This window comes from Equus przewalskii, chromosome 17 (assembly GCF_037783145.1).
Source record: "Equus przewalskii isolate Varuska chromosome 17, EquPr2, whole genome shotgun sequence".
Classification (NCBI taxonomy): domain Eukaryota; kingdom Metazoa; phylum Chordata; class Mammalia; order Perissodactyla; family Equidae; genus Equus; species Equus przewalskii.
In genome coordinates, this window is record NC_091847.1 from 45961073 (window position 1) to 46082968 (window position 121896).

The 121896-nt window shown below is 35.7% G+C and overlaps 1 protein-coding gene across 2 annotated transcripts; it reads right to left on the reverse strand.

Moving 5' to 3' along the window:
• Positions 1 to 12480: 12480 nt before the first annotated feature.
• Positions 12481 to 99166, reverse strand: SCN7A (sodium voltage-gated channel alpha subunit 7). 2 transcript variants are annotated; one of them, XM_070581527.1, is made up of 25 exons: positions 98655 to 99166; positions 79044 to 79279; positions 75721 to 75833; positions 75283 to 75372; positions 74070 to 74198; positions 72533 to 72624; positions 67569 to 67775; positions 64034 to 64103; positions 62133 to 62274; positions 57714 to 57920; positions 51624 to 51720; positions 50695 to 50933; positions 49413 to 49586; positions 47547 to 47903; positions 36828 to 37265; positions 33185 to 33290; positions 30998 to 31152; positions 28604 to 28777; positions 26515 to 26622; positions 22425 to 22703; positions 21612 to 21665; positions 20699 to 20836; positions 19046 to 19150; positions 18454 to 18724; positions 12481 to 15555 (listed from the first exon to the last, which is right to left on the reverse strand). In XM_070581527.1, exons 1-25 carry the CDS (start codon positions 98662 to 98664, stop codon positions 14489 to 14491), a joined length of 5058 nt encoding a protein of 1685 aa, XP_070437628.1. In that variant the 5' UTR covers positions 98665 to 99166; the 3' UTR covers positions 12481 to 14488. The 2 variants fall into 2 exon arrangements, with proteins under 2 accessions (XP_070437628.1, XP_070437629.1); XM_070581528.1 differs by having other exon boundaries at positions 98427 to 99158.
• Positions 99167 to 121896: the final 22730 nt, after the last annotated feature.

Consider the following 121896-nt stretch of genomic DNA (forward strand, 5'->3'; position numbering starts at 1 on the left):
CTTTTTTTTTTCAAGTTTTCCTCCACTTTAAAAATTATTTTAGTACTTTTTAAGTTTCCATTAATATAGCTCCTCTATTGGTTTATTATCCTTCTTTCTGTTTTATATTTTTAATGGTTATTTTACAATTTAGAATGTTTCTTTAATTTATAGCAGTCTAACTTCAAATATTACACTACTTCCTGTCTATTGTACAAAACTTTATGTCAATATGTTTCCATTTCCTCAATCTTGTCTTTTGTGCTATGTTATGAATTTTTCTCATATCTGTATTACAAATGTCTAATAAACAACATACATTGTTGTTATTTTTGCTTTATACAGTCAATTTTTAAAAACATTAAAAATGAGAAAATACGTCTTTCATATTTACCCATGTTTACAATTTCTAGTACTCTTCATTCTATTGTTTAAATCCACATTTCAATCTGATAGCATTTGCTTTCCCCCTAAAGAACTTCCTTGGACCTTCTTTTAGTGCAGCCCTACTATGATGGATTTTCTTATCTTTTCTTGGTCTTAAAAAGTATTTATTTATCTTCATTTGGGAAAGATTACACATATATAAGATTGCTAGATATTGGCCCACAGGTCACTCAGGCTCTGTTCTTTTTTTTCCCCTCTCTGTTAAACTTGGATAGTTTTTATTTTTACATCTTCAGGTTCACAGATCTCTTCTTCTGCAGTTTCTAATTTGCAGTTAAACCCATCAGGTTTATTTTTCATTTCAGATGATTTTTTTTTAAATCTCTAGGACTTCAATTTGGACCTCTTTATAATTTCAATTTCTCTCCTTGTTAATTCGCATGTCCCTTTACATCCTTGTACACAGTTATAATATTTACAATAGCTATTTTAATGTCTTAGTCTTCTTATTTCATAACAAATATCATAACTGAATCTGTTTCTTTTACTTCTGCTTAACAGCCATGTTTCCTGTTTCTTACCTTGTCTGACAGTTTTCATTGGATACTGGACATTGTGGCTTTTACATTACTGAGTGCTGTATTTTATTGTATTCCTTAAGCGTGGCATGCATTTAAATTCCTTTCAGATTTGTCTTTTTGATGCTTGTCTTGAAGTGATTTTCAGTCAGTTCTAGAGCAGCCTTTAATGTAGGGCAGGGATCCTGAAACTGAGCTGTCCCAGGACTCTGTCGGATTTCTTAGTCTTATGTTGTCTATTGTCCAATGTCTACAAATATTTATTTCATACATTTTGTCGACTTTTCTAGTTGTTTACAGTGAGATGACACTTCCCATAGTAGTTCATCTTTCACAAATGGAAGCAGAAGATCCTGACTTTAATTTTAAATAACCTTAAATAAATCCCTCTTCCCCAATGATTGCACCTCACACTAATGACAGCTTAGAATTTCATTTTTTTGTCTTCCACATTAGCATATTTAATTATCATGCATTAAACCAACAAAAATAAGCAGGAAGAGCTAAGATATGGAGAACATAACCATAACAGAGTAATGATACAAATAAAGCTTTCTACAGGCAATCAGCAACGTAATCTCCAGACCACCTAGATGAGCAACTTTATAATCTCAGGGAGAAAAAGTTGGTTACAATTACCAGGCACAGTTAATATTGCATAGAACTTATTGATAGCATCATAGCCACTGAGGGAAAACAATGTGAAACAAAACAAACATACAGAAATCATTATAATACTGACTTATAAATGCTTGCTATAATAATAATAATAATAATAATAATAATAATAATAATTTATGTATAGTTAGCACAGTATACCACATTTCAATCTTCTTGTTAAAAAAGATTTGTGTAAAAGAATCAAGAGGCTTATATCTCTAGTATATAACTTGACCATGGGGGCCATTCACCCTCCCCCAACCAACAGCAGCAATTAACCTCAGCCAATTGTGTTGATAATTCTGGCTAATTGAGGTGACTACACAAAGGCTGTTTATTGTAAGTTTTAACATAGTTTGTGATTGGGCAAGAAAAAGTGTCCGCTATTTTTTCATCTAAAATAATGAAAAGGTAATGTGATCATACTGAAGATTAATGATGGCTGTTCCAGGAAGGTGCTTGGAGCTTCCTGACATTTCTTGTCATTGGTGTTCAGAAAATGGACTAGAATGGATTCATATCTGACAAACGGTTTCACTGGTAGCACAGCAGCACTCCACACTGCCCCCAGGCCCTCACCCGCCTATAAGGTCACCTCATGATAAGCTGCTTTGGCTTCTTACATACCCTGCAGTGGAAAAACTGCCCGGATTTTCATACTTGTGGTTTTAAAATATTTTATATTTCTATTTAGAATTATAATTCTGGTCATTGCCACGATTTACGTGGGTTTTCAGTAGAAAATAATACAGGTCAATGCAAGCTAATGCACATGCAATCGATGCCTTGCAAAGCTTTTAATCACGCTTTCTTCCTGTACTGATCAATTGCTAATGAAGGTATCCATTACCTTCCTCAGAGTGTGTTTGGGAACAGCATTAACTGAAGAGAGCTGGATATGGCCACCTGTTTATAACTGTGCATTATTCATGAGGCCTTTCCTGTGAACATCAAATGCTGCCGCAGCAGAGATCCCCAGCAGACCTTGGCTGGGTTTGCTTGGCTCGCACTGCAGTGGAGTGTGCACTGTAAGGATGCAGTACTTTCTTCTGCAGAAAGTAATGTGAGGACATGGACACATATTTAATAATTTAAGGTTTGGAAGAAAGGCAGACATCTTAGAGATCATTCTGAGTCACTTTCTGTGATGCAAAAGGAAATAAATCAACACATCTCCTTTAATCAAACTGATGCTTCTAATGCAGAGTCTTGCCTGTCCCAAATATGTCAGTGCTTGACCTGGATCTAAAGAAGCTTCACTCAGTTGAGAGAACAAACACTTTTGTTCACCAGAACTATCAAGCATGATTGATAGAACAATTAAAAAGAAATATTTATTCAGCAAACAAAGATAGCTCTTTCACGTACTGAAACAGTGTGATGTACCTAATGATTAAAAAGGCATTCCTACTTCATGTTGCACTATTTTATGGGTTCATGATAGTTTCCTTTCAATTTGGTTGTTGTTTAGGGATCTTGAAGAGATTTATATTAAGCAAAAAGTGGAAGTCAATGTAGGGTTGGAAGCTACTGCCCGTAATACCCAATGGCTAACAAAGAGTTAATTATAATGGGATATTGTTAGACTGCTATACTCTCTATTGCACTATTGTTCAGTAATTTTTAACGTTAGGATCCTGCTACAATAGTATGGATTTTTTTTTTAAAGATTTGAAACTTTACCTGGAAATTTGGGGAAGAGGTTTAGGACATTACCTTAGAGTCCCACAAAGGTTCTTACTTTTCTTGATAGCTTGGTTAAAGGACACAAAATATGATCTGACTATCCCTGCTACTTTATGATTATCTGAACCAGGCTCTTCTATCTTCTCTCTTGCTTATCATTCACTGATTGTTGACTTCACTTGTTCCATAACAGATAGCCCACCTCTTCATGCATGTTTCAATCAGTGGAAAGAAGTTAAAAAAGATAAGGCCGGCTCGGTGGTGCAGTGGTTAAGTTCGCACATTCTGCTTCTCGGTGGCCTGGGGTTCGCTGGTTCAGATCCCAGGTGCGGACATGGCACTACTTGGCAAGCCATGCTGTGGCAGGCGTCCCATGTATAAAGTATAGGAAGGTGGGCACAGATGTTAGCTCAGGGCCAGTCTTCCTCAGCAAAAAAAGAGGAGGATTGGCAGTAGTTAGCTCAGGGCTAATCTTCCTCAAAAAAAAAAAAAAACAAAAAAAATGATTTGAAGTTAAAAAGGATAGAATTTAGTTATGTAGCTAGCCTTAACTGAAAAAAGAGGTTGTAAAATGTGGTATTTATTCCAGAAGGCCATGTGTCTAGCTAAGAATCAGGAATACTATTACCACAGAAGAATGGGAGAACAAACTTTGGAGAACAAATAGCCATTTGTAACATACTTAGAGTCTTCTTAATGATGAGACGTAGTTAGAAATAAACCTTTATCTCATCTAAAGCTTACACTTATTAAGAGTAATTTACTAGACAATTTTCTTTCTTTTTTTTTGAGGAAGATTAGCCCTGAGCTAACTACTGCCAATCCTCCTGTTTTTGCTGAGGAAGACCGGCCCTGAGCTAACATTCGAGCCCATCTTCCTCTACTTTATATGTGGGATGCCTACCACAGCATGGCTTGTCAAACGGTGCCATGTCCTCACCCGGGATCCGAACCAGCGAACCCGGGGCGACGAGAAGGATAACGTGCGAACTGACTGCTGCGCCACCGGACCGGCCCTCTATTGAACAATTTTCATTGCTGTGCCTTGAATTGTCTGCAGTTTTGCTCCTCAGAATGACAGAGGGTCGTGCCCATTTGCAAATAAGGCTGCCATCTCTGTTTCTCCTAGATAGACTGGAAGCTTTGAGAGATTAAGACTTTGTCTCCTTGGTGATGGATTTTCAAGTGCTCAGGCTGGGCTGTGGCAGCAAAAAGGTGATTTTCTGAGCATAGGACTCAAACAATTGGGAGTTGAAGCAAGAGAGGAAGAAGAATTGGGCTGAAACTTGTGAAAATATTGTTTGTCCTAACTGTGTACATACTGTTAACGTGCAGTCAAAGGCCTGATCAAGTCCTCTGGTGACAGCAATTTAGGACTTGTGATACTTTTTCTTCCATTAAGAATTTGCGTTGTAGCATATACTTCCTTTAATTATTTTTACGTCATTTTGTTTATGCTCTGTTGCCCCATCTAGCTCAAAACTTCTTGAGGTCAAAGAGTCTGTATTTTACTTTCTTTTTGTACTTAAGTATACAACCTGGTAACAAGAATAGACTGGTTTATTGGTGTATATGAGACAGTCAATGTTATAAACATTTTAACTCAAAAAGAAAATAAGACTCTACTTTGCGTATTTTAGAATATTAATTGATATCAATTCAGATTGTTTCACCTGCATTTTATCCATTTCCTCCTCCCTTCCCCACTTTCCAAACATTCAGGCAGAGAACTGATTTCTTCTTTCTAAACTCAAGCAGATTATGGATCAACACAGGAAAGAGAAATAAACTCTAAGAACTCTGGCCTTTGTTTTTGAAAAGCCTAGATGCTCAGGAAAACTTATAGGTTTTAGGTAAGTTTCAGATATACACAAAATGTCTTGCAAAAACAGAGGGAGAGGTGACTTTCCCTTCTTCAGACTAGACGAAAGATTCTCCCAAGTTGAAATGAGGATGTCTCTTTCATGGCAGTGACGTGAGGGAGATGGAAAGACCTGAACAATTCACTCCAAAATCCCACCAGATTTGTCACTTCTCCCCAAGCCTTTCTCGCTCAGCTCTCCTATAACCAGGTTTCTTCTCCTGCTTCCTGTGTCCTCAGAGGCATAGATCCTCTCTATGTCTGAGCAATCAATTCAACTGTGGTTCCAACTTTGTGAAACACACAGCAAAATACAAGTATCACAGCGCGTACTCTAGAATAAGCAGCTCCTTTCTCTCTTTCTCTTTTGTTCTCTTAATTTTAACAAAGAGAAATGAGATTCAAGCTTACTCTGGGGGAAATTACTATAGGAGATAGAATTTGAGTTCTTTCAGTTTCACAAATTAAAAAAGGTTGAAAGTTTGGTTGGCGTATGGATCAGGGATAAGTTCTTCTTGTAGAAAAAATAAGTCACTTACAAAGAGGATAACTTGTGGGGTTTAGCAAAGGGGCCTGTAAAAGCTGTGGGCAAGGTTTAAAGAGAAATCAAGGGACTCTGCTTCTAGGCCTGAAGGCATGTGGGGGAAGGGGGGATGGGGGGAGTCAGGCAGCACAGTTCCTGGAAGTTTCCTAGAGACTAGATGCAGCTATAAGAAAGCATCCTTTACAGAAGTTGTAGCCATAGGTAAAGAGTGGAAACTAAACCTAGTAATCTGAGAGAGAGAAAGCGTTTATTATGGTGCTTCTTATTAGCCAACCCAAGCCAGGCGTCAGAGGACAAGAGAACCTACTGAAGCAACGATTTTGAGTGAGTCTCTAAGAACACAGAACAAAGAGAAGGACGGAGAGTGGTTTTCTCAGGGCGAAGGGAAGATATCCAGTACAGCTGACAATTCATGGTTACAAATACATTAATTTCTAAGAAATTTCATTTATTCCTAGATCAATGCTATCTAATAGAACTTTCTGAGATGATGGAAATATAATAAACTTGTGCTAACATGGTAGACTCCAGACATAGATATTTATTGACTACTTGAAATGTGGTTAGTGGGATTTAGAAACTGAATTTTTAGTTTTGTTTTGTTTTCTTTGCTAATTAAGTTAAAACGAAACAGCCCTAGGTAGCTAATGGCTATCATATTGGCAGTGTACACTTAGATAATTTTTTCTTAAACTTTAGTGTACAGTAGACTCACCTGGAGTGCTTATTAAAACACAGCTGTCTGGGCCCCACCCCTTGTGGTTTCTGATTCTGTAGTTGGGACGTTTAATTCGCATTTCTGAGAAGTTCCTAGGTGATCCTGATACTACTAGTCTGAAGAACACATCTTGAGAACCAGTGCTCTAGATAAGGATTTATCCATGCAAAAATTTCTTGTAATTTTTGATGGCCTAATTCAGTTTTTATTAGTGTTTCTTATTTTTTGTGGTAAATAGTGATGCTTTATTAATAATGATAATTCTAAGCATCTTGATTAATGACATTATAATTTTATTCTACTTTTAATATTTAGTATTTGCTAATTTTATAGTATTTTTAGTATTTGTACTAATATCACATATATATAATTGTCCAATTAAACTGATACCTCATTTATGTGATATTGGAAAATGAAATATTCTACATAAACCAACTTTCTCTTTAACAGTTTTAATAGACCTTTAAAAATATATCATGAGGCTTTTGGTCCAGACAAGATGTCATAGATCATATTTTCCCTGCTCTTTTCTGCTAAATATAACCAGAAATGGCACAAAAGACAACCAAAGAAGGCCCCTGAGGGTGATAAGAGAAGGCAAGCTTGTTTGAGACCTTAGGGCTGCAGACAGCACAGTGAAATGCATCTTGCATCCAAACACCCAGGAGCGGAAGGCCACCTGCTCTTGATTTAAAAACAGAAGGCATCCCAGGTAGGCTCATTCTTCCCCTGGGTCTAAAGGGAGTGCCTCTGGTAACATTAGACCAGTCTGCATTTCTGACAAGGAGGATTTATTGAGGGCCCTACCAAAAATAAGGTGGCTAGGGAAGAGCTTTCCTTCTTTGGTAGGCCTGAGAAGTCTCTTTTCTGGTGAAGCAGGTGGGTGAAACTGACAAGAGAGACTCAGCTGCAACAGTTGGCCTAATCCAGAAAGCCTATTTAATCCAGAGATTCTCGTTTCCCACCCAGAGACACCAGAATGGGTGGGTGAAACCAGCGAGGAGGATGCAACCACACGTGGCCCACTCCAGACAGCCTTTCTGTTATTATGAGCTATGGGTAGAGGAATTCACCTCCCCTGCAACTGAGAGAAACCAGGTTTCCTGGCCTGTGGAAACCTCTTCCAGTCCCTCATGGAGCACCAGCAGGGACCAGTGGGAGCCCAAGCCATACCAGATAAACCAAGGAGACCAAAATAACATGACAAAGCTTCTGAAAATTAAGCTACCATGGGAACCACAGTTCACAAAAATAGACCAAGATCTATGTGTTAAACCTAAACAGTGTGACTGCCTGCTAAACTGAAAGACTTAAATAGGACCCAGTATCTCCTACCATGATGGACAGAATATCCAGAGCAGCATTTAAAAAAATCACCCAGAACACCAAGAACTAAGAAAATCACACTTTGAAAGGGAAAAAAACAATTAGCTGACACTAATACTGAGGTGAATCAGATGTTGGAATTATCTAAGAAATATTTTAAAGCATCCATTATAACAGTGGTTCAACAACCAATTAGTAATTCTCTTGAAATAAATTAAAAAGTAGAAAATCTCTGGGCTGGCTCCGTGGCTGAGTGGTTAAGTTCATGCACTCCGCTGCAGGCGGCCCAGTGTTTCGTTGGTTTGAATCCTGGGCGCAGACATGGCACTGCTCATCAAACCACGCTGAGGCAGTGTCCCACATGCCACAACTAGAAGGACCCACAACGAAGAATATACAACTATGTACTGGGGGGCTTTGGGGAGAAAAAGGAAAAAAACAAAAAAAAGTAGAAAATCTCTGTAAAGAAATAGATTTTATAAGAAAAATAAACAGAATTACAGAACTGAAAAATACAATAACAGAAATAAAAAACTTAATAGATTGGCTCAATAGTAGCATGAAGATGACAAAGGAGAAAATCAGTGAACTTGAGTACAGAACAATAGAATTCACAGAATCTGAACAACAGAGAGAAAAAAACAGAATGAAAAATAATAAACAGAGCCTCAGGGACCTGTGACACAGTAACAAAAGAGTCATCATTCATGTCATCACAATCTCAGAAGGGAAGTAGAAAAGAGTAGGGCTGAAAAGTTGTTTGAAGAAGCACTGGCTGAAAATGTTCTGAATTTGGTAAAAGACACAAACCTACAGTTCCAAGAAGCTGAGTGAATGCTAAACAGGGTAAACACAAAGAAATCCATCTGAAAGATACATCACAATTAAAAAGTTTGAAAACTAAAGACAAAGAAAAAAATCTTGAAAGCAGCTAGAAGGAAATGACATATTATTTATAGGGGAATGCCAATTCAAATGACAATGGAGTTCTCATCTAAAGTCATGGAAACCAGAAGGAATTGGCACAATATTTTTCAAAAGCTGAAAGAAAAGAACTGTCAGTCACAAATTCTGTATCCTGTGAATTCATCCTTTAGGAATGAAAGAGAAAAAAAGACATTCTCAGAGGAAGAAAAGCTAAAAGAATTTGTTACTAACGGACACATTCTTATTTATTTATTTATTTCTGGGAAAGATTCACCCTGAACTAACATCTGTTGCCAGTCTTCCTCTCTCTTTTTTTTTCTTCCAAAAGTCCCACTACATAGTTCCATATTCTAATTGTAAGTCCTTCTAGTTCTTCTACGTGAGCTGCCACCACAGCATGGCTGCTGACAGACGAGTGGTGTGGTTCCATGCCTGGGAACCGAACCCAGGCCGCCAGAGTGGAGCATGCTGAACTTCAACTACTAGGCCATCAGGACTGGCTCGACATAATCTTCTTAAAATTTTAGTAATATATTTCCTTTAACCTAATTTATAAATAATGTTATATTTCGGCCTGTAATAAATGTAAAAACATTAAAAAGAAATAAAATCCCTTACTCTTAAAGATTTGCCAAACAAAACTCTTCAGACAGAAGGGAATTGATAAAAGAAGGAATGATGGAGCATTGGGAAGGAAGAAGGAATAATGCAAAGGGCAGAAATATGAGTTCATACAAAGGACTATTCTTTTCCTCATGAGTTTTAAAACCATATTTGATGATTGGAACAAAAATCTAGCACCACCTGATTCCCATGACAATGGTATTTAAAAATGGGGAAAATAAAGACCTAAATGAGAGTGAGGTTTCCACACTTCACCCGAAGTGGTAAAATGTTGATCCCAGTAGACTATATAATTCATTGATAGATAGATAGATAGATATAGTAACACTCAGAACAATCGCTACCAAAAATATACAGAGATACAAATAGATAAATATACAATCAAGATGAAATCCTAAAATGTGTTCGAATATTGAGAAGGAAGGCAAGAAAAGAGAAACAGAGAAATGAGACTGGTGGAAACAAATGGAAGAATAATAAATGACAACCTTAAGTGCTAACATATCAATATTTACCTTAAATATAAACGGTCTCAATATACCAATAAAAAGTGGATTAAAAGATGTCACCCAGCTATAAACTGCGTACAAAAAACTTACTTCAAATTCAATGACATATGTCTGTTGAAAGTAAAAGGATAAAAATAGAAGATTGCCCTCACCAATGTGGGCAGACATCATCCAATTCATTGAGGGCCCATAGAGAACAAAAAATGTGGAGGAAGGGTGAATTCTCTCTCTGTCCTTGAGCTGGGACATCTGTCTTCTCCTGCCCTTGGACATTGGAGCTCTTGGTTCTTAGGCCTTTAGATTCAGGTTCCAAGACTTACACCAGTACCGCTCCCCACCTTGTAGGTCTTTGGCTTTGGACAGGGAGCTATATCATGGCTCCTCTGGTTCTCAGGCCTTTGCATTTGGACTGATTTATAGCACCGGCCTCCCTGGTTTTCCAGTTTGCCGATGGCATATTGCACCATATCTCTCAGCTGCTATAACCACATATGCCAATTCCCATAATAATAAATCTCCTCCTATATATCTATATCCTATCAGTTCTATTCTCTGGAGAACTCTGACTAATACCCTTTTAAGGATAAGGACAATCTTATTTATTTCTAAATTGCTGTGCCTAATACCTAGGAGGTGCTAAATAGATTTTTATGAAAGGAAAGATGGGAGGGAGAAAAGAAGGGAAAAATGGTGATGACATTTTGCATTAATGGGAACTCTGAACATATGGATCTTTTGAAGATATTACTTTCATGTGGTCTACACTAGAACCCAGGAATAGGGGTGTTGTGCCACCTGGATGGTTAATAGACTAACGAGCTGGAGTTGAGAGAAAATCCTGTGAGCTAATTTGTGATTTTGAAGTCAATGAAGATAAGAGGTTTACTTACAGAGAGGAGTTGTCTAAGTTTCTGACCCTGACAGATTTAGTTTATCCTAACATAAAGATAAAAATCCCCCCCGGGAAGGGAAAACTCATTCATTCACTGGAGCTCTTTATTCACTGTTGGAGTCGAAAATGCAGATCTGAAATTCACAAAAAGGAACAGTTAAGAAAGGAGAGAGTTCAAGAATCAAAGGGCAAAATAAAGCATGCCTGGGGAGGGATTCAGAGTGCCCAGACTCATTCTACTCCAATTTTCTACCCAATCTCTACAGTGAAAATTTTATCGTCTTTAATTCTCCTCTCGTCTTTTTTTTTTTTAAAGATTGCCACCTGAGCTAACAACTGTTGCCAATCTTCTTTTTTTTCTGCCCAAATTCCCCCCAGTACATAGTTGTATATTTTAGTTGTGGATCCTTCTAGTTGTGGCACGTGGGATGCCACCTCAGCATGGCCTGATGAGTGGTGCCATGTCCGCGCCCAGGATCCGAACTGGTGAAACCTTGGTCTGCCAAAGCAGAGCACGCGAACTTAACCACTTGGCCACGGGGCTGGCCCCTCACCTCGCTTCTTTATTGTCTAAGCTGAAGAAGGGTAAGTTGAAACCTTAGGTCTCATCTCCATGATGGACTCCTCTCCATAAAAGTGTCTTTGTGTTGAATATGGTTACCTTTTCTCTAATTGATAAAATCTTTCTTTTTCTTCAGAGGTCTACTTTACCAACTTCACCTGTAATTTCTAATGAAGAACCCATTGTTCTTTCCTATATACATATTATAATTTACATTAGTGGTATAAAAATTACCATTTATTATAATCAGCTGTGTCATATATTTTCCCCTAGTCGTTTGGTCTCAGATTTAGCTTTGGATGTATGTATGTATGTATGTATGTATGTATGCATATCTACCCAGGCTCTGGGTTTACCTCTAGTATCTACCGTTCTACAAATGTTGAATAAGAAAACTTCTACAATTTTATCCCTTGTGCCATTCATTCTTCTAGGGTTTGTCTCTACTGTTAAAATTCCCCCCACCAAGGGGAAGATTGGGAAAAAGGGAGAGAGAGAGAGACTTCTTATTTTTATACAACAATTTAATTCATCTTAAGCTTCCTCTGTCTCCACTTCAGTCATTTATTACTAGAAAGCTATTGCACAGAGTGGTTAAATAATAAGGCTCTGAAACAGACCTGGTTTGGAGTCCTGGCCTTGTCAATGACAAGTTCTAGGCCATATAAAAGATCTCATTACCCTTCTAAGCCTGGTTTTTTCCATCTATAAAATGAGAATTATCATTGTTTCATGAGTTGTGAGTGCTCAGTTCATGCATGATAAATACTCAGCACAAAGCTGAGCATAACAGTCTGCGTAATCAATGGTAGCTGTAAACACCATCTGTAAACACCATTTTAAAATGCATTATATTTATTAAAGAAGCAGAAAGAAAATTTTTAAAGGAAGCATATTTTGACATGTAGTAGCATATGAGTAAATTTAATTTCAGCATTATCTTTCATAAAGCGTATTCTAATAATACTCATATATATCTAGTAAGCTTGTAATGATGATTTTGATAAGAGGAGTGATTTTTACATTTTTTTCAACGTGTAGGAGGTCTCTGGTAAGCTTACTAATATTTATTTTACAAAATTAAGTGAATCCAAAGCAGGCGCAAGAGTTTCCAGTTTCGAATTTTGAGCCTGAATGAATAAGCTTTAATGTCAGTCTCATTTTAAAAAGTTCTTATTATACAAAGTTGACAACCTGAGTTATCGAAGAAAAAAAAGCAAAGCTTACTGTGGTTAACAAGTTGTTTTTACTATTTTCTATAGTATCTAAAACGTAGAATATATTGTAAACACTTTGTTAAAAATAATTATTTACATAGTTTTTGGAAAGTTAGTGGCAAACATGGTTTACAAGTAAAAGACACAATTTTCAAACTAAAATCAGTCCGTGGTCTTCACGAAATTTACAGAAGCAAGAGAAGATTTCGTTTAAATATCTGAAGCAGTTTCCACATTAAAGCATTTCCAAGAAATAGAAAGGGGAGAAGCTTAGATAAAGCACCAGCTGTCACCATGTCACCCAGTTAACACTGATTCCTCACTGGTCCCCATTGCTTGATGGAGAACAGGAGGAGAAAGAGAAGGAACACTTAGAGAGAGAAACAGAACCCTGAAATTACATTTGCTTAGGGGATCCCCCAAAGGCATCTTGGTCAGTTGATACAATTCCGAGGAGCAGAAATAGATTACAATAGTTAAGGCTCAAGATCATGCATGCATAACAAAACACAATTACTGAATTTAAGTGATATTGAATGTCATACAACATAGTTAAAACTTGTCATTTAAGTCAACAGTATACATATTTTCTTTATGAACCCCTTAGAACTTTGTAGGCACATTGAAATCAATCTTCTTACAAATGAGATAAATATCAGAATCTCAAACTACATGGGTGTAAGGGACTGCATTTTTATGACTATGTCAGAAAAACACTACTTGTGCCTATCTTTTAAAAATAATTTCAACAGTGAAAATTAATGTTTAGGATTTTAAAGTTTTCAAACATAAAACAATTTACAGAGTAATTATGGATGTGATGAGATTAAAAACAACAAAAATACTTGGAAAGATAAATGAGAAAGTGACAACTAACTTGCATACACAAATGTTGTACACCACCACCAACAACAAACTTACACTTTGATCTCCTAATTCAGAGTCCTCACAGTTTGAGCAATCATTTTCTTTCTCTAAGTTATAAAGAGTCATAAAGTGCAATGAAAAGTACTTCAAAGTGGCCAGTTTCCAACTAGGGATCAAGACACTGTGAAAATCCCTAGACAAAATGGTAGCCCTTGACTTTTCTAGTTCTTATTTATGACATGTCTTTGCCAGCTCTTACATACTCAATGTTACATTATGGATAAATGGTAAAAAATACGCCAGTTTTATGCTAAAGTAAGACTCGAGTCTATTGTAATATTCTCTGTTATATCATTTTAGTAAATGTATGCTTTTTAAAAAAGTGTACATGAAAAAAATTAGGAAAAGGTCGGCAATAACTGTAGTTCCCCTTGTGCTTCTTGTTCTGTGAATGCATTCTGTTAAAGAGCTGGAGATTGGGGGGAACTAACCAGAGAGATGAGAGACCAGGAATCTGAGAACTAGGAAACATTAGCTCCTAGTACCAAAAATAAATGAAAACAAAAACAAAGATGGGGCTACAATCAATCTTTTTCAAACGTGGTTTGAATCAGCCCAAGAGTCTCTGTAATGGATCTCAAAGGCACTCCGAGAATCGCCCTTCCTCTTCCTCCAGTTGGCATCTGTCTAGGCAAGTTTATGATTTAATGGCCTGTAGCATTGTGCTGTTTTTTTTCTAACACGACCCCACATTAAGACAGTGGTCGTTTATTTGTAACTAAGTTGAAGTAGACATAAGCTATATGAAGAAGCCCTTGCAACTAATCTCTACTACCATCTCCCCCATCCTCCAGAAGAAGCACACACCATAGAAGCCGTATAGGGAAAACAAGCGTTGGATTATCAAAAGGGAATTTTAACCCACTTTAACTCTGCAGTGATATTAAGGGGTTGTCTTGGTTAGACTGAATATATAGGGGTAAAAAGTGAATTTGACTTGGAGTCTTGAGAACAAAGCTTAAATTCCCCGGGTTGTAAACAATTGAATATTAAGTGAAATCTTTACTTTCTCTGATCTTTGCTTTTATTTCTGATTTAAACTTCTCATGTTTTGGGGAAATGTGAAGAAGGTGAAAAGGTAGGAAGTGGGATTAGATCTGGCTTTGAATAGCTGACTTTCCCTCAGCCTTGTCAAAATAGGCATCTTCTTTGGTAGCTTGAACTTCCCTGTTACCGTCTATCATATGAATATCTGATGTAGTTTTGTCATTTTGCCTCAAACGGTAACTTTTATAAGCACGCTGAATGATGGTTGCTGAGACTGCCTCTTGTTTTCGTTTCAGAGTAGTTGTAATTGGTTCATATGTGATCTTAAAAGGGTTGGCTAACAGAAACCCTGATTCCATCTCTGAAAGAACTTTCTCCACCCTCTCATCTGTACCCATAACTCGCTTTGCTAAAGCAAGTAAGATGTCAAGGCAATGAATTCTGTCCCCAACAGCCATGGGAAGATCCATGGCAATGAGCTGGCTCTTGTTTGGTTTTGCCATGAAAAGAGGAGGATCAAGAGCAGCTGCCAAATCTGAAAGCTTGCTGGAGTCTATGTACTGGGTCATTTCAGGATCAAACCTCTTCCATACCTGAAAGAATTTCCTAAAATCATCTTCACTCAACGTCTTGGCCTTTTTTTTAGAAGCAATATTTAAAAACTCCATGACAACAACAATGTACATGTTTACAATGATCAGCCACGATATGAGGATGTAACTGACAAAATAAATAATCCCAACAAAGGGGTTACCACAATCTCCTCTAACCTGAGTCCCAGGGTTAATTTTATCAGGATCACAGTCAGACCATTTACTGTTGAAAATTGCATTGAGCATCCCATCCCAACCAGCAAATATCGTAACTTGAAAAAGACAGAGCATACTGCTGCCAAAGGTTTCAAAGTTGGACACATCATTAATTCCAGCTTCCTTTTTAACATAGGCAAAATTGTACATCCCAAAGATGGCATAGATAAACATGACCAGGAAGATGAGAAGACCAATGTTCAACAATGCTGGGAGAGACAGCATCAAAGGAAGCAGCAGATCATTGAACACCTTTGGTCCTTTCCCAGGATGCAGGATGTGGATGATCCTTGAGAGAAGTATCAGTTGCACAAGGGAAGGAGGCACAAGGTAGGGTCCTACCATCAGAGGCAGAAGTAGTCCTTGGTGTAGGAAAAGATAAAGCAGGCAATAAAATTATTCAAATATGATTGTACTCAGCAGAACATAAGTTATTTACATTTCATTTTTTCTATATATTAAGATCATTTATTAATCCTTCTCACATAACAGTTAGCACATATTGAAAGTTTGGGTTACCCAAATACTAACTGTGGAAATGCTCAAAGTATCTAGCCAAATTTGGAAGAGAATTCTTTGTATTATCATCTTAAGAGTACTATAGATCAAGCACTTCTGGAATCACAGATGGCATGAATCCATAATATAAGACAGTAGTCATACCTTTTTCTGATTGCATTTGGACCGAGAAATTTAGTTCAGTCCAACCTTTATTGGATACCTAATAAAGGTGTTATACAAATATGTAAAGATGAATGACATGACTTCTGTCCTTGAAGACTTTATAATCTAGAGAGTAGAGGTAGACATTTAAACTAATTATAATGCAAGGCAGAAAGTCCTACTTGGTAAATATAATTACAAAATATCTGACATTTGGTGATTCACAGATTATAATTTAATTAATTAATTTCATAAATAGTATTTGGGTCCTTAGGAGCTTTACATATGAATTGAGTAAATGAATCTTTGCCTAGAACTTTTTTCTGGTGGTGGTGGGTAGATGAAAGAAGTATGGTAGTGAGAGCTATAACTATAAAACAAGGTGAAATTATACTCCCTTTTTTTTTTTTGAGGAAGATTAGCCCTGAGCTAACGTCTGCTGCCAATCCTCCTCTTTTTGCTGAGGAAGACTGGCCCTGAGCTAACATTTGTGCCCGTCTTTCTCTACTTTATATGTGGGACGCCTGCCACAGCATGGCTTGACCAAGTGGTGCCATGTCCCCACTGTTGAACCCCGGGCTGCCGAAGCAGAACGTGAGCACTTAACAGCTGCGCCACCGGGCTGGCCCCAAGGTGAAATTATAATTACCCTCAAAAGCATAAAGGATGTTCTGTAGAAGTACTGGAGAGAGTGTGGTTCATTTTGAGTTGAGAAGGTGGGGCAGGGGAGAATCCCAGGAAGCTTCTAAATAAGATGGTATGTTTGCTGAATAAGGAAGGCTCATGTCTCATCTGTTAAACTTGGTCACGGCCAATGGCAGCATTTTCTCTGATATTCTATCTTGGCTATACCCTAATCTCCACAGTGCTTTAGTGAACCTTCTGCTCTTACTCAAATTTTTATTTCTCCTCCTCTTCCAAACTCTTCTGTTATGCAGGATGTATCGCCATTTAATTGTAAGCAAATTTTTCTACATCCTCATCACTAAATTTTCTTCACCTCTTTTCTTATCTAAAATCTAACTCTATCTTGAGGACACTATTTCCTTTGCAACACTCTCGAGTACAGACAGCTTATTCTTCCCCACTCCATATTTCTCAGGGTAGAAGGATGGAATAAGCAAGCATCTGTCTTTCTCTCCAATGTGATTTCAGACACTTTTCCTTCCCATCATTTTTACAAGGAAAGAAAGGAGGTTTCTGACACTGCGGATCATGCCATTCAACGATGCCATCTCCCACCATTCCTTGGTTCTATGATTTATTCATTCCCCCTCATTCATATTCATTGGAGACTTTAGCACTTGGCTCACTGCCACCCTTTCCATCCCAGCATCTACCATCAACCACCCATTCAAAGGCCAGTCTCTCAGTCATTCATCATTTTACTTTGCTTATAGACATCTATGGCCACATTCCAAACACAGGATATCTGACCCTCTGAGTTCTCAAATTCAAACAACTTTCTCTCTGACTGCAATTTCCTCTCCTTCCAGATCTGTGATTCAGCAACTCTTCCTTCAGTCTCATAGGGATCTTTAATTCCATATCCCTCTGCTTTCTTCTCAGGCGGCCTCTTCTGTCTTTCAGTCAAGCTTCTTGTACTTGTCTATAATAGTTGTGCTGCTTCCACTACCAACTGAATGAGTGAATTTTCTGGACGCACATTGGGCAGTTTATCTGCATTTTTCACTACTGACTACATAGAATAGAACTTGACAAGAAACACTTAAATATTGTCCCTACTCTCATAAAGCTTATATACTAGTTTGCGTCTTACGGGAGGCAGACAATAAACAAATCTTTCTCTGCCTAAAATACTTTTATCCTAGATTCTTTCTTGGCTACCTCCTATCTAATAAGTCTCTATTTAGATTTTTGCTTCTTCCATGAAGTTTTCTCTGACCTCGACTTACTGATCAGGTGCTCCTCACTTTGTTGTGCTGCTGTAGCATCTCGTGTTTCTTCTCTTATCATAACCTTAACAGCATCGCATTAAAATATACTATTTAATTATCTGTATCCCTTCATAGATTATATACTGTGTGCATATAGGAATTATGCCTACCTTGTTTACTACTGAATTCTTTGAATGTAGCATAGTATCTATTCACAAAGAGGATAATCAAATACATTTGTTAAATAAAAGACTGAGATCTCCAGAGTAGGAGAATACTAGAGACAAATTCATTAAAGTCTAAAACTCTAGTGTTGTGAAAGTTGTAAAAAGTTTTAGAGATTAGAGGAAAAGGAACAATAGTGACCTTGAAAGAGTATATCAACCTAAGACATAAAGATCCTTCGAGCGTCATCCTAGAAAAATAAAGTATGTGATATACTGAAGGGGTAATTAAGCCTTTACCTGGTGGTCTGTGAAGTAAAGTCTATGTATTAATTCAAGAAGTATTTCTGAATATCTTGTATCTATCAGGCACGTGTACATGGATGTATGCAAAAATGTAAGGTATTCTGTTTGGAAATAAAAAGTCCATACTTGCTTTGCTCATTAAGAGACTATATCTCAGAAGACATTTACTGTAAGGGCTTGCCTGAATTAAAGTTATTACAAATGAAAATCTGACTAAACAAAATCTTACCTGTAATAGAGAAAACAACCACCATAAAATCAAAAATGTTCCATCCGACGGTGAAATAGTTACAGTGGAAAGAGATGAGCTTCAGTATACATTCTCCAGTGTATAGCATAACAAAAACTGCATTAATCCAGTGGAGAGCAGTGTCCATTTTTGGACTCTGTTCGTCACTTTCTATCATAATTGTTATCGCTTGGAAACAGATAAGCACCATAATGATGATATTAAAAACTTGATTTGTCACCAAGTCAAAGATGAATCCTTGGAACTTGTTCTGTGGGTCAATAAAAAAGATGTAATAGTCTTATTAATAGGATATAAATACACACACATAGTGTTTAGCCTTACAACTTCCCTCCCAGCCTAAATAGGAGAATAAGTGAGGGCCTATGTTTTTACCAAACTATAATTATAGCATATAGTCAAAAAAAAACACAAACCAAAAAGAAAATCAAAAGCTTTGTTAGGGAAAGTATTTTAAAAATTTTGTCAAAAGTATTTGTTAAGAATTTTAAAAACACATTTTTATTTTTAAAAGAGGATACATAAAGGAAAGTTTTTTAGAGGCCTCAAAACAGTCTAGATGTTTTCTTACTCCTGGGCGAGGTACTGGTTTTCGCGAGTCCTCAGACATCAGCCTCTTCAGTGCATGGTGTTGTTTCTTCTGTTTTACTGTTATAAAGAGATTTGAGCCTCCCTGGTAAAGAAATGAGAGAAAAAGATATTAAAATCACATTTAATCCAAATTTCATCTAAAATTAATATGTATTTTACAAAGCTTGGCAATTATTGACGATCCTTTTAAAAAGGCTTAACTGCAATGAACTAAATCATGTTTAAACATGTCTGATTTTCTGTACAAAAATCTATATAAAACACATGCAGAATATACCCTGGTAATGGTTGATATGCACTTATCTTTTGGTGCACTTTCCTCTGTGTAGTCAACCCTATTTTCCAGTCTTCTGAGGACTACCTTTTATTAGACAGAGACAAAGGAGAAACAGCAAGGGATATCTGGAAAGGTTTACTAAGAGAGACTGAACTCAAAAGCTAAAGGTAACATTGGTTTGTAACTTTTAACAAGCTGGAAAAAAAGAGTTGGTCATATGTGTGTTTTTATATGTTCACTACTACTTAAGTTTCCAAATACCATCAGAAGATATTTTTTACTATTATTCCAAGAGCCCCTGGGCTTACTTCTTCATAGCACCTTCTAGGGCTTATTCTTCTCTGTGTTTCTAGTGTGAATTTCAGTACCTTACACAAAATATACAAAGTGAATAAGAAGTGAACATTTAATGATGTGTTAATCTAAGAATTAGGACTTGTTACTGCTCTAAATCAGGACTTAGTCACTTAAAATTGACAGGGCTCATCAATTTGAAGCTGAGAAGCAAATCCTGGGATGTTATCCCCTCAGGTTAAAGTCCCAGGAAGCTGAAGCATCCAAGGAAATGCATATTTGATCACTGATCTCTCTAATCTCATCTGATAGTAGAGACTTGATGTGGTTTATCAGATTCTGCACATGGTTAAACTTTGATGACATGGCTAAAGATGGAATTTCAAAGTTAAACTATTTTTTTCTTTGATTTTTTTTAGAAGGCTTTCCTTCTCCTAATAGAAAGTAGGTCTCTATGATTAAAATAAGTGGACTTCTATGACCTTTGAGCCCTTTACATTTGTAGAAGCCCAGAAGGGAGTCTTTGTGTGGAGATGGCACCAAACAGAGGTTGTTCAATTCTGCCTCTGAATTCTCTCCTGTTCCTTCCAAGCACGCCTATTTAGGCCATCCAATTAGGATTTATGGCTCTCTCTACTTCTAGCAGAAAAACCTGCTCCAATTGACCAAGATGTCAATGCTGGTTATGACTCTGAAGGCTTTGAATATATCAAAGAATAAAAAAGTATGGTTTGTTTTTCTTGCACTTCTTCACATACTTGTGCAGATGCATCAAATATTATTTATTTTTCAGCACGTCATTATTTATAAACATAGGCACAGAAATGTTTGTAATTTTTAACTTTTAAATTTGTGTGTATACATTTGAATATAGAAAACAATGTATAGATGAACATTTTAGCAATATTCATCAATAGACAGGAGCATCAATCGTTTTTTTTAGATAAGTACCAAGTAAAAATGACATTAAGCTGAACCCTAAACCAATTATTTGAAGCAGGATGTTTTTATCAACGTGTGTGATTTTCTCAGGCATTGATGAACAAAGATATTTATACTTATCTTTATTTTATGCTTGTTGAAATTAACAATAATAACGCCAATCAGCATACTCAGTGGAAGAAATAATCCGATGATAATGAAGCTGATAAAGTAGGAATACATGTAGATATTGCCTTCAAAATTAGGCTGCATATCTACCTAAAAGTTAAGTTAAAAAATAAACAAAATAAGGCAGAGCATGGAGGATTTTTAGGGCAGTGAAAGTACTCTGTGTGATAATATAATGATGGCTATGTGTTATTATACACTTGTCCAAACCCATAGAACGTACAACACTGAGTGAACCCTAAGGTAAACAAAGGACTTTGGGTGATAATGATGTGTCAATGTAGGTTCATCCTTGATAAAAAATTCTGGCGAGTGATGTTGATAATGGGGTAGGTTATGCATGTGAGGGGGCAGGGGGTATATGGGAAATCTCTGTATTTCCCTCTCAATTTTGTTGTAAACCTAAAACTTGTCTAAAAAAATTGTCTTTAAAAATAAAAATAAATAAAAATGTAAGAAAATAAGCAAAATATTGATTTTTTTTTTAACATAAGATTTATAGAGCTATTTATGACAAGAAAATCCAACAATGCTACTCGAGGTAATGTTTCCTCTTGGCTCTCTGGTGAAGGGGTATCATTGCTTTGTTTATTTGGATTTTAAAGTTTCTTGCATTGGTTTAACTATTGTTATGAGTTGGATAATCCTTCAAATGGGCCTATGGGGCCTCAACTATTGGATATAATCCTGGAAGGATTTCATTGTCCATGAAATACTCAATCTGAAACGTATTTAATTTCTGTCTAGCATAAGCATTTGCTTTTAGTGTGTTAATTATTCAGTGATTGCTGGTGCCCTGCTCCTGAATGGCAAAAATGACTTTGCTTTCACCTTAACAATGGCTCTAAGATTATATTGTACTTACACCCATAGAATCGACTGCTGAGTTCATAATAGTGATCCATCCATTAAATGTTGCCTGCAAAAACGGCACGTATTTAATTTTTATGGAAATCTTATGCTTCATAGCAAATAACTAGTAAAACTCCATCTGTTTTTAATCCAGTAAAACGTTTGATTAGTAAGGCTGACCAGACTTCAATATATTGTGTAATTGAGATCTTTACCCTTTTCATTAATTACATTTGTGTTGTCTGTTAACAATTATTTAAAACTAGTTAGTTTAATTGTAGTTAATAACTTAAAATATTTTAAGATAGTATAAATGGAGAGAGCGATAGATGAATAGATAGATAAATGGTAAATAAATACATACTGCCCAAGTGTCATAGTTACTTGTAACTGCTATCTATGTGCTTTTTCTATGGCAGAAGTGAGACAGAAATGATTCACCTCCTCAGAGCTGCTAGATTTTGGGTGACTGAGAAGCCATTCCTCAAAGCACTAGGTAGAAACAAAACAGTTGAACCAAACCTGAGTTGAACCAAGGATTGTGATCTCAATACCTGATCAGTAATGGTGGAAATAGGTTTGGCCAGTACCTGCCATTTCCTCTGTCAGTCCTACCTGCACCTCCGCTTCCTTCTCCCAACAGAGCAGGGACTGTATTTCACTTTTGTCTCTCCAAATGAGCCTAGTATAGTATGTCTCAGAACATTTTTCTACTAACTAATAATTGCTAAAATAATTTATAACCAACTCTATTAATTGTCCACGTTTGTCCTTTATGTTCACCAACGATATGGATATAATTAAGTAAAATCAAAAGTGTACTTACTACTTGAAGCAGTGAAAGGAAACCATTTCCAACATTATCAAAGTTCAGTTTTGCATTCTCCCATGGCATGGATTCATTAAACACGAGGTTTTCACATTGGCTCTTATTCATGACTTCAGATATAGGAAACCTTTCTCCACTTGTTGGGTCGATGCATTCATAGAACGTGCCAGCAAATAAATGTACTCCTATGATGCTAAAAGCCAGCCAGATCATAAGGCAGACCAGAAACACATTCAAAGCGGGTAAAGTAGTTTTTATCAAAGTTCTCACAACCACCTGGCGTATAAAAAATAAACATGTAAACTTTAGGTAAGAAATGTGAAACTATTTTAATTAAATTGGAAATACTGATTAATGTAATGTCATTTTCAAATAATAAAAAAAGACCATCTCTATAGATTTAATAGGCTACATGCCAGTATTTGAATAACCTAAATAACAAATTTCAATTAAAAAATGCACATTAAAAATCCAGATATTCTTGGGGCTGGCCCAGTGGCATAGTAGTTAAGTTTGTGCACTCTCCTTTGGGGCCCTAGGGTTTGCAGGTTCAGATCCAGGATGTAGACTTAGGCACTCTTTATCAAGCCATGCTGTGGCAGGCATCCTACATAAAAAGTAGAGGAAGATGGGCACAGATGTTAGCTCAAGGCCAATCTTCCTCAGCAAAAAGAGGAGGATTGGCAGCCAATGTTAGCTTAGGGTTAATCTTCCTCAAAAAAAAAAAAAAAAAATCCAGGTATTCTCAAAATTTTTGTACTAAAAAACCATTAAAAGACAACAGAGCTAATTAGTGAAAATAGTAGAATAAATAATTATTTCACTGATTTAACACGTTTATCAACTTCCTATATTGTGCCAGAAATAAGCAAGACAGCTGAACCTGTGGGTCTGTATGAGATTATCTACAAAGCATATAAAATGAGAGCAAAATAGGCCTAGCTCTACATCTTGGGGATTCCAGCTTCAGGGAGGATTAGTCTACAGTGGAGAGAGTGACGAAGCGGTGGGGGAAATAAGAGGAAGACCAAGAGATTGTAGACCAATGAAGTCGAGGCAAGAAACTGTTTCAAGAAACACTGAATGGGCAGCTGCACCTCGTAACATCACAAACCTCCTCATGAACACCTCTGTGTCACTGGTGAGCCACTCCAGAGTGGGAGTTTGGAAAATGAATCTACCACCTAAACTTGAATAACCGCAATAGTCCATAATCACTGTCTCCTTTCCTCAACTCTCGTAACTCTTTAATATTATAAGCAGAATGTTATTCTTATCACTCCAATAAAGCTGTTATGGCAAAGGTAAACCAGTTGCTATATCCAATAGAATATTTTCAATCTTTGATATTTCTTTATCTTTCTCTTAGCATTTACACTTTTGACTCCCTTCCTCCATCCTCACTTCCTCCTCTTTTTTTCCTGAGCTCCCATTGATTCTCTTTCTACCACTCTAATCTTTCCTTCCCTCAGCCATTACTGGATTCACACCCTTTTACCTGTACTTTCTTGCTTATATTCCTTATTTTTATGTCCTTGAATTAATATTTTGACTTTTAATTGTGCTTTCAATAACACTTGATTTTATTTCTAAAACTAGGTCACAGATCCTTTGTTGACATTGTAGATATTTGAGAGAGCCACTCGTGTCTCTGATGAAAAATGCTATGCCTCCTAGAAAATACACCTATGTAAGAATAAAAGCAATAGGTATGGTTGACACAAATACTTCAGCAGTAAGAGCACCCAAGACATGAAGCTTATTAAATACATAAAACATTAATTTTGTAACCATGTAGCTTCGTTATATACTCAATAAGATATCTCCAGGGATCATTCAACTACAGAACTTCCAGAGGGTGAGATGAAGCTTAAGATCTGGATCTGACCTTGACCTAACCATGGCTATCATCCTGTTGCTGTTCTAATGAAAGTATGGCACCAGATGGTACAGCGCTTCATTTCTGACAAACAGAAGCAGCTTCCCTAGCAAATCTCTTCCAACTTTTCTCTAAATTGGAGGCAGACAATTTGCTATTTGGGCAACCCTCCCATGTATATAAATTAAGAAAAAACCCTTAGTATTATCCCATGTTTTTTACAATAAAGAAGAATTTATTTTAGTTACATTCATTATCTAGTTTATACCTGTGTATGTGCATGTGTGTCTCCCAGCTTTATTGAGGTATAAATGACAAAAAAATTGTACATATTTAAGGTGTACAATATGATAATTTGATATATGTATACATTGTGAAATGATTACCACCATCAAGCTAATTAATACATCCATTATCTCACTTAGTTACCTTTTGTTATGGTGGTGGTGAAAACACTTATGATCTACTGTCTTAGAAAATTTCAAGTATACAATACAGTATCAAAACTACAGTTACTATGCTGTGCATTATTTTCTGAGAACTTATTCATCTTATAAATGAAAGTTCGTACCCTTTGACCAACATCTCCCTATCCCCACCCCCACGCCAGCCCCTGTGCTTTGAGTTAACAGGCCATGTGTAGTTTATATAGCCCTAGAATATTCTATGAAATTTTCCTATCACTAATATGTATTTGTTTTGGAAATTTGGTTGTCTTGTCATTTTAACCTCAATCTTACAGACCTCTTCAACCACTTTCTCCTTTTCAGCTTTTTTACTCCTTATTTTGGTTTAAGATCAAAGCAGTGGGGATATTACCACCTTGTGGACCTCCATGATGTTGTTAATAAAATGTTTCATAAGTTATAATAATTACAATTAATATTTTAGATCTTTGTATTCTGGGTGTATGATAATTGGAATTTTGCTGTATTTGCTACATAATAAAATATTTCTTGCCTAACACCAGCAAATCGAATGCATTTGGAGAATAGGTTAATCAGGCCTAAATCCTGTTATAATGAGTCAATCACAGATTCATATGAATTATACAAACATTATTATTAATCATATGCTTGCATACATATTAAAAGTAATTAATCTACTTAATACATGTTCTTATGTATGTATATATGTATACACATCTATCATATAAAGCTGATACTATTAAAATTCCTGAAATTTGCTTTTGGTTAAATACATATTTTAAATTACTTACATTTCTGTTTGGATTTATAATGATCACTCAAATTTTGAGATAAAAACAAGTGTCCGTTTTTTAACCAAGTGGAAAGAATTTGTGTTATGGTTTCTTAATGAATGGCAGTTTAAATGTAACATATCATGTATAAACTATAAAAATAATACAGTTTAAACACAAATAATTTTTTTATTGGATCCTATCTACATTGAATATGTGATATTCCATGATATATCAAATAGGTAGGCTAATGTTAGATAACCTAGGTAAATTAAAAATGTAAGAAAACATAAGTGGAAGATTATGAAATAAAAGATAAAATTAGACTATTTCTGCATGTAATTGGTAACTGAATATTTTCATACTTACTTGTGGTGGTCATAGACTCTGTTTTTTCTATTAAGTTGAGCCATATGGGATTTCCATTATAGGCCCAAAAGACTAAACATTCACCATTTTATGTGGTTCAACCTGTTGGTTTCCCTCACATTGTTCAGAAGAGGTTTTAACATGGAAGTGAGGGTAAGAATTCATAATTTGTGATGTGTGACTTTAAAAAAAGTAAATTTACTTTAAAATTCAAGCTGTTATTTCATTCGGTGAATAACTACTTAGTATGTACAATGTTCTTATAATTTTAAAAGTTAGCTAACTGATCAAAGTTTCATTTTCTGTCAGTTATATTTTTAGCATTGAGATAATTTCATTAATACTTAGACATATCCAAGTGGGTTAGAATGGTATTACTTTTGGAGACTATATTTTCTCTGTCAACTATTGGGTTATTTTTGCTTATCTTTATTAGTTTTCATATCTTATGAGTAATAAAGACCTAAAATCTTGCTAAGTATAGCTAATATACCTTTTGTCTATACTTTTATGTAGTAGAATATAAGGTTTTGTATTTGTTAAAGATACAAATGAGAAAACTACAAAGCTTTTAATTTGTGGAAATTTAGTAATCCGAAATAAAAACCTATAAATTAGTTTAGAAACTTTTCTCTTACCTTCATTCTTTCAAACTGAGATAGAACTCTGAGTGCCCGAAGGAATTTAATGGAAATAAGTGGTTTTAGTTCTTCTCGAGATTTGCCTATTAAGCTAAGACAAAACACCTAGATATATTTAAAAAAAAAAAGAGCAAATAGGATTTAATTTTAACTTTAATCAAAACAATTTGTAAAATGAACTTGGCATTTGTTACACAAAAGATGCACAAAGTCTGCCAAGAATTATGCAAAAAATTTAATATATATTTCAATATATCTTAACAATGACTTACAGAAAGGTATAAGAAAATCAGTTTGTTCTCAAATCACTTAAAAAAGATAAAAATATTTTCTGGTAATACGGATGTATGTTATTGAAATAATCAAAAATTTGTATATTTGACATTATGATAAAGGATTAATATTTATATCCATGTTTTAATTTGATTAGATTAAGAATCAATTTCATGATTATTTGCAATATAGTAATAATACACAGTGTTTTCATTAAAACAAAATTAGAATACATTTATATATTCATTCATCTATAAATACGGTTAAGACAATATACAGAATGGGATTTCAAAAGAGAGGCATCAAGGAGGATATGAATATTGTTAAATTCTAGTACAAATTACATAAAAGTATGGGAAGACACTAAGGTTATTTTTTAAAGCAATCATATATGCATAAAAATGATTCAAGTTTAATGGAGATTGAGCAAGTGGTAGAGTTACGGTTAACTTTTATTGTATCTTCATATTTTCTGTATTTTCAAGGCAACGTCAATATAAAATTTATTCTTGTTACCCTAAAGAGATGCTCTTGAACTGGACTTTGAGTAAGGGTATCAATTATGTCAGCATGGAGGGATGTGGACACATAAGAGCAATGAGCAGGAAACAGGAAAGTGGATTGCAGGTGGAGCATGGTTTGGTTGGAGTAGAAGATTAAATTGCAAGTATTAATTTAGAAGCAGAGGTCAGATACTGTAAGTCATTATTTACAGACTGAGAAGCTTCAATCATTGCTTATTGAATAGGGAGCCATTTGTTCATTTGACAAAAATTATTGAGCACCTACTATGTGACAAAGATTGCTCTAGGCACAGGGCAAAATGAGGGAACCAAGCCAAGAAAAAATTCTGCCGTAATGGAGCTTATCTTTTAGTGGAGAAGACAGACAATAAGCAAAATAAATGGGTAAATTATATAATATTAACAGGTGCAATGGAGATGAGGAAAGCAGAGAAACGAAAAGGGAGTACTGGAGTGGCTGCAGTTTTGAATAGGGTAGTGCAGAAGGACTTAACTTCAACAGTTTCATTTAAACAGACATAAATGAGGTGAGCCAGGCAAAGTTCCAGTTGGAAGGAAGAATACGTGCAAAGGCACTAAGATGGAAGTAATCTTGGTGTGTTTGCCGAGTTTCAAGGTGTCCAGTGCTGGTGGAGCAGTTTATGGACCAGGATGGGGGAAAGGGAGAGCAGTAGGGGATAAGACTGGATCATGTAGAGACTGGTAGGCCTTTGATTGCAAAGACTAGCTTTTACTCCGAGTGAGATGGGGTGTTTATTGGAGGGTTTCAAGAAGAGAAGGGATTGGGCCGACTTCTATTTTACAATAGTAACTCCAGTTGCTCTGAGGAGAACAGAGTGAAGGTGTGCAGTGTTGGAAGCAGGGACATTGGTTTGGAATCTATTGCAATGATCCAAATGAGAATTTTTGGTAGCTTGGCTCAGTGTGGTACTAGTGAAGGTTATGATAAGTAGTCTAACTCTGAATATATGATTTAAAAGTTGAGCCAACAGAATCTATATATTTTAGGATGCTGATACTTTTAAGACATTGTTCAATAAAGCTATTCTGTTAGCAGTGGCTTCATAGGTGACCCTTAGAATAATTCAGAATGAAGTGCTGAACTTTAAAAATTTTAGAATGAGAAGAAAGAGATAAATGTTGAACATTACAAATGAATAAACATGGGATGTTAGTGACTAAAAATGCACAGAGAGAGGAAAAAGGAAGATATAAGTAAACGGAAGAGTGAGAATAAAGAAGGAAGAGCAAACCAAATAGCCTTTAAAATTTTTCTTTCAAATACGTACGATAACAACCACGAAGTCTAGCTTGTACCAGCCACTACTGAAATAGGCTTTAAGACCATATGCCATCCACTTTAGAAGCATTTCCAGAACGAAGACATAAGTGAATATCATGTCAGCATATTCTAATAAGATCCTAATAGTCTTTCTCTGATCGATATATATATCTTCAAAAGCCTGTGGGTAAAAAGTTTAAGGATTAGTTTACATTTAATTTCTAAAAAATCTTTTGGGATAAACGGGAATAAAATGCCATCTCTAGCAAGCAGAGGGTGAGCAAAGTTATAGACTGTAGTCTCAAGGGCTGGTTCACTTTGCCTGGATTTAGCCACATAATCCCCAGCTGACATTTTCTGATCCCATGCCTGTAGCAGACCTCGGTAATTGATCCCAGAACTTCTTATGGAGACTGAACTTGGCCTCATAATTGTTCTGAAGAGTGATCCAAAAGGCTCTCTCAAATTGGTTAATGAAACTTAATACAAGAGATGGAAGCTTTAGTCACATCTGACATGGTTCTTATCTCTGACTCCATGTAGCCAACTCACAGATACAGGCCAATTGCTAATAAAGGAGCAGAGATTGAAAAAACAAATGTGTCTTCAGAAACCCACACTTCTATTACAAGAAAAAGTCACAAGCTTGTTCCGCTGCAGAAATAATCAGGCAAACTAGTGGAAACACATGAATACGAAATAAAACTATAATCGTTTCTTCAAAGCTTCTCAGTTTTAATAAGTCAACCTTAATTTTACTGTGGAGGATACAAGGTATGGTAATGTCATTCGAAGCAATTTCATAGTGCTTTTATTTTATAAGCACTGAAAAAAGGCAAAAAGGACCAGTAACTTCAGGCAGACTTGTACCAAAGTGCATTCAAGGCCAAAAAGTAAACAAAGATTAAAATAATCTTATGTGAAGAATGGTGTGATTCTTGTAAAACTACTGTTAAACAAAAGTAAATATAAAATAACAATAGAGTTACTGACTTTTAATTGAACCAGTTATGGACTAAAAGTATATATGAGCAAAATATATAAATATATAAAAAATATATAAATATATATATAATATAATAAATATATATATTTTATATATAATAATAAATATTATATATAAATATATAAATAATATATATAATAAAATATATATTATATATATAAAATATATAAAATTATAAATAACGTCTGGAGTTATTTTCAAGGACTTTATTTTATTATATGTATTTATTTATGGAATAGGTACATAATGCAAAATAAAACAAAAGATACACAAAAGTCTCCACTTTAGTTAAAGAAATTTTAAAATTGGGCAAAACTAATCTATGGCAGTCGAAGTCCACAGTCTGTTTACCCACATGGAGTGTGGAAGTAACTGTGAGCGGGCAGAGTGTGTTTCTGGAGTCCTGGTAATATTCTATTTCTCGGGCCAAGTGACAGTTACACTGGTGCATTCACCTTGTGAAGATCCTTTATGCGATACACTTACGATTTGTATGGTTTTCAGTATGTGTGCTAAATGTCAACATAAAACTTACTTCAAAAAATATATGCAGTGCAAAGTCTAGCTCCCAACCATGACTCCATCTTCTCTGTTCTGTGCATCTCACAATTAACTATTTCTTGTGTATCCTTCTCTGATCTTCTTCACTCAGAGACAAGCAAATAATATACAACCTGTTTTTCTTCTTTTCCTACATAAAATGTAGCATGCCATACATTTTATTCTAGATCTTTGGTTTTTTCACTAATTACATTTCTTGCAATATCAATATGCTTACAGCTTCTGTATTTTTTAAATAGCTGCTCAATATCCTGTTGGGTGATTGTACCATCAGATATTTAAATAGTCACCTAATGTAGACTATTTTTGCTTTTCAGTCTTGTACTATTCCAAAAAATTCTTCAGTGAATAGCTGTGTAAATGCATTTAATACATGTTCAGATATTTGTGGGATACTTTCCCAGAATAAGATTGTTGGGTCAATGGGTAAATATATTTGTAGTTCAAAAGTCCTTAAAAATATATGCAACACTTCTCTTTCTTATTGAATACCAAAGTATTACACAATACAACAGTTTTGTATGTGCCTATTATTAAACTTTGTTTCATACATGAAACATCATTAAAATAAGAAGAATTAGGTATCTATTAACATTCTTTTTTCCCACTGTCATTCATATATTTTGAAATTGTATTATTTATTTGATAGTGAATGAGGCATATGCAGACTTTTAAGAAACTGTATTATATGTCTTCCAAAACTAAAATCACAGAAATATGGATTTTGGTGTTATAATAAGTATTCTGAAGAAATCTAATTTGGCACAGTGACTTATGAATTAACAGGTTTCGGGTGCATTTTCTCCCATAAAAGTTGCACAGACTCTCACTTACCAGAGCACCTGTGCTGAGCAGAGTGACAAAGCCAATGAAACATTGAAAAAAACTGTTTTCTACTATCTTGCAGCAGGTTTGCCTTATGTTCTGCCAAATTTTCCCTTTCTTGGATTCTCTGCTGATTTGACCAGATGAAGATCTTCGTCCATAACCTGTCAAGAATGAAGCTATTAAGAACAAACATCTTGAAAACTCACAAAGAAGTAAACATCTCAAACTTTCTACCATATGCTTTTGTAATTATTTATTTATAGAATCTAATATAGGTGGTCTCTGACTTATAAACTTTTGACTTTTACCCCTGCTGTAATGACCACTGCCATTACAGAGGAAGAAAAGAAAAACTTAACTAGTGAGTTTGGTAATAGTAGGAGGAAACAAATTGTGAAAGGTAGAGATGACTTAGAACATCCACTAACCCTGTGTCTGAGAGTAGAATTTATGCCCTACTCTTACAAAAAAAATACACACACATACAACATCCTCTGAATATCACATTTTGGTATAATGCCTGAAAACTCATTCTCTGAAGATTCGTATGGCATAATCAGCATTCCCATTTAAATACACAAATATTTATGAAATGTTAAGAGGTTTAATATCAGGTAAGTCAATTAAGTTGATTTCAGTTCTTAGGTGGCATGGGAATGGGAATTTTGACTGAGGCTATTTAAGGAGCTAACCTGGATTCTGGAGCACTTTGTGGGTACAGTACATTTGCATGGGGTTGCACTCTACCTTCTGGTCAAGAGAATTAATATAAGGAAAACCAGAGGCGTGAAAAGAGAGTGACTAACAGGTGAGAAAATGAATAAATGGAGATGGGTGGAGTTTAAAGTCAATACATTTCATTTTAGAATTTTACCTAGTGTCTTTGACCAAATTTATACATCTTTGACCAAAAAAATTAGGAAATATTGCTTCCCTTGCCTTGGATGTTACAAGTCCTAAAACTCAAGCTACTGAGAGCAGATTCTTATTTTGAATACAGGAATTTGAGCATTTAACAATAACCATTTTGATGATTTCCAGTGATTTCAAATGTCTAGAACCTGTAGCCATTTGTTAATCTTGCTTGGAAACTCACTGAATTATGTCATCAAGAGGTATATGTTACATATCCAGTGAGTCAGTCAACTGACTGAAGCCTTATACTTTCTTTTTTCCCAACCATTCAGTTTTATTAGTTAAAATATATTAAGTCACACAGAGTCTAAATAAAGCATTTCAAAATCCACTGTATGATCCTTGGTCAAAACACAGATTATAAACATTCAAGAAGCATTCTTGTTCTTCTGATATAATGATCTGAAAGTTGTCCTTTCTTTGATTTCCAAGGTGGAGCCATTTTATATTCATGTGGAATATAAAAAGAATCACCATTACATGATTTGTTTTCCTATGAAAGTTATAGGATGTTTTCACGTGAGTATTTTAAATATTGACTCCAGTCTATGAGGCCTAAAAATATATACTGGCACACATATACACTAATCTTTTTAAAAATCCTGTGAGGTAAGTTTTATTATCTCCTCATTTTATACATTAGGAAATGAGTCAGAAAGAGAGTAGGTAAAAGCTAGTGAATGCTGGACTGGGATTTGAATTCAGGCTGTGTGAGTCCAGAGCCAACATCCTTACCTACAGCAGTAGACTCACTAATAGGCCTTTTCCCCCTTTTCCAAATGTTGACTTTTTTCTTGACATTTATTATAAGTTTCTATCAGGATTCATATGGGCATGTGCACGTGTGAACACACTCACATGTTTGTGTGTGTGTATTCCTCAGTCAAGCTAATAAATTCTCTAAAATTAAAAGTATCTCCAATAGCATTATTTAGCTTAAGAGCAATTTAGTCTAGGGTCTGGCCCTGTGGCCGAGTGGTTAAGTTCACACGCTCTGCTGCAGGCGGCCCAGTGTTTCGTTGGTTCGAATCCTGGGTGTGGACATGGCACTGCTCATCAAGCCATGCTGAGGCAGCGTCCCACATGCCACAACTAGAAGGACCCACAACTAAGAATATACAACTATGTACCGGGGGGCTTTGGGGAGAAAAAGGAAAAAAATAAAATCTTTAAAAAAAACCCCAAAAACTGTCCTACTGAATCTCACAGCAAAAAAAAAAAAAAAAGAGAGCAATTTAGTCTAATTTCAATGATCAAAGGAACTTATTATTTTCTTACCATTTTTAAGATGCTTTGGTTTTTCACGTTCATAGACCATTTCTTCTTCTTCAGAGATAGCAATATCAACTGTACTGCATTCAGATGAGCTAGATTGCTTCACCTTCTGAAAAGTCAAGTGCCACCAAAAATATGATGATTAAAGTTTCATTTACTCACTGAAGTTAAAGTTTATTTTACAGAAAGACTATTATCAGGTTTAAAAGACTTTAGGTCAATTTCATGACTGATATTAAAATGCATACATATCTTTGAGTCGGTTTTAGAAATTACTTTTAAAAGTTAATTTAAGCTAAAATAATTTTTATTTTAAAAGTAACATTTAGTTAATAACACTGTTCTCCTAAAAGATGTGTAGGCTAGCTCCACTTTCCAAAGGGATTTGAGCTCCAAAGCTGTCTTGAAGTTATTTACAAGGTTCCCATATATGCTATTTCACTTAGGTGAGTAGCATCAGAATAGATCACCTCTTGTTGCTAAAGATGGACAGACAAGTGTGCACTTAGTTTTCATCTTAAAATTCAGTCTAGGCATTCTTGTGCATGTCATCATTGGACAGGATTGATGTGAGGTTATCCTGAAGTGAAGTGAAGGAATGACACAAGGAATAGGGTCAAGACTAGAACTTGGAAAGTGATACCAGCCCTACAGAAAGAGGCTAGTTCCAGGATTGATGTTCTTTCCCACTCTGCTCTTGACTGAAGTTCAAGACTGGCTAGAACAAGGTACTCATGATTTGCACATGTGATAATACTGAAAGTCACACATTTGACCTTTACTTGAAATGATTTTCTCATAATGCTTTATTTTGCCTTATTTAAAAATGAATATGCAATATATTATCCTTTAAAATGAACAGTATCCTAAAGTTAACAGCATATAAAATTCTTTCTTTTTTTTTCTGAGAAAGATTTGCCCTGAGCTAACATCCATTGCCAATCTTCCTCTTTTTTTGCTTGAGGAAAATTATCCCTGAACTAACATATGTGCCAATCTTCCTCTATTTTGTATGTGGGTCACCGCCACAGCATGGCTTGAAGAGTGGTGAAGGTCCACGCCTGGGATCCAAACCCTCAAACTTGAGCTGCGGAAGCAGAGTGCATGGAACTTTAACCACTCGGCCAGGGGGAGCCCCCTAAAATTATTTTCTAATTTAAAAAATTATGATGTGTATTATAACATTTAGAAGAAAATCAGTCTTATTCCTTAAAAATTAAGGAAAGATCTAGGTAAAGTAGAGTATATAAAAATGGAAATTATTGAGGCCACCCAGTTGCACACCAGTTAATTGTGCACATTCCACTTCGGTGGCCCGGGGTTCGCTGGTTTGGATCCCAGGTGCAGACATGGCACCACTTGGCACGCCATGCTGTGGTAGGCGTCCCACATATAAAGTAGAGGAAGATGGCATGGATGTTAGCTCTGGGCCAGTCTTCCTCAGAAAAAAGAGGAGGATTGGCAGCAGTTAGCTCAGGGTTAATCTTCCTCAAAAAGAAAAAGGAAATTATAAATATTTTGTCATACCTCTTGGTCTTATGCACAACAAGTGTCAAGGAAATGTAATTAGGAAGCTTTGTTTGCTTTAGACCTTCCACAGTCAATTGTCAGTAAGACGTTATGGTGCTCAATTGAAAAAATATATATCCAGCAGGTTATTACTCTTAAATAAATGAATCATTTTTATTATTTCAATCCTCTTATATTTTCTTTATTTCTGATGAAATAAGGGCTATAGTGATGCACTGATTTGGGAGTAGACAATAAATAAGTGAATATTATATAATACTTGGGCATTCAATAATTGAAAATTATAGACCTTATAGTCATATGCCTTTTTAGAGTTTTTAAAATCCCTTCACATAAACTCTTTGATGTGAGTTTTTCAAGCCCCTTTTAGTGTGTATTATTGTAAATTTGCAAATAAATCAACTAAGATTCAAAATTTTAAATAATTTATTTTAGTAGAAGATCACTTAATGGCATGAGAAAGTGACTATGATATATTGCTACATTATGAAAAAAGTTACAAAACCAAACATAAAGTTTGATGTGATTTTTATAAAATTTATATAGTTACAGATTTGTAATAAAAAAAGGGTGAAAGTTTAAATACCAAGAGTACGTATCTCTGAATTTTCAGATGACATGTGATTTTTATATTATTTTCTTTGGTTTTGGGCATATCAACATCCTTAGTACTCATGGGCTATGTAATCTGGAAAGTACCTAATTAAATTAAATATGTAACTAAATATACAAATAAGTGAACACATCTTCTGTGAGTAGTCAACCAATCAACAGGACCAAATAATTATGCAGCAAGCATAAATTACAACTTCTAAAACCTCAACATTTACAATTATATTTAGTTCTATTTTTCCTATATATTTCCATATCTCAGACTTTCTAACGAGATTGGCGAGAAGTTTTCCAGCACATCTCGACATGATGTACTGTGATAAATAGCAATTTTATCCAGAAATGGATGGTAGATGGTAGTCAAAGTTTTAAGTGAAAATATAGAAGTGTGCTGGAGAGGAATTTTCCCCTACTTTCTAATAATGGTATTAATGAGAGGAAAACGAACTTGAGAATATTATGCTTGCTAAGGAGTGAAAGTGTTTCTCTAAAACAAAGATGTCTTCACTAGGAGCTAGAAGGACTTTGAACAATTGAAACAACTCCTGTTAGAAGGCCAATTTGAGAAGTTACTGCAGAGAGCAGCTGCCAAGAGGAAAGACATCTGGGAGCCAAGATGGTGCCCGAGACTTTGGGGACCCGGCAAGAGACATTCTCTGTCCCTCCCCAGTGCCTGAGAGAGATATGAGATGATTCCTAGTGAGGTCCCATTCAAGAAGCCCACGGTGCAGATGTGATCCCTGTAGATGTAGCCTTCTATTAAATTACACCTTCGACTAAGACATTATGCTGCTTGCAAATGAAGGCAATAAGACTGTATCCAGTAGGGAGCACATTTTAGAAGCTAAGTGAATAGCAGTATCTACCCTTCTTTGAATGTGTCCTTTTTTTTCGTCCAAGAGTTTATAAAGCTACAAACTATTCACAGCTCAAACTGGTGGTTTTCCTTTATTATTTTAGTCCAACTTAATTATGTAGGTTATAACATATGTTGCAGAAATGAACTGACAAGAATCTTAGAATTTTAGCAAGCAAGAAAGTATCTTAGCATTCTTCTAGCCCAATCTCACATATTAAAGGTGATAAAGCCCAGAAAAGTTTAGTGATTTCTCCAATAATACACATTAATTTTGAAATCTTGGGTTTCTTCAGTATGTTTTCCATCATCCCACACTGCCTACTTCTTAATTTATAAAATTTTATAATTATATTATCTAATGTTTACTAAGTGTTCACTGTATTCTAGGCATTGCTCAATGCACTATTGAACTATTTTTTTTAATCCTTCCATCCTCCCTAAGAAATAGATACAATTTTATGTATAGACAAGGAAACTGAAGCTTAGAAAGTTTAAGTAACTTGATCAGGAGCATAGAATCAGGAGCAAGGAGTGCTATAGCTAGGATTGAATGAGTAATCTTACCTGGAACTTTAGCACCAAGTCACTTTCTTATCAACAATGCCGTAAATAACAATAAGCAATCAGGATATTGAAACATCTTACCTCTTTGCTGCTTCCATCACCTGACTTGCTCTGTATCTCCTTATTATCCAGATTTTCTATATCAGATTCTCCTGAAGCAATTGGTACAGTTTCTGAGACAGTAGGACTGGGGATAAGTGACTGACTCTCATTTTCCGTCAGTGTGTTTTTCTCTGTGCCACTGCTTTTTTCCTTATCCTTGAGGAAATCTTGGGTGTTGCTCAATTCAGAAAGAGTATGGTCAGAAATATTCTCTTTAACATATATATCATTTACATTGTCCACAGTCTCCTTTAGAACATTCTGTTTTTTGCATAGTATTCTAGAAAGCAAATAGTTTATTCCTTTCTTAATCCTTGCCACTGCATGCTGGAGATTTTTTGCTTCATTGTTCTCTTCAGTTGTTGCAGCCTTGTATGAACTAAATGAGCTCACCAATGCCAGAAACAGGTAAAGTATCTAAACGAGGATGCAAATGAGGTTAAATGTATTTCATTTTTTGTTTCCTTTTAAACAATTAAAAAACCTTTTAAAAAAGCTGACCTGAGATTTGAAAGCAGCATATGAACTACAATATTATTTAGGCCATTCAGTTTCTACTCATCTACAATGGGTCAGATGCTGAGCTAGGAGTTTGTATAGCCAGAACTCATCTTAAGGTCACAACATTCTATACAATATCATTTGTTTCTCTTTTACAGATGAAAAAGGCAAGGCTTACAGATGCCAAAGATTAAAGGTCACACAGGTTGAACTCGTCTGTCTTATTCCAAAGCTTTTTTTTCCCCACTGAGTCAGGCTGCCTCTGCCAAGGTGAGAAAATGAATTGCTCATCCAGGTGGCTAACTTTACTTTAGCCCTACCCTAGGAAGATGCGTGATGACTGGCATCTCCATGGGTTCTGCAAAGCCATGAGGAATCTCATGGGGAGAGAGCCATGCCTGGCTCTGAAGCTCACATCTAATTTGCTTTATGACACACAAGGACAGGGGTTGGGTAGGTTAATTGATTCTCTGTGGTAATAAATTTGGTCAACTAAGAAAGAGATAAGTGATGGAAGAATCATTCCTAACATTTTCAAGTTACTTTGAACTCAAAGAGAGTGTATATTTTGACCTTTACTATCACTGAGAAATATGATCAAGGCACGTTCAGTTTCAGAGAATCAGATTTTTATCTTGTTGGTAATTATAAGGTATAGATTTTAATTTTGGACTCTAGTGTAGAAGATTCATGTGGATTACTCTCTTAGACTTAAAATAATAATTTGAGCATTTTGCCTAGTCTGGCAGGTTTTCCCCTCTCTTCAGATATTTGGGCTTTCTTTTTTTTGAAGAAGAAGATTAGCCCTGAGCTAACATTGGCCACCAATCCTCCTCTTTTTGCTGAGGAAGATTGGCTCTGAGCTAACATCCATGCCCATCTTCCTCTACTTTATATGTGAGACACCTGCCACAGCAAGGCTTGACAAGCAGTGCCTAGGTCCACATCTGGGATATGAACCAGTAAACTTTGGGCCGCTGAAGCGGAGTGCGTGAGCTTAACCAGTATGCCACCGGGCCGACCCCCAGCTATTTGAGTTCTCAAAGATCTAATTTACTTTATGCTTTACATATTGGCTCAAAGAGAAAAATTCAAATGGCATACATTATGTTTAAGAATATGTATATAACTTCCATAACTAACATTTTCCTGCCTATGTTTCTGATTTCTTCACATATTAAGATCTACTCTTAAAAATCATTATACTGACAATGTATATGCACATAAAATAAAATAAGTATATGAAGATCTCTAAACACTCATTTCTTAAAATTTCTTTCAGAATTTTGGGTCTATGTGAAGAGATTAAGTTCTCAAACTCTCTGATAATCACTGTCTTTCTCATGCACATAAACACCTAAAATAATATGAAGTGCCACCAAATAATGTTCAATTCTAATGGAGTACTTTTACTTGTCTATACTTAGGTCTTTATATCTCTTAGGAATAGATAAAACTCAAATAAGACTTAATCATATGGAAAAATCAAAATTATTGCAGATAATGAAGTCATCGAATAGATAATCATAACCATATTTTTGCTGTAGCAATAAAATGCAGGGTTCAAGATGGCTCAACACTGGAAATTTCTACAAGTGAGATTATCTGAACAACTGACATATATTTTTCATAACCTACAATGACAGCATCTCAAAGGATAAAAAATAAAAACTGAAAAGACAATGATCAGGTGCCAAGACCCTCAGAGATTAGTTTGATTATTCTTTTACTAGTGTCTCATTTTAACAATAAGGTTTACTTACAGATAATCTAGGCAGGGGCTCCACAGCCCTTGTGAGAACTACACTATCAGCATCTCTATCATTATCAAAGGACAATGAGTTCAAGATGTAAAAGGGCAAGACCAGATATAATTTAAGGTAGTTGGTTGTTTCTTTTCCCTCCTTTGTTTGGTTAAGTATTAGGCATGGTGAGAAATAAGAAAAGGTGTTAGTTAAGAATTTCATGACTATGAGCTTCATATGAGCAGGAACCATGTTTTCTCTTAAGTGGATAACTAGCACAGTGCTAGGCACAAAGTAGGTGATAAATAAGTATTTGTTGAAAAAATTAATTGTAGAATGAATGGAAGAATAGGTTTTGTGTCAGGATTTGGACAATGAAAATTTATGGTAAACAATTGTAGTTTTAAGAGCTTACAATCTAAGATTTCTTATATCTTAGATATATGTACACCCCTTCCTCACACACATATACATGCATACATACCTATAGAGTAAGAATATATACTATGAATGCTATATAGTAAGAATATATATTATATATACAAATATATGTATATTTATATAATGAGAATGTTAAAAGGCTGAAAATAAAGTGCTAAATGCTCTGGAAATGTGATATAAAGAAAGAACTTTATAACACTATAAAATGCTACTGCTTTGTTCAAGTGTGCTCTGAATTAAAAATAGCGACCAAATAATGCCAGGATGTGAAAGAACAAAACTCCCACTAGCAATATCAAACACTATATTAAATCTCCAGACCAGAGAGAAAATGACAAGTACCCAGAAATCAGTCCTGAGGAGACAGAAATATGTAATCTAAATGACAAAGAATTCAAAATAGCTATCTAAATGACAAAGAATTCAAAAAACTCAACAAGTTAAAAGAGAATGTAGAGAAACAATTCAATGACTTGAGGAGCTACTTCACAAAAGAGACTGAACTATAAAGAGGAATCAATCAGAAATATTAGAGATGAAAGACACAATGGAAGAAATAAAATATGGATTCCCTGAATGCTTGAGTGGACACATCATGGAGGAGTGTATCAGCATAATTGAAGACAGACAAGTTGAAATGCTCCAGATAGAGAAGAGAGAACTAAGACTAAAAAGAAATGAAGAAAGCCTCCAAGAAATATCCGACTCAATTAAGAAACGCAACATAAGAATTATAGGTATTCAAGAAGGAGAAGAGGAGAAAGGAGCAGAAAGCCTGTTCAAAGAATTAACAGCAGAGAACTTTCCAAACCTAGGGAAGGAGATGGAAATCCATGTGGAAGAGACTATCAAATCTCCTAAATATGTCAATGTGAAAAGACCTAAGGCAAGGCATATAGTAGTGAAACTGGTAAAAGTGAATGACAAAGAGAGAATACTAAGGGCAGCAAGGCCAGAGAAAATAACCTACAAAGGAACCCCTATCAGGTTTTCAGTGGATTTCTCTGCACAAACCCTAGAGGCTAGGAATGGAATGAGATATTCAAATCTTTGACGAACAAAAACTTTCAGCCAAGAATACTCTATCCAGCGAAAATACCCTTCAGATATGATGGAGAAATAAAATCTTTCCCAGACAAACAAAAGATAAGGGAGTTCATAGCCACGAGACCCAACCCCCCACAAGAAATCCTCATGCAGGCCCTCATACCTGAAAAAAAAAGGGAAGAAAGGGGTTACAAAGCATGGAGTAAGGAGTTAAATACGTAGATAGAATCAGAACAGGTTAGCAAATACTCAAGTATAACATTAAAGATAAAGGAAAGGAAAACACAAAAACCAAAGATAATCTTGTCATTTTAACCACAAACTCATAACATAAGATGGAATAAGATGTGACAAAAATAACTTAGGAGGGGAAGAGGAAAGGGACTGAATCAATTTAGACTAAGGAAATCAGAGGCCATCAGAAAATGGACTACCTTATCCACGAGATTTTGAATACAAATCTCTTGGTAACCACTGAACAAAAGATCAGAACAGAGAACAAAATAATAAATAAGGAAAAAACAAAGAACACATCACAAAAAATTACATAATCCAACTGGTAGACCAAAATACACAGGCCAAGAAACAAAGTAAATGTGGGAGAACCAGAAAACGAATGATAAAATGGCAGCATCAAGCCCTCATATATCAATAATCACCCTAAATGTAAATGGATTGAATTCTCCAATAAAAAGACATGGAGTGACGAGATGGATTAAAGAATACTCAACAATATGCTGCCTCCAGGAAACACATCTCAGCTCCAATGACAAACAGAGGCTCAGAGTGAAGGGATGGAAGATGATACTCCAAGCTAATGGCAAACAAAAGAAAGCAGGTTTTGCAACACTTATATCAGATAAAGTAGACTTCAAGATAAGACAGGTAAAGAGAGACAAAGAGGGGCAGTATATAATGATCAAAGGGAAACTCCATCAAGAAGAAATAACACATAAATATCTATGCACCAAACACAGGAGCACCAAAATACATAAAGCAACTATTAACAAACCTAAAAGGAGATATCAATGACAACACAATAATAGTCAGGGACCTCAACACCCAACTTAAATCAATGGATAGATCATCCAGACAAAATGTTAACAAGGAGATAGTGGACTTAAATGAAAACCTAGACCAGTTGAACTTAATGGATATATATAGAGCACTCCATCCCAAAACAGCAGAATACACATTTTTCTCAAGTGTGCATGGAACATTCTCAAGGATAGACTATATGTTGGGAAACAAGGCAAGCCTCAATAAATTTAAGAAGATTGGCATAATAACAAGCATCTTTTCTGATCACAATGCTATAAAGCTAGAAATTAGTTACAAGAAAAAAGCTGAGAAAGGGACAAACACGTGGAGACTAAACAACATGCTATTGAACAAACAATGGATAATTGAAGGCATTAAAGGAGAAATAAAAAAATCTGGAGAAAAATGAAAATGAAAACATACCATACCAACTCATATGGAATGCAGCAAAAGTCATATTAAGAGGGAAATTCATCACAATGCAGGGTTACCTTAACAAACAAGAAAGATCCCAAATAAGTAATCTCAAACTAAGAGAATTAGAAAAAGAAGAACAAACAAAGCCCAAAGTCAGCAGAAGGAGAGAAATAACAAAAATCTGAGGAGAAATAAATGCTATCGAAATAAAAAAGGCAGTAGAAAGGATCAATGAAACAGAGTTGGTTCTTTGAGGAGATAAATAAAATTGACAAACCCCTAGCCAGACTTACAAAGAACAAAACAGAGAAAGCTCAGATAAATAAAATTAGAAATGAAAGAGGGGAAATAGCAAGGGATACCACAGAAATACAACAGATTACAAGAGAATACTATGAAAACTATATGCCAACAAAATGGACAATCTAGAGGAAATGGATAAATTCTTAGACTCTTACAACCTCCCAAAACTGAGTCAAGAAGAAACAGATAATCTGAATAGACCAATCACAAGTAAAGAGATTGAAACAGTAATCAAAAACATCCCAAAGAATAAAAGCCCAGGACCAGATGGCTTCCCAGGGGAATTCTACCAAACTTTCATAGAGGACTTAATACTATCCTTCTCAAGCTATTCCAAAAAATTAGAAAAGATGGAATGTTCCTAACACATTTTATGAGGTCAACGTCACTCTGATACCAAAGCCTGACAAGGACAATACAAAAAAGGAAAACTACAGGCCAATATCACTGATGAACATAGATGCAAACATCCTCAACAAAATATTGGCAACCTGAAAAAAGCAATACATCAAAAAGATCATATGTCATGATCAAGCGAGATTTATCCCAGGGACACAGGGATGGTTCAACATCCGCAAATCAATCAATGCAATGCACCACATTAACAAAATGAGGAATAAAAACCACATGATCATCTCAGTAGATGCAGAGAAAGCATTTGACAAGATCCAACAGCCATTTATGATAAAAACTCTTAAGAAAATTGGGATAGAAGGAAATTACCTCAACACAAAAAAGGCCATTGATGACAAACCCATAGCCAACATCATACTCAAAGGGGAAAAACTGAATGCCATCCCTCCGAGAACAGGAACAAGACAAGGAGGCCAATTACCACCACTCTTAATCAACATAATACTGGAGGTTTTGGCCAGAGCAATTAGGCAAGAGAAAGGAATAAAAGGAATCCAAATAGGGAGCGAAGAAGTGAAACTCTTGCTGTTTGCAGATGACATGATCTTATATATAGAAAACCCTAAAAAATCCATCAGAAAATGATTAGAAATAATTAACAACTACAGTAAAGTTGCAGGGTACAGAATCAACTTACAAAAATCAGTTGCATTTCTATACTCTAATAACAAACTTACAGAAAGAGAACTCAAGAATATGATTCCACTTACAATCACAAAAAAAGGATAATACAATGAAAACTATAAGACATTATTGAAAGAAATAGGTAATGACATGAAGAGATGGAAGGTGATTCCATGCACATGGATTGGAAGAATAAACACAGTTAAAATGTCCATACTACCCAAAGCAATCTACAGATTCAATGCAATCCCAATCAGAATTCCAATGACATTCTTCATGGATATAGAACAAAGAATCCTAAAATTCATATGGGCCAATCAAAGACCTCAAATTCCTAAAGCAACACTGAAAAAAAAGAACAAAGTTGGAGGGAGGCATCACAATCCCTGACTTCTAAATGTACTACAAAGCCATAGTGATCAAAACAGCATGGTACTGGTACAAAAACAGACACAAAGATCAATGTAACAGAACTGAAAGCCCAGAAATAAAACCACACATCTACGGACAGCTAATCTTTGACAAAGGTGCCAAGAACATACAAGGGAGAAAAGACAGTCTCTTCAATAAATGGTGTTGGAAAAACTGAACAGCCACACGCAAAGAATGAAAATAAACCATTATCACATGCCATATACAAAAATAAACTCAAAATTGATCAAAGACTTGAAGATAAGTCCTGAAACCATAAAACACCTGGAAGATAATATAGGTAGTACACTCTGACATTGAAATTAAAATGATCTTTTCAAATATCATGTCTTCTCAGACAAGGGAAACAAAAGAAAAAATAAACAAGTGGGACTCCATCAGACTAAAGAGCTTCTGCAAGGCAAAAGAAACTAGGATCAAAACAAAAAGACAACCCACCAACTGGGAGAAAATAATTGCAAATCATATATCTGATACGGGGTGGTTAACCTCCATAATATATAAGGAACTCACATAACTGAATAACAAAAAAACAAACAGCCCAGCAGAAAATGGGCAGAGGATATGAACATTTTTGCAAAAAAGATATACAGATGCCTATAAACACATGAAAAGATGTGCGACATCACTACTCATCAGGAAACTGAAAATCAAAACTACACTAAGATATCACCTTATGCCTATTAAAACGGCTATTATCACTAAGACTAAAAATAACAAATGTTGGAGAGGGTGTGCGGAAAGGGAACCCTCATACACTGCTGGTGGGAATGCAAACTGGTGCAGCCACTATGGAAAACAGGATGGAGATTCCTCAAAAAACTAAAAATAGAACTACCATATGACCCAGCTATCCCACTGCTGGGTATCTACCCAAACAACGTAAAATCATCAACAATCCAAAGTAACATATGTACCCTTATGTTCATTGCATCACTATTCACAATAGCTAAGACACGGAAACAATCCAAGTGCCCATCAACTGATGATTGGATAAAGGAGACGTGGTACATATATACAATGGAATACTACTCAGCCATAAAAAAAGAAAAATCATCCTACTTGCAACAACATGGATGGACCTAGAGGGAATTATACTAAGTGAAATAAGCTAGACTAAGAAAGACAAACACCACATGATTTCACTCATGTGTGGAATATAAACAAACACACGGACAAAGAGAACAGTTCAGTGGTTACCAGGGGAAGGGGGGTAGGGGATGAGCACAAGGGGTGAAGAGGAGCACTTACGTGGTGACAGAGAAGAAATAATGTACCACTGAAATTTCACAATGATGTAAACTATTATGAACTCAATTAGAAAAATAAAATAAGAAAAAATGTGGAATACCTTCCTTTTACACCAATGCTGTAGTTTTGGTGTGAAATTACAATGCTGTATGCAATGAGTTGGAAGTATGAGGGGAAAAAGATCTGGAATTTGTGAGGGAAAAATCCCTCACAAATTCTCTCCTTGCATTTTTTCCCTGGTACTTACTCCAGTGTTATTATCATGATGCCCTGCAGCTGGATGACTGTTGAGGGGAATAAAGCTTAAAATATTTGGTAAACCAAGCAATATGATGGCAAATCAATTGGAAATGGAGGTTCATGTAACTCCATTTTATCCTGAAATCTCTCTGCCCATTGACTCAAAGTTTCTGATATTCTGAAATAATAAAAATGAGAAATAGATTGGAGTCCAAAAACAAAGAAAGAGAAATGCAATTATGTAATTGCCTAAGCATATCTGTTTCTTTGCTTTTGACCTGTGTGTGTATGTATGTGGGTGTGTTGTTTACCTCAATAGCCATCAGCCATGGCGCTTCTTTTTGGGAAGAGAAACCTACATTTCATTTGGGAAATCACCCTTATCCCATCATTAGTCATATGATTTGGGTTTGGATTGATGCCATCTGCATCTCCAAGGGAGTGCTCTGAGTGGCTTAACATAATAATATATGTTAAAATATTCCACACCCTGGGTAATAAGTAATAAATATGTTCCACACTCTGGGAAATAGACATTGGTTCAGAAATGGACACGTGACTCAGAGCTAATGTAATAATAGGAGAAACTTGCTGTGGCTCTTAGGAAAGAAATAGGAATTTTCTCTTCTATTGGACTTGATGTGATATGAAAATGAGAAGGTTTAGACTGCAGCAGCTATCTTGATAAAACAGAGGCTACTAGCCAGTAAGGGACATAGAGAAAGACAGATCTGAGATATATAAAGACTTGTCTGTAATGATCCTGCTTGAACATCACTGCCACACCACACTGAAGTGAAATCTCTCTGATATTTTGGAGTTATGTACGCCGATACATATGCTCATTTTTGTGTCAGCCAGTTAGAATAATGTTTCATGTCACTGGGAATTGAAAGTGTGCTAATAGCTAAAAAGGAGGAGTGTATTGAAATATTTTCACTGGGAGCTGAAAGCATACCAATAGTTACAAAGGCAGAGGATATTGAAGTATTTTTACACGTCGAGCACTGTCGTAGGCTTTGATGATATAGAGGGGTCATGATCCCTTCCTTCATGGAGCTTACAGTTTAACAAGGAAAATAGACAAGTACATCAACAATTAAACATAATGCCAATGGAGCTTACAGTTTAATAAGGAAAACAGACAAGTACATCAACAATTAAACATAATGCCAATGTGCTAAGTGTAAGATAGGGCTATGCCTCAGGTAAATAGAAGTAATGAGGCAGGGCACTGATATAATGGAGCCTAACCTGTGATTTTTTTTTTCAGTCTTTGGGAAATGTGCTTGATCTCTACGACTTATGAGTGAAAAGCAAATATTGAGTATCTTTTTTTTCCCGTAAGAACAATTTTCTTTTATAAGCAATTCTTTTTCCTTAGAAGAAGTGAAAGCTTTTTACTCAATTCATGTAACACCACTTCAATTACTGAAAATTTAAAAGTGAAAGCTTTCCCTCTTAGTTAATGCATAATAGTTTTATAGACAAGTGGTTTTCAAATTTTGCTGCATAATTTAATCAAATTAGGATTTTTAAAAAATCCTGATGATCAAGCTATGTCCAGATACCAATAAAATCATAATTTCTGGGAATGGATCCAAGGCATTAGTATATTTTTATGAATTCTCCAGGTAATTGCAATGTGCAGCCAAGTTTGACAACCAATATTACACCTAAGTGCTTCTTAAAATTTGATGTGCATACAAATCACCTGGGGATATTGTTAAAATGTAAATTCTGCTTCCATTGGTCTGGGATGGGGTCTGAGAGCCCGCACTGATAACTATCTCACACATGATGCCAGTGCTACTTTGAGTAGCAAGGTTATAAACCAGTGCTATCCAAAGAAATACAAGGCATGTCACATGTGCAATTTTCCAGTAGCCACATTAAAAGCATAAAACAAAACAGTTGAAATTAATTTTACTAATGTATTTTATTTAACTAAATTTATCAACAATATTATCATTTTATAATGCATTCAATATAAAATTATTAATGAAATAATTTACATTCTTTTTTTGGGTAAGACTTCAAATCCAGTGGTTATTTTACACTTATAACATATCTCAAATTTGACCACTCATGTTTCAACTGATCGATAGCCACATGTGGCCAGAGGCCACCATATTGGACAGCAGAGTTATAGGCCACTGGATTCCATAAATCTACATCGTGAAAATACCAGACTACATTACACCAATTTTTCAAGGAAAATTTGAAAGCATGTATTACTTACCAATAAGTTTCCAATTAATATGACCATCATGTAAAAAGGAATACAGCTGAAATGGCCTGCTACCTTAAAACAATCCCATAAAGTCTCTATCCACTCTCCACAGAGAATTCGGAACACATTCAAGAAGGAGTGGAAGAAGTCATGCATGTGCCATCGTGGGAGTTGACAGTCTTTGTCTATTTTGCAGACACATTCTTTGTAGCTTAAACCAAACAGCTCCAGGCCAACCACAGCAGAAAAGAACATAAATGTGAACAACAGCAGGACCAAGTCTTTCAGGGCCTCCAGTGAGTTACTAAGAGTCAACATCAGAATGTTAAATGTCGTCCAATATTTCCCCAATTTGAAAATTCGCAACTAATAGAGCAATGTAAAAAACAAGAATAAGAAACAAACAAGAAAAAACCTGGTCACTATTTATCATGATGCACATTTAAAATTTTTATCAGCATTATACAGATACACATATATAGTCTTTTACGTAGTATTCAGTTTTTAGCATTATTAATAGTAACCTCTGAAAATTCATTTTAGGTACAAAAAAATTCTTAATACATCATGCATATTCTATAGCATTTTATACTAAATCCATACATAGCCTCTTCTATTGATCTGTCAATTTCCATTCAATATTATACTATTATAATTACTCTAGTTTTATGTTTTAACATCTTGTAGGGCAACTATCCATTCTTTCCTTTGCTTGTCACAATACATGGGCTGTTCTCCCACATTCTGACATAGAGATGATATTGAAAAATTGTGTGAGGTTCCACTGAATTCCATTGAAGGTCCTATTGTGTATTTCCCTTTTAAAGTAACATATTAAAGACCAAACACAACATTCTAGGTGTAGTCTGAATATTTCCCTTCTTTTCATTAGATTTTTTATTTCTATTGACATAGCATAAGATTACCTTAACATATTTGGCTACCATATCTCAGTGAACTTAGTCATTTAAAACCCATACATTGTTTTTATATGTGCTATACCTTTCCCAGTTTTTTATAATACTTAGTTGGCTTTCTGGACTCATGAGTAGGACCTTACATTTAGTCAGGTAAAACTTAATCATCTTAGACTCAGGCCATTACTAGCTTTTCAAATATTCTTTTATACTCTCTTTTATCACACTTTCTGTATTTCCCAGTCTGTTTCATTCATAAATTTGATAACTACATCTTGCATATATTTCTCTTACTCATTAAAAATGTTTATGGATGAGGATTTAAGACAGGGTTCTGAAGGATTATTTACATAAGATCAAATCTACTTAACTGTTCTTGATTCCTGCTACATTCCTTCAACTTGTTACTAGAATGTGGCAATATATTATATATCAAATGTTTAACATTTCCATAAATACCATTCTAATAACAATATTTCTTTGCCTAGTTTTCTGATATTTATCATCACCCTACATTGCAGATATATACTGATTCTGACAATAATTTTCATAATAATATTCTGATGGCCTGATTATTCTTTTACAAAGTTTTCTACCCTACATGTAGAAATACTCGCCTGATTCCAGTTCCTCAGTTACACACTGGTATTCAGCTTCTGACACTCTCCATTATCCTGCCTCTCAAAACTTACCCAGTAACCCTGGCCCTGCTTCCTAGAACTATATCTCAAGGGTGCTGCATATATGGCCATTTCCTTTAATGCTTGGGTCAAATAACAGCACTGGTGACTGCTTACTCTTTGCTGGGGGCACTTTCTAAGCTCTCTATATACAAATTAATTCATTTAATACTCCCAATGTCCCATAGGGGTAGGTATTACTATTCTTTCCATTTTATGTCTGAAGAAACTAAGATAAAATTTCATCAAATAAAATTTAGGTCTTGGATTCTACTTACCACCCTGAATGATCGCAAAAGAGCCATTCCATGAATATTCGTTAGATAAAGTTCTGCTAAACCATGAAACACAATTAGGCAATCATAAATGTTCCAACCTACTTGGAAATACCCATATGGATGCATGGCAATTATTTTAAAAATCATTTCTGCTGTGAAAATTCCAAGAAAAACCTAAATAAAAACAAAACATGTGGATGAGAATATGATTCCAGTAGCTCCTTCAGAACCTCATACACAGAAACTGAAACTTCTCACTGCCACATTCTTCACAGTTCTTCTGTCAAGATCGGATTAGTTCTGGCGTCTGTATTACAAGGAAAGACTCATACACGTTATATAACAATCCAATGTCAAACTCTCTACACAGAATCTTCAATTATTTTAATCAAAGCCATCCTGGAAGAAAACGAAAGAATATTGGAGGGTGAAAATCTTTCCATTTTGAAGTTCCTTTTGGGATATGGAGTACATGTTACAACATTTAATTTTTTTAACTATAAAAAAATTTTTTAAGTACTTATAAGATCCGGAAAAAAAAAGCAAAGTAAACCTATGAAAACTGTCTTTTAAAAACCGTAAAATTATCAGAAATAACTAAATTACTGTTTTGGTATCAAGTAAATGTATAATTCAAAACTGGTTAGCAGTTTGGCTGTTTATATTCATACTAAGCAACCAAACAACAACAACAATAAAAGCAAATAAAGTTAAACAATATAGATTTGCTTGAATGTGACTTATTTTTAAGCTCCAGAAATCTGTTCTGTCTTCTGCACTGTACATGAAAAAAGGATAGGCAACTCTCAAAAATACCTTGCCAAAATGATAAACTCCAATCTAAGGCAAAGACACGTGGTTAGAGAGATGGGGTCAGGTGCAGCTGTAGTTGGGATTCAGAATTCAGGTGTCAGTGAAGAACTTATGTCTCTTATTTCACCTCTGCCCTACTCTGATCCAGGGGCTGTGGTACCAAGAGAGGGTAGATTTGGGAAGGGAGAGGAAATAAATAATTCCACTTAAACTGACTGCCAAGAAACCTGAGGAATCCCAAATTTAAATAGCAGAATTTTAAACTCTAGCTATAAACCTATTCAGTCATAAGAAGGTTTACAAGCAGGGCTGGGGGCAGTGGAGCGGGGAAGCATGAACACAATACTTCATTCAATACTCTCACAATGCATTTGAAACATCCTGGAGTTACAAAGTAAAATAATGCAGATGTGACAACTAAAGAAAAGTTGAAATTGAAAATGAACATAATGTACAATAATAGCCTTACCAGGTTTCCAATGCTGAGAACACTGATGGTTTCTTCACTCATTGGATAATGTTCCAAGGCCAAAAAATACATGTTTAGAATTATGCATATGGTAAGGATAAGATCAGTAAATGGGTCCATTATAATCATATGGACAAACTCTTTCAATTTTAACCAACAGGGAGAACAATTCCAGATCAAAAAAGTTTGAGCAAATCTATACCAACACAATGAACATCCTTTCCTGGATTTTTTAAGTTCTGAAACAAAAGAATAGAAAAGTTAAACATTAGCAAATTGGTTAAGTTCTACCTAACAGACAACTCTGACTTTTGCATGCAAAGAGAGGTTTGAAATCAGACTTACGATTTGGAATTAGCAAACTGAAATATTTCATACTAATAAAAATGAGAGCAAAGTACATTTTCTCTATTTTTTTCACGCTTGCTGAGTAAGACAAATGAAAATGAGAAGAACTGTATATTAGAACCGGTTCTGTGTGTTAGAATTGTGTTCAAGAAAACAATTATGGAATATAGTTGAGAGTACTATGATTTATAATTTATAGATTTCTATGCTTTACAAAATAATGCCCTTCAATATTGTCCATATAATGAGTTACTAGTTATAAGTAGAAAAAGCAGAGACAAATATAGAAAGGGCATTAATATATTAATGCTATATACTTCAACCTCTTTTTTAGCCATGTTAATACTTCTATGTCATTTTCAATGTTAAAGAAAATTCCTTGGCACTCTTTGGTGACCCTTTCCAATGTTTAAAACACTACACTTACGGAATTTTTATGCATTGTTCATCCTAATATTCTCAGATTGTTCCTTAAATTTTAGTTATTATCACCTAAAATTCTGAAGAAATTGCAATGATTTCTTTACAAGTGAATCTTATGAATAGTACCTTCCATAGTGTCTAAATACTTTTTACCTTACCTTCTTTACGTCTGATGGCAGCATCATCCAACATATCCAAAGAAGTGATCGTAGAAGTTGGTGATCTTTTCTTCATTTCTATTTGAGTGGTGTTGGTCTAAAAAGAAAATTGATGAATCTAATAATGGCTTCTCCCTTTTGTAGATCCAAGATTATAGCTAGAGGAAGGTTTATAGCCTTATTAAAAATGCTGAGTCTTACCTCCAGGAGCCTCTCTGTTTTCTACCATTTGCTACTCTACACTATAGGCAGTATTAAACTGATTTGAGATTATTTGGAAAACAAATGTGTGTAACTCAGAACTCAACAAAATAATTTTATACTATGAAGTCAACTAAAAAGTAGCATAAGATGGGAATATTAGTGGTATTACCCATATCTGACAAAGAATTCAATGTATAGTTTAGGATTATTGTAAATATCCAGTTGTCAAACATGCACTGAATAATAAAAGCATTTATCTAACACCTTAAATTTTTTTCCTTGAGGATATCTTAACTTTGTAAACTCTTGGTAAAGTCAAAATGATTTAGTGTTGTGATGATGAAATAAGTTTTGACGAATATCAGACAATAGAATGGATTTAAAAGGATTGCTTTTGTTAGAACATATATGATAATTCCATAAAAGAATCTAGCCTTTCCGTCTCTCATGTCTTTCGGGTAATGGTTTTAAGATACCCTCTGTTTCGCTGATGTGCTTACATAGAGTTAAAGAACCCTTGCATTGGAAAGGCACTCAAACTCCTAGGCTTTGATGTAGATGCTACAAGTTCTAAACATTCATAATTATTACAAGTATAGCCCCAGATGTTTCTAGTGACCATGTGTGAAATGAGTATTTGAATTTACACTCTAAGAAACTGACAATGGGCAGGTGATATTACACCATAGAGTTTCCAATAGTTTTTACATTTGGCACACACAAAGAATGATAATATTTGTATGTTTGTTAACTTGTTAAGTAGGTGAAGCTAAAGAGGTGAAATAAATAGTAAATAAGTTTAAATAGATGAAGCTGCTCTTGAGTAGAGTTAACTGGCAGGGGCTGCCGCTGCCCTAACACTGAGGGAACTCGTGGTTGAGGCTCACCCATAAGCCCTACTTGGCGCTCTCTGGGTGGCAAGTTCTGCTGCGGTCTATCTGAAGTGGCACGATAGATATTAAGGGAATTATGTTCATCTCACTCAGAGTCAGTCAAGTCGTCTCTAATTTCACAAATACTGGGGCTAGAGGAGGTGAAAACCAACTGTACTACGCACTGCGTTCCATCAGGAAAATGATGGATTCTGCGGGTCTACAGATTTCCGTCCTCTCACCTTTCTTTTTTTGATTGAAAAAGTAGGCTAAAAACTCAGGACCTGAGGTTAATTTATTTACTTAAGCCATGCTTATTCCAGAAAGTACTTTTTAGCTGACCTGCAAAGTTACAGAAAATATGTTATAATTTATATAATCCCAAATTTCCATGACTTAACCAACAGAAATATAATTTTTCTGTTATTAAGATCTGACAGGGATTTCCTAGGTGTATCTTCACAAAGATGATACTTTGTGATATAGTGGCTAATACCCTCCACTGTACTCAACACAGAAGAACTACTTCTCATAGATCTATTTCTGATAGTGACAGTGTTTGATGGAATCATCAAGGAGCAATTCAGTAAAGATAATTGTCCGTGTTGGGAGGACTGAGCGGGGAGGAATGGGAGAGTAACAATGTTACTGTTGATATAGTCAATGCTCAATTCTCTGTTAATATGGCTTGAACTATGGGTGTATTTTAGAATATAAAATGAACGAACCATGTATCGGTCTAGTAATATATTTACCTTGACTGCGCTTCTCACAAATATTGAATGAATGCTCACAGGTTGGCCAATGACAAAGAACATAGCTATCTTACCATGCAAATTGGGAGGATCATAACTCAATAACTCTTCTTTTCTGAAGTTTAAGAGCTAATAAGGGCATATGCCTCAATTTTAGACAATCCAGTTAAAATTTGACTGAAAAACGGGGCTGGGATTCTTCTTCTCCCGACTGGTTAAATTTTCCCTGGAGAGGAGGTGTGAAGAAGGAAGAAGCCAGTCCTATTTCTAGCATTTAGCAGTGAATGCCTGAAGAGTTCGTCTCGGACTCAGACTTGCTCTCTCTACTGCAGCCACTCTGGCCTTTTTAATCCTCTGACTCACTCTGTTCCTTCTCCCTATATAGCATGAACTCATTCTTCAGACACGAGCTCAAGTGTCACTTCTTCATGAAAACCTTTTCTCACTCAGAGAAATCCTTTATTATAGGCTCTCAAAGCAGCATGTTTCTCTCTTTTACAGCACTTGCCACAGTTTCATTTAATTTTTTTTAGTAGAGAATAACACAGTGAACCCAATAACCCATAATACAGATACTCAACATCTAGCTTCAACAATTAATAACTTTATACTCTTCATTTTACACGTACTACTCACCCTACTTTTTTCTGAAACATTTTAAATCAAATTTAAGATATTAAATAATTACCAGAATAAGCTTTTAAAAAATCATTACCACAGTCAGTAAAATTAGTAATTCCTTACTATTATTCAATATCCAGACCATGCTCAATTTTCTCTCATTGATCACAAACATTCTATTATAGTTGATTTGCTTCAATCAAAATACAAAAGAGATCCACATATTATATTTAGTTTACTTTTTTCTATGTGATTTATTTGTTGAAGATATCGGGTTGCCTATACTGTAGAATTTACTTCTTTCTTGATTTGGAAGATTGTGTCCTATTAGTGTAATTTAATGCATTCTTTTCTCTCCTATACAGTAGTCTGTGGAAAAAGATAGTTAGATCTAGAGGTTTATTAGACTTAGCTCATATTTTGGCAAGAATATATGGTACATGGTGTTTTATGTTTCCTATTTCATAACATCAGGAAATAGGTAATGTCTGGTGGTCCTAGATTTATAATTTTGTGTTTGTGATAATTTTACAGTCTATCTCCCCATTAGACCATTAGTTTCATGAAGATAGCCACTATATTTGTATTTATTAATTGTTTTAGCTCTAATGCTTAGTACAATGCCTAGCATATAGCAGATAATCAATAATGTTTTATTTAATTAGATAGATGAGCTTTAAGGATGTCAGTTTAGATGGGCAAATATTTTTGAAAATATTTGTATTCCTACAGTTTACATATCTGATTCTCTTCCTGAGGTTTTACCAGTAACTGGCAAATCATAGGAAAGTTTCACCTGCAAACTGTGTAATTGATGTAATAATATTGTTTCAGCCTTGCGCCTCCAGAACAACAAAGTGGTGAAAAATGGGTTCTCTTCCTCAGTGTTGAGAAATTAGATAATCAATAAATATAGATCAAACTCTGCAACTGGAATTCCTCAATTAGGATTAAATTTGAGAATTCATGAAGACACCTTTCATACTTCTGGTACATAGCTGACACTCAATAAATATTGCACATTATTATTATTATTTTAATTATCATTAAACGGGGATATAGTCAAAGACTTAAGAATTTTGTGTTGATGGAATATTCTCCATATGGAGTGCCGTGCCTTCTGTGTTTGTCTTCTGTGTTCCCTATAATTAGCCATTAACATTTTTTCAGTTGCTTAGTATATTCTAAGCATGGACAAGTGCTTTACAGCATTTATTTCATTTGAATCTCACAATAACCTATGAAACAGTTACTATAATTATATACATCTTACAGATGTAAGCTGAAGTTTAGAAAGGTTAACAGATTTGGCAATATCATACATCTATTAGGTGACTAAAATGGACCGAAATCTATATTTATCTGACCATAAAACTGCTTTTAGCTAATACGATCCACTGCCTTCCTATGAGCATTTAAGCAATCTCCTGGTAATTCCAACATTGGAATTAGAATCTGCATAGTTTTAAATCAGATCAGTCACCTAAAGGGTCCTCAGTATGTTCCATTTTAAATTCTTCTCTCTCCAGCGTTTTCTTATGTATCAATAAAAAAGGAAAAGAAAATAAATTTTGTGAAAATGACTTTCACTCTGACTTCCCAGAAAACTTCTGCGTGACAAACTGTTCTAGTACTCTTCCAGGAAAAGAAATCCTTTATAATTGAAAGATTTTAATTAAAATCAGAAAGGCTTTATGTGACCCAGAGCAGTCAAATGAATGGAGATATTGGGAAATTGGGAAATAATCCAAGTTCTTCGTAAGCATAGTTAATAGGGCGTCTCATCTTAGGATAAGAGAAGTATTATGCTCTTGGATACATTTGTGTGTAGCCATTGACATTTGAAATGCCACTTCAAAACAAATTACACATTCAACATATCATTCAGGCTGTAATCATTCAATCTGAAGGACCCCAGACTCATTTCTAGGGACAGAAAGCTTTTGTAATTTATTTTTCTGTGACTTCCTCATGGGTAGAATAACGGCTATACTCAATAGCCTCGTTTTATACATGTTTTCTTCATATGGTCTATAATTGCTCCTTGTTTCAACAGTATGTAGATTATGGATCTCAGACACAAGTATCTATCAATAACTTGCCATTTATTATGACCCTACATGATGTCATTCAGGCCCCACTTTTTAGTAGAATGACTTTTCTAGAGCTTGTTCGTTGATGATGACTTTTAAAGAGTTACCTATGTAGGAGAGTTAACATTTTCCCCTTTTTGACCCAGAAGGTACCCTTGGTATTAATGAACCTCCTAGCCAGGCTTACTACACATTCTACTTAGTGCCAGAGTGTATCTTGGCCCTTTACTTTTCCCCATCTCTTTTTATCCTCTTTAAAGGAGAGAGTCCTGGGTATAGCTCCTTTCTATTCTTTGTGTGCTCCCTCAATCTACACTTGTTCCATCTAGCAGAAAATGTATTTCTAGTTTTTTCTTTTTCCAGGGTAGGCAATCTTTATTAGCAGGTGTTAAGAGTACAGAATTGTAACAAATCCAGAGGGATGAAAAAAGAGGCAGGGCATGGCTCCCCTCCCCAAAGTGAGGGCCCTGTAACTAGACCAGTGGAGTAGGACCGCTTTGACTTGACTGTGGACACTTTGGGCCCAGCACCCTCCAAAGAACAAGCTCCCAGGCAGGAAGGCTCCACCCAACATGGGGAGTGGGGGAAGTAACACCCCCTGGAAGAGTCATGAGCCAGGTGGCTTGGCTTCTGTCCACTGCATACCTTAACAGCTCCAGGTAGGGGTGTTAGAAGACAGGGCTAAACCTATCCCTCTCCAAACCAAGGAAGAGGTTTGAGGTTGCCAGGTCCTACGGAATACAAGAAAGCTACTTCTGGTTGCTTCCTGGGTCCTGTTCTTACTTTTAGCACACTTACATCACAATTTAGATTTTTAAAGATAATTTTCTACAACTTCTTTAATGCTACTTCTGTCATGGAAACTTTTAGAGTCATAGAACAAATCTTTTACTATGAGGCTAAAAGTCTGAAAATATATTCAAATATAACACTAAAGCTATTGAAAATTAGGTTAAAACCTTATCAAGTTTTACTAACCACGGATTTAATTATTCCATGGATAAAATAATACCCTATGTCATGATGCATGGTGCATTTCTTCTTGAAGGAGCTAGAAAGCCAAAAAATGACTTTTTTCTCTTTCTACAACTTCAGTACTGTCCTTTTCTGCATGCTTTTAGTATTTCATGATTGCTGAATTGTGGAAGGCACTACCCCTTTTGAGTTGAATGCTGCAATTTTCCAAGTTAATTCTGATGTGCTGTCTGAAGCAAGTTTGAATTAATAAACTATATCTACATTAAGAAAAGTCAGATTTGAAAAAGCTATAATATACTTATAGTTTATCAGCAGCAGTAATACACGTTTGGGAACAAAAAATTTGTGTATATTAAAGAAATCTTTAAAGATGTTGGTCACTATTGCCACAGTGCAGCCAGGAAAGAACGTTATATAGCAAAAGTGCTCTTATCAAAATCACTTTTGATCTTCTTATCAAGAACCACACACAGATTTTGACCATCTGGTAGAAGGCAATCTACCCCAAGACCTTGAGAAGATAACTCAAACTCTGTGATTCTACGAAACATTGAAAAAATTTTTTACCTCAGCTGCTTCATTTCCTTCTTGAAATTCTTTTAGAGTCTGCTGAAATTCTGGTTCAATCTTCTTAGCTTTCTCAGCAGCTGTCTGCTTTTCTTCTTCATAGGACATAGCAAGTATGCCCAAGAATAAACTCGCCATATAAAAAGCAAACCAAAAACTTATCACAACAAAAAATATCATGTAGACTTTCCCAGAAGCATAGAGGATCTAAGAAGAGGTGGACAATAAGACAAAGACGTTATTTGTCTTCCTGTAATCACCTATTTTAAAATGAGAAATGTAATTTTGTTATGAAAATAATTTAGCTATAAGTAGAAAGTAATCACAGAACAGTTTAAGTTCCGGCTCTACCTGAAAAATTAAGCAAAAAGCTCTTCAACTTGAAGGTATAGATGTAAGATACAAAATACATGGTAATACCTAAGGAATAATTTAGTAATTTATTTAACTTAGAGTATTTGACTTTTATATCTTCATTAATAGAGAAAACATATTGAAAGTAAAAAATTTTCATCTCTCAATAAAGAAAGCTGGGCAGTCTGAATATGGAAGATTGTTTCCTTAGCAGTAGAATCTTTAAATATATAAAATTCAATGAAGTCAGAGAATGAATGTTTGGAGATTATTTTCTTCTGACCATTACTCTATGGAAACACCATAACAAGGTACAAGGTCAGGTCTACTCAAAGTGTGGGGAACAGGAATATTTCTGTCAGAATAACTGCTTTGGTGAAGAACCTTTAGGCAAACTACATGCGAAAGTCATATAATTCACTTATATGAAGTCAACTAATGAATAGAAAAATACAAGATTTTAGATTTCCAAACTGAGCATGGACTAGATTTTATTTCATAATAATTAACTAAGAGATCAAAAAATTTAAAAATTTAGAAAATTATGAGTAGACACTACAAATCCAAAATACAGTCCACTGCTTTATCCTCATTGACTAAATTGAACAAAATTCAAGAAAACAAATGAGAATAGTTTTAATTTTTAAGCATCCATTTGAATTAATAGATAAGTATTATTTACAGAAAATATTGTGTTGATATAACAGTTACTAATGTTTACAGATTAGTAGGAGTTCTAACATTCAACCAGAAATAATTTCTGATTAATCCATAGTATATTTGTCTTTAAAAGTATTTTTAACAAACCCTATTATCCCAGTGAGTCAGCTATTTATGATTTGGTTAAATATTTTTCCCATTGAACTAGCTGTCATATACATTGGTACATTCAAGAGTCAGTAATAGATACTATGGAGTATATCCCAGGCCACGAACATTAATAAACATTTATGTTTATTACCTCATTAATTCTGTGCAGTACCTTTGTGTGGTATTTACTGTACTATTATTTCCAATATGCAGAAGAGAGATGAAAATGAGATAGGCAAAATGACTTGCCAAAGATCTCACAGCTATGGGGGAATGCCCAAATCTACAACTTTTTTTCTTTCCACCATATGAAGCTGGCAGAGGATAAAAGTATACACTCTTATTAGGATGGAGAAGAAGACAAATTCTAGTTCTATTATATTTTACTATAAAATCGGAGCTAATTATAGCCCCCATATAATAGATTTGTTAAAAAATCAAATGAAATGATACATGCAAAGATCGTAGCCCATGGTAAGGATTCAATACACATTAACTATTGTTAAGCTTAACTCCATTCCATGAAGACTGATACTTGGTTTTGTTCCTTTCTGTACCCATGGTGCACCAAACAGTACTTGGGTCAAATAAATATTTGTTGAATGAATGAAGAATGATATTCTCCAAAACATGAGCTGTACTCTTTGGGGATAATTCCTGAATTTCCCTAGCCATAATCAGTTTAGTTTAGGGCAATGCTTACAGTATAAATTCAGTCCAAATCAAAGCAAGCCTTATCTACTCTAGTTAATAAAAACTTAGAGTGTGGGGCCGGCCCCATGGTTGAGTGGTTAAGTTCGTGCGCTCCACTTCAGTGGCCCAGGGTTTCCCTGGTTCGGATCCCGGGCGCAGACATGGCACTGCTCATCAGGCCACGTTGAGGTGGCATCCCACATGCCACAACTAGAGGGACCCACAACTAGAATATACAACTATGTAGTGGGAGGATTTAGGGAGAAAAAGCAGGGAAAAAAAAGAAGATTGGCAACGGTTGTTAGCTCAGGTGCCAATCTTAAAAATAACAAAAAGAAACCTTAGAGCGCAATAATGATGAAGGTCCTGAATGGACTCCAGCACCAGGGCACTTCCAGACTGACTGCTCATTTCACTGGTAGTGAAAAAGCATCTCCCTTAAACCAATGCTAAGAAGAAAAGTAGCTAACATACTTTGAGGGCAGTAAAGAAAAAAAAAGCAAGACATTTACTATTGTATAAAGTGGCACAATCCATAAATATTCATTTATGTTTTTGTTTATTAAAATTTCATTAGGCATTTCTATGTGTTAGATGCTGAGAACACAAAACTTTAAAGAAGACAAAATATTCCTTCTTAGGTAGTTCATCTCCTAGTGGGAGGAAGAGCTGAACAGGCAATTAAAATAACTGCTATCAGAGGCAATTATAGGGTACTGTGGAATTCTGGTGTAGGATATGCCTAACTCTGAGAGAAGGGCTTGGGGAAAAGCTCAGAGAAGAAACCTGGCTTTGAGGCATGAATTTGAGGCATGAGACTGAAGACAGAAAGAAATGTGAATTTAGGCAGAGGGTACAACATACTCTGAAACAAGAAATTATGGGAAAAGCTCATTTAGGAAATCAAATAAAGCAGAGAGTTTATATTGGGACATTGGTAAGAAATAAATCTGGAGAGCATCTCTCAGTTCCTATGGGAACCTCATCCCATAGGAATCTGGAAACCACTGAAGGATTTTTAGAAGGAGGATAACAAGATAAGATTATTTTAGAAATAAGTTCCTAGTGTTGTGGAGGAGGCAAACAGTTTGGGAAATAGTATAAATGTTAATCTTACAAAACTAGAAAAATATAGTTTGCATAAAGAAAAATGCAACTTGTAATATTTTCATATACTTCTTTTACTAGAAATATACTTGTGCTACATGTATGTTTAGTTTACTTGATTTTAATTTAATAATATATCATGAACCTTTGTGCCAAAAATATATCACATAAACCTATCATTTTTACTGGCCTGTACACACACCCACACACACCATAATTTATGTACCCAATTATAAAAAGTATGGTGTGTGTGTTTAAAAAAAGAATGTTCTCCTTCAACTACAAATATTTTTGGAATTTAAAGTAATTTATTTATTTTATCCAATATCCTTTGATAGTAACTACACTGCTAAAATAACACTGCATAGTCTACTGTGATAAAACTCTTAAAGGAAAACTGGATCTCCATTTTAACGAGTATTATTATCTTTCTGAGAAACTACGGCACACAAATAATGAGTTATGAAGAAAGACACTCAGAATTTGGATTTCAAGTCTCAACAGCAAGTCTGTTATAACTGGAGCACGGTTGAATATATTTATTTTTTTTAGCAACTGTTTGTTATATATGTTTTTTTCTTTTTCTTTTCTTTTTTTTTTTTGGCAGAGAAGGATTTGCCCTGAGCTAATGTCTGTTGCCAATACTCCTCTTTTTTTCTCCCCAAAGTCCTAGTGCATGGTTGCATATCCCAGTTTAAGTCCTTCTAGCTCTTCTGTGTGAGCCGCCACCACGGCATGGCAACTGACAGACAGGTGGTGTGGTTCCGTGACCAATAAGTGAACCTGCGCAGGCAAAGTGGTGAAAATGCTGAACTTTAACCACTAGACCCTAAAGGCTGGCTCTGAATTTTAAAGGGGAATAAGAAGAAATAGAAGAATTGAGGAGAAAGAATACATTGTAGGCATTCAATAAATAATTGCTTAATACATGGTAATCTCATAGGTTCAAAATTTTTGACTAAAGAATTAGTACCTAGAAATGCTCTTTACTTAGTTAATATCGAATGTATGATATTACAGAGCATAACAGTGATCTCTGGCAGATATGAGTGTTGTAACTTTGGGGAGGTTATTCAACCACTCTGATCTTACTGTCTTCATGTATATATACAGATATATATATATATATACATATATACATACATATATATATACTGATCTTGCAGTATATATCATATATATATATACTGATATATATACATACATATATATATATACACACTGATCTTGTAGGATTACTTCAAAGATTAAATGAGATATCATACATAAGGGCACAGACTTGGGCACAGTGTTAACATATAGCTGGACATTCAACAACTCCAGTTCTCTTTTCTTCTATCCTCAACTTCTTTTCCACATAAAAATTTAATAAACTCCATTACACTTGACCATTATTTTAGAAGGGAAGAGCATGGCACCATTCTTACATGCAGTGCGGATTCTCTCTGTTCTTACCTGGTGATAAAGTGCTTCAGGGTAATCCTGTGTCATTAGCCGAAATAGGGCAAGTAAGGCCCAGCCAAAACTGTCAAAATTTGTGTAGCCATCATCGGGGTTTATGCCAGCTTTTACACACACATATCCTTCAGGACACTGACTAAGAAGACAAAGAAAGGAAAAACTGTTTACTCTTACGGGACTTTTAGATTATGGCCAAATCCTAAATATAGAAACCTGCCCATGAATCATAGAGGGCTCCCTTTTCCACAGGGAGTAACTGGTCTTCTCCCAAACAATTCCCAGCAAAAAGGCTGCAAATGAGTTAGATTTTAAATTGATATAAGTGAGCAGTTGTTAATTAAGCTAACAGAAAAAAGGGCCTCACGAACAGTTTTTGCCAAGCCTTTGTTAAAGATTTCTTTACAACCCAATATCAAAGAGAAAGAATAATTGATGGAAAATAACACTGATAAAAATACAACCGCAGTAGGGGAGGGCTTAATTTTCAAATGATCTCACCTCACTCCCTGAGATCCCATTATTTAAAGGTGAGAAAACATTTATCACATCAATAATTCGGGAGCAGTACTTGCATTTCAGTAGAAAGATCAGATTAAACATTTATTTCATTTCCTTTCATGGAGTCTTCATACTTTTTTCTACTGGGGGCTTGGGTGTTGTGGTCAATTATTACAGCAGTGGCCTCGTATTATCATACTTTCCCCTATCCACACCCTTGTATAGCTAGCTTCCACATTATTCTGGCTTTGGCCATGAGACTTGTTTTGGACATTTGTTAGCAGTTAACAAATGTGATGTAAACATAGGTTTAAAAAGTATTTGTGCATTGAGGTTGCTAAATTGCTGACCCACAGAATCTGAACAAATGAATTTTTGTTCTTGTCTTAAAGCATGAGCTTTTGGGATATTTTACCACACAGTAAAGTATGATGGGTACAGGTGCAACATTGCATGACTTTCTCTTCTGGCCTTAAAATGCATCATTGCGATTCTGACTATCCATGACCAGATAATTTCAACAAGCATTTCAGGTCATATTTGAGTTTGGGATGTCCATAAAAACAGGTAGCTAGAGTGAGACTGGGTAGACATCATGTGATGGAGGCGAAATTTAGACTTGAGAATAGAATGGAATCCCAGCGGTAGCTGGGCAAAAAGAGTTGAGCAAGTGACAAAATGGCTAAATCATCTGAATAAAAGTAAACTACATAACTCATGCTCCCCTCCCACCATGTGCCTTTCGTCAATCTGGGCCCCAGGGCCTATGAAAGAGCTGAGCCTACAAATGGGTGTCAAGTCATCCCAGCTGAGAAAGTAACATAAGAAATTACATGAGTCATAGTACTGCTGAGAAGCACTTTACATAATTTTCTTATCTCTTCATCTGAAATTATAAGACAATAATACTTAAGAACTTTGTCATCTCACTGAAGAATTATTTATAAGCACCATTTTTAAGAACAATAGGCTCTTTGTTAATGTATATTATAATCATAAAAGATATACAAGCCATAAATAAGTGAAATAACAGCATATCTTCACTATTTCTTTTATTCAAAGGTTTCCGGCCAAAGAAAAGATTATATTGTTTTTCTTGATAATTGTCACTAGCTCTCAGGAACACTGAATGCAGAAAATCAGATCCTTGTTTAGGTCCCAGCTCTGCCATTTACTAACTTCTTGACCTCGAATAAATCATTTAGCTAGTCTGCCTATTGCGTTTTCCTGTGAAATTGGATTAACAGTATTCCATATTGTACACTTCTCAGCATAGTTTTGATGATAAAATGAGATAATGCAATCAAATAGGAATCACTAGTAAAGCAATAATCATTCAATAAATACTACTGATTGGTGATACTGACTTGATAGAAGAAAATTTTAACACCACTTACCCAGCATCTGTTCCGTTGCCACAAAGGAGAGCATACCTTTCTCCTTCCAAATAGTAAAAGTTTTCTGTTTCTGAAAAATAAGAAAGAAATGATATTCTATATCTAATATTGAGTAAATAACATATCTGAAAGCTATTTAAATCTGCACAGATGAACAGTGCTCTCTAGTGTGAGAAGGAAGGAGCATATAGCCCAGCCTTTTTTATCTAGGAGGCTATCCTAGCATCTGATGCACGGGCCAGAAGACCTCAGGCAATTCACCTGTTTCACTGCACTGAAAGGGACAAAGCTCAGCACAGAAGGAGGAGAATCTCTTTCAAAATCAGAATTCAGAAAAATGAATATAACCAGCCAGGTATGACTAGACACTGGAAGGAAAAATTCCCAAGACTAATCTGTTTGAAAGCTGAGGTCCTCTTCTTCCAGGGCTTACTCCTGATGACCTTCCTGAGCAGAAGACCAGATTTTTCTGTCTGTAGGCTTAATTTCCATTCTCTTCCCATATTGAAGCTTATTTTTCTCCATGGAGCATCCCGTGCCAATTACTTTCCCTGATGTCATCTAATGTCCAACACAACCCAAGCTAATCTGAGTGATAGCCGTAGAATTTATCCAGGTATCCTTATCTGTTGTCAATCAAAATGTAAGTTGTGTATTTATAGATATCAGTCACCAGAGTTGGGAACATACATGCAAAAACATTGGTTTTTTCAGGTTTTGAATTCAAATCACAGAGATCAAACCCATCAGTCCTGAGGGTGTGTATGTGTATATATACACATATACATAGCATACATATATATATATACACACACATACAAATATATATATGCAACAATGTATAATCATATACACAAAATTGAAGTGTTCTAATCTTAAATAAAGTCACTTTAATTTGTCACCTAAAGTAATTTTAGAAAAATTTTTAAATCATAAATAGGAACCATTGATCAAACCTTTAAAATGGCAGTAAAAAAAAAAACGAAATTTGACATTAGTAGAACTGGGCAGTCTGAAGCACTTTCTAAATCCAAGGACTATGACATGGTAATTAGGTTAAATAATGTTTTACAAATCTAATATTTTCAGCAATTTCTAGCATGTTCTTTGAGGAAATGGAATGACTAGAACTGGAAAAATTTTAAAGTGTCAATCTTTAAAAAGCTATTTCTTTATAATATAATATTGTACTTTAACAAAGATGAAAAGAACCTGGATTCTATTTTCTTAGCAATAATCAGTGAAGTAGCAAAATTCATTTATTTTTTAGATAACTAGCATATTTTGTTACAACATCAAAGAAACCAAAGGGAATCTAAGATCTAACGGGCCTCTCCTGGTGTCCTCATCACCAGAACTAGGACCATGAAATAGATACATATAATAAGGAAACATTTCACATACTCATATACTAATAGTTTTGTGTTACTTGCATTATAATCATATTACGAGTAAACCAATGAGCAAAATTAATCAAGATTTGTTTTAGAACTTATTAAATCCAAAGTATAAATAAAATTAATGTAGAAGGACTATATAAGATTTATCAATACTTTATTTTTATTAGTTGAAAAATATGCTTTTATGCTCAATATCACTAGTCATTAGAGAAATGCAAATTAAAACCACAATGAGGTATTGCCTCATGCCTGTTAGAACAGCTATCATCAAAAAGACAAGAGATAACAAATGCTGGTGTGGATGTGGAGAAAAGGGAGCTCTTATGCACTACTGGTGGGATGGTAAACTGGTACAGCCACTATGGAAAAGAGTATAGAGGATCCTCAAAAAATTAAAAAAATAGAACTACTACATGATCCATGATTCCACTTCTGGGAATATATCCAAAGGTAACAGAAACACTAACTCAAAAAAAAAACTCTGCACTCTCATGTTTATAGCAGCATTATCTACAATAGCCAAAACATGAAAACAACCTAAGCGTCCACTGATGGATGAGTGGATAAAGAAATTGTGGTATATGTATACAATGGAATATTATTCAGCCATAAGAAATGAAGAAATCCTACCATTTCTGACAACATGGATGGACCTTGAAGGCATTATGCTAAGTGAAATGAGTCAGACAAAGATAAATAGTATTTGATCTCACTTATATGTATAATCTTAAAAAAAAAGCAAACTCATAGAAAAAGAGATCAGACTTGTGGTTAGCAGAGGTAGGGGTTAGGAGGATGGGGAATTGGAGGAAGGTGGTCAAAAGGTACAAACTTCCAGTTATAAGATAAATAAGACTAGGGGTGTAATGTACAAAGTGAGGACTATAGCTAACAGTCCTGTAGATACACAGGAAAGTTAAAGCAAATCTTAAAAGTTCTCATCACAAGGAGAAAATTTTTTTCTTTTATTCTTTTCTCCTTTCTTTTCTTTTTATTGTATCTATATGAGAAGATGGATGTTAGCTGAACCTACTGTGGTAATCATTTCACGATATTTGTAAATCAAACTATCATGCTGTACACCTTAAAAGAATATAAATGCATTTACTTTTTTCTAAATACTGTCAGAAAGGACCTGATAATTTTAATATGAGAGAAAAATCCAACAGGAGAGTATGGCCTGGTGAGAAGGGAATAGGTGTTTTTGTGTGTATGTGTGTATGTATGAGGAAGATTGGCCCTGAGCTAACATCTGTGCTAATCTTCCTCTATTTTACGTGGGGTGGCACCACAGTGTGGCTTGACGAGCAGTGCTAGGTCTGCGCCCAGCATGCGAACCTGCAAATGTGCTGCTGCCAGAGCAGAGCGTGCAAACTTAACCACTATGCCACCTGGCTGACCCTGGGAATAGGTTTTAAAACCACACTGAGCTTAGTCAGAATCCTAGTTTTACCACAGAGTAGTTACAGTACATTGGAAGATTCACTGAATTTCTCTGAACTTCCGTTTCCTTGTTTGTAACGGGGGTTGTTTATATCTCCTCTGCAGGATTATGGTGAGGATATGTGGTCAGGCATGTGAATTACTTATGCATAAGAGATAAGCAATACAGATCTGGCATTATTTCTATTAGCCTAAATATTTTCAGTATTTACCAAAGTATAACTCAAAGCATTTAAAATTAACAGCAGTAATTGAAATCCAACAATAGTAAGAATTTCTATGACGTAGGCCATTTTTTGATTTATAAGGTCACCTCAAAATTTCTAATGAGTAAACTTACATTTATATTTTAAATAACTTTATGAAAGAAAGGTAGTATTATGAGGATTCTACTCTGATGAAATAGTAAATAAGACTTTGGTTATATTTAATTATTTTTTAAAGGAAAAATTTGCAAAATTTAGCAATTCCAAACTTAAGTTTTCCTGATTTAACTATCTGAAGATTGGAACTTTGTGATCCTGATAAATGAAACTGATCCAAATTAGTATTTGACCATCATTACAGCATTGACAGGAATGTATTTTGAAGTTGAATTTGTTCTGAAGTTGAGTGTTCAACATTTCTGTGAAGATTACTCTGCCATTAAGAAAAATGCTATTTTTTTGACATAGATGGCAAGTGATTCTTACCTCGAATATAATATGGGTTTCCAGTTCTGTTGTGCAGGGTTTCAGTTTCATTTTCTTGGGGCCATCGCAAACATTTATGCTTCAGGTTGCCCATGAAAAGCCCCATCCCAATTAAAGAAAATATGCTCAGAAAAAACAGAGTTAGGATAATGACACCAGTAAGTTTCTTCAAGCAACAGATCAGGATCCCTACAGAAGACTTCAGACCTGAAAAGAGAAAGTTTTGTTTTTGATAAAATAAAATATCTGAGTAAAGCAGCATTCGCAAACTTCTCCCATGGCAAATATGTACTCCATTGAAATCAATAGCTTTGTGTTTTATAATCTAATTCATCATTATCTAGGTCTAATAAGTAAAATAAATAAAAATCCAAATGTTGAGGTTTCTGTACTATGCTAATTTATTACACCTGACAAAATAATTCAGACGCAATATTTTAAAATTAGCTATTTATCTATTTCTCTTTTCTACATAAAGAATAGGCTTTCTTTCTTAGTTACTGCTTTTTGCATAAATCACCATCATGTCTAATCGTAAAGGTATAGATAAATCAAAATGAGTTGAAATGTTGTAAAAACAAGATTAGCTTGAAATAGAAGTATTCTACACTATTCTTTCACTAACTTTTTAAGAATTTAATTTTTGGACCTGATTAAGTAAAACATGAAAAAGTTTTAATTATTAGAAATGAGAATAACACACAACCATGATATATGGGCTGTATTTATATCAGAATACTTACTAATTGGGAATTCAACCTTAAAGCTGGCTTTATTTAAGAACATTCATTTTTCTAATTATTAAATAATACCTGCTCAATTCTGAACACATAGAAAGCAAGAAGAAACAAAAAACAGAAATAACATAATTGTACGTCATAGATGAAACTAACTTTGCTGCCCTCCCTCCCCTCCTTCCTTCCTTCCTTCTCCTTTGCCCTGGCTCTCTTCTTATTTGTTGGTCTGTTTGTATTTAGGATCTTAATAACTGCTCAGCTCAACAATGGATGAGAATAAACCAGCTCTGTGACGCTGAGCAAGTTATCAACATTTCTACGCCTCCATTTCATTAGCTTTAAAACGGGGGATAATAACACCTATTTCATATATTATTGTGAGAACTGAAAGTCTATTTTTTTAAAGTCACTTCCTCAGATGATTGGGCCTCTTGAACGTAGCAGAATAGGGCTGGAAAAAAGTCATTCTTATGATTAAAGAAATGTGATATCTAGATGAAGTGTACAATTTTAATTGCTAACATACTGAAATACATGTTTATAGCTTACTTTTGTTGCCACTTGGAATTATATTATTAGTTTAGTTTTCTTTTTTTTTTTTTTTTTGCCATATGCAGTCTTTTTTAAGTGTTAAATTAGAAATGGAATTTCCACGTCAAAATATATGACCACACTTAAGTAGTGATACAAACGTTCAGATTGTTTTCAAGAGATGTTGAACCAATGTATAAACAAAAGACTATAAACATATAGTTAAGCCTTCACTAAACTGAGACATTTGACAAAACATTATTGCCAATTTATTAGAAGAAAAATGGGATAACTTTACTTTGATGTAATTTCTGTGATTACCATAATGAACTTTTAAAATATGCATATTTGCACTATGTACTTTTTATTTGGTAACTGTCACGAGCCCTTGGTATATTTTTCTACTGAAAAATGCTTTTTCAAATTGTTTTGTTAGAATTATTTTTAAGAATAGCAACTCTTACATAAGAGTATGTGTGTGAAGTTTCCTGTGGAGCTTTAATTTTAGTGGTGACAATTTGTTTGAAAGCAAAACAAGTCACCATCAAGTTTCACAGAATCAAGTTTATTAATAATTTTCACTGTTATCTGCCGCATGCCAATTTTTATTTTGATTTCCTGGTATAACTTTCCCATTCTTTTTTCTTTTAAACTTTCATTTTGTTTTAGTTTAGGTGTAGCTCTTGTGGAGTTTATCTCTAATTTAATATTAAAGTCTCTGAATCTTGACAGAAAAATTTAAGTGAATTGCATTTATTTTCATAAATTGGCATTATTTTTGGATTGGCCTTCACCATTTTGTTTTTTGATTTTTTTATATTCTCTTTATGATTTACTATGTATCCTATCCTTTCTAAGTAAACTTTAATTTATTTCTTTTTTTCTCTAGTATTTTAGATAAAATATATCCATTTTGAGAACCTGTATCAAACAAGTTCTTATTTTGAACAAACATGTACTCTCTACATCAAAAACAAAACTGCCCACTATAGCCTCACCATATAAGGAAATAACCGTATGTACGTTCTTATATTTCTCCATTCCCACTACTCAGTTTTTAATATAATTTAGGACTTTTGATCTAGTTATAATTGTTGAATTTTATCTATTTTGCACTGTATATTCTCTTTCATGATTTATAGGAAAGGTAACATTCAAATTCTTACACAGGCTTGTCAGGAAACATGAATTCATGCAAATAGGGAGTGGAGGGGACTTAGATGACTACGCCCAGCGTAAAGGGGCAGCTGCTCCTCAGCTACAGCTGGTAGCGGCCAGGCAGGTCTGTGGGTGGATCAATGCTGACAATTCATCCAAGTTAACTTAGATTTTAATGTTAAAATCACCAGATTTTTATAATGTTGGCATCTATTCCAAAGTTTTCTAAAACACAAACAAAATAGGACTCTAGTTCAAAAATGATCCACAGATGTTCATGTTATAACTTCTGATTTGTAATATTTGCATTCTGTTTTGCAACCCACTAACAACATTCATTTGGAATTCATTCTCTGTTGAAATGATTTCAGAGTTCATTGTGATTAGTTTGGGTACTAAATCTTCCCACTGTTGAATATTTTACTTTCATACTTTTGTTTGTCGGTAGACATTCAGGGAAGATACACATGTGAAATTTCAGAACCCTTGCCAGAGCTGAGAATACCTCTCTGCTGACTTCATGCGTGAATGACAGACAGGTATAGAATTCTGGTGGCACAACCTTCCTGCCTACACTTCCCCCCAGCAACTCATGTTTAATATTATCAAGAGCTCTAAGGAGGATCTTTCCAAAGGCTCTTTTCTTTGCTTTTTTGCTTACAGGGTTTTCAAAAGACTTTTATTCTCTAATCTTTTAAATTTACAAAATTTCATATGTCTAAGTGTATATTTTAGTTTTCTTTATCTAGTCTAAGATGAGCCTTTTCCATTTGTGGCTAAGGTCTTTCTCAAGTTAACGGATTTAAAAATTTTTTTCTAGAGTATTTTTGAATAATTTGTCTTTTATATTAGTCTGGTCTCTTTTTTAGGATCACTACTTATTCATAAGATGGAACTTAGTTTTCTCTTTCACGAATCCATCCCATTCATGTTTCTGCTGTAGTGATAGAGAATTTCTCTAGTTTTTCTTTACACATGTGGTTTTGTTTTACTCTGACATAATACTATGCAGATAAAACTATACTTTACTGCTTCTATTACCATCGAATATTCACCATGGGTACTATAATTTTTATCACTTCTTTGTCTTAAAGGTATTTTTATTTGTCTATTTTATTATCTCATTTTCATCTTCTACTTGAGAGAGTCTAGGTTTTCCTCTATTGGGACTACAAAACAGATGATTTCTAATGTTTGCTTCTCTTTCTTAGAACACATTACTTTTAAAGAAAAAGAGAGGGTTATTTTCATTCTCTTAAATAACATGTTTCTCTTTCTGTCCTGTAAAATATTGTCATACACTTTATATTGCTGGTATGTGCCTTATTTTCTTCCTTGAAAAAAAGAGGAGTTCCAACGAGCCTGTGTGCTCTCTATTCTAGTGAGTGTAATTTTCTTGTATTAACTGGGATTTCCTGATTTCCTGATTTATAGAAATAATCCTTACCTTTGATGCTGAGATGAAGATGCAGGTGATGCAATTTTATGTTCTAGTAATTTGTGGAGAGTAGTAAGGGAGTTAGGACTGTGGAAATTCCTACAAGGGCAACTCTCACTGCTGGTTTCTTTACCGGGTTTGGTGAAGCTGCCATGCCACAGACCATTTTTATTAAACAGTTTTATTGAGATATAATTCATAAACCATACAACTCACCCATTTAATGTGTATAATTCAACATTTTTGTATATCCACAAGGTTATGCATCCATCACCACACTCCTCAATCTTTTTGCTGTTTTTCCCAGCCTGGACTCCAGGTACAAAGCATGCGTATGTCTGGCATTCTTCATGGTATGCCAGTGGACAAAACCTGCCTGTAGGTCTTATTGTTGGTATTACTACATTTGCACCTAGGTTTATTGATCCAACTCTTTCATGATACTTCTGACTCATAGCAGCTAAAAAACTCTTGAGTGGAGTTGTTCCTATCTGATTGTTTTTATACATTCTGAACAACAAATTAGAAGTTGCTGGTGGGATTCTCTAGGCTATCTTCAGGAATGGGAGTTGTAAATTAGTCCTCAGCATCTTCGGTCAATGTGGTCACAGCTTTATCTTATATAGGAGAACCTCCATTGTGGCTGCGGATGCACCCTCTCCAAGCACTCAGAGCTAAGGAGAATTTATCTTATATTATTTTCAGTGCAACTGGTGTTTCAACGCAATAAGGAAAAGAAGAAGGTAGACTAGATATCTGTCTAGACTGCTATTTCTCTCAGAAGTCTAAGGACAATTTCGTAAGTTCATATTTAAGAAGTAAGAATAAATAAATAAGAAAAAATAGAAAAATAATTTATTTTGATTGATCTCTACACTTTACGATCTCTACACCCACCTCAAATAATTGACAGTCAAATGTGATATTTTTTCTTACCTTTCCAGGAGTGAAATATATTTAAAAATCAAAAAGTTCATTGATTTCAAAGCTGAAACACTGTCCAATTTAATATTTCTCCAAGGAATAATAGAGGAGTTCGAATGACTATATGGAAGCACGTAAAACAAAATTAAGAAAAGGAACTCAATGTTATTTCTTACCTTGGTTTAAAGGAATGATTTTCAAAATTCTCAAATTTCTTGTAATTCTAAATATTAGAATGAATTTTAGAGGAGAGTATCTTGTTATATGCCTGTGGAATTAGATTAGAGTTATTTAGAAATCATATTGAGTCTAGGCTACTTATCTTCAGCTTTTTAGATGCTTTGAAACTTATTTTAAAACTGGATATCCAAAGTTTCCCTTTTCTCAATATTCCATTTTGCAAATAGTTTCATTATTGATCAGAAGACAAAGATTCCTACAAAGTGCAGGATAGCCAAGTAAATATTAACCCACAAACAAATCAGGAGAGTTCATGAAATTTTGACACTGTGAGTACTCTTAGATCCATATCAAATACTTTATATTATGTTCACAAATATTTTACCTAATTAATGAAAAAATAGTTAAAAATAAGAAAAATCCATAGTTTCTTAAAGGAATGAGCTTCATTTTTAAGCATTTAAACTGATGATGACGATGATGATGATAGTGATGATGATGATAATGATGATGACGATGATAATGGTGATGGTGATGATAGCAGAAGGCAGGGTGTGTAGTGGTTAAGGGCCCAGAATCTGTAGCCAGATTGCCTGTGTAGAAATCCAGATTGTCCCCACTATTTTCTAGCTGTGTGACATGGAAAAATTGCTTAATCCTTTCTTGCCTCAATTTCCTCAAAAGTAAAGAAGGAATAATAATACTTTCCAATTCTGAGGCTTTTTGTGGGGATTAAATAGGTTAATATATGTAAAGCGCATAGAAGGGCCCGTGTCACACACTAAGGACTAAGTGTTAGCTAAGTGTTTGCTAACAGCAACGGCAACAGCAGAAATAATGGTACAATGGTAGTAATAGATAATAATTTCAATGATATTAGCTACTATTTTTGGATTGCTTACAACATGGCAGGCACTGATTATGCTGTTTATAAAGGTTATTTCTTTTTTAAAAAATTGACCCAAAATCTACAATAGAACATTATTTTAAACTATTTTAACAGGAGTTTGATGCCAGTGATTATTTCCTTAGCCATAAAACAGAGTACACAAAATAGAAGCATTAAAAAAAATAAACACACATGTAAATCGTTAGAATTTAATATAACACTCTAGAAAATGTATGTGTTTGTTTAAAACATCTTATTCTGATAGCTGGTATATTTACTGGTCTTAAGCAATGTAGGTAAATAAAATATAGACTGGAGACAGAATCGAATATTCTAGGATCCTCTTCTAAGTCTCCAGCAGGTTTTCCGTTCACTGAAACAATCATTTAAAATGTAAAAATTCAATCTCTATTGTTTTCGCTTCAGATAGTAAACAGAGATAATATCCATTCCTTTCATTTTCATTGCTTATTCTGAGGAGTTTGAGCTGCCTGAGAGAACTCACTGTGATTATGATTTATGAAATATCTTTTATTCACAGAATTTTGCAGGCAGAAAACTTTGTCAACCTCAATGTTTCTTTATGAAAAGCATTTGCTTAACAAGATAGTATTACGATGTTTGCAACTTAAAGAAATACTCACTCAAACAAGGTTACGCTGAAATCCAGCCAGTTCCATGGATCACCAAAGAAATAAAAAGATCCTGCCCAGATGCCTCTTGCAATGAGTTTTACAAGTATTTCAAATGTGTAAATTCCAAGCAAAGTATCCCTGCAGGAAAATTTTCATATACACATTAAAAGTGAGAATAATGCTTTGTCAGCTCTGAAATACACTGTATATGATAAATATCTTACAACCAATCAACCAACCAACAAATCAACCAACCAGACAACAATCAAAAAAGCACGTGTCCCCTGAACCATAAGATAGGCCTTTAGATAAGGCTTCTAGAATGGGCTATGTCTTACTGCATTAACTATGAAATTTGACTATCAATTTTTTCAAGTCCTAGCTCAGGGTTATAGTCTTCATATATATTTAGATAAATGATGAAAATATCAAATACCAAATTTATTCCACATTGGAAACTATACAATAATTAACTAAATTGTAAAGGAGTATGAAAGAACTAATTTTATTGTATGTGTACACAAGGATTTTTATGGTGAATCAGTATTATATTTACCTTCCAAAGACAATTAATTTTAAGAACAGAATTAAAGCTCGAGAGGTAGCATCAACAAAGCCTTCTTCCTAGAAAATGTAATTGGCCTTTCCCACATTGTAGTCTCATGTAAGTCAAACTACTCACATCTCTTAGGAAAGAGAAGAGAAGTAGAACAGAGAGGAAGAAAGAGAAATAACTTTTTTAAAGAATGGAAAGAAATAAACGTTATTTGAGTTTGAAGCAAATCAGATGTGGGAGTGCAATAGTAAGGAAAATCCAAGGCACTGAAATACTGTATTAATTATTAATAATTAACTTTAAAATAAAACCTCACTTGTATGATACCATAGACATAGACACAGCTAACGACTCGCACATTTATGTCATGGTAACAACACGTTGGGAAATAGAGACATTTAAAATCCAATTAAGAATAATGAAGAGGTAGAAAAACATTAAAATTGATTAATTAACATATATGCATATTTGTTTTTACTTGGAAAATTCATTAATTGTGGTATGTGTATAAATATTTTACTATGTACAATGAATATTAAATTATATATGAAATATAAGTATTAAATTGTACAATGTTTTAATATGTAGTATATAAAGTACTGTAATACGTTAAATATAAAATATAATCATATATGAGATTATGTATAATAAAATTATATAACTTACTGTAATGCTGGCCACCATTTTGGCAAATTAATCATGGTCATAAATACGCAGTCAATCAGGACACTAGTTAAAATTAGCAGTCGGAAAAAGGTAGGTTATGGTCAAGGAATAATGGATAATAAATAATATTGGAAATTATGTTTCTATAATCTGTTTACATGTATATACACGTATGAGATAAGATAGTTTCTTAAATGTTGAAAAAGTATATACCATTCACATTGAAAAACAATGAGCATTAAGATTTTTTAATATTTACTACTGCTGTGTGTACTAGAAAATATATTTTAAACATGGAACACTTAGTGCAGTTATAGTCTAGATTTCAATATGACCTAAAAAGAAATATCAATTCAAAAGAGAAAAAGACTGCAGCCATGTTGAATAGAAAAGTTGCCTTTGATATTAGTACAGTCTAAAGTCAATAGAAAAGGATATGGATGTACCAAAATCTTAATAGTTGTTCCTCTAATTGAACTGAAAGGAGACAATGTACACCAGGTGGCATTGAATCTGAAGATTGTTCTCTTTCTATTTAACACCATGAAAGTCTACAAGAGGAAAAAAGAGCATCAAGTGAAATTAGAACTAGAAACTATAATCTCATCAATTATGCAACATATTGCCAATGATCGTTTCAAGCATGAATTCTAACACTTACACTTTTCTTATATTTTGATATTCTTTTACAGACTAAATCAAATGGAATAGTTTTCTTTAAACTTTTTCCATTGCTATTTAGGCTTATTTACTACTTTTTTTCTTTTTTGTGACCAATGTTCTACCTTAAAAAGCCATTTGCCACACACCAATCCTCAAGTCTTCCTGTAGAGCTAACGTAGTAGGAAGAGAACTATATCCTGATGGCTCATGGAGATGCATTTAAACACCAGAGCTCAATGAATGTAAAAATAGTTAATTTTATTTCAAAGCAAATAAGGTGTGGAATTACAATGGTAAAAATCACCCAATGCACTGAAATACTGCATTAATCGTTAGTAATTAGGTATGATATAAAACCCAACTTGTATGTTATCACTGACATAAACAAACCTAAAACAAAAATTTACATCATGTAAAGTGAATATGTTGGGGTATAGAAGCATTAAAAACAAAAACAATGAAAGATCAGAAATATCCTAAAAATGAGTCTATATACGTATATTTGTGTATATGTGAGTATCTATAACATATAGAAATATACACAGCAAAAGTGTGTATGTATGTATGTCTGTGTGTGTGTTACATAAACACATATATACACCTTTACTATATATACATATCCATTTGGAAAATTCATTTATTGTGGTGTGTGCATAAATATATCATATATAGTGAATATTATGTGGATTATAATATAACATAGTGTATGATATATAGTATATAATGCAATGTGATTCATATATTATACTAAAATATGTATTAAATATAATCTATTATATACTGTAGTATTATATATTATATAATATGTAATTATACATATACTGTAGTATTATATATTATATAATATGTAATTATACAGAGGGTATGTAGTTACTATATGTTGTATTTAAATGTACGTACAGTACAAATATATTAATGAATGCAAATATATATTCATCAATATTTTATGAACATCTTTTCTTTTTTTTTTACTTCTTTTTTTTTTCCTGCTTTTTTCCTCCCCAAATCCCCCCAGTACATAGTTGTATATTTTAGTTGTGGGTCCTTCTAGTTGTGGCATGTATGAACATCTTTCCTAAGTGGAAAACGAACTGTGCTATAATTCTCCTCAATAAAACATTTTTCCAACATACAATTTGCAGACATTTTGGCCTGTACTGTAGTTATTTTCCTTCACTCCATTTTAAATGCAAAGAGAAAATCAAAAGGGCCAAAGAAAATAAATCTGATTATTTAGGATATACTTTCCATATATTTTCTAGAACAATCTCAAACTTCACCCAAGATGTATGTGCAACCAATGAGCTTATACGTCATTGTGAAGAAATGAGTAATACCAGATATAACAATTTTCCAGTTAATGTTTAAGTGCTGAAATTGTTTATTTAATTTTAGAATTGTTTATTTGTATGCCATCTTTAACAGAATAAACTGAATATAATTCAAAATTTTAACATCTTTGTGTCATCATGAATAACTACTTTTTATACTAAGTCATCCTTGCAGTTTGAGGCTTGTTTCATTTTTCAAAATGCTTGGTTTTGTCTAGGTTTGTCTAACAAACCTAGAGTTGCCTACCACGTCTGTATACACTACAGAGAACTCAGAATTCTGCTATAGTAGACTTACCTCTATGCTTACTGTGTTATATCAATTATTATGACAAGCATAGCAAACACTGAAAGCAGAGATAACTGAGATGACGACTAATATTTTCACTACAATGTTCTCAAGATTTTACAAGGGTTTTATAGTTAGTGTCGCATAATGCCCATGGAGGCTACCAGAGATACTGGAGTCTTTTTGTTAATGTACGTATTTACATCGTAAATTGCCATACAAGGCATTCCAAAGAGTTGTGGCTGTACAAAATGATCACTTTGCCTTCCGTCCAGAGACTTTGGTTCAATTTCTTTTCACCCATTTGTTAATACTCTTGAATGCTCCACAAGAACATCAAATTACATTTTTCCACAACAAACCTAATTCTCATCTCCCCCAAACTTGATCTTTTTTTATAGTTATTTCATTTTTGTCAGTACCACCACCATTCTTCCAGGCTGGAAACCTTGGCATTATTAGCCAAGCTTCAAATCCTGTTATTTCTTCTCTGTTTGTTTGTTACCTCTCTCTCTCCTCCAAGATACTCCTACAATCCAGGCCTCTTGACATCAGGTCTGGATTACTGCCTCCTATTGCATTTTTCTGACCCTATCTATTCCATGCAATAATAATTTAGAAATCTACAGATTAAACCTTGCTTAAACATTGCATTTATAGCATCAGTCTTTTGGTCACCACATTAAATCCATGCTGACATCTTCATTACCTCATCTTATTTCCCACAATTTGCAACACAGTTACAAAGGTTCTAGTTCTGTCATCACCCTGTCTCTTCCCTATTCCAGAATTAATCTCTGCTCTTGCCTGTTCATAGAAGATCTTCTCTTTCCCTTGTTAAAATTTGAAGTGTTCTCCAAGCTATAACTCAAATTCTATTTCCTTAATGAAAACTTTTCCAGCTTTGTCAGTCCACACAGATCTATGCCTTTTCTAAAAATAATTATTCTTATTTTTATCATTTTGTGCTTGTTCTAGGATTGTTCAAATATTTATTAGGTTCCTCAAATCATTCTGGGGTTAAGATAGGATGTGAATGTATGAATGAATAAAAATGATAAATAAAATATAGATTGGCTCTATTTTCCTAACCTGAATAAGCTCATCAAGTTAAACATTTTAAATTGTTGTATATATTATATAAATTTTATACTATAGTTATTTTTAAATCAATAACCTTAAGTAGCCAGTACTCATACTCCCACAAAACAAATCGTTTACATTAAGCATTAAGGCATAGCTGTGTAGCCTATTACAAAGCAAAGCAACACCAAACAAACTAACCAACCAGGCAAGCAATGAGTTTTGATAAAAATCTCAAATATATGTGAAATTTCTTATGCAGTTTTTGATAACTTAAAATTATCTCCTAATTTATTCTTCATTCTCTTTTTTCATTCTATCTCAATTACGTTTTTTGCATGTCCAGAAAATAAAATAATAAAGATGTAGTCACGGTAACTTCAACTAATCCTTACATTTTTATTCCTGTAGTATGGGTCCACATCTTCCAAGGGCTCTGACACCATTCCTCGAGGAAGATTTCCATAAACAAATGGAAGCTCTTTTCCTACTTCCAAGTCAGCGTTTGGCTTTAAATCTTGGTGTTCATCACTGTCCTTTTTAGCAATATGCTGTTTCATAAGTTCAAGAGACTCTCTTGTGAAGGGAACAAGGCTTTTAGGTTCTGGGGAAGCCATTTCCAATTTTGCACCTGTAAGAAATATATTTTCTTCAGTTCGACAAAATTTGGGTATATAAAGAAAAATTTAAAATTACAGAAGATTAGGATAGGAATAAAAAGAGAACAGAAAACTACATGCATTTAAAGATCATTCCTGAGTTTTGCAGAAATTCGAGTTGTTAAACTAGGTTTCGTTATACTTAATGTTAGATATGACTTGTAATTTCATGAGTAACTTATTCTGCTTCATTTACTCATTCATTGAATCCTCTTTCCTTTACTGAAATCTGCTTTTCAGTTTCTTGTAATGAAAGAGTTCTAAAGTCATTAAAGATTTTTGGGGGCCAAATCCAATCATTTCAGTCCAAGCTGTATTTAACCACTGACTAGACTTTTCTTCCCTAAACTTGGTCTTCATTGGCTCTGTGTCCCACTCTTCTGTATCTCTTCTTATAGCTCTCATTACTTCCCTTGACTCAATTCTTCTTCTCAACTTTTGACTTTGATATCCCTTATAGTTCAGCCTTTCTCTGTTATATCCATCTTTTTGGTGAATGCACAGGCAAAAACAGAGTTTCTATTATTGTATATGGATGTTTACCAAGTACATTTCCCTAAACACCCTCTTCCCTCATCATCTATGTGGCATTCCCACTAATGACAGCAATTTAAGAAGTAAAAATAAAACTAATTGTTTTTCCCAGTGACTAGCATCACTTTTTAACCGTCTAGCCATTATAAAAGCAAAAACTCAAGTACAAACTCATTACTTTAAAAATTGTTTATGAAACTTTTCTCTTTCTCATCAATTCCTCTGAACAAAATTATTTTCTTACAATTAATTTCTATTACGTACTAAAATGTTATCCATTGTTCAGGTATCTACATCAACGTAAGTAATCTTCAAAATTCTATATCTGGATTTCTGTAGTAGCCTTTACAAGTTTCTCTCGATTCTAGTCTTTACCTATTTCAAATCATCCTACAAGCCACTCAAATTTGTCTTCATTAAATATAATTTCATTCATCAATTCCCCATTCATGAACCTTATTCTTTCCTCTCACATAAAAATAGATTCTTCTCCTGATTTTCTCCAGCCCAATTCCTGGTAAAACTGACTCTTCAAGTGATTCGACTTATGGACAACTGACGGATTATTCTTTATTCATTTCCCTTAACCCTCTTTGTGATTTTATTATTGTGATTAAGGATAAGACATTTTGTGATTGATATTGTGGCATTCTGAATGTGTATATTTTGTCTGTTATAGTGCTGGCCTTAGCCGAATTCCTTCTCTAATATTTTCCTAAGACAGAAATAACACACTTATATGCACACACATATATTTTACTCAAGAATTTTCCACTGTTGAGTGAAATTGAGTTGTTGAATAGTTTAATCCATTACTTGTCTATTAATGAAAAGTAAGAAAAGATAAGTTAATTAATCTTAATAGAGTACCAATCATTGCAAGAATCACATTCCAACCACTAGCTTAAATAGATGGTGGGTGGAGGATATTTTAAATACACAAATGGCAATCTCATAGACGTTTAAGAGAGGATGCATAGTTTATTTCTGTGTTCTGGGCTAATACATATGGAAAATCAAGTACTGGAATGACTCTTTATGGCTTTCATGGGATCAAAGTTTTTCTGGCTTTTCATTTCTACTGCATTCTATCTGAAGAATGACTTCCTTTGCTTACTTCTATGAATGAACATAAAACAAAATGCCATCCCAGCCTCAACTTTGATTTTTCATTTTAAGTTCTCACCATATACCTATAACCTCTATCTCAAAAATGTAAATAAAAAGATTCTTTAATTGTTCTAGCCAAGCCTATGGATTCATTTCCCCTTGGCTCAGTCCTTTCTGACCAGAGAGAGGGACATTTTCACAACAGCACTGGCTGCTTATGCACAAATCCCTCAAAAAATTTTGCAGAGGTTGGGTGCAAAGCAATTTTAAAGAGAAAAATATGGAATAGGAAGATTAGCACATATCTACTTGGATCTCTCCTTCCAGACTAATGGTACAAAAACTAACAATTGCTCATCTTAAAATTTACTTATTTTCCAAATATCTTGCTCAATATCATGCACAAAACTAACACTTACTAAAAGTTTAAGAATTACTTATATATTCCATATGCACATACAAACACATATACAGTAATACCTCACATATCAAACTTCATTGAGTGGAGTCAAAATGCTTTTAATATGTGCAATTTATAAATATAAGCTACAGATAACTGAAGTTTGCACTTACATATGAAATCTCCTCCTTGTAAAATATTTAGTGAGCTTTCAAAATTGTATTCCTTACATAGGATTCCTTCAATATACATTAAATAGTTTCTTAATGACTCATTATAGGCTAGTGTAAACAAATTAAATCACGAATTATGGAATTAGATAGACTTACATTCAAATTCTAAATTCTGTTACTAATGTTCTGAGAGGTTTCAGTCAAATTACTTAATATTCTTGAAACTCTCATTCATAAAACTGGGATTTTTTCTTCAGGTTAAATAAGGATAAAATAAATAATATGGATAAAAATGCCTGGTACAGTGATTGACACATAATACGTGGGAAATAAATATATTTTTATATCTTAGAGTGATGGGTCAAATCTAATAAAATAATATATAATAGGCGTTCATGTAAGGTTTTGAAATTTGGACCAAAACAACCCAACTGCACAAGTGTGGTAAAAAAGGAGTTATGTTTTTGCAGCAGAGAAAATTGCCAAGGGGTTTTACTTAATAGTAATTGCAATATAAACCAATACTGGTTTGAGACTGCCAAGAAAGCTAATATAACCTTTGTCTGTATTGAAGGAAGATGAAGGAGGCAGTCTTTTCCTGTTCTGCTGTAACTCACGACCATATCCAAAAGACATGTATGTGCATGTATGTAAACTGGAGGGTCTTCAGATAGGAGCAGAATGTTGATTAGACTCAAATCACACCATCTATAGATCAGTTAAAGGAATGGAGGATATATTAGTTGAAGCAGAAAAGATTGAAGTAGAACATTATCGTTTCCAAGTATCTGAACTATTCTCATGTGGAAGAGAAATTAGACTTATATATTATTTATTTAAAAAAAAAGAGGAACTAGGATCAGGGAGCTAAAGCCAGAATAGATTTGGCTCAAGATAATAAGCGACTTTCTAAATAGCTGTCAAAAAATAGAATAAGTTGATTTGGACAGTAATTCTTCCCCGTAACTAGCAACGTGGAAGCATGGACTTGTTGACAGTTGGGTAGAATGATTTATATGGATCCAAACATTGATTGGTTGCAACCCTGTAATTTTAGAACTTTCCCATCTTAAAATCTATGGATTGAATTTTCACAGAGTATCACATGACCTAAAAATTTGGGCTAAATATTAGCTAAACTAAACCTATGCAGCATTGATAACACAACCAAAAGCAATTTACATCTACCTTTTCAGATTGCAATAAAAGTATTTCTTATATCTTGTATTTTTAGGGATTGATTCTAAATACTAACAAACATTATTAAGCTTATGTATGTAAAAAATATTATCCTTAGAAGTAGATACCAAGGGATGTTGCAAACTTATTACAAAAGTGCTGCCATTAATTAAAATATTCCTGGATACTTTCCAGTGAAACCTCAAAATTCAATTTGCCAGCCAGTCTCCTTACTGCATAGTCCAAAAATAATCTTGCTTTTTTTTTTCATCACTCCATAGCACAATGATCTTTGATTCTTCATTTTGCCACCTACTAGCTATGAGACCTAAATAGCATAGCATGAGTCATCTTTCCTCATATGTAAACTTTGGAATCCCTCATGTATCTTTCAAGGTCATAAAGATTAAAACAGATCATATACAAAAAGCCTAGACAATAGTACTGACTTTGTCAGTGCTAATTCTTTCTCCTAACCCATCAGTTATCCCAGAAGACTTCTTTAGTGATAAATCTGATGTTGAATGAAACCACTCTAGGTTGTTGACTAGGTGAATGAATGGATAGTGGGTGTTGTCTTCTATGATATGAAAAAGAAATGCAAGCACTTATCAAATGGAACTGGCTTGCATCAGATTTCTAGATGGCTGAGTGCAGATTGTAAATTATTAATCATTAAATCATAATTCAATAAATGCATTTCTGTGGGGAATTTATATAATATAGTTCAGGCACTATGCTTTCCGGTGAGTGATCTTAATACAGCGCTAAAGACTGAAAAATATAGAAAGATTAATAGTTAATCTGTCCATTAGAATGCCTTTCTAAAAAATCGAATAGCTAAAGTAAGTTTTTGGCAAGAATAGTATCAAAGTCAAAGTCATACTCTAACAAGTTCCAGTTATACTAATATTTTATATTGTTGATTAAAGTCCAAGCCATTTCTCTTGGACATAAGTTGAAAGTAGCAGAACCAGCATCAGTATGGGGAAAAGAGGTGCATTTTTATAGGAAAAATATTTTCTTTAAAACAAATTTCAAGCATTTGAGCACAAGCCGCCAATATTTATCATAATTATGGCAATTATAATTATGGGCACACTTACTGAGTGACTATCATTTGCAAGGCACTGGACTAGATGTTTCTAATTCTATTATCTCATATTCTCACATATCATCCTTGTGATCACCATTTTACAAACCAGGAAACAGAGATTGCTGAGTTTCATGACTTCTCCATCATTGTATACCTAGTTAAGTGGTGAAGATAAATGCTAACCAGGTTTGTCTAAATTTGAGTTCCTTTAAACTACACCACAAAAGTGCTTACAAGCTTTAAATTTTCTACAACTGTAAACAACTGATACCTCAGCATGGCTACTTTAGAGATATTCAAAAACCAACGGGCTTCCTGGGAAAAGTTATCCGCCAGTTTGCATCACTGAGTAGCTGACACGTTGATGTCAGGTGGGGCTGTCTGGAAAATTTCTTTATATCAATGTTGTCAAAGTCAAATATCTTGTAAAATTGAAGGTGAGCAAGCATAGTGGACATTAATTCGGAATGGAGGAAGTGCTGCCTAGTACAGTGATCCTCTATATAGATTCAGGGAATTTGTTATTGTATGAATCATGGTGGGATAACTCCTGCAACAGCAGTGGAAAGGACCAGATAATTCAGATAATGACTTTTCCAGGATTTCATGGATCTAAGAAGTGACCACACAACCTTGGCCAAGCCAATCAAATGCATTAGCTCAAGATTTCCAATTTGGATTTAATGACACAAAATAAGAGGGGCAGTGGCGAATCCATTTTTGCAAGGGAAGCAGAAGCTTCTGCAACAACTTTCAACAGTTTGGGGAGTGATGGTAGCAACAGAGCCAGTAACAGTGTCCAGTGCTATACTTTTGGTGGTTTGAGGAGATATTATTGACATCTGCTGGAGTAATTCTGCCGTGTGATATTGGCTGTGATCTTGGCTGCGACTTAGTTGTCTCTCCTCCTATTTTTTTCTGTAGATGCCCAGATTTAGGATTATTAAGAGATGAATTTTATCACATGGTTTCATTTCTCTCAGGTTGATTTGTTACCGTCATTAAGCATAATTTGAAGCATTATTATGATATAGAATCTACGTAAAAAATTAGTAGTTTATTTCAAATCAGAGTGGAAAGATAGAAGCTATTCAATAATGGATACAAGGAAGTTTATGGAAAATGCTTGTTTCTTCAGTATTTTCACCATTAGGGTGAGCATTCTTTTTCTGTCCATCATTTTAAATCAAATTTAGGCCCCATTTTCCATAAAGTCTTTGAAGTGCGAGAGAGAGTGCAAAGAGATTTGGTTTTACTTTTCCTTTTCAGGCATTTTGAAGTTTGGGCATTCTCTGCCTTCTAGTTATGCTGATGGTGTGGGTTTTGTGTGGTTTCAATAGTTTTCTTTTTGTACTGTAATGTTTGTAGAGCATATGTGGGAGGTTCAGAATTGGGCAGCTCTTGTTATCCTTGGCTCCATATACTTTCTGTATCCAAATAAATTTTAGATAGCTCAATGACTTATACGCAAAATAAAATTAAAATTAAAGAAACAATAAAACTTATAAAGGAAAGCATAAGTGAATTTATTTATCATAATTTAAAATGAAAGTCCTAGTTTAATGAAGCATATTCCTGGCTAGGAGGTCAGAAAATAAGCATTCATAAACATTTTTGGTAGTATAAACTGGTACAACTATTCTAGATGGAAATCTGGCATTAGTTCTCTAAATGAAAATGTGTATCTCTTACCCTAGCAATTTGAGCAACAAGAACTTACCCCATGGGTACACATCAAAACAATTTATATACACAAGTTTGTTCAGAGCAGTATTTTCATAGCTAAGAATAGAAGCAGTCAACACGTATCTCAGTTGCAGCCGCTGAAAAAATATATATGGCACGTATACAAGGAACGGCTGTTAATTTTTTATGCTTCTGTAATCCTATGGCCTTTTAAAAGTACATGCGTGTAGAATGATTTTAAAATAGAAATAAGTGTTAGCTAGGAAATGATGTGCTTCTCAATATCTTTATAAATTAAGAAAACACCTAGTACTTGATTCCTAACCTTGTACACAGATCACGGGTTCTGTCAGTGACGTCTATAAGATCTGGATTGTATGACTGACTGTTATACCATATAGAGAATATGGAATATGGGAGAAGTGCCAGTTTAGAGATTAGGGGAGGGAAAGATAATGTTTTGTATTTTTCAGGTTTGAGGTGCATCTGAAATAACCAAGAGTAAAAATTCAGAAATTAATTGGAAATATGGATCTGGAGCTTAATAAAGATAATTAAACTCTATATGTATGTGTATATGTTTTATATATACAGAAAGGTATGTGTATATATGAGTGTGTGCGTATATATATGTATATACATATTGTACATGGTTATATAGTTATATGGATATATAAATGGCTGAAACCAAGGGAGTGCAGAAGATCATGTGTATTTGCAAAATGTGCGAAATTCTTTATAGAATGATTTCAAAGACAGTCCACTGAAAGATAGCCCACCTATCATTTAGCATTGGTGATAAAAAAAATAGTTTAGAAAGCAAGAAATTTTACATATAACTACTAATAGATGGTTTAAATCACATAGGTCAAATATTAATAAGGCATACTATAGGCAAAATATTGAAAGCACTTAAAGAAAAATACTATATTATATATTAGGGAACAACAATAAGAATGATCACTGGCTTCTCATCGCAAAAAAACCCAGAAACCAGAAGACAGTGTAACAATGTCTTTAAAGTGTTGAAAGAAACAAAACAATGTTAAGCTAGAATTCCACATACAGCAAAAGTATACTTCAAGAATGCAGAGAAAATTAAGCTATTTTCAGATGGAAATTTAGATCTTAAAGAAGTAATGAAAGGAAAGAGAAATGATAAACATGTGGGAAAATGTAAAAATCACATAAAGCAAAATTCCCAAAAAACTGGAAGAAGTTCAGGTGCCCATCAAGAAAAGAGATAGCAAAGTAAAAGCTGTGGTATATTTATACAATAGAAGACAATTCAGCAATAAAAGTGAATGAACTACTGATACACATAAAAATGACCGAGTCCAAAAACCTTATGCTAAGTGAAAGAAGCCTTACACGAAACATTACCAACTATCCGATCTACTTTAAATGAAGTGCTTGCTAGAACAGACAAAACTAATCTCTAGCAGCAGAGCAGGAATTGACTGGGAGGGATAATGGAACGTTCTGAACCCCTGGTAGGGGTTTGGATCACACAACTGTGTCCATTTATGAAAACAGATTGGTACCCATGTGGTTTGTGCGTTTTACTTTGTTTTACCTTTAAAAAGCACAAAAACAAAACTGAACTCTAGTTAACTATATGCATTATGAAGTGTTTATGGGTGAGGCTTACTGGTGTGTGCAACTTCTTTTGAAAGGCATCAAAAAATAAGAAAACAATGATGGATGGTTTGAAGAATGCAAAGAGATGTGATAAAGTAAATATTATAAAATGACAATTGAAGGCTCTAGGCGTTGAGTGTATGAGTGTTCATTGTACAGTTCTGTCAACTTTTCTATAATTTGAAATATGTTATAATAAATATTTGACAAAGAGTTTGGTTTTGGAGCTAGACTGTCTGGATTCAAATCCAAGCTTTTGCACTTCCTACAGGTGATGCTGAGCAAGGCACTTACTCTCTCTACACCTCACTTTCTTCAACTATAAAATGGGAATGATAAGAGCACTTATCTCATAGAGTAATATGAGCATTGAGTGAGTTAATATATAGAAAGCCCCTAGAACAGTGTCTCCCAGCTACTACACACTCAAGAAATGCTAGCTGTTACTATGTTTAATCCTTTAAAACATGGTATTATTATGTTTAGCCATCTTTTTAATTGAGATTACTGCCTTATTTCTCAGAATTTACAAAGAGAATATGCAGGATATAATTTAATTTCTCACTGATAAATCAAAGTAATAATATCCAACTACAACAATCAACTGCAAGACTGTGACATCCTTAAATAATTTTTTAAGCTCAGAGTTCTGTTTTTTATTTACATTTTGTTCTGTTTTATTTATTTGTATCTCTTTTATCACCAGACTTTTGGATTTTATTCTTGCTGTTTTTAAGTTGCTTGCTTCTATCTGCTTCCTCTTCTAAAAATTGTGTCTAACTTGCTAGGTGTAAACGCCATAACAAAAGGCCATGAGCGGCAGCCCAAGATCTCCAATGGAAAAAAAAATCCACCATACTATGAAAGCTTTGGCTCTTCGTAAACCTTCTCCCTCCTCCCTCTCCCCAAGTCCCATTATTTTCTTATCCTGAGATAGACTTTGAAGGGTTGAGATCGATGAATGATGACTCCTGGATAAATAAGGCAGAATATACCATTCTTTAGATTCCCAGATTCCAGTCAGGTTTGGAAGACGCTGATGATATTTCTTTTTATTATAAGTATAATTCAAAATATGTCACAATTATTACTTGACGACTTAAAGCCCCAATACGGTAGAACTATTTCTGGATGGGAGGACTGATTGAAAGGCAGCTGCGTGGACAGATCTAACATCAGATAGAAAACAGCCAGGTGCGCCTATGAGCATACAAGCTCTAGTCTCCAAAAGTGGCTCAGGCTTCGCTCTATTTACTGCATAGCTAATTTATATTCCTGGATTCTGCTTTTCTTGCATCTCTTTAGTCTAAGTGCGGCTATCACTTTCTATATTCCAACTCTTTTTCTTGCTCCTGAGTTTGTTTTACTCTTTTTTTTTAAGATTTTATTTTTCTTTTTTCTCCAAAAAGCCCCCTGGTATATAGTTGTGTATTTTTAGTTGTAGGTCCTTCTAGTTGTGGCATGTGGGACGCTGCCTGAGCATGGCTTGATGAGCGGTGCCGTGTCCGCACCCAGGATTCGAACTGGTGAAACCCTGGGCTGCCGAAGCAGAGCTCACGAACTTACCACTCAGCCATGGCGCCGGCCCCCTGTTTTACTCTCTCCTGACTTAAATACTTTTGATTTATGGCTCTTGTCTTTCCATTCTCTGCAATTGTGTTCTGTCCAGAGTTTAGCCAATTTCGGCTAAGGCTCCTCAATATATGTCCCTAACATAGGGTTGACTTAATCTGAGTCCCAGTTCTGGGCTGTTTGGTGGCTTCAGATTATCTGATTGGTCAACTCTGTTCTTCCTTAGTTCCCTTGTCCTAACCACTTCACACACCTAGGAACACATTATTGGAATTGCTATCTGGCAGGAAGAGTTGGAAACAAGTAAGACTCTCCAAAATACATATATAATCATATGTACTTATTTTTATTTATACTTCTATATTTTAACATTTAATTCTGGATATATTTTAAAAAGTGCGCTACAAGTATTTTTCTTAAAAGATCATTCCTGCAGTTTGAATGGCATTTTGGTAATGAGTTTAACCACAGTGTTTACTTTGGGCATTCATCTATTTAGCAATTATTTCTGGAACATAAACTTATTAAGTGCCAAGCACTGTGCCAGGCAGCAGTGCTGGAAATGTTAATAAAATATAGCCACTGAATTTAAGGACAATAGGAGACAGATTTGTAAACAAATAAGAACCAAGACATCTTGGCCCTTTCTGAAAATTATTGTTTCAAGAGCAACAGAGACTGAACTTAAAATCATCTCCAATACTGGTGAACCTGGACTCTACAGAGTGTTTGTCAAATTTGTCAATAACCTGAAAACATTAATGTCTCTCTTCTTAAGGAGAGAGAGCAGTCTAGAACATTAAGCTTCAGAATGACACAGTCAATATATGCAATAGGATTAGAAGTTCACAACCAGTGTCAGATAGCAGTCTCCCTATCCGCCTCTGATTGCAAATTTATGAAGAACAACGAACAGAAGGAAAGCTGAGTGGCAGCTGAAACACGAGGAAGGGATGCAGGTCATTGAGGACAGGAACCCCATGAGGGTCACCTGCCTCACTAACAAATGCCATTATGACAGTGATAAAGCCAACAGAAAGTGACGTTGCCAGGAACACAAAAGTAAAACTGATTCTGCCTTAAATATTCCTACTAGACCTTCTAAGCCAACAAAGGACTTGGTTCCCTACCAGTGAATCTGGGAAAGTGGTCTCACCCAACATTCTAAACCACTCAGTGTCCTCAATTTCTCCAGATGTTCTCAAAACTTCTACTGCTTTGTGAAGTTGGCCTCTAGAATTTCTGAATTACCCCTTGTTACTCCAACAAAATGAGCAAATTGTAAAGGATCCAAGATCTTCCTAGACTTGTATTTCTGGTGAACCCAGTCTGTCAGATCCTTGACCAAAAATTGCTGGCTAGTGGCCATGTTAGGGCTCAACAAGTGAAAGAAAAGTACCCTTGCCCCTTCCCAGGGGAATGCAAGCGGGCTCTGTCAGGCAACCAGACTCTGTAACTTGCCTTCAATTGTGACGTCCCTGATGCAACTGGCTCCCCTGAGAAGCAAGACCTGATCTCAATATATGTTTAAAAACATCCCGAACTGATACTCTCCCTGGAGCTCTCAGGGACCATTCACAACCACCTGACCGCCCTGAGCATCCTCTTAACCAGCAGTGAGACTGTTGGATTTCCTTGGACCCTTCACTGTTGCCCAGCCTCTGAGCAGCAGAACTAAGCTCAAAGATCCGCAAACCAATCCCTAAATCTGTGACCAGTTGACAGAGTGCTGGACCAGTTATCATATTAGGCCAGCTCTAAACCTGTAGCACCTAGTCTGACTCTGGGTTAGCTTGAGCTGGGCACAAGAGCTTCAATAGTGTACCAGACTCTAGGTGGCTGACCAGATATGACAGTGTTAAACGTGCAGTTCATGAATCCTGGGCTTCTGAGACGATAGAGAAGGTGAGAGGATGGTGGCTTCTGATCAACAACCTGGTACTGAGAGCTGCAGGGAAAGAAAATCCTCTCAGTGCAGCTGATTGGAATTATACCAGCTCTTGACTGCATATTAGGACTCTCCTGGTGCTAATATTGAAAATCTAGGAGCCAGCAGCCCAACCCAGACAGATAATTTTCAGAGTATCTTGAGCCCCTTGAGATGAACCTAATGCAGCCTGCCAGACAGAAAGATTCCTTTGGCTGATAGCCAAGCTTCATCCAACCACCTCTATAAAGCAAGTAGAGAAACCATTATATTTTCTTTGGTTGCTTTTTTTTTTTTTAAGATTGGCACCTGGGCTAACAACTGATGCTAATCTTTTTTTTTTTTTTTGTGCTTTATCTCCCCAAACCCCCCTGTATATAGTTGTATATCTTAGTTGCAGGCCCTTCTAGTTGTGGGATGTGGGACACCACCTCAACGTGGCCTGATGAGCAGTGCCATGTCAGCGCCCAGGATCTGAACCCTGGGCCACCGCAGCGGAGTGCATGAACTTAACCACTCGGCCACGGAGCCGGCCCCTCTTTGGTTGCTTTTTTCTTGTCCGATATGCTTAGTATGAGAGATGAAGCATATACTGGAATGGCTGAGGCAATATCTGCTTTAGAACATCACTTATCCAGAAGATCCACATTCTTTTCACCTCTTCGGGCACCCTCTCTCTCTCAGCTCCAGAATTTTCCTCAATCTCTGGGTGCCTGTTTGGCAATGACCTTACAGATGTTGCCATTCTGCCACAGAGGCCCTGGTGCAAAACAGCTCTAAAGTTTGAAATCAAAGAAACGCAACTGGGACATGCACCTTATCCTGTTGCTCCCAGTTCCCTCCAAGACAATGAATCTATCTTTTTCCTTCCACTATTTCCTCTTATTTCCAACCCATCCAATATCCTATAAGTAGTATGAGTAGAAGTCACAGGTTCTGAGGACAGTTTGAGTTTATGTTTGTTGTTGAGAACTAATTATTAATAGCATTCTCTTTCCTTTTTCAAAAGCATCCTGCATTGGATGACATAGCCACCCAATCAGCCAGCCAATGCTTGGCCTCTCTGTAGCCTAGCTCCCAGGGAAGAGGTTGTGTGGACAGTATTCTGTATCAGCAACTGCAGCTGCATCTTCTTAGTGATAATGAAGGGCAGGGAAGAAACAGGATGTCAGAAGTCAATGTTTTTCCTCTCTCCTTTTCCCACTCTGTATTGCTTCCCTTGTCCCTCAGTTTGATTCCCAGAGCAGAGCCTGCCAATAATGCAGTCAGGCTGTGGAGACAGATTTTGCACACATAGGAGCCTCCTCACTTTCTTTCTTTCTCTTTTGGTGAGGAAGAGTGGCCCTGAGCTAACATCTGTAGCCAATCTTCCTCTTCTTGCTTGAGGAAGAGTGGTCCTGAGCTAACGCCCATGCCAATCTTCCTTTTCTTGCTTGAGGAAGAGTTGTCCTGAGCTAACATCCATGCCAATCTGCCTCTATTTTGTATGTGGGATGCCATCTCAGAATGGCTTGATGATCGGTGTGTAGGTCTGTGCTCAGGATCCGAACCCGTGAACCCGGGGTCACCGAAGTGGAGTGCACAAACTTAACCACTATGCCACCAAGCTGGCTCTAGCCTCCCCACTTTCATTTTTTCCCACCTTAGGGAACTGAAACTACAGCATCTAAACAATCAACTTCTCTGCTTTCTGGGAAGCTGGAGTCGATCCTAGGCATGGGAATCAGATGACAGATTTATTTGCCAAAGAGAATTTTGAAATGTTCTACTCTGTATCAGATAATATATATTTATTTGTTCTCCTAATGAATTTACCAAAATATTCAGGGTAGCTTAAAAGACTGCAGATCATAGAGCAAGACAATATCAATTAAGAAAAATGAAGCAAAAAAATATAGGAAAGTGGATCCATAGAATAAGGATATTATCTCAAATGTCAATTTCACTCTGACATGGAATAAGAAATAAGGGGTAAAATGACTTCTCAGTTTCTAAGCTATTTTGAAACAATTATACTGTCTATCATACATGGACAATGCATCAAGCCTATTGCACCAATCATATTCAGATAAAACAAACAAGAAAAGTAGTGATGGTACTGACAAGACTGGTAAACAAGTTAACTTGGGACTAGAAGGTGCTGCACGCATAGATGAAGGAGGAAGAGTTAACATGATCATTAAACGGAACCCATGTTGTTGAGAATGTAGGACCCACACCTGCTTTAGTGAAAGGACCAATTTAGACTGACATTTTTGTTTACCGGGGTCCCTTGACTGCACTTCATGGATACATTACGGCTTTAGTTCGTCTTTCCCATATTCTGCGATGACTCACAGCTGAATTCTCTGATGCAGAGCCTTTTCCCCTAGAGCTCTCTGACTATCATCTTTTTTTCCTCCAGGGTTTACAACTCAAATATTAGCTGCATTGCTTTTTTTCTTATCAAGGATATGAAAATATAGTCATTGTCTTTCAGGAAGCAGAAGGCTATTAGAAAAGATGACTGAAACTCATGAAATTCTGAGAGATATGGATAAGAGTAAAACAGTCAATAATTTTAATAGTAAAGCTCTAAAGACATAATTCAGATTCTTCTTAATGGATGCCACTTTTGGCAGGCCGGGATATGGAAGCAATGGGAGCCCTCACATAATTCAATTGAGAGTGTAAATAAGCACATTTTTTTTCTGAAGAACTGCTTGGCAATAGTTCCTAAAATAAAGTTGCACGTGCTCTTTGACCCAGCAATTAAACTGCCCTACGAATATTCTTGCTGAAGTTTGAGAAGTCATGTTTGCAAAGATGTTAATCACAACATATTTTCAATTTCAAAGACTGGAAACAATCAGTGTCCACCATACGTACCATAAATTCCAGTATGTTGCTATCATGGAACACTACTTACTAATAATGAGGAAGGAGACAGAGATGTCTGTGTTCATGTGGAAAGATTCCAAAAATAAATTATTTAGTGAAAAATGTAATGGTGAGAATGGCTTGCATTGTTTACCTTTCAATAAAATGTTTTGTAAGCATTATATACATAACGCTACATATGCCAGCGCATGCATAATGATTCCCCTGTGGAAGGAAGTAAACTGCTACATTTATGGCGAGGGACTGAAGAGGAGTCAGGCGATTCTGTCGCTTTCTGGTTAATATTTCTATGCTACTTGACCATAATTTACCATGTACATGTATTACTAAAATCTAGAAATGGAAGCTTTATACACTGAAGTCTTGGGAATGAAGGACATATCAACCAGAATGACACCAATCCACCTGGAATTTTGCAGCTGTCTGTTCCCCTTGACTTCAGCCTACTTGGCTTTCTGCTTTTGGATGATTTTCCCACTTAAGCTGCTCGCCTCCTGTTCAGCTTTGGTTATCTGACTCCCACTCTTTTACTTCTCCCTGGCATACAGTTATCTCGCCTGGCTTAACTGACTTCTTCTCCTTTGTCCCTCTATCTGAATTCTGCCTGTAGCCGTGTTCTGCTCTCAGGTCAGCCTATTTGGGCTTCAATATAGCCACTTAATTTTGGACTCAACTCCCTCACTCTGACAATTTCAGACACCACATTCCTAGTATGGCATCTTGCAGAGGAAAAATGTAAATAAGTAACTTTCTCAAAAACATAAATATGCATTGTTGTTTTGTTTTGATTATATTTCTTAAAATTTTAATCCAGGCCTTCTTCTGGATTCAAAAACTAGAAACACAGCCTTGTAAATAAATGAGCACCAGCAAAAATTCAAAGGGACAGGTACTATCTCTTCTCTTTTGAGAACCGAACTCCTTCCCAAATCTGGTAAACTTGGATTCTGGGGCTGGTTCATCAAAGTAATCAGGAGCTCTGGTCTTTGCAAGTATCTTCTTTCCAGGGAAGAGGGGTGCAGGTCACACACATTCAGAGAGGTACCACTTAAACTGAGGAGAAGAAATCTGGACAAAAATGTCATATGACAAAGCCTTAGCACCTGGCCTCAAATTCATTTACAAGAAGAGCCCAAGGAAAGCCCAGGGGATGTCTGAACACCTTGAGGGGATGCAGGACAGTATGTCTCTGTGGGAGTGGAGTCTCACCAGGGTGACCCACTATGGCTGGTTAGGCAATGATGGCAGGGAAGGGTTCCAGAAAACTGAAGGAAAGCTGCCTCAGTTTTAAGTATGCCTGCTTGAGCTTCTCTATGGCAACCTCAAGGTTCACTAGCAGGGTCCCTTGTTTCTATGGATATAAGAACAACTTCGAAGCTATGCCTGTCCAGCTCACCAAAACAACGATGTTGGGGAAAGGCCACAATCTTTCCAGAACTAACTGTTCTTGTCAGCCTAGTCAGTCAGACCCCTGACCAGAAGAATCTGGCCAGAGGCCATTTAAGAGCTCAAGAGGGAGGAATGTATTCTTGCCCCTGCTACAGAAATACAAAGGCGAGCTTGTTATGCACGAAACTTCTATACTCATCAGCAATTGTGAGACCTTTGGCCCATGGTTTTATATGCCACTGGATCCGTGGAACACAAAATTTTTAAAGAATTCCAGAACTGGCACGTTCACTGGAACCCTGGAGGTCTCTTAGAACTGGCTATTTACCTCTGCTCCTGAGCACTCTTTAAGAGTTGGTCTGCTTTTCCAGGATCTACACCCACCCCGCAAAACTACTCTAGCTTTTCAAACGTGGAACCAACACATAGATACCCAATCCCTTCTCACATTGGAGAGCAACTAGAGAGGAGCCTTGAAACATATTAGGGCGAGACTAGATATGGACCTGAGCCAAAGTTACAGCCTGTGACCAGGTGCTTATACCGTGCAGCCTCTGTAAGAATTCAGAGAATGAGAGGCTGGTGGACTGGGAGCCTCACTCTGGCCTGTAAAGCAGAAGGAAAGGAATATTCTACTCAACACCATATATTCAACCAGGGATTATGGCCTCCAAATCGGCATCCTCTGATGTTCTAGTTTAAAACGAAACGTGTTGCCCTAATCTCAGACTTTAAAAATCAGAATTTCCCTGGGTGGGGGCCCAGCTTCAGCATCTTTGTCAAGCTCTTGTTTGATGCTGATGCAGTCAGTCTGGCACCTGGCTGCTGCCACAATCAAAGGTGTCCACAGAGCAGGTTATCCTCAGCCAACAACAGGCCCAGTCCATCCAGTCACAAATACTGTGTATAGAATTAGAATATCTGTTTGCTGGACCAATGGGGCTCCCCCGCCAGCGTGGAGTATAACCAGAATAAGCCTGGTTTATAAATAGCAGTGATTGAACAAATACATGGAAATCATAATTCCAGGTGAGCCAAGAGATATGGACCAGCTAAAAAACATCCCTTGAAGCCTTCGGATGAGAACTTTCTCTTCAGCCTTAAAAGTTCCATCTTTTTTTTTAAAGATTGGCACCTGGGCTAACAACTGTTGCCAAACTTCTTTTTTTTTCCTTCTTCCCCCCCAAAGCCCCTCAGTACATAGTTGTATATTCTAGTTGTAGGTCCTTCTGGTTGTGCTATGTGGGATGCCGCCTCAGCATGGCCTGATAAGCGATGCCATGTCTGCACCCAGGATCTGAATTGGCAAAACCCTGGGCTGCCAACATGGAGCGTGCGAACCTAACCACTCAGGCACCGGGCCAGCCCTAAAAGCTGCATCTTTTAGTGTTGCAGAAGTGAGACCTTGCTTGTCTGGTCTAGGTTAGCCCACGCTAAAAGAAGAGAAGGAGACCAACTCAGGGAAAAATGAGATCTGTCTGTCCAAGTTGGTGTCATAGGACAGTGGGTGACTGTGCATTGCTAACAGCTAGTCAGGGTGGGCAGGGTTTACAGATGTCCTCTCACAACTGTTGAATCCTGATACTGGTTAGCAGGAATAATGGAACCAGACTTCCAGAAATCAAGAATATCTCTTTTATGCTAATGCTCCCATGATAAGATTTCAAGAAAGAGTCTTTGGTGGTAGGTATAGGGTTGTGGTTCAGTCTCTGACTCTCCCAGCTGTGGCACAGATCCTGTCGGAATGAGATCTAGGGCTGGGGTGTATTAGGGTTCTTCTTCCCTAAGTGAAGGATGGAGCAAAATCCTGTTATTTCCATTTCCAGGGTGCTTTAGATCTGTATTCATCCTACCTGGACAAAATTAGTGGGAGCCTACAGCACTACCCTCCCGGAGCCTCTCACAAGAGGCTAGAGACAGAATGCCCAGTTCCGAAGTGCCTGGCTCTACCTCCCGCTCTCCAGGGGAGACTGATATGTGGCAGCAGGTCCTGGGGCCTACCCATGATATCTGGGATCCATTGGTCTCTTTTCTTGAGCCTGCGTCCAATTTCAGGTTTTTCTCCTATTGTTTTAAATACATCAATGGGAAAGAAGGAGCTCACAGTACCTCTCGCCCAGTGCTGGATTTTAATGAATCCCAGCAGTCAAGAGTAGAGTATTTATGCCTAAATTTTGATTTCTCCTTTATTAATTAATGGACCAAATAAATTCAGCAATGTCCAATATATTTGATGGTTCCAGCCCAAGGAAGTAAGACCACATACCTAAAACAAAATTCAAAGCTAAAAAGAGAAAGAGGGTAAAGCATATTTTGAGAATATTCAAAGGTCTTTAAATATAAATGGTTAGCCAAAGCACACAATTTTTCAAGGATGGAGGCTCACAGGTTAGAATATACTTTAAACTGTACAGGTGGCAAGAGATCATGATCTGGACTTGAATTTCACCTCCTCTAGTGCATTCTAGCGAGGGCTGTCAAAGTCCTTTTATTCTTATATTGAACTAGACTTAAAATAAGAATTAGAATAGTGAAGTGGATAAAAACACAGAACAATTCCTTATACAAGCAACAGTTACACACGATATTACCTTCACAAAACTCTTCAAGTAATCTCCGTCCTTTAGTCCTTACCAGGATACGTAACTTTTTGATGTGTCATTTACAAATAAGAAAAATAAAGCTTCATCAAAAGTTAAATAACTTGCTTCATTTTCACAGAAATGGGAATCAAGTTGTATCATTCTAATCCCAAAATCTTCTCCATTGGACTTCCAGCTCATCATTGATGAGCCAGGTAACCTCATCAAATTACTCCTTATGGGCCTTGCAGCTGGATTATAAAAACTTTAATTAGGGCTGGTCATAGCAGATATCATGCCCAGGACTGTTTATTACAGGGCCCAGCTTCCGTCTATTTTGCCATAAACTACTCTCCTGAATAATAGCCAGGAAGAAAAATATCCACAAAAAGACCACCTAAACTCGTCCACATTTCAAGAGATTTTTCTGGCCAATATCCAACTTGACTCTATCATTTTCATTAATGAAGGGAGCTCATCAGTGCGTCATTCCACATGTATTCATCATTTAGCCTACTTCAAGAGAGATCCTAAGTAACGCAGGCAACACATAACCAGAGTCACAATGAACACATCACCGCGTCTAAAAGAAAACCTCCAGAAGGTATGCACTTAACAGAGCTAAACAATGCAAAACAAACACAAAAACAAAAAACTTCTTGATCCAAACAATCCCTAAGTGTCCATACATTTAAACTGGGCACACCATTGCCCATCACATCTATGCCTCTAATTTCATACCATTGATTCTTACATGAAAAGCACCAATTTTCAAATCTCTAAGTTAACTTAGAATAAAAGACAGGATTCCTTAGAAGAAATATACTCCACCCTCCATGAGCTTTTATTCCTTTCTAGTCTATCATTGTGTCATGTAACCTAACAGTCATTGCCATATAGGATTTCTAGAAATTTTACACTAACAGGGCATTTAGGTTTCAGAAGCTTACCTGGTGGGATGAGAAAACTGACCACGCGTACAGTGCAGAGCAAACATCCACAAACCACTGCAGCTCTTGAAGCAGCTCTCTTAATTCAGGTCTAGAATCTTAACCTCCTGCTGGACACCCTAAGGGTGCGTATGGAGTGGGGCCAGCGAGGGTGGGTGGGAAAGACTGGCAGCAGATGGTGCCTATCACCATCCTGGGCTGGGCGCACAGCAAGAAAAAGGCACTTACTTGCGACCATGTAACGGGTCTCCACCAGCACCTGAGGGAACTCTGAGAAGCTGGGCTCCCTAGAGCCCCTTTCTCCTCCTGGGCTTCTCTTTCTTCCCGGATCTCTCTGGCTTCCTGAGCTCTGGTTGCTTAGGAGGTGTCGCTAGGCTGGCGTCTGCCCTCACCAACTGATGCCACCCAGGCCACGCCAGCGCGCCAGTAAACAGGTCCCACTGAATTGCCAGCTGGAAACTAAGTCTCTGGGGCGGCCTCCCAGCTACTGACCCAGAGACCCCTCCTGCCCAGATGCGCAGTGGAGTCGAGCCGCCTCTGGGAAGCTGGTTTTGTGCCCTTCCCACTCCTCCTTCCACTCTCCCAGCCACGCCACCTTCTCCCCCGCCCTCATGCCCGGCCCAGTGCGCGGCTCGAGCATCCAGACCAGGCGTGGGCGGGGTGATGTTGACAGAGACCTGCAGCCCCGGCTGCAGCCGCAGGAACAGCAGCTGCTGCGGAGCCTCCTCTACCAGCTGCCTGGAAAAGGAGGGGGCGAGAGGAGCAGAATGGTGAGGAGGGGGAGCCGGGAGAGGACTGCGAGGGCCTGAAGGAAGGGAGAGAAGGCGGGGAAGGGCAGGCTGGGAACAGGAGGTAGAAAAGGAGGAGAGGAACGCAGCAAACTCAGGTGTTTACCTCCAGCTGCTTTCTCTCTCCCCTGTCCTAGCTGCCCCAGTGGGAGCTTGTCAGGGCCAATCGTCAGCCTGCAGCGTTCAAATCTGGACACTGCTGTAGCGGGGTATGTGTATGCACGTGTTGGTAGGTGTGCAGCTGTTTAGGAAAGAATGGGTTGGAGCAACTATAATCTTCTCACTCTAGATTTCTTTCCTACTCTGGCGATTTGAGATACAACGGAGAGAGGAAAAATTATGCATATTTTGGCAAACTGGTGCAACAGCGTAGTTTGGGGGTGAATGGAAGAGGTGGTAGACTTTTTTCCCAAAGGGGGTTTGGAAAATTTTGCTGTACCATAGACTATTCATTTTATAACCCTATCTTGTTCAAGAATGGTGAAGTTTCCTTAAAATAAGATTCTTACCACACACCAAGAAAAGATAAAAATGAGGAAAAGGGAAAAGAAATCATGTATATTTATAAGAGGCTCAAATTTTATGTTCCAAGGCATAGGACAGAGGAGTAAAGTGGAACTAAGCTAACATTGGTTCTGTGCAAACCATGTCAAGAACAGCATGTTTCATCCAGGATTCACAGAAAAACATGTATTTTGTTTGTTTGTTACACATTTGTTATGAAAAATTTCAAACATATAGAAAAATACAAAGAAAGTATAATAGACTTCTATGTACTCATCACACAGCCCCAACATGTAGCAGCTCAATTGTCAACACGCAGCCAAGCTTGTTTTATCTATACTCGCCCTCCCATCTTGGATTAATTTAAAAGTAGACATCATATCATTTTCTCCAAAAATATATCACCATATGTCTCTGAATGATGACTTAAAAAAAAACCCAATACCATTATCATATGTAAAAATTAACAATAATTACTTTATAGCATCAAACATCCACTTGACTTCTTTTTAATAGACAATGTATGGATTACCAGCTTCTCTTCCCCACATTTTGTGATGACAATACAAATGAATTTTCTAGTGCATAGAACTTTTCCTTGGAGCAATCCAATTGATGCTTCCCTTCTCACCCAGTAAAATTCTAGGAATCTTTCAGTATGTTCAAACATAATATAAACTTGACAAACTTAATGACAAATATTTTAAAGCTTAAAGAAGATACTTGACATAAACTGTTTGTTTAATGTGTAATGAACAGGCAACTAATCCCAAAATGTTGTGCAAACCAATAACAGAAACAAGACGCAAATAGAAAGGGAAACCAACGATATTGGCTTTGTCTTCTGAGTTGGACAACCATTTTTTGTTGTTGTTCTGGAGCAAATATTTTGCCATTACTGTTAGATAACTTTACTAAGTTGATCTGACAAATGTGGGCAATTATCATGCTCCTAATAATAAGCTAAGAAGATCCTCTGAGTTGCTCAGCAGGGGGAAGTATGTGTGGTGGGAAGTTCAGTTGCTGTTCGTTTTTCACACTTCTGCATTAAGAACCTTATAATCATGTATTCTAAGCCGTGTTTCCTAAGTACGTATTCAGAAGGTGCAAGCTCTAAATCCACATGCTCTGCCTTGTTCTATCACACTACGCTCGAGCCTGATAGTCCCTTGAGGAAATTATTTCTCTTGCAGCCTGCTTAAATGGGGACTGTTTCTTCTAACCTCAAGGATGTCACTGTCAGGAGTTGGGATGGGCCTGGGGTTTTTATTCTCACTCAACATAACCAGATCCAGGGTTGGTAAAACCTTAAACAATTCTCCCAAAATACAAAGAAATCAAAACCCTTCCTTTGAAGATATGTTCTCTAGCTGTCTCATCCTTTTTTTCTTCTAGTCCAGTGTTCATCTTCTGAGTTTATGGATATTCTGATTTATTAAGGATTTAATTTCTGATTGACAGTCTTCCCTTTTGTTCAGACTCTTACTATTATTCTTATCAACTTTCTCATCCATTTGGATGCCAACAATCTTTTGGATGAAACAGCCAATGGCCTAGCTTCTCATTTCTTCCCTTACAGATGATCTTTTTCTCCACTGCACCTCAGCTATTAATTTCTACACTCACACTTTAAAGCTTGTCATAGCCAGCAACTGGTTTGTTTTTCTCCTTAACACTCATCTGGCATGCTAAATATCAATTGCTTATTTTCTGTCTTGTTCCACCAGACTGCATGCTGCATGACAATAGGGACTTGTTTATCCCCTGCTGTAAGGTAGTGGTTAGAACAGAGAATGTAATATAGTAGACACCCAGTAAATTTCCTAAAGGAATGAACACCAGTCATGCCCCAATCCAGTATGTGCTTCCCAGAAGAATGTGGTGATTCACCATAGAAATAGATCATAGAGCACATGTAGTAAGAAGAACATGAGAATTGTTTGTTGATCTGCTTGCATTCTGCTAAATCTCTGGTACTTAAATACTTTAATGTTTCTGTAATATATAGGTATGAAAATTTCCTATAGCTGCAGAATTTTGATACAAAGCACGGGCCTGCCTGAGAAGAAATGGTAAAAAGAAGGAAGTCCAACTTTGTCTATGGGGAATGCCAAAGCACTCAGAGAAATAAAGCATTCAGCGTCAAAGAGATACTTCCCTTTCCCTTATTCTAGTACAATAAGGAATAAACTTTGATTTGGAAGTATTGTCAAAATCCAGGTCTAGATTTTTTTAGGATGACTATAATATAAATTATATTGTAGAAACATATCTCTCTGAATCATTTGAATTTTATGATTCTAAGACTTCATATTTTGTTTAGCAAATGCCAGTTAACTTTACATCAATCATCTGTAAAATCACAGGCAAATACCTGTACTCCTTTTTGTCTTAGTCTGTTAAGGATGCTGTTGAAGTTGGGTACCTGAGGGTTACTGAAAATATTCAATGAGAGCGTGATTACTCTTCAACCGTCTTCCCAAAACAGACCCAGATGAAAACAAGTTAATCTTATTAATTTGCTCTTTTCTTGTTTAACCTGAGGGGTGACTCAAGGGTCACAAGGATTTATGAGCTTGTTTTACAGAAGAAAAAGAATGCCTTTAAGGAAGTTACCACCACCAGATAACCAGCCCCCAGCTGCTGCTGCTCCTCAGAAGTCTGGTTGCCCAAGGGCTTATCTGGAGTGAAAGGAATATGGGTTTCCCCTTTGTTTCTCAGAAACTCCTCCTCCCAAGCTCCTTAGCTCTATAAACCCCCCCTATTTTCTTCTTTTCTTTTTTTTTGAGGAAGATTAGCCCTGAGCTACTACTGCCAATCTTCCTCTTTTTGCTGAGGAAGACTGGCCCTGAGCTAACATCTATGCCCATCTTCCTCTATTTTATACATGGGACACCTACCACAGCATGGCGTTTGCCAAGCAATGCCATCTCCGCACCCAGGATCTGAACCGGCAAACCCTGGGCCGGCGAGAAGCAGAACTTTCGCACTTAACCGATGCACCACCAAGCTGGCCCCTATTTTCTTATTTTGTTAAGGTGGATTTGAGAGAATCTATCCTCCTGCCTTCTTGTTTTGGCCAATTCAAATAAAACTTTCTCCTTCTCCAAGCACAGTGCCTCAGTGATCGGCTTATTGCACATTGAGTACATGAACTTGAGTATCACTTAACAGTGTTAACGTATCACTATAACAAAATACAACAACTTGGTGGTTTATAAACAACAAAGATTTATTTTTCACAGTTTTGGAGGCTGAAAGTCTGAGATCAGGGTGCCAGCATAGTCAGGTTCTGGTGAGAGCCCTCTTCTGGGTTGCAGACTGTAAGTTTCTCTTTGTATCCTCATATGGTAAAGAGCTGAGAGAGGAAGCAAGCTATCTTTTGATTCTTAGAAGGGAACCAAACCCACTCATGCGGGCTTCGCCCTTATGATCTCATCTAATCCTAATCACTTCCTAAAGGCCCCATGTCCTAGTACAATCACACTGGGGAGTAGGGTTTCAACATATGAATGTGGTGGGGGAGGGGACACAAACATTCCATCCATAATACTTTCTTTTCAGTTTTTATCATTCTCACTACCTATATAAATACAGTACTGCAAAGCCAGAATCAGTTCCTTATCATTATTTTTATGAGTATAGTATTCTACTTATGATTCTGACTATTTATATGCTTGAGTTCCTTAGAACTGTTCCAAGAAAACCTTGCCACCATCTTCAACTCTATCCCAAGATCCAGAACTATAAGAATTTGGACAGTGAATAAAACGGTAAAGAGTTGTTTAACGGTCACAGAGGAACAAAATAAACAGCTTGCTTCTTAGAGATTCTCAGAAATGAAAGGACAGACTATAGATGATAAGAGCCAGCTGGACTCCTTTACAAAAAGTGGACAAAAACTCCTCGAGAGTATTAATTATCAGTTGATAAATTTCTAAACTCGTTCCAATTTCTCAGATTCCCTGGGGCATATATATAGAGCAAGACAAACACATTACTCCAGTTTGATTCTTTCTAAAAATCTTCCAAAGATAGGCATAGTCAATAAAAAATATCGGCAAAGAGTCAAATTATATATTGGAAATCAGCAGAGAAAAATGTGTCAAACATCTCATTTGGAAAATACACACTCATATAGTTTAAGGTAAACCATTTTGTGCCTATGTTTATCTCATAGTTTGCCTTGGTCCCAAGAATCAGATTACAAAAATCACAGACACATCTGGAGTTTGTGTTCAAAATGTTCCTGATCACAATGCATTCCATTTTGCAATTTTGTATCCAACAATCATCTATCCAATAACTCCTAGCTAGGCTTGGCAGAAGTCCAGAATATTTTCAAGTGAAAACATAAAATAGAAAACAAAGATAATTACAAAAATGCAATTTGTTGTCATTTATCTGGAAGTCCATTATAGCTTATGTTCACATATGTGAAATAGTTCAATATATGCATGTAAATGTAAAAGTCAGATTTGACTTCTGTAACAAAAACCTAAAATAACTGTGGCTTAAACATGGCAGAAGTTTATTTCTCTCAAACCTAATAATCAAGGTATAAGCAGTCCAGGGCTACAAAATATCACCAATCAGGCTCTTTCAACTTTGTTGATTTGCCATCTCTGGTGTATTATACCCTCATCTGCATGACTCAGGATGGCTCACCAACACGTTTGTATTCCAGGCAGTAGGAAAAGAGAACAGATGAAATGGAATTCATGCCCATTCCACTAAAGATTACAATCCAAAAGTTCATTTTACACATTCTTGAGTTCATATCATGTTGGCCAGAGCTTAACCCTATAGGCACACTGGTTGGAAGGCAGGCTAGGGAATGTCATATTTATTCTGATGTCTATTCAGTGAGCCAAGAGTTGAGGTTTCTACTAATGTAGAGAAAGGTAAGAATAAATATTGGGAATGACCAGAAACTTCTGCTATGCCATGTCTGCATCTGCAATTGGCATTCTATTTAGATTGGATGCCCCAACCAAACAGCATATTAGAAAAAATGTTGTAACTTCTAAAGATTTAAGAACATACAAAAACATAACCAAATTTATCAATAAACATTTCTCCCTACCTAAATTAGAATTATCAGGCAAGAAATTTGATTGATTGAACTGAATATTGAAAACAACCAATTGGGGCCGGCCCCAAGGCCTAGTGGTTAAGTTGGTGTGCTTCACTTCTGTGGTCCAGGGTCTCACTGGTTCGGATCCTGGGTGCGGACATGGTACTGTTCATCAGGCCATGTTGAAGCAGCGTCCCACATACCACAACTAGAGGGACCCACAACTAAAATACACAACTATGTACTTGGGGGGATTTGAGGAGAAAAAGCAGGAAAAAAAAAAAGAAGACTGGCAACCATTGTTAGCTCAGGTACCAATCTTTAAAAATAAAAAAAGAAAGAAAAACAACCAATTGAACAGTAACAGTGATAGATTCTAGTTTGTTTCCTCAAATGCATTAGGTTTCACAGTTATATTATTTCATTCATTTCTGCCACTTTGTTTTTGTTTTGATAATAAGATGTCAGGTCTAAAAGTTTTCTTACTTTTCCTTTCCCAAATTTTTCAAGACAAGGAGTACAAAACCCAGAAATTGCTAACTACCTCTTCAGTGAAACTATGAAACATTTGTAGCATCAAAACACAATATATGAAGTGGAATGTAGATGGAAAATTTTAAGTAGATGATTTAGTAAAACGAAGCAAAGAAAATCTGACCTAATCACCTATAAGAAGTGATACTGGTGAGAGTCAAGCTACTCCTCTCTGCAGACAGCTAGAAAATCTCAGGAATTGAAGAGACCTGGTCTTCCTGCAACTGGGCAAGTTTGGGTCTGAAAGCAGGAAGTTGTGTGAAAATCTTGAGGCCACCTGAGGTCCAACTCCAGCCCATGCTACTAACTTTCCTCTTCCTCAACTCATGGTGGAAGTACTTCTCTAGAAAATTGGGATCATAGAGGTTTGAAATCTAGAATATCAGACACAGAGGAGAAGGAAGAGAAGTGCTGGACTGAGAAGAGGAACAATAATAACGGTTTGTGTTCTAAATGTTGAGCTCTCCTCTTTGCTCCAGGTTCTTTCATTTAACCAGCACCCAGAATTCTGGTAGTCACATTTTATATTTCAGAAGGAAAATTGTAGGATTTTCCTCTGGTTAAAACCTGACCTGCCACACAGGATAGACTCACTGATATTGGCATTTTGGTGTCTTCAAAAAAGTTAACTGATTATTGGATCATCCCCAGAATAAAGCCTTCTAGTCCACAGGATTTACTTCCCAAAACCTCAAACACATGCATAAATGCATAGAGTATCAAACTGGGTACTTAGTGATTACTAAACAAGAATGACTGGATACTTGAGGAATGCCTTCAGCATACCAGAGAGGAACTGAAACAAATCTATTGAAAGAAGTAACTCTGTGGAGGGAAAGCTAGAGCAAGGCATACAACAAAATTCAAGGACAATATAATCAATGTGGGAAATAAGAGTGATATATCCATGGAACAAGGATAGGATGCCCTATTTTAAAGGGAAAGCACATGAAAGAGCTCTAGGAGTCTTAGTCTATGATAGATTATGGTGATGATGATGACGAAAGAGTTTGGATAATAAAATTATGGAAATCACCAAGAATGTACAAAGAGATGGATAACAGGATATTAAAGATAAAATCAGGGGATAAATACCAAATGTTCAGCCTTCAGTTGACAAGAATTTCAGATAGATAGAACAGAGAACAAGTGAGAGTGAATGGTCAAATAAATAACATAAGAAAATTTCTCAGGATTTAAGGACCAAAGTCTCCCAAGTGAATGGGCCCACAGAGGACCAATCAGTTTAAATGGAAATAGTTCCTTGACCAAATAACCATGAAATAATAGAATCTTTGGATAAAGATAAGATTTTAAAGCTCCCAGACAGATAAAAAAAAAAATTTGAGTTAAAAACAAGGGATGATCAGTGTACCTATTGCCTAAATCTTGGGTCTAATATCATTCTCCAGTAAAATCAACCAGGACTCCTTTGGGAAATGGCTGATTCCAGGAATGCAGTAGGAAATATACAAGGTGAGTCTGGAGCATCTTGTAGTGCCAGAAAATAAGGAAGTGCTCAAAAAAACTCACCTTAATGGGGGTACATCAAAGGAAAGGGACATGGTAGCCAACAGAAAGAGCTACTAATGACCAAAGCTGGAACGATTTGAACAATAAAATAAATAAAGTAGCGTTGGATTATAACCCAAAGTATAAAATATCCATGAGTCCATACTTATATAAATAAATGATTGAATAAATTAATAAATGTGGGAGAAGAGACAAATCTTCCATGCAGAAGAATTCTAAATAATTCATGAAGATACTCCACATTAAAGAAAAGGGAGCATAACTCCTCACTCTCTAAGTGTGGGCCATGAATAGAGATGTCCTTCCAAAATGTACAGTATGGAAATGGGGAAAAAAGAGTAACTTTACAGTGTAGAAACCTGACAAACACTACCTCAGCCAGGTGATCAAGGGTAACATCAACACTCATAAATCGTGTTGATAGCATGCATTTTGACGTGACTTGATGAAAATGGCCTTCACGGCTGTGATCTTACTGCCAAAACCCATATCCCCAGACTAGTAGTAAAACATCAGACAATTCCAATACAGGAACAACCAACACTATACTTGACCACTACTCTTGAAAACTGAGGACATCAAAACAAGAAAAAGTCTAAGAAACTGTCACATCCAAAAGGAGACTAAGGATACAACAGCTAAATGTAAACACGGTAAGCTGGATGAGATACTCGAACAGAATAAAGGACATTAGGGTAAAAACTAAAGAAATATGAATTAACTGTGGACTTTAGTCAATAATTATGCCTCAATATTGCTTAATTGTAACAAATGTACCAAAAATGTAAGATGTTAATAATAGGGGAAATTGTGTGTGTGTTCAGGGAGGAGTGGGGTATATGGGAACTCTCTGTATTATCTTCTCAATTTTTTTGGTAAATCTAAAACAGCTTAAAAAAAATGAAGTGTATTATTTAGGACAAAAGTATGATAAGATCAGAATATTCCCATAATTTCAAAGAATCTAGTCACAAAATCGGTGTTAATTACAAAGGGGAAAATAGCAACTTTACCAGTGGAGTACCCTGGCATAGGCCAACATATTGAAGTGATCAAAATTAACATCACTAATAATAGACATGTAGACATTATGTTCCTTTTGATATAATGCACTGAGAAGGCATCAATCCCACTTCTGTAGCATCTTGCCAAATATGCATAAACTTAATTTAATCAGGAAAACACATAAGACAAACCCAAAAAGAGGGATACTCTACAAAATAACCAGTCAATACTCTTCAAAGGTGTCAAATTCATTAAAGGCAAGGAAAGATCAAGGAACTGTCACAGATTGTAGGAGACTAAGGAGACACGACAAGTAGACATAATGTGGAATTCTGTATTAGACTCTGAAGCAGAAAAATGACAGAAGAGGGAAAATTAGTGAATTCTAATAAAGTCTGTTGAGTGAAAACAACAACAAGGGGGACCAACTTCATGATGTAGTGGTTAAGTTGCTTGCTCCGCTTCAGTGGCCCAAGGTTCGCTGGTTTGGATCCTGGGTGTGGACCTAGCACCACTCATCAAGCCATGCTGAGGCAGCATCCCACCTAGAAGAACTAGAAGGACCTACAACTAGGATCTACAACTATGTACTGGGGCTCTGGGGAGAACAAAAGAGGGACATTGGCAAGAGATGTTAGCTCAGAGGCAATCTTCCTCACCAAAAAAACCCCAAAACCAACAGTAAGAGATTGGCCATGATAGGACACAGTTTATCAGTAGCATCATTGGAATCCAGAAGACAATGGATGCTCAAATTTCTAGAAAAAAATGATCTCCAATCTAGTATTCTATACACAACCAAGCCATCAGTCAATATAGAAGAATATAAATAATTTTCAGACATGGATGTTCTCAAAAATTTATTTTCCATGCACATAATTTCGGGTGCATTCTCACTTAAGAAGTTATTGGAAAATGTGATCGATCCAAGGAGAGAGCAATACAGAAATGTCTCTGATATCCAATAAACAGGATTTCACACATGAGAAATGCAAAGAGGTATTTCCTAACGATGTGAATGGATGTGCCATAATGAGAGATGCACAGCAGGCTCCAAGAGCACCCAGTCTACACTGGCAGTGGAGGTACAGGTGGTATTTTATAGAAATTTTGAAGAGTGTGAGAGTACTTGGCCAACAATTAAAAAAATAAGGAATTTAAAAAGTTATCCAAGTATTAACTCTAGGAAAAACAAAAACACAAATATGTAAGAAACTATGATTACTGTATTCTCCTTGACTTAGCAGAGTCATAATGTGAAAACAACCAATGTGTGTTTAATCAGTGTCATACAGCCCCATTGGCAGGATGTTTACATGGAAAGGTGGTAAAAAAGAAGGAAAATGCTCATTTTCCACAGTAGAAATATGATAATATCTAAAACTGATGAATCAAAAGAAAGCGGTGTCCATATATTATTTGTAAACTTGGTAGAAGATTACTGATGAGACAGCTAAAGTGATTTACAGAGTTGCCTATTGGGAAGAAAAGTCAAGAAGATAAGAGGATTTTGATATGTCTTCTAACACTATTTAACTTTTTAAACTATATTTATGTTTTACCTTAATAAAATATAAAAATAAATTAAAAATAAAGTTAATACACAATTTCCCAGGAAGTTATCACACCAACATGAAGATATGAACAATGTCCCACCTCCCCGCCCCCCCCCCCCCCCGATTGCTACTTTGTCTCCTTTTTCCACCTGAAGGAAAAGCAGACTTGGAGCGATAATTTCACAAAACAACTATTCGAGAGATGACTCTTCAAAGAGATGGAATCCCCATCTTTTCACCTCACCAAAAATGAGAGGAATTTCCAGAAAACCACCAAAGTTAAATTGGCTCTTCTCTTGGTAAGTGAATATTGCGTTTATAGCCAGAACCTAAGAAATTCACCTCCACATCATTCCAAACTCCAGGCCCACATTCACTGAAGCCAGTCTGCAGACTCCGTCTTGTAACCTCCTCTCTGTTGGTAACGCTCTCCCAGAAGTAATTTAATCCCTTGCAGAAACAGAATGTAATGGTCTTTCAGGACCCCCACCCGCTACTGCCTCCAACATTACAGTGGATGGAAGTAAGAAATCTTGAATGTACCAGCAGTCAACGTGGAATGAAATGCTCCAGGAGGGTTCATATCCTGCCTACTATGTCTCGGTAAGCACAACAAACATCAGCTAAGGTAAATAGCTGATTGTGTAAATCCAGCTTTCTGAAATGTTTATAAATGGCAAAGAAATCAGGTTTTTTTTTTTTCTTCAGCATGTTATACAAAACAGAAAGAATTAACTATCATTTTATTGTAAGTCAGCTGCTTCTATGACAGTATGTTAAACCATTTTGCCTCCTATTTTATTTTCTCTTCAACTGTTTATCCATCATTTTTAAAATCCTTAGGGAATCCTTTGCTGCCTCCTACCAGAGTTAACTACTCCAGCTATGGGGTTTCACATTCCTTCTGTAATTAAATTATTAATTGTGTCACTATTTGTTAATTTATGTCTTCTTCCCAGGATGTAACACCCAAGGAATCATAGAACGTATTGGCCTTACCACTATGTCTCTGTGTGAGCTCTGGAGATTTAAGAATGGTTGCATATGTTATTTGTAAAACAAGATAATAATGTACCTATGTCCAAAGTCATTGGGATGATTAAATGATGCAATGAATATAAGGCTCTTTGACATAGTAATTACTTAATAAATGTTATATTTTATTGTTATTGGGCTTTTTACTACAGATTACTAAGGAACAATCAGAACAATAACAGAACAACAGTGCAATTTCCAAACATCTACATTAGAATAAAATACAGACAAGTTGAAGGAAATAGTGCCATATTATAAGTAGACAGGTGTCCTAGGAACTGAGTACTTAATGTAAAGTACAACGAAGATTTTGGTCAAGAAGGAGAAAGGTGGAAAATACACTATGCATGATGAGTAGGAAAGAAAAGTAAGACTCCCAAACGTACTAAATGTATTCAAATTATTGAAGTTGTCCTGTGCTGGGTCTCTCTTTGCATAGTTCTGGTCTTGGTGCAAGTAAACATATCTAAGAATATTAAAACATGGTATTGAATATAATCAGCTTATATTAAGTGCTTAATTAGTATTTGCTGATAAATTAGTTTATAATCAGTGTTTTTGGATATTTTCCACAAAATGAAACATATCGTTTAACAGAAAGAATCTTCTATGTAGAGGTCTTATTTGCCAAAATATTTGGAGAAGTCCTGGATGAAACCAGGAAGAAATCTGAAGCTCTGTAAACAGTGTTGCAGCACTTCCTGATCTGATTATTCAAAAACTCTCTCTCTGCCTATCCAGCCCTTCTTCCCTATGGTGACCCAAACTGAGGCTTCTGTACTCTTTCCTAAGATATACTTCTCCTCTGCCTTCTTGATTCCTTTTCTTACCTTCTTCCTCTGGGACCTTGCTCAGTTTTCACCTCTTTTTCTTTGTCTTCATAATTCTCCCAATCAACTAACCTATAGATATGCTACACACTCTATTTACAGAAAAAGATACAAATGCACAAACGTAGAAAGTTCTTCACTTAGTATCACAAGATTCGTGAACCAGTCTGAAGCTCATTTATTGATCTTAAAGCAGACAGGGCAGTGAAACAAGCTCCTGGTCTTCTGTGGGCTACTATCCTCTTTCTTTTCTCTGCCAACTTCTTAAAAGGACAGCTTATACTTATACAATCGTTCTTTCATTCTCCTCTGGAATTTGCTTGAGGCTCTTTCTCTCGCACCGAAATGCTCTTGCCATGGTCACCAATAAGAGCATCTTACGTGAATAAAATACCTTGCAGAAGCCAAAAAGGTAATAGCTGATGTTCTATAAGATGCCATATTAGTTTATCTTTTCTTCAGTTTGTACTTTCACAAATATTTTGCATAGTTTACACTACAAAAATTTAAACTGAACAGGTTTCAATGCTGATTAACTGACACTATATGTTATCATGTCTTATAATTCAGTAATTTCATTTTGTTACAATTATTTTCCCTCTCTGGAAAATTATGATGTTATGTTAGGATACTGGGAAGTGGGCAGGCGCTGCATAAAGATACGGAAAAAGATTTACTAAATGCCAGAATTAATGGATCCTTTTCAGTTTCCATCTGCCTAACACCTCTGTGGTATTATTACTTCCTTCTTGAAACAGTCGTTTTGTTTGTGTTTGCTGACGCCACACTTTTCTGATTCACTTTCTCTGGTACATCATCTCAAGAGGTCTGGTCTTATTCCAGCTCTTTCTTTAGTCCACTGCTATCCAAAAGAACCTTCTGCAGTGATGGCAATGTTTCATGCCTGCCTGTCTAATACAGTAGTTATTAGCCATATGTAACTTTTGAGCATTTAAATCATAGCTAATGAAACTGAAGAACTGCACTGAAAAATTGTATTTTATTGTAATTGATATAAGCTCAAATATGGACATGTGGCTAGGGGCTACCATACTGGACAGGGTAGCATTAGAAAACAGTGTGATCTTGGAGAAGATATTTTTCTTTTCAGTTGTTTTATTTGCAAAAATTAAGGGATCAGAACAGTTGATTTCAATGATTCTTTTTCCCTTCTGGGTCTAAAATCTTGATTGTGTTCCTTCACATGAAAAAAATCATGGTTTCCTGAAAACAAAAACCCCAAATATTTTCCTTTCTATGATTTGAAGCAGTTTGAATACTGGAGAAGAGAATTAGCACTCAGTTGGTTATTGGCATTTATTCAGAGAGCACTTGCACAAAGGAAGTAGAATGCCACTCAAGAAATTATAGTTTAGCTTCTAAGAGAGTAGATCTTAAAAGTTCTCATCAAGGAAAAGAAATTGTAACTATACATAGCGATGAATGTTAACTAGACTTATCATTTTGCCACATATACCTGTATCCAATCATTATGTTGTACACCTGAAATTGATATAATGCTATGTGTCAATTATTTTGCAATAAAAAAATTACAGTTCCATGTTATTAAGAGGCATATGTATTAGCTACTTTGGTTTTAATTAAATTAGGAAGCGTTGATTTAAATAAGGTAACATAGGACCAATGATGGGTTTAAAAATTATTCCATTTTAAATGCCTACGAGCTGAGTACATGGTTTCTTAAGGAATTTCCTCAACATATTTTTCAAGGGTCTGCACACAGTGGGCATTGAGTAAATGTGGCTGATTGAAAAATGTTTCAAATTAAGTTTTTCCTTTAGATACATTATATTTTCAATAAGAAAATACCCTACTGCCCTCTGGTGTTCAAATTAAGCCTTATATGTTACAAAGTCTACCTCCCTCTACCTTACATCCCTATCGTTTTATTCAGCTTTTTCTTCTTGGAGGAGGGTTTCGTGCAAAATTTTGGTTCAGATAGATCTGTTTTCATTTCAGCTGCGCTTTGGTGAGGTTAATAATTGTATCTGATATGTTTGAGTTGATTCAATTAGTATATCTGAAATAATTCCTGTCTAAAATCTAAATTTCAGTCTGTGTGTGTCTTTCTCTCCCATCCTCCTCTCCCTGGCTCCTTTCCTCCTCTCCTTCTCATTAATTACTCAGTTTATGTATACATTTACACACATTTGCAAGGATGCACATTCACTTACCTTGCCTTTTGCCCCTCTGGTTCAAATTAATGGTAAGGAACAGCAAACATCAGGTATTATTAGACATTCAGAGCTGCCAATGATCTCTAGATAGCTCCTAGTTCAACTCTCTCATTGTAGAATTGAAGATGTATCTCAAAAGGGACATTTAAGGCAACAGAGTGTCAATGATAGAGTGGTAGATGTCCTGCCTACAACCCAGGCCTTGTCCTTCTTAGTTCCCAAAAGAAAGCAGAAAGGGAGTTTTCATTGTTAATTTTATACACAAATATGTTTAGGATACCTACTATATGCCAGATACTGTGTTAGGCACAAGGCAGACCCCTTCTTGCCCTCATGAAAATTATAGTCTAATAAAGGATACAGACAAATAAATAGGACTTACAGTACAATGTGATAAATGCATTACAAGAACAAATAGAAGATACTATAGAGGATCAAGAAAAATTGTGTGGATTATCTAGACAGCAGGGATCAAAAAAATTTCCCATCAGAATGACTAAGACCAGTGCAGCAATTTCAACAACTCCATAACAGTCAGCTTGGTTGTAGCTATAAGAATCTTGGCCACAAGGTATAAGAGTAAGGAGGTTATATTTCTAGATGCCATATTTGTCTAGATATAGGGATTGATGTGTAAAGAGAAAACAAAAACAAACTTAGAACCTATTCTCTTCTTGATTCAATATCTGAGCCTCCCATAACGTAAGCATAGGAAAAGGTAAGAAAAGAAGAGAGAAACAAGCAAGCTGGCAGGAAGGACATTAGAAGGTTTCAAAATCACTTCAGTAAAAAATAATAGCACTAAAGTGCTTCAGAGAAAGAACCACCCTTGAAATTCTAGGCAGACCATAGGGAATTTACATGAAATCAGTGCCCAAACCTTACTCTGATAAGATAATTTGTTTCAAGAACTCAGAATGCAAGGACATTTTTGCTACATTGTAGGGGAGGGTAGTTGCAAAAAAGTGACCATTTACTTTGGAATCTAGGAAAAGAGAACAACATTTTGAGGGTCAAAATTAGTGGCAAGTTCCAGATCTTGCTTTAGAGAAACATTTGTTTTAGAAAATTATATTTTGTATTTTAATAATTGAGAATTTGTCAGCTGAAACATCTACAATTGCAGATTTTTAAATTTATACAAATGCTATAATTGCGACTAAAAGAACTTTCTGCAAAAAATCGATTGCAATTGCTTTTTGGCTTCCACCCTCATGGTCATTAAGAATAAATGTCAGTACTTGTAATGGCACAAAAATTAGTCTTGCTGCAATGGTAATGATTTTCAACAGTCCAAGAGCAGGGAGGGAAAACTGAAAATGCTTTTAGAGAGTGAAGATAATGTAAGAAATTTATGACTGCTTTGGTGATTTTCTGAGTCTTGGAGACCTTGAGACTAAAGAAGATTGTGATTGTCTGAGAACTCACAGCTACATCCGAAACATGATGGCTTCATTTTACTTAAAATTAGTTGTTTAAAAAATATTATTTATACTCAAAAATTTTATTGATAACATCACATACAATATACTCTTCAGCTCAAACTCAAACTTGTGGTAGATATTCATTTCAAGGAGAGTTAAGTATTTACTGAAGTCAGAGGCATAATGGAACATATGAATATGCAGTATATTGTACTCTCCACTAATTTGTTTCCTTGAAAATAGCCTAGATTCTCTTTTTAACAGGGCTTCTCACTCCTTATCCAGTTCCTTCACTGTCTGTACAACTAAGATCAAGTTATTCTTTGTTTTGAAACTACAAAGAATCCTGAATTGTTTACCTGGGTCCCAGTTATTTAAGGGCAACTCAGCCTATGTTCCTCTGACATTTAACACAGTTGAACAATGATGCTTCTCCTTAAATAAGTCTAGGCTTTCCCATGTGTAGGAAAGTAACTAGACCATAATAACTAGACCCTGACCCCTCAAAAATGGAGAATACCAATTTTTTTCAATGAAAAAAATGCCTAATTCTGTAGGTTTGAAATCCACTTAAAATGATCATTCAGAATATTCCTAAAGAGGAAATGAATTTATTAAAGGACAGCACACAGGAGCAAAGGCATTGACAATATGGCTCTTTGTCCTTGACAATTGTCATTACAGCCAGACTTCATCGAGCACATAGTACATGTTGAGCTCAAGGCTCATAGGGAAGTAAGATTATCATCTCAACATAAGTACTGAGTCTAGGCAGACTTTTTCTAGGGTCCATGTTCTTAACCCCTAGTGGGTAACCTCTTAATCTTTAAATTCTAACCCAACTCATAGTCCCCATACTTCGTTTTGCATAAAAATAGCTTGAAGAACTTATTGCAAATCTAGTAGATATAGAGCGGAGTCCAGGGATCTACATTTTAACTGCAGCCCAGATCATAAGTGCAGACAGAATAAAGTACTGTGCTATACTGGTATGGCAGTGATCATGAGTATAATAATGAGTTATTTTGTACATCTGAGCATCAGGTGTTTGTTTTCTACCAGTTGGAGGAGCCAGCTTCTTCAGTCAGTACCCTTCATCCCCCAAGAGCTGCCTCCTTGCATCACTGCCCAGCACCAGCCAAGCTCCCTCTTATGACTGCTCTGTTTGCTCAAGATAAGTGGCACGGGCTTCTTCCAAAGATTCACTTTTCCTAATGTAACTGCTTTGGCTAAGCACTGGCATCCTTTTAGCACATTATGCCAAGAGCTGGAGAACATAATACTCCTCACAGGCCCACTGGGACTGCTGAGTGGAGAGCGTTGAAAAGCAACTCTTTCCAAGCTTTACTAAGAGCTGTAAGTGACAAGTTAAATTCTAATCCATCTTCTAAACACGATTAAATGGAAATGCTAAAAGGAATGGAAGGATGGAAGTAGCCATCTCTTATGGTAATAACATAATTTCCACTTTCGTTATGACTTGGATGTAAAAGTGAAGTGTTAAATAACTTGTAAAACTGATTAGCATATTGGTCATTTTTATTCCTTACTTCCAACCACTCATTCTCCACTTTGATCCTTTCATAAATGTATTTCTAAATTTATTTTACAGTGACTATTATTTATAACCATATAAACAGGGTCCAGTTTTAGTTATCACCCCAAGTCTTATAATGTCTGAGAAGTGCATAGTGCACTCAAGAAATGTTAACACAATGAATGAGTGTACACCAAGAAGCGCTATAAAAATACGAAACAAAAATGTGTTGGAGTAAAATTATTAGTTTTGATAAAGCTTGCTATTAGCATTGGTCTTATTAATATATTCTGAATTTCAGTGTATGATTTATTTTTTGAATGATAAATTACTCGAGGATATTAACCTGGCATGCCCTGCCATGATGTGTGTCCCAGATCTTAAAAATGTAGTAGTACAGAATTTGCAAAAAATCAGAGTGTTAAACTAACAGTGTTCTTGAGTATCAAATTGAAAACTAGAAAATAATTTTATTCATTAAAGAGGCAAAACTAGATGCATGGAATATATTTCTAGAGTCTAACAGGCAGTCTTGGGCTATATAAGTGTATCTGGTAGCACTTACTGTCGCCACAGATCTCGAACTCATCTAGGTTTCCTAGACCAAGTCTTTGGTCTCAGTTGCTGTCAATATACCAACTTTACATGGCCCTAGTCCCAACTATTGCAGCACAACCTAATGCTAAATTTTGTGACGCTTGCTCCTCCCACCACTTCTGACTCAAGGAAAGTTCCACGCAGCAGGTGGAGAGATTTGGCTTCCTGACTGGAGCTGAAAAAGGGAAGACTACTAGAAGGGAAGGCAAATTACTCCTCCCCGGGGAAAACTTTGACCAATGAGGGATAGGAGTTCCGAGGAACCAGAATAAATTCCCTCTCACCACCTTCCTCATTTGGACTGTTTGAGATGCAGCAGTTCTATACCACTTCTATGAAAGCATCCAGCAAGACAAAGCAAAAACTCATCCCTGCTGCAAAGCTGGGGCTGCCTCAATAATGCACTCCCGTATATCTGTTCTCCCTTTTATAGAGATCAGAATCTGAAGCAAAAGCTGTTTGCTTATGCTTTTTTGGTGATTGCTGTCCCTCAGACCTCAGCTCCCATAGGGTTGCAATTAGAAATGAAAATCAGGCACAGAAGTTTTTACTTCATATTCTATTTTCTATGAAATCCTATCTAAGACAATGTAGCTGACTGGGCAATGTTTAAGAACATAATTTCAGTCCTAATTCATGATTCAACGAGTACAGGAGTTTGTTCAGCTACCACTGGAGAGAACATGGAAAACCATACAGAAATACACTTCCCCAGAGAAACCTAAGTTAGGGACTCAGAAACTTCTCCAACAGGGAAGGCTGTAGGCCCAAACACTGTTCAAGGCTGCCTGAGTATTGCTAGAAGGAGATTTGTAATTGTGGTTGACAGGCACCCCAATGTAAGACTAGGAAGTCTTCTGAAAGGCAAGGGAAAGGACGACATGATAATATAAAAAATGAAGTTGAAAAATCAAGAAGCAAAAGAGGCAAATGGTTCAGAATTATGCAGAGTGAAGGAATCCTGGCTCGGAAAAGGCAGTCTAGAATAAACTGCTTTACCAGTGTCACACCAGCTTTACTTTCTTGCAGATACATCAATTTGATCATGGTATATTATCCTTTTTATGTATTATCAGGTTTGATTTACTAATATTTTGTTTAGGGTTTTTGCATCTATAATCATGAGAGACATGGCATGCAATTTGTCTTTTTTATAATATCCTTGTCAGATACTGGATCTGTGGTTATGCTGACCTCATAAAAGGATTCAAGTAGTTTTTCTATTTTCTGAATTTTGTGTATATCTAGGAAAGTTCACACGTGAAACCATGGGTTTCATGTTTCATTTAATTTCTTAAATAGGTATAGAGCTGTTCACATTTTCCGTTTCTTCCCATGCCAAATTGGGAAAATTACATTTTTAAGAAATTTCTCCATTTCATCTAAATGTTTAACTCATTGGAATAGAGTTGTCTATTACACTCTCTCTTATCTTTGTATACTTGTAGAATACGTAATGATGTTCCATTTTTAAATTCTTGATTTGGTAATTTCTTTTTTTTCTTGATCAGCTTTGCTAGTTTTTTCCAATTTTCTTAGTCTTTTTAAAGAACTAAATTTGGTTTTATTGAGTCCTCTACTGTTTCTTTGTTTTCCATTTCATTGTTTGTGCATCTTATCTTTTTTATTTTCTTCCTTTTTATTTTGGTTTTATTTGCTGATATTTTCCTCTCTTCTTTAGATGGATTCTTCAATTACTGATATTTGGCTTTCTTCTTTTCCACAATATGCATTTAAATCTACGAATTTCACTTAGCACTGCTTTAGCTGCATTCTATAAGTTTCTGTTTGTTTTGCTTTCATTTTCATTTAGCTTAAAATATTATCTTATCTCCTTGACAATTTGTTTGTCCAATGGGCTATTTAGAAGTGTGTTATTTTAATTGCTAAACAGTTAGAGACTTCGGTGTGTGTGTGTGTGTTATTTACTACGAGCTTAATTCTACTGTGGTCAGATAAGTATTCTGGATGATTTTTAAACCTTGAGCTTTATGGTCCAAGACACAGTCTATTTTGTTAAATGTTCCATGTGCCGTTGGGGAGAAAAAGTGTATTTTGTTGTTAATGGGTAGGATGTTCTATATGTCGGTTAGTCATTTTTGTTAATGGTGGTGTTCAAATATTTTTTATGCTTCTGATTTTTCATTGCCTTCTTTTATCAGCTACTGAAAGAGATATGGGAAATATCCTACTATGATTGCGGTTTTGCTTTTTATTCACATAATTTAGTCCATACTTTCTCTCTATATTTTAAAACCATATTTTGGGTACACAAAGATGTAATATTGTGATATCTTCCCAGGAAGTTCAACCTTTTATCATTATGAAATATCATTTTTGTTTCTAGTGATTCTTCTTGTTTTAAAATATTTTCATATGACTTTTAGTAAAGCTACACATTCTTTCTTTTGATTGATATTTCATGACATATCCTTCTGTATCCTTTTAATTTCAACCTTTCTTATATTTAAGGTATGTTTACTGCAATCAGAAAATAGTTAGGTCTATTTTCATCCAGACTGAAAGGCTTCATCTCTTAATGTTATCATTGGTATTTTGGGATCTAGATCTATCAGCTTACTCTTTTTTTCTCCATTTTTCCATTTCGTTCTTGTTTCTTTTTTCTCCTTTCTTAACTTATTATGAATTAATCAAATGCATTTTTTAATATTTCTATTTTCCTTTATATTCACTTAACTATAGATTGTATTGTTATTTTGGCAGAAAGAAGGATGGATTTCCTAGAGAGTACACAATGAATCCTTGATTTATTGAGCCTACCACAAAGTAATTCTTTCCTCTTTCAAGGTAGTTCAAATGGTTGCATAAATTATGGTATACTCAAATTCTGCTACATACAAGAATTTGGATGAATTTCAAAATCATAATATTCAGCTAAAGAAGATACATACAAAAGAGCACATGCTTTAGGATTCTATTTTTACAAAACACTGAAATCAACAAAACTAATTAGGGTGATAAAAGTCAGGATAGTGGTTTCTTTTGGGGAAAGTGGTAGAGAGAGGGCACAGAGGGAATTTCTTGAGTGCTGGATATTTTCTATACTTTTATCTATGTGTTGATTCCATGGTTGTGCTATATCCATGTTATAAAAATTCACTGAGGTGTACACGTACACATGTACTCGTCTATATATGATATATGTGTTATATTAATATATGTCAACCTTTAATATATTTAAAATAAAAATCTAGTTTTAATAATACTCCTCTAGCCTAACTCCTGTAAGTTGTCTAGACTGGTGAATAACTCTCTCTGTGCTCAAAGCACGTTATATCTTTTTGAGCTCTCGTGTAGGTATATTGAAATGTGCCAGTTTACTCAATGGATTCATAATTAAATCACTGATTCTTCAAGGAGGCTTCTGTGAAATGCAAGGGCATGGGTCCCTAAGTGCTCATAGTAATCCATCTTGTAATCAACCTTGATTTCAGAAAAAAGGAATTGTGAGTACTGTTCTCTTCAGCCCTAGGCTTGCTGTGGCGAGATAGGCATTGGCAACACAGCACACCAGGGACTTGGGGTATCTTTAGTCAAAAAGATGACGCTTACCTGCATGATAACTAGTTCCTCACATCGGTCTGCTTCTTTTTTCTTAGTCTTAGAATCTTGCCACAATTCTCTTTTTCTTCATTCTTCACTGACTTTATCAAGTAATCAAGGTGTGTGCTAGTTGAGCGATTAAGACAGATTTTTTTCTTGAAGATTCTTTCATGTCTTGGTTCAACTTGTATTGATCTTCCAAGACACTGGCTCCTTGACTTCTCACTCAGAAAAGAAGCTTCTTGTCTTTAAACTCATAGGCAGATTATTTCTACCCTTCTTGTTTAAAGAGTCGTTATAAATTCTGCACATGAGTCCGAGTTACTGTACTGCCTCCAGTGTGATGAGGCATTGTCTGCTGAAATGGTGTCTACCAACGCCTGGCCCTGTAGACCTTCACACAACTGGCGGAATTTTTTTTTTTGCTTCTCCAATGGTTTTTCTCTCTCTTCCATAACAAGAGCTTATTTTTCTTTTAACCTAAATTCCTTTTCTCCTCTTTTTTTGCACAGAATTACCTACAAATTTCTCCAGTCTCTGGCAGAAGAGACCTACGATCTTCCATTTTTATAGCAGCAGCCCAGTCTCCAGCCTCAGCCAGCAGGGCAGTGCAATGGCTTTACATTCACCCAGGCATGTCTAATATTGACCATCTCTTCCCAGGAAAGGAAACTCCTACTGCTTCGCATACTGGGTTTCCACGCAGGCTGCGTTGAAAACATTGTCTAGTCTGCAATTATACAGAGAAGTTTCCCTTTCTTTATGTAATGAAAACAAACAAATAAAAAAGAAAGAAATTGCACAGAATATTTTATATCTTCTGTCTTGATACACAAGCTTTTCCCTCAAATCACAACTCAAATCTGGTCAACCTGCATGCCTTTTAACAGTAAATTCTAATGTCATATGCTCATAATTAATCAGTACTCTTGGCATGATGATTTTAATTCTAGATAAACTCTGCTTTCAATTTGAGGACAGATTTTTCAGAGTCAAAAATAAATCAAACACAACTTCTAGCCCTTTCCAGTCTTCCCAGGAATACAGCTGCTATCTATCCAACTAGTTAGTCAAGCCAGAAACTTAGGAGTTATCCATGGCACTTTCTTCTCCTTGATCCTCACGTCTATTCCATCATTATTAGTAGAACCTGTTGCTTCACTCTTAAACAGCTTTTAAATCCATATCGTCATCCACATTTATTGTATCATTACCCTACTCCTAGCCACTATGAGCTCTCATCAGTACTAATGCAACCTCCTCCTACTGGTCCATCCACATATCCTCT

Coding starts and splice junctions, on each gene's coding strand:
- SCN7A (XM_070581527.1), bottom strand. Junction 22,704..26,514: donor CTCAGTTTGAAAGAATGAAG/GTAAGAGAAAAG, acceptor TTTATACGCCAG/GTGGTTGTGAGAACTTTGAT. Junction 18,725..19,045: donor AACCAGTACCTCGCCCAGGA/GTAAGAAAACAT, acceptor ATTGACCCACAG/AACAAGTTCCAAGGATTCAT.